Source organism: Rhipicephalus microplus, unplaced genomic scaffold, assembly GCF_043290135.1.
Source record: "Rhipicephalus microplus isolate Deutch F79 unplaced genomic scaffold, USDA_Rmic scaffold_214, whole genome shotgun sequence".
Classification (NCBI taxonomy): Eukaryota; Metazoa; Arthropoda; class Arachnida; order Ixodida; family Ixodidae; genus Rhipicephalus; species Rhipicephalus microplus.
The window spans coordinates 119,886-264,064 of NW_027464785.1; the positions used below are offsets into that span (position 1 = coordinate 119,886).

The window sequence follows — 144,179 nt, forward strand, 5'->3', positions numbered from 1 at the left end:
CATAGCAAACTGGACGTAGTATAGTTAACCTACTCACCTTTCTTATATTCTTTTCTCTGAGGCTGTGCACGACGCAAAAACATTCTAGCTCATGGCAGCGCACACAGCACTATATATATTGTGATCGCAAACATGCCTGCCAGGATTATATTAGCCGCGTAGTTCATGCATAAAGGTTGGATCAACTGCGCGCACGCTCCACTGGCGCTTGCATAACGAATTCCATTTCCGCTGCCTACGTAGTACCCGAATGAATTCCGTACCAGGCTTAACTCGCTGTCATCTTTCATACCGGCGACGGGCTTATTCAGTAATGTTGAAGCTGTGCTCGTTGAATATGAAGTAATTAAGCTGTTTGTTTTGAGGCTCACAACTTATAAACGGGCTGTACTCAAGCAAAAGCCGTGTAGACAAGACAAATTACTCGTCACGCACGCTAGGAATTAAGCGACCCCGTTTAGAACTTCTGCAAGTAATAAACAGTCACCGCTCGTGTGATATGACAGATCATGCGACCTGAGCAAAAAGGAGAATGACAACACGAGCTTCAACTAGCGCAACATCGATCCCTTTTAAGGCATCACGATAATCGATGAAAAAGCTCCACTTGAAAACAGAAAACGCTTTCGAATTGCAAGTTTAACGCTTTCCAAATAAAGAAAAATAACGCGTCGTCTTTTTCTTTGAACACAATTTGAATGAGTTTTTATTGACTGAAATTATTGCTGCGTGTGACCATATCGTATCATCAGTGTACACATCTCCCGGCCACGCTATGGGTAAGTGTGTGAGAAACTATTTGTACGAACTGTATTCGCGGTAACTCGTATGACCACAACGCGTTTATTTGGCTTTACTCGTAAAGGTATCCTCTATGTGCCGGAGATCGTACATGTGCACAGCCCATCCGACAGTCTCTTTCGTCACTTATCAATTATTTTCACCTCCCATGCAACATCTGTTTTCTTAATAAAAATGTCACGACGATAGCATAATCGACCATAAAGTGCTGTGCGTTCCCGTGTTTTTTATGTATAAAAGGTATGAAAACAATATTTCATTTCATGCCAAGTCTTATCTTTTCTTTATGCTTTCAGAAGACATTAAGTTGGCGTTCCTGTCGAAATATGAATGAACCAGTTTCTCGTAGAGTACTGAAAGCTGCGTTCCATATATTGTGCTTCAGTAAAATATGAAGAATGCGTGAACTACAGAGCTCATGTTTTCCGCTGTGCAAGAGCGCCCGACTAGTAAAGCCGCGACGTGCGTCTACCGGCATAAAATTCAAAGAAGAAGATTTCCATGAGTAGCGTAGACAGTCGCAGTGGCAGCCGATTAGGCTGTCTAAAGTGCTCAATGAAAGGATTTCGAAATTACTGCGCACGTTGGAACGTAAGTCTCTATACCAAACGAATGCAGAAGCCATATCGCCATAGTAAAAAACTGCGCGATAGCAACGAAATGGCAGCATACAAGTGACAACCAAGGTTCATGAAGTTTCTTTCAGGTTTCAAAAAAAGCATTTTTGTTAAGTGATTAACAAATGCTGCACTTAATTGCATGATGTTCAAAAACACAAGGCGCATGCTGTACATCACAGCTGAAAATGCAAAACAAATTATTCTGACGTATGAGCGGGAACGAGACAATATCAACGGCAGTCTCCAAGTTCGAACATCTGAATAAATGCTATGGTATTCCCGTGACATTTCATGCTTACCATATCAAGATCAAATAAACATATTTCTTCCTGCATACATGTGATGTTGAAAACCACGAACTAGAAGCCAGAAAGGCTTCACATAGACGCTGTCGCCCTTTTTAAGGCAGCATCTAAATAACTAATGAGAATAACATCTTCCAATATAAAATAGAAAAAGCGAGATCTCCATACTGGGGCCTGAACTGATACATTACTCTAGTCAACGTTTGTCGGAATAGGCAGGAACCATACAAAACTACGCAGACCTGCTTGAGCTGGTTAGCAACGTGCAACTGCGTTTCATCTTGCCTCCACGCTTCTTTTGAAGAAAAAAAACAAAGGGAGATATTTCGTAGCCGGAAGAAGTTACATTCACTAAAAGGCCTTTCCAATGAAATGTTTCAGGAGTAATATAGGAGAGCCGATGCCCTTTGGGGTATATGGACTGTTTATTGGGCCGAAAGCACACCGATGAAGAATATCACAATATAATGATCTGGGCTATCAGCCCAGATCATTATATGTTGGGATATTCAATACAATGTTGGGATAAAGAGCACGAAGGAATACATCAGCTTACAAACGGCTCGGCCGGCCGATGTGGAACGACACACACACACACACACACACACACACACACACACACACACACACACACACACACACACACACACACACACACACACACACACACACACACACACACACACACACACACACACACACACACACACACACACACACACACACACACACACACACACACACACACACACACACACACACACACACACACACACACACACAGTCTCCTGCTGTATATTTTACAATCTCTAAGGCAGAAATCAATTCGTCAGTAAGAGCATTGCCATGTATCTTTTATTTATTCAATTGGCTGCGATGTTGTACGCTTACGTAAAAACTAAGTAGACCAGCTGAAAGTCCTTGTATATTAAACACGTATTTATTTTTTTTTTCGAGAATGAAGTTTCTTTATCGATCAACAGTGGAGGGCTTATTCAAGTCTCAATCGATAGTCAACTTTCAGGCTAGCGAATTCGTCTAAGTCTTAAGCCAATGCTTGCACTAGTGCTTGCACTCAAAAGACAAGGCCCAATAGATAAAGCAAAACAAAAACTAGTTATCTTGAAACAACGTTGTACAAGTACAGCGAACAGGTGCTACAGAGGCCTCATTATCAAAATTTTTTAGACTCTTAACGTTTGCCCAGCTAACGTTGCCCGTCCACCTTTCATTGAACGCAGTTACTTGTTCTAGTCGACGTAAGTAGGAAACATCGTTGGCCTCCCAGACGGTCAATGCGTCCGATAGCCTTCAGCAAACATTGAAGTCGAGTTTTGGTTGCTCGTCGCAAAGTTGACATCATATGGTCCCAAGATCTCATCGGTGGTGAAAGCATTTCCGTTTTAGGGTTTTTATCTGCTTGTACTTCTGCAGCCCAGGTGTGTCATGTCTCAGGTTTACGTTTTTGTGTGGCGTAAACGAGTCCAGAGCTTTAAAAAAGTGGTGGTACTTTCTAGCTTCGACGTTGTAAGCGTTTGTCACAATATTTACCTCATATGCAGTACTGACGGTAGTAACTGTCAGTAATAACATTCACGGTATCGCGTCCTAGAACCTCGATATGATTTTGAGACGTTCTGGTGGATGGGCATCGCAGATTTCTACCATATGGCATTCTTTTATTTCTGTTAACCCTAACCTAAATAAAAGTACATCAGTCTCTAGCATCTCACTTTCGTCAAAATGAGGCAGCTATGGCCAGAATTCAATACTGTAATCTTCGGGTCACATTGCTAGCACCATAAATTCAAGATCACCGCGGTGGGTGGTAAGTCTGAATTTAGCAACGTTAGTACCATCTCAATGACTACTTACAGTTTCCACTTACAAGGTAGCAGTATTGCAAAGTTCATGTCTTTAGTGCCCTGACATGCTAAAGCAAGCGAATGATACCGTAACCTATTTTCTTTTAATGTGGCTGTCCTTTTAATTACATGACGAAATTACATCCTCAGATAATATATTTCCATGCAACACACACGATAATGGCAGCCCAAAACCTACATATATTTCTACTTCGGGGTAGCACACATCACAGGTGAGATAACCATGAAGGGGGATTAAGATTTGATACTTTGACTTAGCATTTTTTTACCTCCCTTGTTGCATATACTTGTGCCTTGGCATAGCATGAAAAAGTTGTTGCGACACGAGAAAGTTGCAGGTTTAGCCAAACTGTCAAAATCAGGGCATAACGCACCGCCATAATTAGGGTAATGACTTTTACTATATCCTCACATTCACAAGTAGTGACCTCTACTAAGTCAGACCCACTAAGATGTAACCAGAATATTTATTATTTATAAAGGAGAAAACGTGAGCTAAAAGTAGTTAATGTGTGAAGGGCGGAACCTTTTTTTTACAATTTCTTAACGGGGTGCGTCAGAATATGAACGTTCATTGCACATACCTTTATTTATTCTTTCTTGCGGGTAATGATAGCTATACTGTCATTTACCTCTGCACGAACACTCACATAATATATATTACATCTTCCACGATTCTTTATATTCGTGAAACAATGAACAACTATAATGATTGAAGGAGTATTATCAGGCCTAGCATAATTATGGCCCGGTATTAAGTTTGCTTGCTTTATTTTAGCATGCAACGTAATCAAACGGTGGCTTAGTTTTTTGGCGATGTACTAATGGGTTTGATGTGTACACTGGCAGACCATCGGCTTCTCATGTTGCAGATTTTTGCGGGTCATATGTTAGCTCATACACATGAGCCATCAGTATACAATAGAATCGCGTCTGTCTGCTATTGGAAACCAGTAACATTACCCACAAGCATAAGCGTGTGTTGGAGAGCAATTCACTGCGAAAGGCTCCGCAGGCACATTAACGCCGAGAAACTCTTGCATACTTCATCGACGAAAGCCTAAATAAAGTGGGAAACCTAGCTTCGCGTTCGTAGCCTTCCCGCCATCTAATGATACGTCACGAAAGAATACATTGCATGCACGAATGAGTACATGGGGTGCATGAACAAAATACATTGCACTGCAAGGTAAAGAATAGCTCCAAAAAAGCGTAAGTACACGTGTATTTGCGCAGAGACTAGTGCCAAGTGCTAACCAAATGAGTAATTTTCCGGTACAAAACGCGTTCGCCTATTAAAGCGCACCTGACAAAGGTATACGTCTCCGTCTCGAAATTTCAGCATCACAATTCCTTCTCCAATTACTCGTCATAGCATCAAGCTTTTATCTCTAAGAAAAATTGGGAAGTCCAGTAAGAGTGCTGTTTGTGTGTTTGGACACACAAACAGCACTCTTACTGGACTTCCCAAAATGGCCAAATAAAACAAAAGAAGCTCGCAATTTAGGTCTTGGTGTTGTACAGTATAAACTGCTTTCGCTTTGTTCGTCTCGGAAAAACTTGTTCTCCGGCGGGTCTTAAGTAGATAGAGTAGGGCACGAGGGTTCAACGTTTTAAACATACTCTTCTTTGCACCCTACAAGAGAAACTCGAAAGGAAGCAGTTGTTTTCTGTCGCAGCATTAATTATGAACAAGTGCACCACCACTTGAAGGCTAATAAAGAAAGTAACCCTTGTCCTTTTAAAGTAAGGAGAAAGTCAATAAAAGCATCCCTGACATCTCAGCGACAAATGAATTTAATCTCACTCCCGCAACATGAGAATCTCCGGAGGCAAGAAGCCGCCGTTTTGTGACGCAAAACAAAAAGCAAATGAACTATGCAAAAAAAAAACGAAAGAAACAAAGCAGGGTCGAAAGTCACAACTTTCGCTGACACTGGATTGTTACACTTCCGCCGAGAGCAGCAAAAAAAAAAAAATGCACTACAGCTCACTTCTAGAAATGTTTTTTTTCTGTCGCACTTGGCAATACCCCGAAATGATGAACAAATACTGTTAAAAAAACAAAAAAAAAACAAAAGGAGTAAATTTAGCTGCTACCTAAAAAGTTTTACGCTGACGCTTCACCACGACAACTTGTCAACATGAAGCGAATGAGTACATCTCTTCACTCCCATGATTATTTTTTTGTTCGGAAGAGTTGATTGGTGATAAAGGCATAAAGCTATCAGAAAAAAAAACAAAAACAAAGAACGACAGCACAGAGCAGCGTACATGAAGACTGGGTAGCTTATAAACAACGTTCCTTGCTAGTCTTTATGGATCACCAATTTCACTCCGTTACACGTCGGTTTAACTGAGCAAATGAAACACAATCATGATCACAAATAAGTATCATAAATCTACCCCCCACCATGTACGAACATCAACGCCAAAAGTTAACGCCAATAATTACTAACACTATCTTATGCCTCAAACAATTTTATCTTTAATACAGTATCTCATTCTTGAAACTTTCCATTCAACTAGGTAAATTTAGGTTTTTTTTGCCGTCTCAGTAATAAATGACATTGTTGAGGAACTTCGGCGAAATGTTGGCTGTGACAGCCACATTTTGGTTATGTATCGGTGTGGAGTAGCCATTAATAATAGAGCACTTATAAAGTGGTGACAAGAAACTGGGAGGCCACTTCAAAAAGGTGCTGATTTCACAATGATTGGATCATTCTATATTTTTCATCTACATTTTACTCCCACTTTTGCGTTAACAAATTTATTTCATTCTACTCCCACTCACGAAGCAAGAAGTTCTGCGGCACAGCGCTTCGAGGGGCAAAATTGCAATTTATTTACCAAGACTATCCAGCATCTAAAATGTTTGCAGCAGTCCCATATTTCTACAGAACAAAAAAAAACACCAGGAGGTGCTTTAGATGCGTACGTTCCACGCACGACGGACCCCACCCACTGATCCATCTCCGGCAACTTCCTTCAAACTTGCACGACATAAACTGCCGTTAAACAGCAGCAAGTTCAGCGACTGGCCCATGGCAGACGGAGTGTTCCCAAATCCCCAAAGTCCAAAAGACGCGCATAACTATATTAGGAGGATAGGAGCACCGCACTTCCCAATTCCCCAATATATTCTTAGGCGAAGATATTAAAAAAATTACAGACCATCTCCCCGAAGGCTACACTGATCGAATGCGAAGCAGCAGCGGTGCGCAAGATGTTGACCTGGTTTGAACAGGCGTCGGCGCGGGGGCTGGAAGAACAATCTGAAACAAAAATCGGTGCAGCGTTTACTCGAGTGAACATTTGTTTCAAACGTAAAGATATAAGAGGTGGGTTGAATTTTTTGTAAGTTTCATCGCAGAAAGACTGTTAGCTCAATGTGAGCTCGAAAGTCGCGAGCGGTTAAGAGAGTGAAGCGAGTGAGATGACAAGCGGCGAGAGGTGACAGGCTAGAGAGAAAGTGACATCAACGGGCGCGCACGGCGAGGGAAGGCGTGACCTACTTAACCCCAAAATCTGTGGCCATGGGAGCGTGGTGCGGACGGAGGGACAGCGTTACATAGGCTGATTAAGGAGCTGCCTTGCATTAAAAATTCGAAGATGCCGGGATCGTACGCGAGAACACCGGCGTCCGCGAGTGCGAGAAAATGCAGCCCTCGAAGATGAGCCGAAATCATCAAATCATGCGTACTTGGACGCACCTTTTTTTTCCCCACAACTGATGCTCTTTATATCATGGGCTTGTAAGCAATCAGCTGCTTCTGATATTATAATCTCATACTTTATATTAGTCACTTGTAACTTGACGTTTCTACGTTTCACTGCTGCCGGCACACAAACGGCAAATATCGCTGGTACATGTAGCAACTGAAATGTTCAATTGCTAAGCACATAGTTGCTGTTCCCGGCCTGCAGAAAAAAACAGTTAAGAGGGAGCATTGCGCAATGCCAAGAGATACATACATACATACATACATACATACATACATACATACATACATACATACATACATACATACATACATACATACATACATACATACATACATACATACATACATACATACATACATACATACATACATACATACATACATACATACATACATACATACATAGAGAGATAGATAGATCGTCAAGTTCATAGGCGCGAAACCTAAGTAAAGTGTGGGATTGGGCTAGTTAGTAATCCATTATTAAACTTCTCAGCGCGAAAATTTCAGACAACGAACACAAGAGTGCTCGTCCTCGTCCCTTGCGTTCGTTGTCTGAAATTTTCGCGCTGAGAAGCTTAATAGCATAACATAATTCGTTTGCCGGTATGTTCAAGACTTTTTCTGAATCTTTTTTTCACCTGAATTTTGCTTCCGTTTGAACGACACCTTTGGAATCACATTCTCGAAGTGAAGCCGCCTTCGCTTATTTCAGCCGTCTTGTCAAAGCTCTTCCTTGTGCTGCACGAACTTTGAAGGAGGCCGACTTCACGCCGACACTTGCAAAGGGTTTCGAATGGCGAACACATTGTGCCCTGAGAAGAGACTAGCACCTTCCACTTATTGCTATCTTCAAGTAACACCTGATGCTTTGTTATTGCGGTACTGGGGAGAGAAGGAATGAATCTTTGGAAAGAGAGCGCGTAGTTTTGTGAACATGCCAGTCTTTCCTCAAAATAGAGCGGGGTTCTGTAAAACAGTATTGTAAACATAATCGCCGTGTGATAAGAGAGCACTGGTTTGATTGGTCAAGTAATTGAGGCACAAAAGATGAAGTCACTTACGTTTAGACTGAGAAGCTTATTTACGAAAGACAGGCTAGCTCTACAGTGTATGCCAAGACTTCGTCGCAGACGCTGACTGAAGCTGCCCAGCAACGAGGCTCCGGACAGAAATAGGCTTGGGAGAACGTAGACGCAGTCTCGCCCTCTCAAAAGGTATGCCTGCGCCGACACCTTCATTTCCTCAGCGAAGAAGCCGACATTGAGGTTACAGTGCCTCGCGTCAAGTTGACGTCAAAATGATCACGCATACGCATTATGAAGCACTGAAATTTGTTTATAGAAAAGCAGGCCCCGGGCTATTGTCATTCATTATCCGTTTTGAGCGATAAGGGGGCGGCGCCTGCCAGCAAGTACAGGGGCCGCCACGTCCGAGGCCAACCCTTCAATAATATTCAAGCCTGTAAATCTAGAAAATTTATTCTACTTCACGGACGTAACGCCCATACGAAGTCCAACCCTGGCGTTCATGGGCATAATCCCCTCATTGTGTATTAAGCATAATGTTCTACGAGTTATTGAATACTAATGCCCCGTTCACTTTACATATGGACGAACCTGTCTTGTCGATGAAAGTTCGAAGTTACAGGCTTGGTCAAGAAATTTGTACTTTTTTTCCGTCTACACTTAGCGGCCCACAATCACAACGTGTAACATTATTTCACGCGTTCATCAGTGTCTGATTCCGCTATTCGTCTATACTTTGCCATTTAACATCCCTTCTTCAGCTGCCTAAGTTCCCACTTTCACTTCCGCCTCCTTCATGCCATCAACCATGTAGTTTTCATCGAAATTTTCCAATATAAACCAAACTGTTGTAAGGTTAGTCTTCGTTATGATTATTTGCTGAACGGCAGTTAACTTGTTAAATACCGAGAACGTTTCTTTCAAGCACTCCAATGATTAGTCTCCTCGCCAGACAGTGTGATTTATATGGTGTTTTCTCTGGGACGCAGTCCACTAAAGAAGGGTGACTCTCGATGACTCTTGAACTTTTTTAAAGTTGCAAATTTTGCACGTGACTGTTGATGAGGAACACTCACATTTGGGCGTGGCGTGGAAGTTTAAGGCCCCAGCACAGCACCCGGTGTGGCAGGGGCGTGGCCAGAATTTTTTTGCAAAGGAAAATTGGTTACCTAATGTATGTTCGTGCGTGCGTTTGTATGTGCGCGTGTATATATGCAACAGGAATTGAAAACAATCATGGCCCCCCTCTTCTGGCTACGCCACTGCTATGCAGGATAGCTCACGGGCGATTGGCTTGTACTATCGGCGTAAAATGAAAACCGAACGGTGTCAGCTATTTGCGGTGGTATAGGGCGCGCCATCCAGTTATCACAATTGACATATATGCGCAGATATGACGAACCAGATGCACACGCCTGTCAGTAATAATTAATTAAGGGCACGTACTATACCGCTGCGAATACCATCGCAGTTCGGGTTTCAATTGACTCCAATAGTGCGCCGGTGGATCGCGCTTCGGGTGCCTTCGTTGCCTGCCTACAGATCGTTTTTTTTTTATGATCATGCTTTCAACATAAGCTGAGTTGAGGAAACCCGACAGAGCAATAGTTTGTAAATACCGCAAGGCTAGATCCATCTGCAACGTATACAGCGTCCTCCACTTTCTCTGACTCTCTCTATTAAACTTCAATTCTCTGTGAACTTTCAACAATGCCGTGGCATTCGCCTCAAGGCAAGAAATATAGGGGGTGGGGACATAACAGGGGCACAATTTTTCTTCACGCGTTGAAACATCGAATTTCAGTCCCATCACCGTCTGTTCAAAACCGATCAATTCTGCTCTGTTCTTGGTGTTTCCGTCCAGTGCCAGCATGGGCCAAGGTGCAGTTTTTTTTCCCTTTCGAATCTTGACAAGTGTAATGTTGAGCACAGTGCAACGAAGTTTATCACCGCAGCCCTTACGTCAATTAAAAACCTCGCAAGACGCCTGCTCTCATATAGCAACGAACCATTTTCTTTGCGACATTTCTCATCCTTACAAGCACTCCTATGCTCATAGTTGGGATTAAAAAAAAATAGGACAGCTTGGCACTCGTGATGCGGAGGCTGAAGTGAGGGAAAAACCTTTGTTGTCGATCCGGCATAAAGGAAGAAGAGGTAGGGATATTGAAGAAAGACTCTAGCATGCTCGGACGCTCCGGAGCAGCGACCTGCTCGCGTCAAACCCGTAGCGCTTCACTACGGTTCCCCTCCTGATCCTGTCGTGGTTTCGGGAAGTTGAACCCCGCCAAGTATTACTTTACAGGGACAGTCAGGCGAGTTGATTGAAATCCATGTTAAAAAAAAAGCTCTCAAAGAAACATAACACCAAGCCACGAAGGAGTCATCGCGTCATCCTGTCTCCGTCGCGCCTATGTGTTTATGGTTTTTTTTTTCGTGCTTTTTTGTGAAACATGAATGTAAGATAACTTCGATATATTATTTTTACACCCCCGGATTTTCTAAACTCATGGCAGCGGGTTTATGGTGAAATATGCCTCCGCCACAAGCACCACCGACATCGGTTCCTCGTAGAAGCTTCGCTTGAAATGGCCTTGACCAACATTGATCTGCTGCGAAGACTGTGTAGGTTGGGTACGTGTTGCTAAATTCGCGCAGCGTTCTGCGCACTGTGCCATCGGTTGTATAAACAAGAAATGCCTTTTAGCCGTACAAACAGTGATACCAGACTCTCACATTGCCTGGTAATGAACGATCGCATTCGATCGGGTATGTATACAGCAGACAGACACCAACATATACAACATGGGTCACTGTTCTGACAAGCCAATTGTTGTATCTTTGTAAACTCTGCGAAATGAAGCCGCAGAAGCGTGGTTATCAAACAGGAACCAGTAGAAAATTGGTAGTGCAGATTTTTCATATATTATCGATAGATTCAAAGCTGGCTAATATTGTTGATATTCATTGATTTATTGACTCTTTGACCTCCTTTCCAAAGCGATATCTTTGTAAATGTACAAGCCACAATCAGGTATTTGCAATCAATTTTTTTTTACCTCCAAGCTTTCATCCTATTGCAACATAATGAAGATATCAATCGAGAGAGATGATTGGGCCGCGGGAATCATAGCAAACATTCATACCCGCATCCTACTAATTAAATAATTTGGACGCAAATCTAAACAAATTGAAGCGGATAAAAACCGCCCTCTCCAGCAATGGCATCTTAATTCACAATCTTCAGATTACGCGTTCGACACTCTACAAAATACCAGCTAAGCTATTACTGAATGATCTTCTGCCTCCACTTTCTTTATTATAAACGTGCAGTTCATTAATCCTCAGGAGCGTTATGCGGCGCCACTTATACCAAAGCAAACGTGTGGAGCATGTTCTGTGCGAGGGCATCACGTGAGAATGCCGGTGACCAATGAACCGTCGCATGCTACCCCAAGGCAATAAGTTCTGTCGGGATGAGGCGCTACAACTAAATAGGGGAACGTGAATGTGCAGGCACTTTTGCATTTCTTATATACGTCGCAAAAAATTGGCAGATCCCACGTACGGTGCGAATCGATGATATGCGAAGCACAATGAGGAAGGCCGATATGCCCCTTTAAAAATGAGCACAACGCTACCAGGTGGACGTAACTTATGCCGTACACGACTTCCGTGCCCTGATTATCTTGTTGGGATGTGTCATTTACCTTCGTAGTCTGTTAACGTCACGTAATACTAAATTTTATATATGTAGAGCTAGCGAAACGGCTGCTTGCACGCAATGAGCGTAGTATGTTGTCATGTTTTACATGACACGCATATAATGATTATCACATTTGGACGTGTCATTTTCCTTCGTCGTCAGTTCACGTCACCTGATACCAAGTTTATTATATGTGGAGCTAGCTGAACGGCTGTGAGCGAGCTATGAGCGTAGCACGCAATCATGTTTGGCATGACACGCATATCATGATTATCATGTTTGCACTACTCATATACATTCGTCATTCATTCACCTACCATGATACCAAATTTGGTATATGTGACAGTTGCGAAACGACCATGAGCGCTGCATGAGCGTGGCTTGTAGTCATGACATGCATGTCATGATTTTCACGTTAGGGTCTGTCACTTATGTTCACTATGAAGTCATGTCATACTATAGCAGTTTTGCAAAATGTCATGTGAACGAAACCACTGCAAGCACAGCAAGACCATGTGTAAATCATGACATTCATGACACACATGTTATGATTTTCATGTTATAGCTAGTCAGTTATGCTCGTAATACAGTCATGTTATGCTATACCTATTTTGGTATCGATATCATTATTGAGAAGCCCAAGAAAGCTAAAAGTCGTAAGTGGCTACACAGACAGTCTAGACAGACAGATAGATATACACATAAATTACACATAAATATACACATATACACATACACATATATTACACATAAATATACACATACACATAAATTACACATAAATATTCACCTACACATAAATTACACATAAATATACACATACACATAAATTACACATAAATTACACATAAATATACACATATACACATACACATAGATCTACATATAAATTGATCTACATATAAATTGATCTACATATAAATTAGATAGATAGATAGATAGATAGATAGACAGATAGATAGATAGACAGATAGATAGATAGATAGATAGACAGATAGACAGATAGATAGATAGATAGATAGATAGATAGATAGATAGATAGATAGATAGATAGATAGATAGATAGATAGATAGATAGATAGATAGACAGATAGACAGACAGACAGACAGACAGACAGACAGATAGATAGATAGATAGATAGATAGATAGATAGATAGATAGATAGATAGATAGATAGATAGATAAATAGATAAATAGATAGATAGATAGATAGATAGATAGATAGATAGATAGATAGATAGATAGATAGATAGATAGATAGATAGATAGATAGATAGATAGATACGCTGAAGGTCGCCGAAGTGCACTAAAGAATGCTTCGCATTTAAAAGATCATCCTCGGCCGGGTACTTAACTCACGACCTCATGATCAATCGGATAAACGTTCAGGCTCCGAGCGTCGCCGATGGGACGTTATCGTTCGGAGTCTTAATGCTAGCTTTGTTTTTGTATATGATTTAATCACTATAATGAGAAGTTCAACTTCGCACCCCACGCAACTGTTTGATGTCTCGTTATTGGTACCTCAGATCAAATGCGTCGAAGAGGCAATAAACGGCCTTACTCATCTCGACGCCCACAATACTATGAAAATCATCGATCTCAATAACACCACTGCAGTGCACAACTAGCTGAACGACCAACGTAGCGTTGTAGGAGAAGGTGAGTCTTGAACGCAATCATGACATTTCCAAGAAGAGTGCTGCAAAGGAGTTGGTATCACGGCTATCCACTGGAACTTATGAAGGCCTACGGTGTCTTTCTTAGCCGTATTCTTTCAAGACGAAAGTCTTAGTTGCCTGATGCCACAAATATTAAGCCCCGGGGGTGGTGTTAACGAGAGCTATGCTAAAAATCAACACGGTATGACGTCGCCGAATGCAAGACGTCATTGCGATGTCAGATCGCGTGACGTCATCACGTAACATCTCCGCTTGTTCGAAGAAGGACCCTATCATTGAGGCGTCGCGAAACCAGGTGAGGCACTCAAAGTTTTCCGAGAGGGACGAAATGAGGGATAAATGCGTCGACCTACAAGAAAAAAGAAAAGATTCATTTTGCCTTTGAGCAGTCTTAGGCAAATGGATTGGGGACATATTTTGATGTGAAACAGCTTCTGCTCGGGGCTGTGTTCGTCTCTCGGCGACCATGCGCTCCACCACTGCACATGCACCAACTCTTCCTACTCTCCTCGCTTGTGAGGAGGTTGGGTGGAGTGAGTGAGTGAAACAACTTTATTGAAAATCCGGCTGATATGCCCGGGGAGGGGTTGAGGCTGCCACCCAGGATCCGGCGAAGGACGGTGTTCTCATCAGCTAGCTCAGCCGCGCGTTCCATGTTCCTCTCCCCAGGTCTATCTTGAATCCACAGGCGCATTTCCTCATCCAAGCACCCGTAAAATTGCTCAAGACAGATCAAGTCCACCAGCTTATTCCAATCGTCGTAGACACCTTCTCCCTTCCGCCACTCCACCAAATCGGCCTTCATGATGAATGCGAACTCCTGAAATGTCTCGCCCGTTTTCTTTTGTGCGCCCCTAAACCGGCGGCGAAACGCTTCTGCTGAAAGCCAGAATTTCTTTAGGAGGGCAGCCTTCACTTTGTTATAGTCATCCGCGTCTGTTGCTGGCAAACGCGCAAGAGTGTCCGCTGCTTCGCAGGGCAATACCATTAGTAGCTTTTGAGGCCACGTGGCACGATCAAACCCCATCCTCACACAAGTTCTTTCGAAATTTACAAGGAACAACGCTATCTCCTCGCTCATTTTGTAAGGCTGCAAGAGGTCCCTCATGCTCACTCGTGCGCCTGCCTGAATCTCTGCATTTTCTGTTCCCAGGTCACTAGTGCATTTTGCTTCTGCAATCTTAAGCTGAAGCCGCAAGCGCTCAAGCTCCCTTTCTTGGCTTTCCGCTTCTTCTTTGCGCCTGACGGTTTCTCTTTCAAACATAAGGCGCTCTCGCTCTTCGACTTCTTGTGCCCTTTTCATCCTCTCCTGAATTAGCTCCCAGCACTCGGCGAGCTCCTCCGCATCCGCACCAGAATCCTTAACCGCCTCTATTAAAAGTGGCTTTCTATGTATAGTCGCCACCTCAATCCCCAGCTCCTGGCACGACAGCACTAAAGCCGGTTTCCTCAATTTGTTCAAGTCCATGGTCACCCCGTGCAGACTTGCGTTGCTCAAACTGCCGTGAAGGTACCTCTAATAAACCCAATCCGTCACAAAGCAGCAACTAATCTACCCTTTTGGATAAACATCACCATCTATCCAAAACACCTGGCAGAATCTCTACGGAAAGTGAGCACTCACCAGCATAGGTACCAGGAAAGAACACGAACCGATCCCGCCGCTGCCAACCAGTTGATATGCCCGGGGAGGGGTTGAGGCTGCCACCCAGGATCCGGCGAAGGACGACTCTTGCGACGCGTCTCACGAACAAGTAGAAGATGCGTTTAATTTACATATTTGCAAGAGAAGTACATTGCAGCGAGAGCGTACTGACGCGCCTTTCCATCACAAGGGCCCAGAGCTCTCTCTCTGGACTTCGCTGGCCCGCTCGTCTCGAGCGCGCTCTGAGCCCTTGTGATGGAAAGGCGCGTCAGTACGCTCTCGCTGCAATGTACTTCTTTTGCAAATATGTAACTTAAACGCATCTTATACTTGTTCGTGAGACGCGTCGCAAGAGTCGTCCTTTGCCGGATCCTGGGTGGCAGCCTCAACCCCTCCCCGGGCATATCACGGCATAAAGGGGGAAGGGGTAGGGGGATTAAAGTGAGACACTAGCGTGCTCGGACGTCCCGGAGCAGCAACCTACTCGCGTCAAACCCGTGGGGGTGCCGCTTTCGGCCGCTAGCGTTCCAGGATATGCCAAGCACATGCTGGACCACGTCTCTTTGGTTGCCTGGCTCTCGGCTGATGATTTTGCTGCTTATGGGTGGAGGAAGTGGCAGAGCGCTGGCTCTGCTTTGTTTCTCCACTACCATTATACCGCCACAGCTGTGCGCTCGTATATGATTTGGCGCAAGCTCACTCCGTTGCACTCTCCTAGAAGCGCTGGGTGTTAATTTTGTGGCATACATACGGTATACACACTAATGAGAGGAGGGTTACATAAGCGGTACACAACACATACACCACTCCACACACAAATGAAACATACATGGAAACATACAAATGGAAACACAAGTGAAAACCAGGGCTGCCTCGAGATCTCACATGGTTCTCTTTAGTGGGACATGGTGTACTTTTTTTTCCTGTGCTCATCTATTCTTTTTTATTTCTTCATTATGTTCAACATTTGGGCAGAGTAACTAAGTGGAATGTCATTGCCTTCCTTGCGTCGCCTTTCCTTATTAACAATAAAATAATATTGTACACATACGAGTGTACGCTTAAGCTGCGTACAATCATATACCTTTCTGTTCTTGATTTTTTTTCTTTGCTGTCAGAACGAGAACCACTGAGAGATAATGACCCTTATCAATCTCATAAAACTGTCGGGTTGAAAGTATCGCGCTAGACTTGTGAAATAAAGCAAGGTACTGTGGCTATTATTAATCACGGCTACGTCTTAACACTTGGCTGATAATCTAACTCAAATAAGAAATACGAATTATGTATCCTCTTCTAGTGGGAATCAGGTTTCTGTCTTTCATTGTCTCACGCTTACCTATAAAAAGAACGGCTATAGTTCGAGAGATTAAACACATGTAACGTATTCTAGGTGATCAAAATATACAATATGCTGAAGTGATTCTTATGACAAGACTTATCGGACTATTCTTTCATGCCTATCAATATTTTTCGACGTTTATGGTGTTCTTTTACAATGATTAAACCGCGAGTAGGAATAACCAATGCCATCTAAAGGACCCGATGTTTCCTGGACGTCATACATGGAAAGCAAGCTCATACAATAGAACGAAATATGAAACGACGGCTCAATCTAGAAAGAACACAACAGGAGTTTGCTTGTACTCCTTTACTGGAGTGCACGTCGTTCATTCGCCCCGACGTTCATGGCTATTATCTCAACAGCAATGCGCCTTTCTCCAAGTCAGTCTGCTGAAAGAAACATTGACGCACGATGAATAACATAAAGAACTGCTGCTAAAGATGTCAGGGAGGCCTGTGTTAGGATTCCTACAAAGCTTCTAGCCAATGCGGTCCCTCTCAGACATACCCGAACTACCTTTACGTATAATACAGATTGTTATAGATACGGATCGGGAATCGACGTTGTCCAAATGGTTCGGCATCAGTAAGAAACAAAAGAGTGCTTTGCGTAATTAGAGTTGTGTAGGTAGACGCAACAGTCCCCGGCTGCTGCCCATTATGTGCGTTTCCGGTTTCTGAGTTGTTAAAACACAGAAAGCTTTATATTAATGAGCAAGGTTGCATGAAATGAGGCGCTGGTACATAATATAAGAAAGCCTGCTGTCTTCGTTCAGAGTATTTTTTACTTCAGGTGAACTAAGAAAAAGAGAGAGGCATGGCTTGGAGCTTCCTTTTTTTTCCTTCTAAGTAAAAGACAAAGTCACAAGCCGGTATATAGGCTGAGACGTACTCATGTGCCTGTATATTAAATAAGTAGGAACAATAGCATGCGTTCTAATTACCCTAGTGTCCTAACAACTTGTTTCATGGATGCACATGCACGCACTGTTGGTTGAGGGAACGTCTCAGCCGTAACTCTACTTCACATCATTTTTTTAGGTGGCGAAGCTCCACATAGTTTTAACCTTGTCATGCGTCAGGCGTAACCGGCAGCAGAAGAAAACGAGAAAAAAAAGGAAAACAGTATCTCCCAAACACTATAACAGATGGCGCTGTTTTATATAAATAAAAATACATCCACACACAAACGGCAGTTGAGTGTGGATATTCTAGATGGCGCTGTACCACTTCACTCCAAATGGCTGCTGCGCAGGCTGTGCCTCGGTGCGCAGGAAACGAGCACCTCCCTCAGTTTCATGGATTGTCACCGTACGTGACGGATTGTTGGTGGGGCATGGACGAAGCGGACCGGCGTGCGCGCAGCGCCGCGGTGGCTCGTGCTCGTCGCCAGACAGACAAAAAAGATAGACACACAAACAGACGGACGGACAGACGAACGGATGCATGCATTAATGGACGGACAAACAGACAGACGTACAAAAGGACGGACAGACGCATGTACGGACGTACGGACGCGTGCACGGACGACAGGCGCACGCACACGGACGGACGCACGCGTCGCCCCACTTATCATCATTCCCTCTATGAATATGCTGTTATTTTGATGTTTCGTTGCGGTTTTCTTTATTTGCCATAAGCTTACAGATGGCTGATACTGTGGTAGTTCCTTGCCGAGCTTCAGGTTTGGGCAAGCGTGAGGAAATACGGTAACAACTTGCCCACGTACCGTTTATATCTGGCTCCAACGCGTCGGCGGTGCGACATCTTTATCCCCAAATGATTATGTGGTTGTCATCGAAAAAAAATGCACATGTATGAGATCCAGCTAAATCGTTGATCCATAATCGTCAATAAGTCCTCCAACACAATATTACCCCCTGATTCCCACCTACACTATCATTTAGGTATCTGTATTAGAACAAACTATTAGTGTATTTAAAACTACCTTGGATGTAATTTATCACGATGTTTGTCTGCCTAGACTAGTTCCTTTGAGAACTTGCATATTAAAAGATGAAAATATTTCATTGTGATCCAAGGTTTGTAAAAAAATTGACAGCATATAGACGTAGTAAACGATGACGAGTGGGGCGAAGCGTCTGTCTGTTTGTCCATCCTTATCACACTAGAGCACGCCTGGGACAGACGGACGCTTCGCCCCACTCATCATCAGTCACTGTGTGATTATACTGTGAATTTTTCATCATACAAAATCCACTAACGTCTTGTAATTATAATATTTCCAAGGACATATACACACAACAAAATCCAGTGATCAATTCTCAAAGCTAACAAGAACTGCCTACTACAACATACAACTACGAGAGAAAAACCAACATCCTAAGAAGCTCCGCCCCTAAAAAAAGTCATCAAATTTTTTCTCTCACCCTCCTATTAGGTGCCACCATCTCAGCGAAGTACGACGACGTATTTTTATTGTGATTTCTTTGTGAGACTTTTCGCAATGCCTTTTTTTTTCTTATCACTCAGCTATGAGCTCACTAGGTAAGCACCACTCCGCATTTCAGCCCACTTGGCTGGCGCAATCTATTTCCACGTTGCTACAGTCCTTAAAAATGGGGCGCTGAAAGAAAAGCTGCATTAGAGACTCACCAAAACCGACGACCGACTTCAAACGATGCGCGCCTACCAATTTAGAGTAGCTCCACTTCCGTTCTCGTTTGCCAAAACTTGGCTCCTTAGTGAACTGCATGAACCAAGCAAATCAGATAGCGTGAGCGAAGAGGCGAGAATCTTACGGCAGTTGATTCGACTGCAACCAGCCGGAACAGGAAGGCAGCGAACAGGCAAGCGTGGCTCCCTCGAAAAGTCAACAATGTACAAGTAAAAACAAACACACAGCATACTGCTTCAATATGTAGCCAGTATTTGCAACGCTGAAACTTGCGTGAACTGGTGTTATGGGAGTGAGGAGGAAGAAAGTTTAAGCGGAAAGACAGGGAGGTTAGCCAGTTCTTAGACCGGCTGGCTACCCTGTGCGGGGGGGAAAGGGGTGAGGGGAATGATAGATGTTAAAAAGGAATGTTGCGAAGAGAGGGAGAAATTACAAAAAAAATTGCGACAGAGGAAAGGCAACATCAAAGAGTATAAGACACTAAAGTCTGTCTCTGAGGCCAGTTGTCCGCAAAAAGCGCAGCAAAGCTTTCAAAGCCTTCTGGGCTGAGGATGGGCTTGGCCAATGACCCAGAATCCTTTGTTCCGACAAAGGCCGATTGTCTAGTCTATCCAGAGCTGCAGTGAGTTCTTGTCTTTGCACGTCGAAATAGGTGCACCCACACAGAAGGTGCGCGATGGTTTCTTCGCAACTGCAGTAAGTGCATGTAGGAGAGCTGGCCATCCCAATGAGATAAGAGTATGCGTTCGTGAAGGCCACTCCAAGCCACAGGCGGCATAGAAGAGTCTCCTCAGCTCGAGATATCCTTGGGGGAAGACGAAGCTGCAGATCGGCATCCAAGTTATGCAGGCGCGCGTTTGTGAAGTCTGTCGAGTTCCACTGTACCAGTGTGAGGTCACGTGCAAGCGAACGAAGTCTTGTAGCTGCGTCAGTTCTTGAGAACGGGATGACTGTGTATTGGGTACCATCGTGTGCAGATCTAGCGGCCTCATCTGCGCGGTCATTGCCATATATACCGCAATGACCTGGTATCCACTAATACACTATGCTGTGCTGTTTTTCGGTTGCTTGGTGATGAAGAAGCCTTATTTCAGCTACTAACTGTTCATTAGGTCCACGGCGAAAGGGTGATATAAGACATTGAAGAGATGCCTTCGAGTCCGAGAAGATCGACCAAATTCCCGAAGGTTCTTTTACTATAAACTCCAGAGCTGCACGAATGGCTGCAAGTTCTGCAGCTGTCGACGACGTCAAATGCGATGTCATGAATTTAATTGTGATGTTCCTCGCGGGAATAACCACCGCCCCTGCAGAGCTTACTGAAGACACCGAGCCATCCGTGTAAATGTGAAGGCGTCCGTCGTGCTTCTCTTGCAGGAAAAGTAATGTGGCCTATTTCAGGGCTATGTGCGACGACTTTTAGATGCGGAGCATCTAATACTCGAGGCTTGTAGTGCGGCGCCATCCGCAAGCTTCCTCCTCCTTCTTCCACCATCTGTGCATCCCTTCCTTCTCTACACACCGCGCGCGCTTCACTCCCCCACCATCTGTGCACCCTTCCTCCTCTACACACCGCGTGCGCTTCTCCTCTGTGCATGGCCGCCAAGGTTATGCACTTCAACGTGGCCGAAAAGACCATGACGTTCCCAACGAACGCGACCACCAACTCGTTCACCCGCCAACAACTCGAGAGCGGCGGACGCGAGTTTCTCGACGACGTGCTCAACCGGGATCTCGGCTTCATGCGCGGAATACCAAACACGATTCAGTACTGGCAAGAGCGGCGCAAAGAACTCTTTGCAATGATTCGCCAACTAGGCAGGCCCCACGTCTTCCTCACGCTGTCCGCTTCCGAACTGCACTGGGATCGATTGCTCGAAACGCTCGAGCGTCTGCGTGTGGGTCCCGAAGGGCGTTCGCGCGTCGTAAGCGAACTCACTGCGATGGAGCGGGTGGATAGTCGAATACATGGCGTCGCGACACTCGCTGAAACGCGCAACGCACGACGACCGCAAACACCACCAGCCGACCACCATTCGCGGAACCTGCATCGACCACGTCTTTGCAAATTTCGACCTACGACCGCTGCAACCCGATCCACTCACTCTTCACTTTACCGACCAAAAAGCCATCGTGCTCAAAGTTCGTCGCAATAAATAAACACCGCCCTTTCGCATACGTGTCGTACGTGTTCACTCATTTAACACCCCTCCTACAACCACGTTAACCAATTTAGCCAGCGACCCAAGTAAGTCGCAATTTAACACCCCATTTCACAACCACGTTAACCAATTTAGCCATCGACCCAAGTAAGTCGCACTTTAACACCCCGTTAACCAATTATATGCTCCGCATCCTCCTCAGTGTTCCCCCGAGGGAAGCTGCGGGCAATTTTTTTCTTATTTTGGATGCCACGAATTGTAAGAAGGGCTTTGAGTGGGTGTAGGCACCATAATGGTATCGGCGGCTGTGCTGCATGCGTGAAGTGCAATGGAAGCACTGCGCAATGCTGAGCTACAGTTGCGCTGAACGCTGAGTGGGGCCTGGAAGTTCGAAGCGAGGCTAGGTGATGAGATGGAAGCCGAGCGAAATGTCTTATGTGCATTCTCAAAGCGTCTACGCGGATGTATGCGTTGACCGGATAATCACGCGCAATGATGACAGTCGCTGCTGTAGACGCGCATCTCGGGAGACCAAGGCATATCCTCAGGGCTTGGGCTTGGATCGACTAGAGGACGCGCAAGTTTGTTCTTCGGATCTCGCAAAGCACGGGTAAGCTGTATCTCTGGTCTGGTCTCATCTGTTCAGCATCAAAAAAGACTGAAACGTTTATCTGCGGCGTTGTTCTTGGACGTGAAAGGTGCATACAATAACGTATCACATGAAGCCATTATGGATCTCATGGAAAATGTTGGATTAGGGGGTCGGGTTTACCAATGGATCCACAGCTATCTGAAAGGCAGAACTTTCTTTGTACAGACGGAGAATGGCACAACAACGCACCATTGCAACCGTCGAGGTGTGCCTCAAGGCGGCGTTCTTAGCCCCACACTTTTCAATCTAGCGCTACTCGGCCTGGTTGATGGACTTCCAGAATCTGTCCATCTATCAATATATGCAGATGACATCTGCATCTGGGCGTCAGGCGTAACACGCCTTCATTTGCGTGCCCGGCTTCAGAGAGCGGCAACAATAGCGACAAAGTACCTGGAAGAACGGGGACTAGAGCTGTCATCAGAGAAATGCTCGCTTATAGCATTCACGCGTAAGGCTATGAGCCCATTGTTATTAAAATCAACGGACACACGATCAAGTACGTGAAGACCCACCGTTTCCTCGGAGTCATAGTTGATCGCGACCTCTCCTGGAGCCCTCACATCGCCCACATGAAAACTAAACTCACCATGATCACCCACGTACTGAGGTTTCTTGCTGGAAAAACGTGGGGTGCATCGGTACAAGCAATGCTCCAACTCTACACTGTTTTGTTCCTCGGTTATATGCGATATGGGAGAGTGCTGACATAAATACAAGGGGGTAGAAAAGTACAAGGTTGAGCACACCAATTAACAGTGGTATGATGTGTTGCATACCAGTGTTCAAGCATGGCGTGAAAGCATGGCACCCAGCCGCGGTGGCCTCGTGGCTAAGATGCTCGGCTGTTGACCCGCAATTCGCGGGTTCGAATACCGGATGCGGTGGCTGCATTTTCGGTGGAGGCGAAAATGCTGTAGGCCGATGTGCTCAGATTTGGGTGCATGTTAAGGAACCCCAAGTGATCAAAATTTCCGGAGCCTTCCACTACTGCGTCTCTCATAATCGTACGGTGGTTTTGGCATGTTAAACCCGACATACCAATAATTAAATCGTGAAAGCATGCCGTAAAAGTATATCGAGAGAAACATGTATACCTTGCGCTACATTTGAGCGGAACTGTTCCGTGCCCCCTTCAGAGACGCATATTAGAAGCTTCAATTAAAGCGTGTACACCACTTCTGGCGAAATCAAGTTTATACGCCAGTGCGTTCGGTAAAGTAACTGTGTAACGAAGATTTAATGTCTGGCCTTCGCTACACTAACTAATGTGAAATATTGCGTAAGCTATTGAAAATCCCGAGCCAATACGTTGCCAAATGTACCTCTTAGGAGACGACTGCCCGGGAAGCTCCTGCCAGGGAGAAGGAACGTCTTTTTTTAAAATTCGTTTGATGTGTGTTGTGCGCCATTTGTTGTGCTTTTGATTGTGCCACTGAGTTGATGAATACGGTACTTGAGCAGGAACTAAACCCTACTACAAAGCAGTCCAAAAGATCTAATCATTGGCAAGTTCAAGCCACGCAAGCGTTTACACCGCTTATAATATAGTCCTGCTGTGCATCACTACTAACTAAGAAACTACGGTGGTCAAGCGGGGAAGATAAAGTGGTTTCTGAAGCAAACAGGATTATTTAATCCAAGGTGCACAGTGCTTTTTCGCTCCTCCGGTCCTAAGCATTACGTTATCACTGCACCGTAATGCACGGCACCTTCACAGCTCACCTAACCGGTCTGTCAGCAGCCTATTCGAGCTTTCAAGACAATAGTCTTTATTGGGATATTTCAACGCATAAATTTTGGCCTGTCTGTCCATATCTCTGTCTGATGGCTCTCCTGTCCAACGATTAAGCCACCCGGCGGAAGTTTTACGCCTTACTCAACGCCCACCCATCTTGATCTGGTGGCGGCGTTCTTACTTGTGAACACTGTCAATGAAAAATTACGCAATCTCCCACTAAAGGGAACCATGTGTGGATGTGGGGCCGCGGAGAGATGATGAATGGCACCCGCAGACGCTCGTCAACGTCGTTTTAAGTAGGTGCACCTACATTCGGAACCTCCAACTGACTAACGTTGCCAGTGACCACCGCTTGAGGCCGGTGACCGCTGCCGGTGACCATGAATATAGTATTGATAACCAGCCGGTTTCTCAACGAACACGCCAGAGATTTTCGAAGGTGATCTCTTGCTTAGATCCCGTGCTAATCAAAGCAGACAGTTTTGTTTCACGAAAACGTATAACACCACAAGACCGACGATCAACGGCTTCGAAGTGATCCTGTGTACTGAGGAAGCGTCCAGTTTCCTTCGCCGCCGACTCCAGAAAGAGAGGAGGAGCATAGGAAAAGAGAAGTATCAAGGAGAGAAAGTGCGTATGTGGCGAGGAATGGGGGGGGGGGGGTTGGATGTTGCGGGAAGACAGCATAAACACAGCCCCCAGCATAGGATGCTTATATGAAAAACAAACTTTACGCATAATTGAAGCACCACATCAATGCGCAAGTATAAGTTTATGTGTTTCTTTATTTAGAAAGTGCGTGGATACCTAATTATTAAGACTGCAGTGTTTATAGGCAGCACTGACAATGCTACGCTTTGAACGAAACAGCGCGTGTTCCCACGCTTTGCTGAAATGACCCAGTGCTGCTCCCTACCAGTGGCTCTGCGTTTTAGAAAACTGCCAAATTACTTCCAGATGGCGCCATATCTCGCGCAGCGCCATCAGAGAGAAGGCTATCGTTTGTCGACGTCTTTTGCAGGCAAGCATGCAGATACGCAGGTACTTTTGATTCAATAGCTAGGATCTGTACTCTACCCCACTGTGTGGGGGTAGCCTATTGGATTATTCAAGGATTTCGCCACAACGAACACTAACTTTATATCCTTTAGGTGCACTATATATTCATGAGCCATGTTAAATATGAAACATTGCAATTATATGTTCTTATAGGCAATACTGACAACTACAACAGCTTCTCAGTAAGAACCCAGAATTGTTCCTCATAACATTTTTTTTTTTGTAGAGACGTGAACACCGACGTGAAGCTCTCTCAATACCAGGCGTATATAAAGATGCGCATGAGTAAATACACTTATGCTAATTACTCCCAACATAGTCTCCCGGCAAAGTACTTTGCGCAGAAAAGTATATTACCATTACCATGACAAATGAAGTCGCTTCTTATGCAGAAACGTTTACTACCTTTCTGAATGGTGAACCTCCAAACCGCACGGCTGACGACAGCTACCATGATAAATAAAGGGACAATCGAAAGAGAGTAACGGGTATATTACAATCACCTGGTACCTACTGTAGCAGGGCTGCTTTGTTTCAATCACCCAGTGCCTGGCAGAGAAATCGAAGCTGTTAAAGGAAAAATTTATCTCTCAGGTTTCGGCCACGGTTCCATCAAACTTGCAACACGGTATAGTTGTGTGCCTTCCCGCTATATTATTAAAAACACGCTGATACGCAAGAACTTGGTCAGGCATTCAAGCAACATAACCATCTTATTTCGTGAGCAAAAAAAAAAGTGAGGCGTTGTTGACGTGCCAAAAGCAGAGCATTTTTCACAAGGCATAATCATTTTTGCAGTGTAACCCAAGTTTTTTCCCATGCCGATACAGAAATTGTTTCGTTCGCTTTTTGCTTTTTTCTGGTTGGATCAAGTCCACCCTAAACAACTAAGAACTGTTCTCAAAGTACATAAGTGACATTTTTTTCTTTAGTTAATGCGTGATTGAAAAATAAAGTGGTGCACCACTACGGTGGTCTAGTGGCTAAAGTACTCAGCTGCTGACCCGCAGGTCGCGAGATCGAATCTCGGCTGCGGCGGGTGCATTTAGAATGGAGGTGGAATTGTTGTAGGCCCGTGTGCTCAAATTTGGGTGCACGCACGTTAAAGAACCCCAGGTAATCGAAATTTCCGGAGCCCTCAACTACGACGCCTCTCATAATCATATGGTAGTTTCGGGAAGTAAAGCCCCACACATCAATAAAAAATTAAGTGGTCTACCCAAAGAATTCATTAGAGCTCATGAATCTTTACCGTTTACTACATATTCTTGAAGGTCTAAATTTTTGTGATACCTTTTGACACGTTTCGTACGTTTAGTTGTCCTTTTCACCTCGTCATGAGTGAAATGAATATATTGTTTTGTTTGAGACAAAATCGTTATGTCTCACGAGTGGAGAAGCTTTCGAGCTCTCGCAGAGCCTGACGATACAACGCGATACCTTCTCCGTGGCGCAGGATTATAGAAGACACGAATGACCGAAAGTAGGTCACAAGTCGCGTGATTCTCGCACGCGGCGCGTAAGTGTGTGTGTGTGTGTGTGTGTGTGTGCATGTGTGTTTGTGTGTATGTGTGTATGTGTGCGTGTGCGCAAGTGTGTTTGTGCGTGTGCGCAAGTGTGTTTGTGTGTGTTTGTGCGTGTGCGCATGTGTGTTGTGTGTGTGTGTGTGTGTGTGTGTGTGTGTGTGTGTGTGTGTGTGTGTGTGTGTGTGTGTGTGTGTGTGTGTGTGTGTGTGTGTGTGTGTGTGTGTGTGTGTGTGTGTGTGTGTGTGTGTGTGTGTGTGTGTGTGTGTGTGTGTGTGTGTGTGTGTGTGTGTGTGTGTGTGTGTGTGTGTGTGTGTGTGTGTGTGTGTGTGTGCGTGCGTGCGTGCGTGCGTGCGTGCGTGCGTGCGTGCGTGCAGTTGGCGTACTCAAAGTCACGTTACCATTATATAGGAGTACGTCATTGCAGGTGCTAGCCTGTTCGATCAAAGGTGACCAAAATTTGCTACCTGAACATGACATCATTATGACGCTTCGTCAAAGGTGGTCCTATCTCGAATGTTGTGCATTATTAGCGAGAACCGTAGGTTCTTAGATGATCTGCAATGAATATTTAAAATACCGAAAGCCAGTGCTTGACCAAATGTGCTTGGAGGAGAAAGAAGAGTTAGGTTAATTTGGTTTTTTATGGCGCAAAAGCAGCTAAGGCTATGCTGCGCCAGACACAAGACTTTCAGGAATGGACGCTAAAAAGATGAGATTTTAAAGCTTATTTAACAGGTTACTTTCTTTCAGAAAGTTAAGCAAGTCAGGCAGAGGTACTAGAGGGTCATCTCCTAGGAACAAAGCAGGGTGTAAAGGTACGTGTTGTTTGTATAGCTTGCTGAAATGTTTTTGTCTCTGTGTTTCAATGGTAGGACATGTGATTAGGATGTGCATAAGTGTTTACGCTTCTTGGCATTTTTCACACGTTGGTTGTTCTTCCTTTGCGAGTAAGAAGTTGTGTGTCAAGTGTGTGTGTCCAATGCGAAGTCGGCATAATACAACTTCAATAAACCGTTGCTGGTGACGGCAGGTCTTCCATTCCCCGAGTGTGGGTTTCACCAGGTGGAGCTTATTGTTCGTGCAGGTGTCCCATTGCTTTTGCCATTTTGCTAGTAGGGCCAGGCGAATTGTTCTCTGGATATCTTTAAGGGGAATTTTTACCTTTGTTACTGTTTTATGGGCTGCCTGGGAAGCATACTTATCTGCTTTTTCATTTCCAGGTATCCCAACATGACTTGGGACCCAGCAGAAACGGATGCAGGTTGCCTGGCTGTTTAAGTATACCATGTTTAGAATGTCGCCTACTATAGGCTCACATTCGGATTTTATATGTAGTGCTTTTAGTGTGCTTAGTGAGTCGGTGTATATGATTGCTTTCTTGTATTTTTCAGCGATGATTTTCCGAACTGCTTCACTCAAGGCATAAGCTTCAGCTGAAAAAAATGGAAAAACTACGAGGTACTTTCACAGAAATTGCGCTTTTCGTCGTCACAATCCCAATACCCACGTGGTCCTCCGTTTTTGAGCCATCTGTGTAAAATTCTTCGTAATCCCTATATTCGTGCTGAAGTGTATAAAATTCTTGGATTATGTGTTCTGGTGGGGTGCTTTTTTCGTTGAAACGGCTAAGTGAAAATTCGCATAGCCGTGACAGGTCAAACCATGGCGGCAGTCTTGGTGGTTTAATAGCGACATCTAGTGATTCAACAGGGATGGTATAAAAGCGGCAGTATTCCTCGAAACGTAGGACAAGTGGTTTGATTAGGTTCGGTTTGTTGAGATAGTGTGAGCTTGAGTCACATTTTGCGGCAATTTCATAGCAGATGTGTTCAGGGGACGACCTTATTCTTATGGGGCAGTAGGCAGCCGCCGCAAAGCACAGACCACGCGTTCGCGTGTTCCCTTTCACAAAGGACGACAGTGTCCAGTGTGCATTTCTTGCTTTAGCTTGAAATCGCGTTTGACGGCCACAAGTATGACAAAATAACGAGTTTCACCGTGAAGACGGCGACTGCTCCCTTCGCCCGCATTATGACCGCATGACAATATGATTACCCGCTGACATAGTTGTTTTTGGGGTGATGCTCCTTAAGGCGTACAGGCTTGTCTGCCGTAGTTGTCTGTCAAGAGACCACCCCTAGTACGCGAAGGGTTCACTAGATGGTGCTCGCATTTCTGGGGATGTTTCGATAAACAGACAGACAGACAGACGCTTCACCCTACTGCTCATCATTCACTCTGTGGATATGCTGTGATTTTTTAGGAGCGAAGCTAGACCGTGGGCTTTGCGTTCCATGTTTGTAGTGTGTAGTAGTAGACACTTGTTTAGTCCTCAGAATGTCCCCTGGATGGCGGTACGCGTATATGATTAATATATGAAGATGCGAGATGGTGGTACTTGGAGTGTTCACTAGATGGACGGACAGACGCATGGATGGACAGACAGACAGACGCATGGACGGACTGATGGATGCTTCGCCCTACTCATCCTCACCCACTCCATGGATATGCTGTGATTTTTTTGTTTCATTATCGCGAGGGTCGTGCCGGTTTGCTGCTCTCATGCACTGTATATATGTACATACATACGTAAGTTTCTTCGACAAACAAATTCAATAACGCAGGAACCATCGCACACTGGTTTCTTCGTTATTCATGCCCAGAGGTCCGATGGCGTTCCAGCGATGTCGTTATCACACCGAGGCAAGGGAATCACCGCGTGATAACACTATCGACGTCATCTAAGCCACCATGTGGAAACCATGTTGTGCGTTCATTACATCATGTGCAAGTCATCAATACCCACAAACCTTACTATCTACTCGAGAAAAGCCAAACTCTTTCAAAGTTAAGCATATGTTACGCAGGGATGCTTATCTCGGCTGCTGACATCTGGCTATTTATGAGGCTACCAGGGCTTCTCGTGCCCTACGACTCTTCGCTGGCCTTAGCGATTTCCTGCTAATACATGTCTTGGTATATGTATACGCGCACACACACTTGTCTAGACCTGTGATGCGCGTGGCAATGAACGCTGTTGTTGTCCGCACCGGCTACCTCACGTTAGCTACAAGCTTTCGATTATGCTTGAATTATGGCTCAAGGACCAAGGTTCAATTTTAACTCAAATACCAAGAACACAGTATTGCTGTAAGTAATCGCATGGTATTAGCGCACTGTATTATATTACTGATCTCTAAATGCGGCACCTCGAGCGGCTGGCTGAACGCACTAGACGAGTGCGATTTTGTCTGTGCTACAACGCACAGGTGCTTCCCAGTGTGGTCTTCTAGTGAGTTAGAATTCTGCTTTCAACAAATATTGAGCGTATTGACATTATATATGATTGTAATTAGAAAGAGCTGCCCCAGAGAGAATCAGACAGCAAGCCAGCGATCTAACACACGTCTGCGCGCTGTTATTGCACATTTCACACATCGACAAACACGCGCGGAGTACGATATTCCGAACAAGGCACGCGAGCTAAGCTAAGTCTATATATAGAACGTCAGGCTTACAGTTCAGGTTCTCGGAACAGGCGCCAGGGCCGTCGTTGAGGCTGCGTATGATCTTTCAGCAGTGAATTCTACGGTTCCACTGTCAGCCGCAGTAAAAAGACAAAAGACGCAGGGTCGCCGCGTGAAACTTGGCTGAGTCTGCGCTGCAGTTGACTGACAGGAGTCGACGATACACGGGTTCCTGTGGCAGGGTGTCGTGTGTTTGAGAACAAGCAGCGCGCCTCAGAAGCCCCATGTCAACCCTCCTGGACCAGCGGAAGAAGGGCAGGTTCAGGAACTTGGCACCTGCTCTCCTGGGCCTACGGCTCGCGGGAGAACGAGTTCGAACGCCGCGTCAGCGGTCCTGGACCAGTCGTCCAGTGGTGGGCGGAACTGTCCACTCTGCTGGCGGGAGTGTCAGGACGTGGCCGAAGTTGCACGGCACTTACTATGCACCGTATGCCCCGCAATGTATTCCCGCCTCGCACTGCCTCAGCTGTGGGTCATGCACACTTGCGGTAGCACCTCACGAGCTGCCGTTGTCTTTCACTTTACCACAGCGCTCCACTCATGCGCGCAAATTGCACATACTTCATCACCGCGCGGCACAATATAATGGTTTTTCGGAATCGTTTCCTCGTCCACGCACTGGATATTACGTGGTTTCACACTGGTGTCCCCTTATTTGCGCAGAACTGTTCTCGGCTTATCACCCCCATGGACGTTACATGAAACATTTTTTTGTTTAGTGGCCGTGTCTACCGCGTCGTCGTTAGCGAGTCGCTCCATCACATGCGCGCTGGGCATGGCTCTGACAGCGGCTGTGCCTGCGATAAGCAATGCGTGCAAGTTTCTGACTGATTCGCACGCTACGGCGTGTTCGTGGCCGAACGAGTTTGGCGTCACGGTTATAGATAGTCTGCATCCGCGAGAGGGCGGGCAATTTTTTTTTTTTTTTGCCGTAGCTCGAGCGGACATGTTGCTTCGTGGCCACTGAACAGTTTTAAACGCGAAGCATTTCTTCGTCGCACGATGTCGCGTTTCGGCGTTGGCGGCGTCCACAACCCCACTGCGCATGCTCGCGTCTCGTGCCGCATTCTCGCTTTTCGTGCCGAGACACGTATGCTCACGTCTGATTGCGCCTTGTGCCCGCCCGAGAACACATCCGCACAACTTTGCTCCAGTAGCCATTAGACAGATTTAGAGTATAGCGTTAGCACTCATTGCGGGCGTAGTGGGCGCCATATGAGTTTCAAAATAGTGTTTGCCTTCCTCGCAAACCAAAATTCACGATCGAAGCCACACCAGGCCAAGGTACAACAGTAGGACATCGAAAACGCATGTTCTGCGGCAGAGAGGACAACAGACGTCTACCATATCTAGCACAATCACTACCATTTTCTGCGATACAAAACACGTCTAGAAGTTCTCGAGCTGTTGTATTTTTACTCCTATCCAGGACCTCGACGAAACTTTGGAGCATACGCGCAGGCTTTGCAATGCGCAGAAAGCTGCGCATTAATGTCCTCGTTCAAGATATTCGCGTGCTGCCTCATTCTATCATTGACGCAGCGACCAGTTCGCCATTCGTCGCCCTTTCTGAAGTCAGCGAGTGAATATTCCATGCCCCCTATTTTTGAAAATTTTGGAACGCATTTCTTGAAACACTCTGTCGACTTGTTCGAACGCATACACTATCTTACAGGGCTGTTTCAGGGCCACCGTTTGGGCTGTTAACCTCCGAGTTTTGGACTTTTAACAACACGAAGAGTGTTACGGTAGACGCATAGAAATGAAAATGGCTGAATTGGTGCACACGATGCCCCGTAGCCTTTTCCTTCACATCGCCACATACCATAAAAACAAAACATTGGCTTAGCAGCCCAAGATGGCGGCGTTCATATGTCTTAGGTAAAACTGCATATAGGCAGCGTTAAACGTTCCCGAATAACGTGGAGAAGCGACAGGTATAATAGCTGCACAGGTATGTTTTCGTGCATTTTAGCTCTCCCCCAAAATTCTTGCTACATTACTTACACCATCAAGATGATTTGATTGATATGTGGGGTTTAACGTCCCAAAACCACCATATGATTATGAGAGACGCCGTAGAGGAGGACTCCGGAAATTTTGACCACCTGGGGTTCTTTAACGTGCCACACCATCAAGACGATACGTTTGAGTGTCTCCATGGGTCTATGCACGAGGCTACATCAAAATAACAAAAACCTAGGTACTGTAATCATAATGGAGCGTGATAATGGCTCGAAAAATCTGCCATGTAGCCGGGCATGGTATTTCAAGAAAAGGAACTCGGGTCCAGTGCTTGTGGAAAATAACTTATCTTTTTTAATGAACTGATTCATGAACGACCTTGTCAGTGCGGATGAAGATGTGTGCTGTCTTCTTATTGAAGGCTTCTAAATGTGCCTCCTAATGCCCGTCGATGCTTCTTTCCTTCCTTATGCTGTCGATGCTATTTTACGTGTTGCGGTAACATCTTTATAGTGGAATGCCTCATATTTACTGCTTTGCTGCTATATGTGTTGCGCTGCTATTTAGCAATGCAAAGGAAGGCGAGAGTGAGGTGTTTCGTGAAAGCCCAAAGAGTTCATGGGAATTCTGAAATAAAAAAAAAAGAACAGACACGCTACGGTTAGGAATGAACAAAATAGGCGTGCACGCTGACAAAGAGACACACTGTAGATACAATGATGATTGAAGAAAGGAAATATGCCAAGTAATCAGTAGTTCAATGTTATCGCAAGGAGTGAAACATTATTTGCCTTGAAATATTTCACAGAACGTCCTTGCCAAACTGTAATAATTATTTGCCGCTTTCTTAGCACACAATCTGCCATTTCACGATAAATCAGGAAATACGTACTAAGCATGCCAAAGCAGCAGTTTACGTGTTGGCCTTTCTGATATTAGATTGTAGTATACGCAAGGTGTGAAGGAACCAAAAGTGGAGGCAACTACAGTAGATTGTTAAGTAGCATAACTTGTTTTAAAAAATTCACTGCGTCGAAACAACACAGCCACAACCGTCGTTCGCACATTTGGATTACTAGCCAAGGAAGCCGCCCTGGTAGTCGACATCGTAGCCGTTGCCTCCTGATCCGTGATCCTGGTTTTCGTAGGTGCTTCCTGAGCTGCCCCGTTGGTAGTCGTGTTTGGCGCCGGCATTCAGGAGGAAGCCGAAGCTGTCGCGATCTCCGTAGGTCTGCTCGTGGCCGTAGTCGCGGCGGTGGGAGCCTCCGTGGACACCGTTTCCGTAAACGATTCCGTGGCTTCCCAGCACGACGCGGCGGCCGCTTTTGGCGTGAAAACCGCGAACTAGCACGCCGTAGCCTGGGTTGAAGCGCCCGATTCCCCGTACAGCCGTGTTGCTATGCGGAGCGGGTGCGTTAGCGGGAGCCACAGAGGCCGGCGCCGCTTGCTGTGCCGGGGCAGCTAGGGCGAGACCCAGAAGAGCCAACAAGACAGCGTAGAGCAGCTACAGAAAAAAAAACATCGGAAAATCAGTCTTAATTGAAGAAATATTGTTTAAGTAGGTGTACATAACCTGTGTCGACTTTCGAGTAAAAATAGATTATCATGGAATCTACGTTGTATATGTCCATTGCATCCTTGACCACACGAGTAGCTGGTACTAGAGATAGCAGAGGTTATACACCACCTGACTGAGAAAGGGCACCAAATTACATTTCAGTGGTTGCCCAGTCACTGCGGAATCATCGGCAATGAACGGGCCGATCAAGCTGCCCGCTCAGCCCACACAGAAGATCATAAACTGCGACTACCACTTTCTAGGACAGATGCTGCACGAAAGCTCCGCAGACTTGCTCGCCAGCAAACCACATCGCAATGGAATCAGCCACACTTCAAGCATGCCCGACTGTACTCGCTTGACCCTACGCTAAGTATTCAAGTCCCGTCGAGGCTTTGCCGAGCAGACCAGACCCTGTTATGTAGGCTGTGGTTGGGCGTTGCGTTTACCAACGCCTACGCTTTCCGCATTGGGATGGCCGACACCGCAGCTTGTGGCCACTGTGGCAAAGAGGAAACAATCCAACATATTCTTTGTGACTGCCTAGCGTATAGTAAACAACGACTATGCCTTCGCAAGGAACTCAACAAATTAGATGATCAACCTCTGTCAGAGCAGGGAATTCTTCAGTATCGTCAGGATGCGACTTCACAGAAGAGGGCCCTGAAAGCGCTACTACACTTTTTGCGATCGACCGGCCTTACTGAACGGTTGTAGCTAGGACGCCCTTCCTGTGTGTGTTTTCGTTTTTTTTTATGAGTGCGCGTGCGTTTTTTTTTTCTCTATCTAACCCCTCTTTCTTGCCCCTACTTCCCCGCCCCCAGCGCTGGGTAGCAAACCAGATGCCAATATCTGGTTAACCTCCCGGCCTTTCCTTTCTCTCTCTCTCTCTCTCTCTCTCTCTCTCTCTTAGATCTTTGCTTCATATCACTTGCTGTAGCGTATAGATACAAAATTCGAGCATAGTAGCAATTAGAGTCAACTGCAAATAAAGGCACCCGTGTAGCCAAGTATAATGCGGGGGTTTACTTCATGGCAAATTTTATATTTAAAGCTATTATAACCCCGATTTTTCAATGCGAAACGCCTTATTCAGTTTAATGTAAAACACCATCCATCTACGAGGGCGGGTGCTAATAGATCTTTGTGATATTCAACTGACAACTGACGGCTTTGCGGTCTGCCGCAGTGGGAGGCGCCGATGAGTTCTTCGATAACTCGACACAAGTTCAGACTCGGAAATGCGCAGGTCACGGGATCGAATGCCGGCTGCGGCGGCTGCATTTCCGATGGAAGCGGAAATGTCGTAGGCGCGTGTGCTCAGATTTGGATGCACGTTAAAGAACCCCATGTGGTCGAAATTTCCGGAGCTCTCCCCTACGGCGTCTCTCATAATCATATGGTGGTTTTGGGACGGTGAACCCCACATAATAATCTATCAATAAAGACTCGGAAATGAGCACTGAAAGCTATAAATGACACTGCATGGCGGAAAGACGCCTTAAGGAGACCCTGTACCGAAGTGGAGAGACCAGTCAGACACGATACGAAAAACGGTAGGAACGGGAAGACGGAAAATGAGATGAAGAAAAATGCCCGAACAGAGGCTGTGTGCTTTAACCGACGTCTTGAAAAGTGGACTTGTCTTCTTCAATGCTAGAAAAACCTTGAAGTCTTGAAGAAAAGTCCACTTGTCGAAACGTCAGCCCAAGCGCACAGCACCTGTTTACGATTTTTTTTCCGTCTGAGTAATATATATCCCAATGAAAAAAGACATAACGAAGTGATGCGATTCTAACAAAAGCTTCTGTCACGACGATTGGTCGTACTGCTATGACAAAAGATGATGACGAGCCTTACGCGAACTGTAACTCTGCGTAGTGTAGACGGTGGCGTACAGTGCCGAAATAAGTTAACCCGGCAACGTAGAATACAAAGCGGAAAGCGGCTTACACTCGTTCCTAATCATGTTGCTAATTTGCATTCGCATAACCTTTACTGACGGGTGCGTTTCGTAAGCGTGTAAGAATACGTCGCTGTCACAAAAAAATCTAACCATCTGGACTGCTAGACAAATACTTCTGTTTAACTGAACTGATATGGGGCATAAAAATAAATAAAGCCGTACGTTCTATTCCTTTGTTCGAACGGGAAAAGCGCATAAGCTTCGAATTTCAAGACGAAATGTGATCTCGTGAAAGAATCCCCACGTCAACTTATCCTAACACCGCTCAAATACAACCACCCAAAAGTCTGTGATCTACTTGCAGGCTATGAAGTCTCAGTGAACCGACAGCTGCTTATCTGCCACGAACTGTCCCTTAACACGAACCACTACCTAAATTATTGACGCTAATAAACCGCCCCAAGCCACGCATGCGAGATGTAGTCTTCACTCTCATATGAGTGTGGCAGCTTGGGCTAGTTGGTATGACATGACGATAGTTAAAGCGCGAAAAAAGAACGACGACAAAGAGACAAGAAGGACACAAAGGACACGAGCGCTAACTTCCAACTCGGAAGTGTCCTTCTTGTCTCTTTGTCATCGTTCCGTTCTCGCGCTATAACTATCGTCTTCACTTTCAGTGACAAATCAGTACAATCAGACAAGAGCACATGATGACGGTATTACATCCAAACAAGAATAAGCCCGTATTGACCTTCCCTATCCTGCTTTACCCATCTGCCTTCGCCCTTACTGCCATCAACGTTTTCGGAAAACGTCGCTGCCATCAGCGACAAATCGGAGCCCAAGCGACACACCTATAGCTCGTATTAACGGTCGTGTGCAAAACAGTGTCAACCTCATAAGCGTGCGTACGGGATAAGGGAGAGGAGGCGGCCGCCCCCCTCAGTCACATAAGAGTGGGAGCGCCAAGTCAGCTATACATTGATATAATAGGGAGGTGGCATTACGACATGGGGGGGTGGGGGTGGAGGGTGTATATTAGTCTATGCAATGAAATAAGGAGTGGAAAAGTTCTGCGCTCAGCCCCCCTTCCCCCCTCCCTGAAAGGAAACCCTGTGAACGCTTACGGTGAACCTCGGCTCAGTTAGAATGAAGCTATATTAGCTGCTTACCAGGCGGCTCATGTCAGTGGTGGTGTCAGCTCTGGATTGTAGCGGGGCAGCGGTGGAAAGCCGCTTTTTATAACGAGACCCGTGGAGTGGCCGGCCCACGCGCTGCAAGCGAGAGGACTGCAGCGGGCTGTCTTACTTGGCCGGAGAGGGAACCGTGCGTACGGCGACTCGTAGTGCCGCGTCCGGTGCAACAACCCTCTCGAAAGCGAAATCACCCGGGAACGAGCGCTGAACGAATGCAGCGGTGAGTGGACCAAGTGTGCACTGGGCTTGCACGAGATGTCGGGAGGGGGCAACGCTGCTGGTTGTCGGCCGTGACCATAAGTGCGGCTGGAGGCTATACGGAGACGGCTGATTTCGCAGAAAACCCAACCTCCGTGATTCGGCCAGGTCTCCTGCAGTGTGAAAGCAGACGACCCGTGTGCATGCAGTCACCGAGCAGGTAAGAGAGCGAGCGGAAACAGGCGATGAGACGATTAAGAAAAAACTCTTAACGACGAAAAGGGGGGCAAACTTCGTGGAGTCAAGATGGCGCCCGACTCGCGCTACTCCGGGAGAGAAAAAAGTGGGCGAGAGAAATCAACGAACAGTTACGAGAGAAGACGTGAAGCGAGCACAGACTTCAACTGAAGACGAATAAACGAGGAGTTACTAGGGCTACGTTTCGAGATAGCTTACGTACCAAATGAAGCGGTGGGAGGCGGGGGGGGGGGGGGTAGAGGTCACCTTTAAATAGTTCCTTGCTGAGCTTTTTTTTTTTTGCCGAATTCTCACCTACGGGTCACTCTTAAGTTCAATGCTACGCCTGAAGAAGTGGCGCTCGCTCATTAAGCCGTGTGGTTCCTTCTGAATCACCGGGTGATGAGTGTGTCGGGGGCACTGTTTTCCATGCACAAACGTGGCGTGGCTAAAACGCACGGCGGATAATAAATGAGATCGCTGCATGCGCAGTTCGTTCGGAGAGGCTCTGTTGCAAATGACCGCTTCGAAGGTCAAGAAACGTTTTCAAGGTACAAACAAGCCTGCTTAGGACAGTATTTCGCGACTTAAAGCCGTTCGTTCGTGTGCAAAAAAAAAAAAGCACGCTAATAGTGGATTTCTAATCAGGGTGCGTGTACGCGCGTCACGCAACTAAATGCGCCTTCCATAAGCTTAAAAACCTGTAACAAAGATAGAAAATTCAGCGTAAGTCAAGTTTACTCTTTAATATTTTTTTCTTTGTGTACATGCTGAGTAAGCCTACTACAAATATCTCATTACGTTTCACAATGAAATAAATTCTTCAGATAGAAGAAGCGCAGAAAACCGAAGCTATTGACACTAGCATTCTTTTTTTATAACTGCTGCGCTTCAAAGGCTGTCTTGAAGATTCCAACCACTCCCCCCGTCACATGGAGGAATACGGCTCAGACAGCGACCATGCAAGGCAGAAGCAGGAGATGCATTTCAGTATAGAAGCGGCCGCTTGCGATTTCCTTTGCATGTGAAATCGTTTCCTGGTGATAAAAGGGAAAGCAACACGAACACGTGGCACTGACGCCTACACACGCCTCCAGTTTTATCGACGTCGCAAACATCTTCCGCACCATGGATACATGTGTGACAACGTCCGCGTTGAGTCAGCTATGTCACGCCGTCAGCTAGTCGATTCTTCTGTAATGCATTAACAGCTATTTCGAGCAGTGCTCGCCTGATAGTCAAAACGTGTGTTTAGAAATTCCCCCTTTTAGAACTAAAATAACAAAACTGAGTGCCAATTTTCAATGTCACAATACAAATACTCAAAGCTGTTTAGCAGCCTTTTCTTGCTGATTTCTCCCAGCATCATTATAATGCATCAGCAACTGAGAAGCCACAAGGAGCATGTGAAGCTACGCGCTCGCACAGCCATAAATAAATAGCTACGAACGTATTTAGCGCGACGAAGTATAACACAACAGAATTGCAACGTTTCACAGCGCGTGGATTGAGCCCGATGAAAGAGAAGACACACAGATCGCCGAACATGCAACTGGCTTTTATTTTTCTGCCACGGCAATTTTCACAAGAAAAAGAACAAAAAATTAAGACGAGCTATACAAAAATGCAGACTAAGAAACAACAACCCATCGTCGATATCACATGTTCTCCGATAAAAGTTCGTTTTATTTGGTCCAAAAACCAAGCTAAGCACATTTTATCACGTTTCAAGATTTTTTAGGCTTTTCTTTAGGATTTTTTTACATGCGAGCACATGTTTGTGACTGAAAATAGGCAGGCACCCAAAATTCCGACCATGAATTCTGAAGTGCCCATCGATAGCCACATGTCTACATAGTACCTGCGTTTCTTAAGACGTTCATTAAGGCACCGTCACGTGTGGTGGACCTACTCACTGAGACAAGATAGTGGTATGAAATAGACTGCGCCTTCTTCACACGCAATCATCATTATGCTTGGTGGGACAAACTCTTCGGGGTCTTGCGTCGAAGTACAACTGACGGCAAAAATCAAGAAGCTTTTCGGGGATTGAAGCAACATTATTAATAATATTGGTTATTATTTTAATAATATATATATATATATATATATATATATATATATATATATATATATATATATATATATATATAATGTGGGGTTTAACGTTCTAAAACCACCATATCCTTATGAGAGACGCCGTAGTGGAAGGCTCCGGAAATTACGACCACCTGAGATTCTTCAACGAGCACCCAAATCTGAGCACACGGATTAAATCGCCCCTGCAATGTCATCTAATAGAAAAAAAAAAAACTGGCCGTGGAAAGATGCACGAACGCGAGAACCAGCAGAACCGCTCTTCACGGGCTTGAGATTCCCGGTATGGCCCAAATTCACCGTTCGCTGCGGGAACTATACACCGAGTGCGTTAGCGCTGTCGCACCTGTTTATTTTGTGGGCGTACTCGAGTAGCTCACTGCGGAAGTGCCGATACTGGCCGGGATCGCGGCACGGGACAACAACAGAGTGGGAGTCGCTTCACGTTATCTACAGCCTTTCGTCTCCCCCATCTCTCTCCCATGCGCAGGGTAGCGAACCGGCTGCTTGTAGGCTGGTTAACCTCCTTGCTGTTCTTTTCCTCCCTCCTTCCTTCCTAGATATCAGAAACGACTATAAGAACCAAGTGGACTGCTGGCTGTTGCGACGACCTCTGAAGAGAGTGCATTATCCAAAATTCATCCAGAACTGCTCCCTAAAGCGAGTAGCGGCATTTCAAAGAAGACGGTAGATTAGCAGAAGCCAGCCACCACTTCTAAAGAGTTTGATTACGCTGATATTGTACATAGTCTCGTTGTTATACTGAATGTAGCCGACGTTTCGTGCTATAAGAGGCAAAGCAAGCCCGCAAAGCAAGCCCGCACTTCGGCATTACACTCTTTCATGCGGAAAGCTGTTGTGCTCCGTTTCTTTCAAGGAACCACTGGTCGCTGCCTTCGGTGTCTATACTAATCTTGTCTCATGCAACTTTGCATTTATGTACCCACCATTAATGGCCACTTTTCGGGCTGCGCGTGGAAGGTTTTTGCTATACCTGAACTACCATACATGTACCCTCGCGTGCCCGTTTTCCCTTCTCATGGCTTCAAAACGATGACTTTCAAATGTTTTTCTCAGATTTCATGCGCCACGCGTATAGCTAATGTTGCACTGCGACTTACGCGGGATTCCAATGATGCTAGCGAGCACGTTTGCGCATGTGCAAAAAGCCAACGCGTTTTATGGAAGATTGGATTAATATTGGATGTGCTTGCCGAAATTGCTGTTTGTATTTGTTGCCTAGGATGAAGGATTCTCGCGAATTATTCAGTACAATCGTTGCCGGCTTGATTGTTGCCTCCTTCACCACCACGAGCATGTGAACAATGGTATCGACGGTGATATCAAAAACTTAAACACGGTTTCTGGTTGCCTTCAATATTAGGAGCCGATAAGTCTTGCAAAACGGAAATAAACTCCCACGCGTGAGCGACTTTAGGACGACTAACTCCCACACACCAACCAATATCTTTTATTATTTCTTATTTCTCCGACCACGCCGGAGAGATCGGCCCACGTGTTCGTGGAGCGAAGCAGTAGAGGACGAAGAGAGTGGATTGCGGTTTGTAATGATGAGAATTATTGATCACGACATACACTTTACGCTGAGCTAGGACAACTTTTCTGTTAAAGAAATCGGGATGCTACTGAGCCGCTCAGCTAGTCCAACAAAAGCAATCGAAAAAAAGCGACCGTTTAATCAAAGTGTCAGGTCTGCGCTGTTTTTAGTAGCAATGCTCCTTAAGCTAGCCGTGACTCATGCAGCCTATCAGGTACGTGCCATCTGGCCTACCGGAAAACTGTCATCATCATCATCATCACGAATTTACTTGCCACGAAAACTGTGGCATTTCCACTTCTCAGCACTGGTCAACTAAAAACGAACAAAAAGGCAGTCCTAACAAATGGCTGTGAAGCAACGGCTGGTGAGCTGAAGACCCCGAGTACGTACGAGAGAATTATAGGTAGTGAAAAAGGGCAATGGCCGCTCCGAGGAAACCCTGAACCAATGGAAGGCCTACGCCAACAACGACTTGCCCGTAAATTTGCGAGAAGTGCAAACGCTTGGTTTCAGCGCGAGCTTCTGTTTCTGTAGTTTGTACGTCCATGTAGCGTCTGAGACTGTATGTGGTCCTACTGTCCACGCCCAGAAACAACCTTTCATTACCTATAACATTCAAAAGTAACCAATTTAGTCTTCAGAACTATCCTGCTACGCTGTTACGAACCTCTCACAGCCTTTGTAAGCGTAGCCAATCATTTTGCGTCGGAAAGAAAACATGGATATAGAAATGCAGCGCTCCGCTCAGAAGACAATCATTTCTTTTCAGCGAATCATGACTGATCGAAGATGTTCGATGAAAATGCAGGAATTCTTCTTCATCGTGATTACAGCTGCAGGGCTCTTGAAAAGAAGGAAGTGAACCAGGGTTGTATTTCAGGTTGGCTTCGACGCTCAGAGTAGGCGCCAAACACCGGGAACCCTCTAGCATGCCGTTAAAGTCAACCAGCACATAAACGAAGTGGGCATCGTGAGACACCTCAACCCTAGAGTACGCATTCGTCGTGTGCAATATCGTTACCTTTGAAATGATCCGGCTGTCTCCCTGCGATAGCATACGCTCGTGAATATTTTCGATGGCCAGTTCATACCTCGCGCCCCCATGCATTCCCCTCCACGTAGGTCTATGCCTGGATTGCTTACTTAACAACTTTACGTGACAGTAAAGGTTCCAAGGTCCTCGATCAGTAACGGCGTACTGCGGGTAATCCTCCGAGGAAAGTTTTCGCATGTCTTTCAGAACAGCAGCTGGCAGGTTGGTAAAGTAATGCATCTTGCCGGATGTCATCACTGTCTCAGAACAGGGCGAAGGAGACGACGTGCTCGCTTCCACTGTGTGATCATCCCGGGAGGTCTCTCGTTGCGACGAGGTCGAATGACTTGGTACTGCAACTTGAGCTACCTCTGACGTTGCAGGTGCCGCGACATCGTGCTGAATCACGGCCGACCTCGAGTCACGGCTCCTGATATGTTTATTCAGCTCATTCAGTCGACTCGGAATCCCAAGAAGCAGCTGTTCGTGATTGGCATCCCTCAACAGTGTCTTAACTTCTTCGAGAGCAGCCGTCACATCTCGAAACGTCAGTGCTCTAGATTCCGATGAGATGTTCTCTGTGAGCGCGGGAGAAGCAGGGGTACTACATCCGGCAACGTAGTGAGTTGACAGTTCCCTGTGTAGGACTTCTTCACCACACCGCATACACTCAACGGCGTGGAACCCGCATTCGTTCTCGTAGTGTCGCAGCATGTCTTCCACAGCTCCCTCATACTGGCAGCCGTGTGCCTCGTTCCAACAGTGTACCTACATATGAACAAGAAAAAAAGTACAGTGTTTCCTGAGCGCCAAAGAAAATTTATAATATGGGTACATACCAACCCGCCCAGCTATCTGTTGTACTACACAGTCCATTTACTAAATTACCGTAATGTATTTGTACAAAGCCACAAAGCCACTTTATTGGCGTAATGGTGTATTGAAGTAACACGGTGTCCTTGTAATGCAGGAAGGCACTGAAGGATGCTAGACAGTCGTCAAAAAATAATGAATGAAAAATTCGATATTAATCGAATATTTTCACTATTCAAACAATGTTGTATAATAAAATGCACATTCGCTTACTCGAGATAATCAGGTCATAGTCGAATGTGTGGTTACAGTCACGAATACTCGATAGAGTAACAAGATTACAAATGCTACGGCATGCGTAAATCATATTCACTGCATAATCCGTGACGCAGAAGGCATAAGGTGGGCGACCACTGCAGTTGCTAATGATGAATAAGTAATCCAAAATTCAAGACAGCTATTGGCTTTATTCCTCTGTGGTTTGTACTGCGAGAACTGAACGTTCCCATTTGCCTGTTATTAGCCTGTTGACATTATCACTTTCCCATACCTTGCCACAATGGAGAGGTAATTCTCGATAAACTCTAATTGTTAAAGTGTTTCCCCATCTGTTGACGTTTAATTTCACAATTCCTAACTTTCGTTTTTGATTTTCGTAGCGCAGCCCTGGTGCCTCAGGAAGCTTTTTAGGACAACTCTGCGATACGTCTATTCTACATTTTGTCTATACTTCAACCTCAGTACACCTTTTTAATGGCCTGTGACTATTCTTCGCATATCACACAACACAATCGAACTACTAGCTTAGAAGTGTGGCAGCTTGGGCCAGTTGGTATAACATGACGATAGGTATAGCGTGCGAACAGAACGACAACACAGAGACGAGTCCTCCGTGTCCTTCTTATCTCTGTGTGTGTCGTCGTTCTGTTCTCGCGCTATAACTATCGTCAGAACTACTAACTTTTTTTGCGCAACTGTTTTCTAGACGACACAGGGACTACGATTTGAACACAGGGAATACGATTGAAATGTAGCAGATGAAGTGCAATTTGAAGGCTTACATCACTGCCTTCAATCAATACAACTAGTTAACTAAAACATGCAATTGCCACTAATACTAGTTTTCTATGCCCCTAGAGTAAAAGAACGAGCAAGTACTCCTCTAATTTGATTGATACTCTGAATTTTTCATACCGTTGTGGTAATTTCAATTGGGCTTTCAAAGGTTGCAGCAGCTCTAAACTCCGAAGTATATAGCGTTGTAGCAAAATATAGCATAGAGCGCGAACTGTAACGCGATCACAAAAACCAACGATTTCACTTAGTACTAAAACTAAAATCTCTCATCATTCATGACTCAGTATAATCAAGTACCGCGAGAACAACCATGGCCTTATGCGTTCTCTTGTTCTTGCGCTCCGTTTACTTGCCCCTCAAACAAAACATTAAGTTTGGGCAATTAAGTACAGGCTCGTTCACTCCGAGGGTGAACGCGACACAGCGTGGCCATCTTGGCGTGGCTGCGCTTCGCAGATAACAGCGAAGCGACGCGTGTGCAAAGAGACTGGGCATTATTAGACACTAGAGAGTTTTAGTACTGCGGAATGGTGCTACGTACGCATCACGCAAGCGCCTTGCGTTACGTGGCGTCGTTTGCTACTAATCGGCTTTTAGTACGCCGTAGTACCGGCGTACGTAACAAGCGTGAAGCGTGTTGCACCATCTGGTAGATCAAAATAGAAGCACGTGTTGTTGACAGCCAATGTGAGCCAATCCAAGTGTTATAGCCAGATTATGGCCATATTTTAAGCCACAGAGCCGGTCGGTGCTTGCCTTCGGTGCCGCCATTTTGCAAAACGAAGTCTCGCGCTGTCGCGAACTTGTTCGAGAGCGGCGCGATCACCTCATACGTACGCACGCACGCATCTCATGCGTGCGTACGTAGCGGCTGCGTACGTAACGCGATACGTGCGCGTTGTGGTCTGCGCATGCGCACTACACAGAACGTGGCGTCCTTACGTACGCAACGCCGCCACGTACGGAGCGTACGCAGTACTAAAACTCTCTACTTTTAATTGGGCGTACGTAAGGAGTCTACGTACACGGCACGATGCGTTGCATACGCTGCATGAGAAGCGCCCGAACACACTTTTAGTTCACCGTATTGACCGTACCAAGATACGTTTGGTTCAAGAAGATGTACGTTATTAGAAATTAAGCAACCTTTAGGTGCTTTTCAGCGCACTCTTGCGGTAGCGTCCGTCATAATGGCCAGTAGCATCCAAGCCAAGGCGAATCATTTTGGATCAATGGTTCACGTCGGTTTGTTCCGGATGCCTAAACGGATCACTAGTTTGTACTTCTGATAGCAGCGTGACATCGTCCCTCAAAGTAAAATATACTCGATTTGGGCGCGGCTTTGTTGTTCTGTGCATTCGACGCCATCGCTGCCATTTGTGCTATCTGGTTCCTATTTCAATCGAGATATCGCGAGAGCGTCACGCCGCGTACGCTCCCGCCTCGTCACGTTTACGCACGCCGCGTTTTTTTTTTTCGGCGTATGCGCTCATCCATGGAGTAGATACGTTACGTACTGCGCCTGCGCACTTCTCTCTCTTAGCCACGTTACGTACGTAGGCTCGTTTACGTAAGCCCAACTAAAAGTAGAGAGTTTTAGAACTGCGTACGCTACGTACGTGGCGGCGTTGCGTACGTAAGGACGCCACGTTCTGCGTAGTGAGCATGCGCAGACCGCAACGCGCACGTATCGCGTCACGTACGCAGCCGCTACGTACACACGCATGAGATGCGTGCGTGCGTACGTCTGAGGTGATCGCGCTGCTCTCGAACAAGTTCGCGACAGCGCGAGACTTCGTTTTGCAAAATGGCGGCATCGAAGGCAAGCATAAACCGGCTCTGTGGCTTAAAATATGGCCATAATTGGCTATAACACTTGGATTGGCTCACATTGGCTGTCAACAACACGTGCTTCTATTTTGATCTACCAGATGGCGCAACACGCTTGTCGCTCGTTACGTACGCGGGTACTACGGCGTACCAAAAGCCGATTAGTGGCAAACGACGCCACGTAACGCAAGGCGCTTGCGTGATGCGTACGTAGCACCATTTCGAAGTACTAAAACTCTCTAGTGTGTATTGATGCGTAAAGTAAGACTGGTGCACTCTAGCGCTGCAATAGCCAAGCCGCGCCACCCTGCGTCGCTTCGCGTTGATGCGTGGACGTGCACTGGCCCTCCGTCGAGTAGTCCCATGCATTTTACATCGTGCCCAGCCTAACTGTGGACGAGGCTGCACGTGAATTTGACATTCGGAATCACGAGTTTCACATTGTTTGGTTCAAAAACATCCTGCAATGAAATTTTCCTAGAAACGTGAATGAACTGCTGCATATTGTCTAGAGGACGAGGAGCGACATTATCGTCATCGGGGATTAGCGTAGTGCATTGGGAATAAAGAAGAGGTGGGTGGGCGGGCTTCGCTATGGGCACAGCGGCTCGTCTTTTCCTCAACATTTTGGTGCCGAAACCCGGGATCGAACCAGGGACCTTTATATGTGGAGGGAAGGAGGAGCCACCGGGCCCATAGCGAAGTCCACCTCTCCTTTAATCCCAATGCACTGCTCTAATCTCCTATGATGATAATGGCGCTCCTCGTTCTCTGCACAGTTTGCAACATGAACAATCACATGAACAATTTTCAAAGGAACGACAAATACCGCTTCCTCACCTTCAAGGCGTTGAATTTCGTGGCAGGGAAGTCAAGAACAAAGAGCTTAGCCTCCTCGAATGGCTCTTGATCCAAGGGACAGCACCCCCCACTGTAATTGGCTGCGTGGCACGATTGGCACAGAGTGTGCGCGCACGGCAGCGCCAGCATCCGCTCGGGAATCATGCGACAGAGATCGCATACGAGCAGACTGGGCACATCGTCGACAAAGCGAGTCGGTCGCCAGTTGACGCCGGCGACGGCGTGGTCGCGAAAACGGTGCACTCGTCCGAGATCCGGCATGTTTGCTCTGCGCAAGCGAATGCTTCGCTGGCACAAGACCGGCCCCGATATCCTATCACCGAGCTAATCTCTCTGCTCGGTGGTCGCGTGCACTTCTACTGTCGCGTAGCAACAAGGAGATATAAAACGGCCCATTCTCTTGCGATAGCGTACAGCGTATCACGTATTGCGGGTACTATTCCTCTGCAGTGCATTCATTCCGTTCGGTGGTGTAATGCCTTTAAATACGACCCATTTCTTAGCATACCATAGGAACCTTGACTCTATCTATCTATCTATCTATCTATCTATCTATCTATCTATCTATCTATCTATCTATCTATCTATCTATCTATCTATCTATCTATCTATCTATCTATCTATCTATCTATCTATCTATCTATCTATCTATCTATCTATCTATCTATCTATCTATCTATCTATCTATCTATCTATCTATCTATCTATCTATCTATCTATCTATCTATCTATCTATCTATCTATCTATCTATCTATCTATCTATCTATCTATCTATCTATCTATCTATCTATCTATCTATCTATCTATCTATAGATCCTACGTTGGGGCACAACCATCGTGGACAACCCTTTACAAGGCACCACCTTGGCACCAGTATACTCAAAGTACCTGGTAAGTTTGAAGTATGCGCACAACTGCTCAAGATAAGCGGACGTTGATTCGGCATTTTAAGCCTGGCGCAAAGAAAAAAAAGAATAAGAGTGCAGCATAGGGTACTTGCCACCTCCTTCGTACTACCCGCGGGTTTTATGTCCGCGGGTTGTAGAATGTCCGGGAATATTTTGTTTTCTTTTTTCTTCTGAAGGTGTTGTCAAGTGGTAGGCCGAGGAAGACAATATTTCTAAGCGAATCCAAGTGAAATAAATATTAGAGGATTATTGTAGTAAACAGAGGGTTGTATATACGTCACGATAAAATTAGTCCAACTGCTGCTTTGAACAGGTTTATGCGATTGAATATAACAAACTTCCCGCAGAGACCATAATGGCAAAACCTATTTTCAGAAATTATTATTTGACAGACGGGCCTATATACTTTTGTAATTTTGTATATTTTTGTATATTTTGCATAGGCTTTGTATATTTTTGACAGATAGGCTGTTATATATTTTATTTCTCTTCGTGATGATCGAGCGTAACTATACGCTAGCGCACACGAGGCATGAACTTTTGAAAGCGAGTAGACATGAGTTACAGACTTCCTTGGTGGCCACATAGTTCTAAAAAAAAATCAAGCGCCGGTGAGTGAACAGAAAAGCGGGCGTACACAAAGCGAAGCTCTTCGAGGTACGCTCGACCTGTGCGTGCTTGTACGTGCCACTTTCCGATAATTGATCTTCTGCGGATCGTCCACTTATCGGTGGTCAGCAGTTTCCGGCATGGTAGGCGCACCTTTATCAGGGTCTCTTTGTCATTTCTCATGGCCATATTCCATTATCGGCTTCCGCAGTTGTATTACACTCTTCCACATCTGGCCATTGCTTTTACCTGTAGCAACCGATGCGGGGCGGTGCTAAGCAAAGGCTTTACGTGGGTCCAAGCTCCGGCATGGGGGAAAGAAAATCTAGGAGAGAGCCTTGCGCGATGCGACAGAAAGAACAACAAGCGGTAGGTCATGCACGCGTCTCAAGCCACGGAGGAAGGAAAAAAAAAAGAAAGTAGGGAGCATTACGTCACACGAATGAAGCCCACCTCGTCGGCCCAACACGTGATCAGAACGTCAGGGCGTGCGGTTGGCTTTAGTACTCACGGCGGCGTTCCATTTTCGAAACTCCTGTGCGAGCCGACCGGTCTGCGCCGAACAAGCGTGGAGGAGGACAAGAACAACAAGAGAGAAGGCAGGGAGGTTAACCAGGCACATGCCCGGTTTGCTACCCTACGCTGGGAGAATGGGGCATAAAGATGACAGAGAGAGAGAGGAAAGAGAAGAGAAAGAGAGAGAAAAAAGTATGCTTTGATTTAAAGCTACCGGGTGCCTCACCGATGACTCGGCAAGTCTTGTTGCTTAGAAACCGTAATGTTCGCGATGCGCGCGTAACCAGATCGGAACGTTTTAAGATTATCTGGATGGTTCTTGGTCATTCGGCGTGGTTTGCGCAAGGCACAACGCACAGTGTAACGGGGCGATAACAAAACAGGTTGAAAGAGTGTCCCAAGTGCCCTCACTCAAAAAAGCATCATTGCGAGACTTAAACAGAAGATGAAAGTTGAATTATATGTGGGGTTTAACGTCCCAAAGCTAACGTAGGATTATGAGAGACGCTGTAGTGGAGGGCTGCGGAAACTTCGATCACCTGATGTTCTTTATTGTGCATCCAAATCTGAGCACACGGGACTGCAACACAGACGTTCGATGTGAATGTAAGAAAGTAAGCAATAAGTACAAGCAATAAATCACAATAATTAAGCAACAAAAATGCAGCCCCCTTTTTCGTTTAAGGGGCCCTGTGACACATGCCAAGCGCGTTGTTTTCATTGCTTCGTCTCGAAGTGCGGAGTCATTGAGTTTCTCACAATCATACCTAGAGGGAAATCTAGCGCTATTGAGCTGCTGAATGCAAGAAAATGAAGAGATATGTGAGCCTCAAACCTGACTTGGATTTGTGTACCTTAAAGACGCGTCTGGCTTTACGTTAAAATTCTCAATTTTTTTTACTAAAAGAGCACGTGATAAGCTATTTATTTTTTGGCATTGCGCAGAAAGGTGTAGTATTTGACACTAGTACCTGCTACGTTGATGTACAATTTTACGAAGCGCAATAAATAACCAACGGCCACAAAACTTGGCAGGGAGACGACAAAGCAACCGTTCTTTTCGCCACTTTTATGTCATATGTTTGTTTCCTTCGCCGTTTGGTTGTGCCATCACGGTGAGTGTAGTTTTATTTTAAAATATATTACACGTGAATGAGATCCGCCTCTAAAGATTTTGTTTTAGAGATGCATTATTTACGCAGTCGTATTCACTTTTGAGCTTAAGCCTCACTCAACAACAGCCAACGCAAGCCTCGCCGACACATATGTATACCATCATTCCCAGAACTCCAACATCGCCCTTTAAGAAATTCGCACAGACGGTGGCGCCACTCTTTCCTCTGGGTATTTGTACGGAAGTCTATGTGTGGAGTGCACCGACATTGGTGCGCGAGCGGCAACGCTAAAAACAAAACTGTTATAATCTAGAGCAACATACAATGGTTAGTAATCTTATTAACACAGCTGTTATAATAGTTCTACAGATGACCCACCACGTGTGTCTCAATGAGTGAGACAAATCGGATGTTTTTGTGATCAGAATTCCGATGCTTCATCACGTGGTAGTGGTGACATAGGTCGAGCGTTTTGATTAGTTCAACGCGAGTAATTGCACGTAGTATTCATACGGTCCGAGATTGGTCATGATAGTATACACTAACAATTATAAAATCACTTTTTATACTTCCTCGACACAAACGAATTTGTTTTTTTTTAATATAAGTGTACAAAAATTCCGAAACGGCGCTATGAGTGGCTATGCAAGCTGTGCAATAGACACCACGGTGCGGGTCATCCGGTGCATCTTGTGAGGCGGGCGGGGATCAGCAGCGGCCTTTGACTTCAGCGAGAGAAGGAAATGCGGTAGCGAACATTTTTTTTTTTCACGTCGTCGGCGGGGGTTTGGAAGTTGCAAGGCTGAGCTATCGTTACCATGCACCAAACTTAATCAATCTTCTTGCGTTCATCTCAGTACTCGGCACTGCACGAATTACAATTGTACAGAGTGCAGATCAACGTTAGTGCAGACGAAAAAGCGTCACAGAATCCCACGACATGAACGACTTCAGGGCGTGCACTGCATAGTTGAGAGTTTGTAAGCCATCGTGTGGCTTCTGTCACGTGGTTCCAAACAGGACTGTGCTGTGTGCATGCTCGCGCGTTCTATGCCAAGCGCGCCACGCAGCTCAAGAATGTGGTTGGTGCTGTCCCTTGAATCAAGATCTGTTCGAGGAATGATTGCGTCAGCTATGATCTGCAACGAAAACAGCGATCGCATTTGAGGGGATAAAATGCTTTCTGGTCTTTATTTTAGAAAATAGTTCAATTACTTCTTTGGTTCCTCTGCGCATCTGCAGCCATATCAGTTTAAGGCTGGTCTTCGCATGCCGGCAAACTGTAATACTTATTAACCATCTCGGAAACACATAACAAATGAGGCAATGCATCCAGGGGGAGGTACAGAAGATCCAGTACGAGAGCATAAACCTGAGCATTGTTGGCAGTGACCGAAAGCTGCAAAAAGTTTTAGAATCGAAAGATAGTTTCTATGCACTGTGAGAAAAAAATATGAATATATGTTAGCTTTGAACAACGTTGTCAAAAGGCAGCACGCAGGATATTCAGCTTATATTGGTGACGACCACTCAATTCTTGGGTTTACAAGATGGCGCAGCACTAACAAAAGCGCACTGTCGAATGAACATGCTTCGATGCATAGTGAGACTAAACGGACTATCTATCACACGCAATCTATATACTTTGATAGATAGATAGATAGATAGATAGATAGATAGATAGATAGATAGATAGATAGATAGATAGATAGATAGATAGATAGATAGATAGATAGATAGATAGATAGATAGATGAACAGATGGCAGCTGTACTCCTCCTCCTATCACAAAGAATATTTTTCCTCACCTTCGCGAACAAAGATATGACGTAGACATGTCAAACCGGATATGTTCGATTTTTTTCTCTTTCCTTCTTTTGCCTCTAAGGTTCATTGCTGATACGAAGCGCAAGAATGCGAGTTTCCGGAAGGCTTTAAAATAATGCTTTGACACTTCGAGAATGAATGCTCATTTCACACCATGGATCGAGTGTTGCCGACGTGGTGAGGAAGTGCTGCACAGGGGACGGCAAACGCACTACGTAGCCGGATGCAGTGCCACTGTTTCAGCTGCACGCACAGAGAACGAAACCTCACTGGCATGTAGATCATTGACACTTCAAGACGTGACGGCGGTGCTTGAAGAACTGAAGAGGATGTTGAGGGACGCCAACCACGAGCAGCTTACCCTTCAGACTCAAATGAATTATCTGATTGAACAGAGCAGGAACCAAACTTTTAGGGCGGCCATTATCGTTCAGGATGCCGCGCCACCTGCAACGTCATCAATGTCTCATTTGGCGGCACCAAGTCGTTTCGTATTGTAGCGAGAAAGTCTCGGCAAGATCTGAATGAAGATTCAAGAACGCTTTCCACAATCCGGTCATGCTTGAAGATATATAGGGTGGAAGCGTCCAGAGGCGGAACCCCTTGTGGACCTGCCGGAAGAAGTTATGAACACCATACAAAAAATATCCGCAAAATATTACCCGCTGCATGTCGTTGCCCATATCTAGTGTGGCGTTGAATATCATTAAGAGTTAACCGGATCGTTCTCCACTGGAGCTACTTGGAGGGAAGTGCTTGGTACCGTGAGTTATGTTCTAACTCTCGAAAACGTTCACCTGTACGAGTAGGAATACTCCAGTTGCAGATTTGTGGAAATAGCAGTGTTACACATGAGGGCCGCGTACTTTGCAGTTGAAGTCAACTCTGAACGTGATTTTCGTTTTGATATATTTGTATACATTAGCTTTCATGGGATGCGTGATGAGTATGGTGGCCCGACGCCTGTTTTTGCTGCCAAAGTATACATTTTGACAACGGGGCAAATCATTTCAATGCATACGTATGAATAGGCAAGTAATTGTAATAACGATAGAGTTTCATGGGCACATTCACGCCAAGTATGTCTTTCTTCCGTGACGCGATGGAGTGTTCTGTTTGACGGAGTAAAGCTGGATATCGAGCTTCGTCATGAAGAAGAACGCGTGGGTGGACACTCGGGTGCCTAGAGTTTCGGTTATATTGGCGAGTGTTTTATGCCTGTTTTTGTGATGATTTGTTATAAAGGAATTTATTTTAGAGCGCCAGATATATGTGAAACGTAGTCTGTTGTTTGATTGCATGCACACTGTTTGTTTGTTTGTTTGTTTCTCTGGACTCATGGCTCACATCCACTCAGGGGGGCGGGCCAAGAAAGCGTAGTGCATTTTATTCTGTGAGCAATATAACCATGTGTAATGAATTTGTATTATAATATGACTAATGTAAGGAAAACCACATAAAACGATCAAACAAAAAATATAAAAGTCTATTTGATAAATTTTGAGATGCACACTGCACTGCCTAACCTCTTTTTGATTTGATGTGCGTGGGATGCCAACTGAGATGAAGTTGTCATCAAAGTTCCAGATTCTGAATTAAGCACTTGGTTCATATTTTTCATTGCATTTTTAAATAATCTTGAGAACATTGTTGTCATTCAGCTCTAGTTTTTAAAGATTTCTGTTCGTTTTTTTCTGGTATCTTTTCTTTTTTTTATTTTATTCCTTTAAGCCCACTAGGTGAATAAATAAATGTAAAATAAATAAAGAAATAATAAATAAATTGCAAGAGTGTGCGTAACTATAAACGAAAGCACATATTTACTTTTAAACAGGGGGTCTGGGGCAGTAGTCTATGTCAGGAATAATGCACGTTTGCACTGCAGGTTGAACGTTCTAGCAGCTAACTTATTTTGCTCACGGTTCGTCCTATGTCAGCGGGGTGTACACGAGTGTTTCCTCTACACTAAAGCGGCGGCGCTCAAGGTCACCTCTGCGGTAATTTCAACAATGCTCACTAGATGGCACGCCGCCACCCAAGACATAGTGCCTTCTGAAGGACAATAGTTGGGCCGCGAAAGTGTTTAGTATTTGTATAGGAAGAGCGTGGACACAGAGTGCAAAAAAATAACTAGGAGGCTCACTAGTAAATATACGGCTGGTAGTGTGGGCAAAATGGCAACAAGGAGCATTAATCGAAAAATCAGAGAGACGTAGTGGATTTATTGAATGACAGCGATGGATAGAAGCTGGCTTTCAGTAACTACAGAAGGGGCAAAAATGAAATAAAGAGGGAGAAGTTTTATGATAATTCAAGGGGAAGCGACTTACTGTTCAAAGCGACGTCTAGTTACCTTAAAACGCATTGTCCTAAAGCGAGATTCAATAAAGAATAACAACAATTTACTTGCTGTGGGGTGTTAAGAAAACGATGGAACTTGTTGTGATTGAATGCGGCGGTATACACCCAGGTATATGTGCGGGTACAAGCCTAAATGAGGCTTTGTGTTTCGGGGACAAACGTGGAAAGCTGAACACGTCTGTGATTGAAGCAAGAAAGAGACGGTTAGAGTGCTGGTGGCAGAAAAGTTGAGATAAATGACAGAAATAGTGGGAAAATAAGGTCATTCTACCTGAACAGGCAGAAAGTTGAAACATGAATGTATTCTTCTTTGTTATACTACCATCAATATAATCGAAATAGATAAGGCATTTGGAGCACACAAAAATAAAGATTTCCTTTCGTTTTTTTTTCTTGCGAGCCTGGTGGAAAGATGTCCTCACCCAGTTATAATGGGGATGAGAATTTATTTACAGCGCAACACCTGTAAAAACAGGACAGGGAAGGAGCAAAAGAGAAAGAAAAGACGGCGCTGTGCCTCTTTCGCTCTTTCCCTGTACTGTGTTTTCTGGTGTTGCGCTGAAAAGGAGTTCATGATGGATCCTAACAAACTGGCCAAACTTACCGTCATTAGAGGGACGCTCATAGCATCCATTGATCTGTGGGTTTTCGATGGCCCGCGCACTCACCTCATCGAAGTTGTTTTGAAAGAAAGGAAAGTAAAGAGAAATTTGATTGATATGTGTGGTTTAACGTCCCAAAACCACTATATGATTATGAGAGACGCCGTAGTGGAGAGCTCCGGAAATTTTGACCACCTGGGGTTCTTTAACGTGCACCCAAATCTGAGCACACGGGCCTACAACATTTCCGCCTCCATCGGAAATGCATACGCCGCAGCCGGTAATCGAACCCGCGACCTGCGGGTCAGCAGCCGAGTACCTTAGCCACTAGACCACCGCGGCGGGGCAAGTAAAGAGAAGAGTGTCTCGTCTTAACTGTCTCTCTTTCAGGATCATCTCAGCAATGCCACACGGGGGATTCGTAGTGGGGGCGAGAAAAAAAAAATGTCCAAGACAGGGGTAAAGAGAAGGGTGTCAGTGGTGTTTGATCTGGGTGCGCGCAAACGAGCAGCGCCTTCGAGTCAGGAGGAAAAAAAAGCCAGGCCTGCGCGGAAGGTGCCGTACAGTCACAGCGAAAGCTATAAGAGCGGCCTTCAGAGCCTTTTCCAAACACTCATTGGGTAACTACTGCGAGCACAGAGAGAGAGAGAATAAAATGAGGGAAAAGCAGGGAGGTTAACCAGAAAATGGAGCATCCGGTTTGCTACCCTGCACTAGGGGAAGGGGGAATGGGGAAGAGAGATTGGAAAGAAAGCGAAGAGGGAAACAGACGCGCGCGAAAAAAAAGAGGGGGGGGGAGCTGGGGTGCTACAGTCTATACAATAGGCCGCTGCCACGCAAAAAGTTCAGTAGGGCCTTCACTGATTTTCTGTGAGCACACAAATCATGTCGTCTTTCCAGCACTGATTGTTCAGACAAAGGTCTGTCGTCAAGGCGAGCTAACGCAGCAGCTAGTTGCCGTCTTTGCACGCTGTAACGAGGGCAGTGACAGAGAACGAGCTCTATAGTTTCATCGCTGCCGCAATGACCGCAAGCAGCACTGTCTTCCATGCCGATTCGGAAGGCGAAAGCTTTGGTAAAGGCGACACCAAGCCATAGTCGGCAAAGCACCGTTGTCTCGAGTCGGGAGAGTCCAGACGGAGGCCGGAGTCGACGAGACGTGTCCAGTCTACGCAGTCGCGTGTGCCGTAAGCACTCAGTGTTCCACAGAGATTTTAATTCTGCATCAGCGATTTTTCGGATGGTCATTGCAGCATCAGTCCTTGAAAATGGTATAGATTTTTCTTCACCATCTTCGTGTGCTGATCGGGCAGCTGCATCGGCATGTTCGTTGCCCAATATGCCGCAGTGACTTGGAATCCACTGAAACGTGATTCTGTGTCCTTCGTCGAAGAGGTGGTGAAGCAGCTCTCTAATTTCCAGCACTAGTTGTTCATGAGGTCCCCGGCGTAAGGCGAATGTCATACACTCTAGTGCTGCCTTAGAGTCCGTGAACACGCTCCATTTCTTGGCTTCTTGGTGTTTAATGACTTGAATTGCGCTACGTAGAGCAGCAAGTTCCGCAGCTGTCGATGATGTCTGGTGGGACAAACGAAACTTCACCGTTGTCGCTGTTGCAGGAAAGATCACCGACCCTGCAGACCCATCCACTTTAGTTGAAGCGTCAGTATACAGATGAGTATGGTCACTGTATTTCTCATATAACAAGAGAAGAGAAAGCTGCTTTAGCGCTGGAGATGAGAGCCGGGCTTTTGACCCTATGCCTGGAACCGTGAGTTCCACATGTGCACAGGTCATACTGTGCACATGTGGAACTCACGTGCATACTCCATGGGGGAGTTGAAATCCTCGATGGAGTTGTATATCCCGCAGGAATGTGTGTGCGATATGACAAGACTGTCTGGCAGAATGAGGCACGAGGCCGGGCTTCTGGCAGTGAAGCTAGATGATGGGCAGGGGCACGAGTAAGATGCCTCACGTGTGCTTTGAGCACTTCCATCATGATATGCGTCTTCAGCGGGTAGTCATTAGCGATCTCGATTGTCTCAGCTGATGATGAACATCGCGGTAGCCCCAGACAAACTCGCAGAGCCATGGCCTGGATGCTTTCGAGAGTACGAATGTTGGTTCTACAGATGTTGGTCAACACAGGCAAACTGTAGCGCAAATAGCCAAGAAAAAGCGTCTTGTACAATTGCATCATTGCATGTACTGAAGTCCCCCAGGTTTTTCCTCCGAGATACTTGAATAAGTTAGCAATTTCTGTCAGCCTCTTCTTCAAGTGGGCCACATGTGGGCCCCAGCAGAGGTCTCTATCAATGAATACGCCTAGAAATCTGTGCGTCTTGACATACGGTATGACTTGGCCATCGATTGATATAGCGTATGGTCTCATTGGCTTTCGACTAAAAGCAATCAATGCACATTTCGCTGGCGAGATTTTCAGACCCTGGTCCTTGAGGTACAATGATACCAACGTCCCAGCTTTCTGAAGTCTTGCGCGTACCTGAGGCCTTGTCACGCCAGATGTCCAGACGCAGATGTCGTCAGCGTACACGGATAACTTGACCACACTTGGTAATCGTTCTACAAGACCAATGAGAACGAGGTTGAAGAGGGTTGGACTCAAGACGCCACCTTGCGGGACTCCACGATGCGTTGGGTGTTGGGAAGTTGGACCATCTGCAGTGTTCACAAACAAGGTCCGCCCTTGTAAATAGCTGCGTGTACAACAATACAGTTGCCCGCCTAGGCCCACTGACTCAATGGCTTCGAGGATGGCGTCATGTAGAACGTTGTCGTATGCTCCTTTTACGTCAAGGAACATGGCTGCAGATAGTCGTTTACCTGCCTTTTGTTGCTGGACATATGTGACAAGATCTATAACATTGTCGATCGAACATCGGTGACGGCGAAAACCAGCCATGGCCTTCGGATATATCTCATAGTATTCCAGGTACCATTCAAGCCTGGCCAAGATCATTCTCTCCATTACCTTTCCAACGCAACTTGAGAGTGCGATAGGTCGGTAAGAGGCAATGTCCAGGGGAGATTTGCCAGGCTTAAGGATCGGTACCAAGCGGCTAATCTTCCAATCTTGCGGAACGACGCCAGCTTGCCAGGAATTGTTGAAGATGTTAAGGAGTGCTTCTCGTGCCCGTTTACCAAGGTTGCACAGCATCTTGTATAAGATGTAATCCGGGCCAGTTGACGCCGACTTTTACATAAGACGAGCGCCGCATCGAGCTCCTGTGATGTAAACGGTAGATCCATGCGTGGGTCCCGTGAGTGAGGGATTTGATTCACTGTATGTAGGCTTGTGTACGCTGTCTGGCCCACGGTCATAGCGCAGAAATCTTCTGCTACCTCAATTTCATGCCGGCGATGAAAAAGTGCAAGGGCTTTGAAAGGAAAACGCTGCTCTGGAACAGAACGTAGGCCTCGCACAATTCTCCATATCTGAGACAGTGGTTTATGAGGATCAAGCGACGCACAAAATTTCCTCCATCGTTGGGTGTCTAATTTGTCAAGGTGCCGTTGTATCTTCTTTTGGATGCGCCGGGCTGTCCGTAGATCGTCTGTGGAATTGGTGCGTCGGTATCGTCTTTCGGCACGACGGCGTATCGCACGAAGTCGCTCCAGCTCAAGGTCATATTCAGAATACTTCGAAGAGCGTATTATTGTGCGCGTAGTCGCATGTGCAGTTTCCCTAATAGCTTGCTGAAGACCATTGGACAGGCCTTCTTCACAAGCATCCTCAAGTTGAGTCTTGAACACACTCCAATCTATTCTTTGATTTGTGGTAGAGGAGTACGTGTTAGAAATACCTTTGATCTTCAGGTAAGTGGGGATGTGGTCGCTTCCATGTGTTTCAATGTCCAAAAACCACTTTACCCGTGAAGCAAATCGGCGTGAAACAAAGGACAAATCAAGGCAGCTGCTATATGTAGTGCCTCGTAAAAACGTAGGACTGGCATCATTCAGAAGGACGAGACCATGGCTGGAAACCAATGATGCTAGACGTCGTCCCGTTGAATTAAGCCTTGAACTTTCGCAGATGGGATGATGCGCATTGAAATCCCCGGTGATAACCCACGGACCCGGATGTGCCCTTAATATGCCGTCTAGTTTGTTGGCGTCGAAATGACCTGATGGGGATATATAAACGCCTAGAAGTGCGAATGTCACTTTTCCTTTTTTAACAGACAAGCACACATACTGATTGCTGTCGTGAGGTTGCACTGGCTGGACGACGTAAGTAAGCTCCCGGCGAATAAATACAACAACTTTGCTACTTTCGATGTCACTTGAAGAGAAAAATGACTCGTAGCCGGATAATCTGATTGGGTGCGATAATTTCGGTTCACATATAATCATGACGGGAAATCGGTGCAGATGAACAAAGTAGCGAAAATCAGATATGCGAGATCTCAGACCTCTTGCGTTCCACTGAAAGATCGACGCTTCTCTGACCTCCTGACGGAACTACTTGTTATTGTCGGCCATGGCTTTACTGGAGGCTTGCAAGGACCGGACTCAACGCGTCCAGCACCTGTAGGCCGCTCCTAGCAGTTGGCGTGTCGATGCTTGTCAGAAGACTTCTGATGACACTCACAATGGATCGCAGCATAGGAATAATTTGACGATCTGCTTTTGGAGCCTCGTCATCAGCAGCATTGGCTTTCACTGGGAGCAGAGAGCGGGAAGGCTGCTCGGAAGGCCGTGCGTTCGCGAGCACCGGCCAGTCTTCAGGGGAGAGAGGCTTCGCCGGTGGAGGTTTTCTTGTACTCTCTGGCTTTCTACTAGATGTTGATGGCAGTGTAGACCAAAGTGGTGCATGAATATCACCATGACTGGAGCGCTTCCGTCGGTGGCGACGTCGACGCCGGATTTTCTGTGAAGCTTCTCTATGAGTTGAGTTATCCCTGACCATTTCTTTCAGGATACCCATTTCTTTCTTGAGTCTTGGGCATTCCTTAGACGTGGCCTCATGCGTACCTCCACAATTGCCGCACCTATAAGCTGTTGCACAACAGGTGTCTACCGTGTGCGCCTCCGCGCACCGGGGGCATACGGTGGAGTTTGCACAGACGCCCTTGACATGACCGATCTTGAAGCACTTGTGGCACTGAAGCGGCTTTGGGACAAAATGCCGTACTACATGCCGGAAATGTCCTACCTTGACGTGCGTAGGGATTGAGTCACCCTCAAAGACTAGCTTAACGCAACGGCTGTTCCCGAGGCGGCTTATATGCTTAATGACCACTACTTCGTACGCTGGTTTTATCAGAATGGGTAGATCCGTGTTTGGGATTGCCAAGTCAATGTCGTAAATGACACCTGCAGTGCAGGTTCCAGTCATCGGTACGACCGCTCGTACTTTGACATCTCCAAACTCTGTCATCATTCGGAGCTTCTCCAGCGTATCTGCATGTGTTGTGTCAACGGCTAAAACGTTCTTACGTGTGTTTAGCCGGACCTCTTTGATTTCATTCTGTGCTATTCCCTCAAGAACATTGGAAATGGCTTGCCTGTTCAATTTTCGAAGGCTGGCGGAAGGATCCACGGGCATGAAGAGAATGGTATGCGGCCAGCGTTCATTCCTTGCCTTCACGGTTCACGTGCTTGCTGGTGATGGCGTCTTGATGAGCCTCCTTTTGGCCTTGCGGCTCATCACAGACACGAAGCTGCCATCTGATGAGTCGTCGCCGTCGACTGAGTAGATGTCCGTGTCTTCACTGGAGCTGCACCAAGAGCCTCGTTTCCTTGCGGAGCTTACAAATGTTGAGCTGTAGCCAGACGGGCCAGGAGTTCGTTCTTCGTCCATGGGCAAGAGAGCAGGAGCATCTCTTGAGCCGTCGCTGGTGATGGACCATGAGCCTTGAGCCACAGAAGAGCTTGAGGGCGCTGACATTTGACCACGTGGGCCTGTAGAAGTCGCCGCTGCCATCGCCACAAGGCGGGACGCAGGGAGCGTCCCAGGAATCGTGGAAAATATAACGAAAAACAGTTAGTAGTGACAGACGCGTTCTAGCACAGTTGCTTGATATCCACTAGGTCATTATTAATGAATTGTTTTGGGTAGTATGCCGGCATAACCTATGCTATTTTTTCGTCATTCTTCAGAGAAGCGTGGTATCCGCTAAACACTTACTAAGAATTTTGTGCCAATTGTTCATGCAGCGGCTGACAACGATGAGGAATAACGGCTGAAGTGGGTATGCGCAACAGTTATTAGGGGAACAAGAACAAACTTTAGTAATGGGTCGGAGCATCGGACGGCCCACTAGTTACGTTATTCGCATTGTGCGACGACTGGTTCTTCTTTCGCTGTTTTAAAGCACTTTATAAGTCGTAATAACGCGATTGCTTTCCCGACATCAAGCCTGCCTAAGACAAGTTCAACATCAAGTCACAATCACCGGTGTAGCTCAGTGGTATAATACTGGGCTGGCAGCCAGCAGACCTGGGCTCGAGCCCCACTTTGTCATGGATGCTATGTCAAGCCTGCCTATGGCAAGCTTGACAAGTTATCTTTCATCTGCCCCCTCCCCCTCCCACGAGCAGGGTAGCAAACCGGCTGCCTATAGGCTGCTTAACCTCCCTGAAGTTCTTTTCCTCCTTACAAACAGTGGCGTAACTCCATTGTAGAATACTGTTGTGGCACCCAGCGGGCTTGGGTTCGAGCCCCACTGTGTCATTGCTGCTAGTATTTTTTCTTTCAAATTTCGCGAGATGTGGTTACGCACCCCAGTGGTGGCGGCGGACAACTGCGCGTGACCCGAGTTATGATCTCATAACAGCTTTCGCTGTAAAAGCAAGCTGAAATCATCCTATTACAAGAGGAGCTGGCCACTCTGATTGCACTACTATCATCGACCTCTGTTAATCTTCCCCGCCCGCACGTTTCTGTTACAAGCCACAGGATCACAGTGCCAATGTAAGCAATAGATGTGGGATAGCTCAACTTGTATGCTGGCGTGCCCGTGTCTTCGGTATTGTCACAGTCGCAGATTGTGGGCGAGAGAGTTGTTGAACTTGGGCAAAACCGCACAATCCTTGCAGCAGTGACACTCGACGATTCTTGAGACCGCCAGTCTGGTTGCGTCTATAGCTTGTTTGGAGGCTTTAACGTGTTGCAGGCTGCGTCTGAGTTGCTTCTATAGGTCGATGCTATAGGTTCAGCTGGGTGGTGTTCAGTTTCTGCTACGTTGGTTCAAAGCGAAAAGTGGTTCGAGTTAAGTGAGAAAGAGTACACTACACGGACATGCAGGTATCAGAGAAATAGTATCTCGCTGAAACCAAGCGGCCGCGCCTCGCATAGATCTACGGGCACCTCGACGTCGGCTTTCCTTCGCACCGGGGTCTTTTCACAGCCGTCCTTGGCTTTCCCGCTCTCTAGTATCCACTCGTCCTACGTACTTCGGCTCGCACTGTGGCACACAACCATTTCACGTACAGAGTTGTGTTCCTAATTTACAGTGTCCCAATTAACAACTCAATAATCTAATGCATATACGCTGACATTTTAAAAAAATCGCAAGAGCATCTCCTATATACAAAAGTGGCGACATAAATGAACCCGGAAGCTATCAGCCTATCTCAGTGCGTAGCATTTTAAATACTATATTTGAGAGGGTATCAAATGGCGGCTCAGCTGAAGCAGTACCTAACAAGAAACAAGCTTGTAATAGAATTTCAACACGCATTTAGAAATGATATATCAACATCATCAGCAGTATCAGATCTAACACAGAATATATACACAACTTTACAGAAAAACGAGTTTGCCAACGAAGTCTCTTTAGATTAAAAGAAGCGTTCGACACGGTCTGTCATTTCATACTTTTGAAAAAAAAATGCGAACGTATGGCTTCAGCGAAGCTATAATGAACCTCTTTCTCAAGCTGGCTAAATGGTCAAAAACATTATGTAAGGATTGCTTCATTTGCTTCTCAATATTCTACAATTGTTGTTGGAGTTCCGCAAGGATCAGTATTGGGGCCCATACTAATATTGGTATACGGCAATGACTTCCCATAAACACTAGAGCCATAAAATCGTTTTTTTTTTGACGACGATACCGCGCAATTAGTCTTAAGGAAACGCTGCAGAGAACTACAGAATGCAATAAATAGTTAGACATATAGCATATCAGCTTGGTTTCCATGAAGAGAGAGAAGATAGAAGACAATGTATGTAGTATTCCGCTCCCGTTACGCCACGTGTGACACAACATGCTTTCAAATTCAACTAGTAGGTGGAACAACAGAACAACTAGAGAACATGAAGGATTTAGGGGTATTACTGTAGTGCAATTTGAACGGGAGACCACACATATCTAATATATGCACATTATCAGTTTCCGCTCTCTTTTTACTACTAAAATGCAGAGAATTTCTTAATGTTAGCATACTTAAAAGTGTTTATATCATTCATTTAGTTATTCGGTACTGCAGACAAGGTCCAAGCAGCGTGGTTAATACCGATACAAATAAAATCAAATACAGATATAAATAAAATAGCAATTGCAGAAGTTTTCGATATTTCACTGTCACACCATATATTGTTCCGAAGCATGGTCTGGTACATACAAAACACAGTTAGATCTTATCATTCGCTTACATAAAAGGGCCTTGCGCATTATGATATTGATACAAAACAGCCGCTAAACACGGCTGCATGAAAGAGGAGGACGAAGTGGGTTTTTCTGTTGGATGCTGGTCTGACGCCAACTTACTCGTCGGGTTCTCTGCGCTGTAAATAGCTCATTAAACAAGTTACTCGTAACATTATTGGTGGAGGTGGACGACCCCCGTACCTCGATGGAGACGCGCAGCGGTCACACCCTCAGCGACCTTTCGACTGCTTCGACTGCTGGTACTTCCTCCACGCCGCCCTCATCAGTCCAAGCCACCACCTACGTCACACTACCGCACCTCCGGGATCCCGGCACTTTCTCCGGTGATGGTACGATCGATCTCGACACTTGGCTGAAGCGGTACGAGCACGTCAGTGCTACTCACTGATGGGATCCCACGCTCATGCTCGCCAACGTGCTTTTCTACCTGGACGGCACTCCCCGAACATGGTTTGAAAGCCACGAAGCCGACATAGCGAGTTGGGATCTCTTCAAAGAAAAGATACGTGACCTGTGTGGCGATTCATCTGGTCGTCAGCTCGCTGCGAAGAAGACTTGCCACACGGGCCCAGTCTTCTACCGAATCGTACGTCTCTTACATTCTTGACGTCTTGAACCTTTGTTCCAAGGCCAACCAGTCCATGTCGGAAGACGAAAAGGTTAACCACGTCTTGAAAGGCATTGCTGACGATGCTTTCAACCTGCTGGTTTTTAACAACGTCTCGAGCATCGACACAATCCTTAAAGAATGCCGACGTCTCAAGCAAGCTAAAGCCCACCGCGTAGCCCAAAGCATCGTGCGCCTTCCGAACACAGCGGCCACTTCTTCATGTGACGACGCCTTCCACCAGGCCCTTCGATGTGACAACCTTACACGCATCATTTGTCGAGAGGTCGAGGCAGCACAACCAGTAGCCACGCCATTACCGACGCCTGCGCCTTCCCCGACCACGATCTCTTTAATACAAGCGGTCGTTCGTCAAGAGCTATCGAATGTCGGCCTACATCCTGTTCCTACCGTATACTCTGCTGAGCCTTCTTATCGTACCCGTACTGCACCTCGCATACAACGCAATCCGTCCGAATGGCGTACTCTTGATGACAGGCCCATATGTTTTAACTGTCGACGCGTTGGTCATATCGCTCGTCACTGCCACAGCCGCTGGGCTCCACCGTCCCATTATGCACCTCAGTATCACACCAGTTCTTCTCGCCAGGCGTCCCCACCACTTTCTCCATCAACGCCGACCACATTTTCCGCTCCTACAGCACCTCTGAGCAGACCTCGCTACGACCGGTCACCATCACCTGCTCGTCGGCAGTCCCGGTCGCCCCCACAACGCCGTGCTGCCTCCCCGACCTATTCGCAGCATCTCCGACCGGAAAATTAGGCCGTGCAGCTTCTGGAGGTGGAGCTGCGTTGACGACCTTCGTAAGAAATCCTCGATTAACATTACCAACGAACCGGAACCTTTTGGACGTTACTGTCGACAATGTTCGTGTCAGTGAATTGATAGATACTGGCGCGCATGTGTCCATTATGAGTGCTAACCTTCGCTGCCAACTTAGAAAAGCTGTCACGCCCGCCCTCAACCGAGCTGTACGAGTCGCCGATGGAGGAACTGCCGCAATTCTTGGCATGTGCTCTGCGCGAGTGTCTATTGGGGAGAGAAGCACTGTCGTTCCTTTCGCCGTTATCGAACATTGCCCTCATGACCTCATACTCGGTATGGATTTTCTAGCCACGCACTCTGCCCTCATAGACTGTTCAGCTGGCTCTCTCCATCTCGATTTACCCCTCTTTTCCGACCCGACCAGCCCACCGCAAACCAGCCTCTGCTGCATTGATTTCACGCGCCTCCCTCCTAACTCTGTCACATATGTCGATTTATCCTCCACGCCGCCAGTACCTGATGGTGATTACACGGTGGCCCCGATTCCTGCAGTGATGCTTACGCATGGGGTTGCTGTGCCGCATATGATTCTGACGATTAAGAGAAACCGTACCTTCCTTCCACTGGTCAACCTTTCACTCACCACCCAAGTTCTGCCACAGGGTATCTCCCTGGCCAAAATTACTGCTCACCAAGATGACCATGTCGAGCCCTTCAGAGTTGACGATTGCTGGGGCTCAGTCAGTGGTTCCACTCCATCACGTTCTTGGGGCGCCGACATCGAGAGAATGGTGTTATCGGACCTCACGTCTGAGCAAGCTGCAGCGCTTTGCCACGTTCTTGAGGGCTATCGTAGCATTTTCGACTTTGCCAGCAACTCTTTGGGCCAAACGACCATTGTCACCCATCGCATAAATACTGGCCATGCAACCCCCATTCACCGACGCCCCTACCGTGTGTCGGCGTCGGAGCGTGCAATATTACAACATGAAGTCGACAAAATGCTTGCGAAAAACATTATCGAGCCTTCATGCAGCCCCTGGGCTTCTCCAGTCGTCCTTGTTAAAAAGAAAGATGGAACATGGCGCTTTTGTGTCGATTACCGTCACCTTAACAAAATTACCAAAAAAGACGTTTATCCTTTACCTCGCATCGACGACGCCCTCGACTGCCTATACGGCGCCACTTATTTTTCAACTATTGACCTTCGATCAGGGTACTGGCAGATAGCCGTTGACGAGATGGACCGCGAGAAGACCACATTCATCACTCCTGATGGTCTTTATCAGTTTAAGGTGATGCCCTTTGGACTCTGCAATGCACCAGCCACATTTGAAAGAATGGTGGACTCATTGCTCCAAGGGCTGAAATGGTCCACCTGCTTGTGTTACCTTGACGATGTTATTGTCTCTTCGCCCACATTCGACTCGCATCTTGATCGTTTGTCAGCTATTCTGGACGTTTTTCGTCGAGCCGGACTCCAGCTTAAGGCCTCCAAGTGCCGCTTCGCTTGTCGTAAAATTTCCGTGCTCGGTCACCTTGTCGATGCTCAAGGCGTGCGTCCAGACCCAGAGAAAATTCGCGCAGTCACGAACTTTCCCGCTCCGAAGACCACAAAGGATGCCCGCAGTTTTGTGGGGTTGTGCTCATATTTCAGACGCTTTGTTAAAGACTTTGCGACCATTGCACGCCCACTCGCAAACCTCTTGAAGAAAGACGCCTCGTTTACCTGGGGCCATGACCAAGCGTCATCGTTTTCGCAACTTACGACATTGCTTACAACGCCACCAATCTTGGCTCACTTTGATCCATTAGCCCCAACCGAGGTTCACACCGACGCCAGTGGACACGGCATAGGAGCTGTGCTATTGCAGCAACAACGTGGGCACGACCGTGTTATAGCCTACGCAAGTCGACTGCTCTCTCCAGCCGAGCGCAACTATTCCATCACGGAGCGCGAGTGCCTCGCCCTTGTATGGGCAGTCGCCAAGTTTCGCCCATACCTGTACGGGCGCTCATTCCGTGTTGTCACGGATCATCACGCACTCTGCTGGCTAGCCTCCCTGAAGGACCCCACGGGACGTCTCGCTCGTTGGGCTCTACGCCTTCAAGAGTACACGTTCTCTGTAATGTACAAAACAGGGCGATTACATCAGGATGCGGATTGTTTATCCCGCTACCCTGTTGACGAAGCAACCGATACTGACGCTATCACGGACGTTTTTTCCGTGTTGCAGCTGTTAAACACTGGCGAAGAGCAACGTCGGGATGCTTCTTTACGAGCCATCATTGACAAACTGGAGTCAACGCCTCGCGACCCCGTCCCTACGAATGTTTTTGGTGAAAGACGGGATCCTATATCGCCGTAACCTTGATTCCTTCGGATCAGACTTACTTCCTGTCATCCCAACGCACCTGCGTTCCACTGTCCAGCATCAACTTCATGACGCTCCCATGACGGGCCATTTGGGCGTTTCTCGCACATACGATCGGGTACGACGTCGGTTTGTTTTTTGGCCTGGACTTGCCCGCTCTGTTCGACGCTATGTCGCCGCTTGTGAGCCCTGTCAGCGTCGCAAAACGCCGTCTGCCCTCCCAGCCGGCTACCTTCAGCCGATCGACGTTCCCAACGAGCCTTTTTTTCGAGTTGGTCTCGACCTTTTGGGCCCTTTTCCACTCTCCACAGCCGGAAATAAATGGATTGCTGTTGCCACGGACTACGCGACGCGGTACGCAATCACACGAGCACTCCCGACCAGCGGCGCTACCGACGTTGCGGACTTTCTGCTGTACGACATAATATTAGTGCACGGTGCTCCCCGTCAACTTCTCACCGACCGGGGCCGCACGTTCTTATCAGCTGTCGTTCATGAAATGCTGAGGTCTTGCCATACCAAGCACAAATTTGCTACTTCGTACCATCCCCAGTCAAATGGCCTCACGGAGCGCCTTGACAGGCCCCTAACCGATATGCTTGCCAAATACGTTGCGCCAGACCACCATGATTGGGACATTCATTTGCCGTATGTGATGTTCGCCTACAACTCATCTCGTCACAACACTGCCGGATATTCGCCCTTCTATCTACTATATGGCCGGGACCCAACTCTACCTTTAGACACGTTACTACCTGCGGCCACTGAATATGCTGGTGAAGCCATTGCCCGCGCCGACCACGCGCGCCCAGTCGCCCGTAAACGTCTACAGGCTTCACAGGCGCGCCAACAACAGCTCTACAATTCTCACCATAGGGACATGCACTTTTCTCCGGGTTCTCTCGTGCTCCTCTGGTCACCTACTCGGCGTGTGGGACTGTCGGAAAAACTGTTGTCGCCCTACACTGGACCATTCCGTATCGTTCTCCAAGTGACAGGCGTCACGTACGAGATTGTTTCAACCGATCCAACAAAGTCATCGTCAGCTCCGAGCGACACCGTTCACGTGGCTCGGCTAAAACCCTATTACCCCCCTTCGACATCATCTGCGTAAATTTAGCACCGGGACGGTGCTTCTACCGCCGGGGGTTATGATACAAAACAGCCGCTAAACACGGCTGCATGAAAGAGGAGGACGAAGTGGGTTTTTCCGTTGGATGCTGGTCTGACGCCATCTTGCTCGTCGGGTTCTCTGCGCTGTAAATAGCTCACTAAACAAGTTACTCGTAACAATATAAACACAACCACACAATAATAATGACCTGCTTTCCGATAAACTCGGTACACTACCAATCTCCGTGAGTTGCGAAATAAAAGTTTCCATTCTGATAATATTCTATGGAGGAATCACTCGTTATCACCAAGTTTGTTCATTACACTTAATCTGAACACAAAGAATGCAACAGATAATAACGCCCACCTGCCAGTTACTCAAAACACATACGGCCAATGCCCCGCCGTGGTGGTCTAGTGGCCAAGGTACTCGGCTGCTGACCCGCAGGTCGCGGGTTCGTATCCCGGCTGCGGCGGCTGCATTTCCGATGAAGGCGGAAATGTTGTAGGCCCGTGTTCTCAGATTTGGGTGCACGTTAAAGAACCCGAGGTGGTCGAAATATCCGGAGCCCTCCACTACGGCGTCTCTCATAATCATATGGTGGTTTTGGGACGCTAAACCCCACATATCAGTCATATCATCACGTACGGCCAACGACTGCTCCACTTTCATGGCGCCGAAATTTGAAACGCAGTACCGAATTAAGTAAAAATCGCTGATCGTTTCACGCTTGCTGTGAAAAAAATTGTGCCTCTAAAAAATTATGCGATTTTCTTCAATTTACTTCCGATGTATCTTGTACTGTGCTAAATCGCCTTTATTTCCTTTTCCAAGTTAATGTAGAGTTGACTCTTTCTTTTATCTGACGTTGAATTTATGTATTTTGCCTCCCCATTGAGTTTTTTTTTAACCTGAGAACCAGATATGCACATGATGTTGTTGCTGCCATATGTATATTGATCATGGACCAAGACTAGCCTATGGCTACGAGCCCAACAGTTTTTTTTTTTGTTCAAAAATATTTTATGAACGAAAAATAAATAAAATTGAAATTATGGGCAATGTGACTGGCCCCAGTTTCTGTGGTGCCTACGTATTGAAGACGACGTTAGGTTTCTGGAAGGCCCTGGCACATTGCTCATGCGGTCTCGCATATATTTGCCTAATGCGTTTCGTGTGCTTAGTCATCGATGTAATGTATTGATCAGTGTATCAATCCACCTTAGGCCCCTTCCGAAAGGTTTCTGAACCGAACGTGGTTTGGCACTATTCCGGCGTGAGCTCGTAACATTTAACCAAGTAAGGGTAGGGTGAAATGTGACGACGTGATCACGGGATGCCAGAAATTTTGTTGACATGTTACTTCACGATGACGTCATAAGGTAACGTCATCACCTAATGAGATTGTTTTAATCACTCGAGCTGATGCCAAGGACGCCGAAGCTAACGGTCAATTTTCGCATTCGATTAAGTATCTATGGTCTCAATACAAAAAAAAACTTAAGCGTCCTTCGACGAACCAGGCGTGGTGTACGGGGAGCCCGTTTGAAGACGATCTAAGTTGCATTTAGTGACGAGAACATCGGGTTCTGCTCCTTCAAAATAAGGCAGAGCGCAAAATCTATTTTGTGTATGATTTACTGAGGCGAAGGATTTCTGTGTATAATGAGCTAGAAACGCGGTGTCACCGACACGCGGTGTCACGTGTCGGTGAACTTTGACGATGATCAGCCTTATCGGCATGTGCCAGCCTAAACACGAAGCGGTGGAAAGCTACACGCGGGAAGTGAACAGTGCGGTTGATACGCGATAACCACCACCGTTTTACAGCGAAGGCTGTTATGAGGTCACAAATCGGGTCACGCGCAGTTGTCCGCCGCCGCCTGTGTCCGTAACCACATCGCGTGAAATTAGAAAAAAAAGTAGCACCAATGACACAGTGAGGCTCGAACCCGGGTCCGCTGGGTGCCAGCCCTGTTATTCTACTACTGAGCTACGCTGGTTTTTTTTTCCTTTATTGCCTTCTTGACAACTGGGCAAGCTAATCTGACAATCACTATCGCATGTGTTTCATGCGAGATAACACATCGAACAAAGATAGTACATGTTCAACACAGTCGGTAGTCTTATACACGTCTCGCACTTTTATAACAGCTTCCACGAAACACTCATTAACGGATAGAACTCTCACATCACAGTGTCTGTACGATAGCATACTACGCCAAACCGAATGAAGACCAAGTAAAATTATAACATCCAAATTTATCACAGAACTATCACAAGGCAAAAAACGAATTCCATATGGAGTAAGAGGTAAATCTTTATTTTTAAAGTCCTTTGTAAAGTGTGCCAAAAGAAAATAGTGTTCTTACAATCAATAAACACATGTTCAATGGTCTCAGGTTTGTTACACAGCAAACAGCTGCTTCCCCATGGTACACACATGCCTCTCTCTTCAAGCCACGTTTTTACTGGCAAGTTTCCAGTATGAAGTTTAAAAAAGAAGGTTTTCACATTGGGTGGTGTGCTTGTGACTTGTTGGCCACTTTGCCTCAGGCAGGCTTGATGTCGGGAAAGCAATCGCGTTAATGCGACACAAAGCGTTTTGAGTTAGTGAAACAACTTTATTGACGATCCGGCATAAAGGGGGAAGGGGTAGGGGGATTAAAGCGAGACACTAGCGTGCTCGGACGTCCCGGAGCAGCAACCTACTCGCGTAAAACCCGTGGGGGCGCCGCTTTCGGCCGCTGGCGTTCCAGGATGCTAAGCACGTGCTGGACCACGTCTCTTTGATTGCCTGGCTCTCGGCTGATAATTTTGCTGCTTATGGCAGTTGGCATTACTTCTTGGTTACCCGGCGGTGGTGCACAGTCCCAAAGGAGGTGTCTCTGGGTGGCTCGCACCTTCTTGCAGTGTTGGCATACATCAGTGGTGTAAACCTCCGGGCAAACGTGCTTTGCCCAGACGGGGGTCCATATTGCTTGTACCTGCAGCTGTCGTAGTGTGGCTGCTTCTCTGCGTTGTAGGTCTCGGTGAGGCGGTGGGTAGAGGCGTCTGCTCGTTCTGTACCATTGCAGAACGTCGGCGTAGGTTGTGATGAAATACTCTCCGTCTTCGGCATCGGGTCGTTGCGGCTCCAAGGAATGCGTTGACAGAGACCCGCGGCTAGTTAGCGCGTGTGCCTCCGTATCTGCCTCCTCGTTGCGGTTCGGGCCCACGTCCAGCTCCCCGGCGTGCGCAGGGAACCACTTGACGGTAATGTTGGTTTCCGGTCTTGCTATAGTTGAACATACTCTTGCAGTGGTTCCATGGACGTTGTTTGTAGCAAAGTTGGCTATTGCCGTCTTCGAGTCGCTGAGGACCGTGCGGCAATCCGGGATCGCTAGTGCCAGTGCGATTGCAAACTCTTCGGCTTGCGTGGGCGACTTGCACCGTATGCTTCCCGACGTTGTGAGTACTCCAGTGTCTGCTGCGATGACTGCTGCTGCGTACGTGTTTGGCCGGTGGGGATACTTCGCCACGTCCACGTAGTACGCGCGCGGATCGTTGGCGTGACCTTTTGTGAGGGCCTTGGCTCTCGCCGTTCTTCTTTCTTGGTGCTCTTGTGGATGCATGTGCTTCGGTAAGGGTGGAACCTTCAGTCTTTGGAGAACGTCTCGGGGTAGCTGCTTTGCTACCTCCGGAGTCGTCGCTGGCGCGTTGATTCCGATGCGCTGTAGTATCGTTCTTCCCGTCCTGGTCTGGGACAGGCGGTGATACTGCGCCGTTCGCTGGGCTTCGGCGATTTCTTCCAGCGTGTTGTGAACGCCCAACGCGAGCATGCGTTGTGTGTTGGTGTGGGGGTATAAGCCCAGGGCCGTCTTGTACGCCTTTCTGATCATCGCGTCAATCTTGATCTTCCCCGCCGTTTTCCAATTGTGGAACGACGCTACGTAAGAGATGTGGCTGACTGCAAACGACTGGGTGAGTCGTAGTAGACTGTCTTCTCGCATGCCCTGGTACCGCGTGGCCACCTTCTTGAGTAGGCGGGTGGCCAGCGAGAGCTTTGCGTGGAGCTTCTGTACCGTCACGTTGTTGCGGTTCAAGTCCTGGAGGTGCAGCCCCAAAACTCTGAGTGTCTGCACGTGCGGTATCGGCGTTCCGTCTTGGGTTACAACGTTGATGTTCTGCGTTGTCGGGCGTCGCGCACTTCGCGGTGAGATCACTAGCAGTTCCGACTTGGTTGGTGAACATTTGAGTCCGGTGGGTCGTAGGTATTCTTCTACGGCGGCGACGGCTTCTTGGAGGGCTGCCTCGATCTGGCTGTCGCTTCCTCCCGTTGACCACAGCGTGATGTCGTCCGCGTAGATCGTGTACTTGATGTTTCTAACGCGTTCCAATCTTCTTGCAACGCCTATCATGACAAGGTTGAACAACAGAGGGGAGATCACCGAGCCTGTGGTGTCCCCGTGCTCCCCAGCTGCTTGAGCGGTAGTTGTAGTTCTCCTGCCACAAGCCGCGTGGTGCGGTTGGTCAGGAAATCTTTGATGTAAGCGAACGTCCTCTCCCTCATGTTGAAGTGGGATACCTGCCGAAAGACGGCCGAGTGGTGTACGTTGTCGAATGCTCCCTGGAGATCCAGTCCGAGCACCGCTCTGTTATCCAACGTGGGAAAGTGTCTGTCCACGATTTCCTTCTTGAGCAACAGCATGGCGTCCTGGGTACACAGTTTGGCCCGGAACCCCAGCATTGTATGTAGATATATGTTGGATTCTTCCAAATAACGTTGCAATCTGTTGAGTAGGACGTGTTCAAGCACCTTGCCCACGCACGACGTTAGAGAGATGGGTCTCAGGTTGTCTATGCTGGGTGGTTTGCCCGGTTTGGGGATCAGGACCGTTTTCGCGGTCTCCCATTGTTACGGTAGCTTGCCCGTCCGCCAGCACTGGTTGTAGTACTTGGTGAGGGCTTCGATTGCCGTGTCGTTCAAGTTCCTCAATGCCTTGTTGGTGACGTGGTCCGGTCCGGATGCTGATTTACAGTTGATTGTTTGTAGAACCGCTCGCACTTCCCATTCTTCGATGTCGGCATCTAGTTTCTCGTTGCTTGCCCCTTCGTAGCTGGGGAGTGGGTGCGTTGGCGTTACGGGGAGATACTTGGCGTCCAGGCGTCGTTGCACCTCAGCCTCTCCCATTTCTTTGACGGCTTTGTGAATTGTCTTGTTCAGCATGTAATGCTGAGCTCCCTTGGTTGTCTGATCGTTGAGCAAGTGGCGTAGCAGGCGCCACGTCTTGCCTTTGTGTAGTTGACCGTCCGCTTCTTGACACACCGCGTGCCACTGCTGTCTGCAGAGGACTGCGCTGTGATGCTCGATGTCTCTGTTGAGTTGTGCTATACGTTTGCGTAGCTTTCTGTTGTGGCGTTGACGTTTCCAGCGCCGTATCAGCGAGTTGCGGGCTTCCATGAGGTGCGCTAGTCTGCTGTCCAGGATTGTAGCCTCCGGCTCCGTTTCTACCGTCTGAGTGGCGTCTTTGGTCGTGGCGTTCAACATGTTGGTCCATGCTTCTATGTTTTCAATGGTTTCCGTAACGTTGTCTTCTAATTTCTTTCTGTACTCGTGCCAGTCGATGATTTGCTGCTGCTGTGCTCTTTGCGTGTTCTCTGCGATGGGTATTGTAATTTCGAGTATGCAGTGGTCACTTCCCAACGTCTCCCCGGTGTTCCGCCACGTGACTCCACGCAGTGCTGAGGCCGTGCTTATGAAAGCGAGGTCCGGGTTTGTGTCTCGCTGCGACGACGTTCCGTTTCTCGTAGGTGCGTTGGGGTCGTTTAGCAATTGGTAACCTGCGTCCATTGTTTCGTCGTAGAGACTGTGGCCCTTCGCCGTCGTGTATGGATACCCCCATGCCGTATGTTGAGCGTTGAAGTCTCCACACAGTAGGGTTACGTTGGAGCCCGCGAGCTGTTGCGCTTTGTGCACAAGGGTGCGGAATTTTTGCTGGAAGTGCTTCGGATTGCTGTACACGTTGATTATAAAAGTGCTTTCACGGCGCTTGCGCTTCCCGGTGACGATTTCAACCGTGCTGTGCTCGATGGCGCCGTTGGGTAGCAGCTCGTGATCTATTGAAGTTAGATTCTTCTTTACCAAGGTGCAGACCCCCTGCCCTGCGCCTTTCCCAACTGTTCGTGCGCTGGGGGGCTTTGCAAACGATCTGTACCCCGGTAACGTCGGTGGGGTTTCACTGTGCGTCTCTTGTAGTATTATAACGTCGGGTCTCTTGGTGCTTTGTTTTATGTACTGTTGTAACGATGCTTTTCTCCCCTGTATGCCGTTGGGATTCCATTGCCATATGAGGAGATGATGCTGTTGTGTCGGTGCTCTGTTTCTGTGGTTAGCGGTGCCTGTTGCCGTTGTCCCGTCCATTATTGCGGTTGGGTGAAGGCCTGTTGGGGGATTAGTCCTGACGCCGTCAGCGCATGTATTAGTGCATCCAACTTAGTCTGTATTCCTTGTATGGTAGACTGCATGCCATGTACGGGTGTCACCAATGTGTCGAGGCGTGCGTTGGTAGCATCGAGGCGATCGTTAGTAGCTTTGATGACTTGGCTCAGGGTTTCGTAGTTGGCTTTCATGGTCTGTTCTAGTCGATCTTGACGTTCTTCTAGGCTGTCCAGCCTAGCGTTGACTCTTCGTTCACGTGCGTATTCGAGCGCTCGCTTCTTGGGTGCCGGTTCGCTTGTCCTAGCAACGTCGATCGTTTCGGGTTCTGCGCTGTTAGCTTCCGTAGTAACTGGGACTTGTACCTCCATGGCTGAGTTTGTGTTGTTTTCCTTTGGCGTTGGGGGTCTTGGTTGACTCTGCGGTGGCGACAGTGGCGGTGGCGGAGTCACCTGTTGTTGCTGCTGCTGCTGTGCGTTGATGAGTTGGTTCAACTTAGCGTTCATCTCTTGCATTTGAGCTTTCTGTTCAGCGATGCATCGCTTGAGCTGGTCATTTTCATCGCGTAGTGACTGGATGGTGTTGTCCTTTGCTTCAGCTACGTGGTTGAGCGGATTGCGGTTCGCCGCTTGCGGGTTGATTGCTTGGGCCCCATTTATCACATTGCCCGGTCGCTGCTGGTTGCGGTTGTAATTCATGTTTTCGCTGCGCTTGCCGTCGGTGCTTCTGCCGCGGCTCGCCGATTGTCTCCTGCTTTTGTCCCGCTTCCTCGAGCGGCTGCGTCCTCTCTTTGATAGATGCGCTTCGTTCTGTTGTTGCGGTGGCAGCTGCGGGAAGTCTTGCGACGAAAACGCTGACGCCGCGTTTCTGCGCTCCCATCTGCGCTGAGTAACTACGAAGGGCACCTTGTACTTGTTCGTACAGCCCTCCATGCCCGTGGCGTGGGCTCCGTTACACAGTTTGCAACGTGGCTTGCACCGCGCCGCGTGGTCTGCCGTCGGGTTAGGCGCGCCACACGCAAAGCAGATCTTGGTTTCCGGCGTGGGGCATACATCGGCTCGATGGCCGATTTTGCCGCATGTCTTGCATACGTTGTGGTGTTGTCTGTATAATCCACACTTTACTATAATGGAGCCATACTTTATGTAGTTGGGAACCTTTGTTCCTGCGAACAAAATGACGATCGAGGTAGTGTTTCCAATCCTGTGTGCTTCGAGAGCCTGCGGGTTTGCTTGGTTAACGATATTCTCGTGCAGATCTTCGGCAGTGTTCTCTACTGCGATGCCACGGATTACTCCTTTCACTGTGCCGTGAGGCGCGGTGCAGTAGGCATGCGTTTCGTAGCTACGGCCCCCAATGTACAGAGAGCGTACGCTTGCGTAGTAACGTGCTCGTTCTTCATCGGGCGTGCTGATCACGATGATGTTCTGCGTGGGATTAATACAGATCGTATCTGCTTTCGCTGTGGTCTTGGGAACGTTGGCTGCCGTTATGACTGCGGACATTACGATGTCAGCTTCCAGTTTTGCTAGGAATAGCCCTCCTCTCGGTCGTATTACAATCTTCTGCTCTTCCCGCGGCAAATTCAGTGGCATGCGGGACGCTTTAGTAATTCTCGCTACCATGCGTTTTGCTTGAGCTTCACTAAATTGCGGAGTTGGCTTGTTGCTTTGGGTAACTTCGTTAAGCTGCGGCTTATTAAGTCGTTGGCTTACTTGTTTTCCGGAGATTTTCCATCCCGCGATGTCGCTTGGGTGTAAGTCGTTGCCGCGCACCGCGACTGCGGTGCGGCCGGTGCTGCGTAGTACCTCTTGGTCGTTGATCGTGTCGGTGGTCGTAGTGTCGTTGCCGCCAGCACAAAAGTCTATGTCTTCTGTAGCAAGGGCCGCGAAACGGTTGTGGGAAACGACGTTGAGCTGCGATGAGGCCGAGGCCATCTTCGGCGATGAGGAGTCGAGCGTTGAGCCGGGCCGGGCGGCCGACGCAGTTGCGCGTCCCCGCCGTACTCGCGCTAAGCCTAGGCGTGGTCCGCTAGGCCCAGCGTCGCACAAGTGAAGAAAACGTCAAAAATTGACAAAACGTCCGGTTGGCCGGACCGAAAATAGCATCAATCGAGTCCAGGGATGTTCACGGACACTGTAGTGATGATATACAATCGATTGGAAGCAGTTAAGGCGGCACAATTAGCGAAAACTGCGGAGCTCATTCGGAGCACATCTGCTCAGCTCGGCGACCGGAGCGCCCCCCCCACAAAGCGTTTTAAAACAGCGAGAGAACAACCAGTCATCGCACAATGTGACTAGCGCAACGAGTGGGCCGTCCAAAACTCCAAGCCATTACAAAAGCTTGTTCGTGTGGCGCATAACTATGGCGCATACCCACTTCAGTCGTAATTTCTCATCGTCGTCAGCCACTGCATGAACCATTGGCACGAAACGTTTTGCAAGTGGTTAGCAGATACCCCGTTTCTCAGAAGAATGACGAAAAATAGCATACTACCAAAAAGTTATCAATATAGTCCTAGTGGGTGCCAAGCAAGTGTGCTAGCAGTAGTTACTCAACGAGTGTTTTGAAAACGCAGTGTGTATTCTGCCGGCAACCAGGATAATTGTTCAAAGAAATTTCTCCCGGCGGTCGCCTCCCATGGGCTCTCATATGCCACGTGACTAACTGCCGTGGGGAGAAGAGAAAAAACTGGCTGCTGCGGGACAGACTGGGTATACGTAGACTTGCGTGCGTTAGATTAGGTTAGGTTAGGCTGCGAGACAGAATGAACAGACGTGGCCCAGCGTGCGTTGGGTTAGGTTAAATAGGGTTATGTTTAATAGGTTAGGCGAAGTTTTACCGGCTGCCGGGAGAATTATACAAAAAATTTATCCCGGCAGTTAGTCACGTGACTTATAAGAGCCAATGGGAGGTGACTGCCGGGAGAAAGTTTTTTTGATCAATTATTCGGCTTGCCGGGGAAATAGACACATTCTTTTGAAAACCCTCTGAAAGGCCGCTCCTGTACCTCTCGCTTTGACTGTGCTGCGCCTTCCACGCAGGCCTGGCGTTTTATCTCTCCTTGTTGCTACGCGACTGCCGAAGTGCATGAGACAATCGAGTAGGGGTAGGCCCGGTGATAAGAAGCGCCATTTCCGCTCTTGTGTGCAAACGAAGCAGTCACGTCTGAATTCAAAGCACCATGCCGGACCAGCAGCGAATGCACCGTTTTCGCAACCACGCCGTCGCAGGCGTCAACTGGCGACAGACTCGGTTTGTCGACGAAGTGCCAAGTTCACGCGTGTGCGCTCTGTGCCGCATGATTCCGACGCGGACTGTGCTTTTGCCATGCTCGCACGCTCTATGCCAATCGTGCCACGCAGCCAGTTCTGAAGCATGTGGTGGGCGGTGTCCGATGGATCAAGAACAGTTCGAGGAAGATGAATGCGTCAGCTATGACTTGCCGACCAGAAAGGCGATCGCATTTAAGGTGAGAAATCGCTTGCGCTCGTTATTCGGGAGTTCAATTTCTTCATTTGCACTAATTTGTATTTGCGGCCATGGCAATGTAGGACAGACTTTTTGGTGATGTCAAACACTTATACTTATTATCCATGAGGTAAACTTTTAACAAATCAATTTATATGCTTCACGGGAGCTACACCAGCCCCAGAACACGAGAATAAACCTGGGCATTGTTGGCAACAATTGAAAGTCAAAAACGGCTAGAACCGCCAGATTGCTTCAACGCATAGTGAGAATAAAAGGGCTATCTATCATTCTGTATCTCTCGGCACAGACAGACAGACAGACAGACAGACAGACAGACAGACAGACAGACAGACAGACAGACAGACAGACAGACAGACAGACAGACAGACAGACAGACAGACAGACAGACAGACAGACAGACAGACAGACAGACAGACAGACAGACAGACAGACAGACAGACAGACAGACAGACAGACAGACAGACAGACAGACAGACAGACAGACAGACAGACAGACAGATAGATAGATAGATAGATAGATAGATAGATAGATAGATAGATAGATAGATAGATAGATAGATAGATAGATAGATAGATAGATAGATAGATAGATAGATAGATAGATAGATCCCTTGGATCAAGGACCGTTTGAGCAAGATGAATGTGGTAGTTGTCATTTGCCAACCAGAACAGTGAATGCCTTGAAGGTGAGAAACTGGTTACGATCGTCATTTGAGAAAACCCTTCAATGTCTTCATTTGCAATACTGCGTATCATCAGGCTTAGCAATGCATGAACGGTCTTTTCGTGCAGGCAAACTCGTTTACTTGTTAACCACGAAATAAATCCTTAAGAGATGAGGTCACGTTTGTAATGAGAACTGCAGTTTCCCCAGAACAGCAAAAAAAAAAAAAAACCTGGCATCGTTGGCGAGAGCGAAGGTTGTAAGAAATCGGTAAAATCTAAATATACTTTCTATGCACACTGAGAATAAATGGGCTATCTGCTAGCTCTAAACAAAGTTGTAAAAAGGCAGCATGCACGATATTCAACATATATTGGTAAGGACAGCTCAATTTATGGGTTTAAAGATCTTGCAGCACTAACAGACACGCACTGTCGAATTAACACGCCGAAGAGTTATTTTCATTATGTGTTGCTCGGTAACCACGTTACGGGTAACAGCTATATAACCCTCTTTCACCCTAAAGGAGGCGATCAAGTATTCGGATACCTATGTACGAAAGGCGAACCGTTTCTTCATCAACCGCAGATATATTTAACGGGATAGCGTTAAAAAGCTCTGTAGGACCGCGGTTAGAATTGTTTGCGCGGCAGTTAGCTTACCTTCATTTACTTTGCATTGTAAACTTAGGACTTTGACTTGTGAGGTTTAACGTCCCAAAACCACCATTTGATTATGAGAGACGCCGTAGTGGAGGGCTCCGGAAATTTTGACCACCTGGGGTTCTTTAACGTGCACCCAAATCTGAGTACACGAGCCTACAACATTTCCGCCTCCATCGGAAATGCAGCCGCCGCAGCCGGGAATTGAACCCGCGACCTGCGGGTCAGCAGCCGAGTACCTTAGCCACTAGACCACCGCGGCGGGGCGTAAACTTAGGAAGGTATGTCAGCCGTTGGCAGGCAGTATTGCCTAAGTTGCACTCAGTCGAAGGGTATCCGACCGGATTTGCTGTGAACAAAGACAGTACAGCGCCAGCATGGTACCTCACGTAGTTCTGCAGCGCAGGACGCGGCCGAGCGTTTCGAGTTGCTGTTAACCCAGGAAAAATAAACCGACCCATACGTGGGCAACAGGGATTAGAAACGTGATTGTGACGACGCCCTAAATTACTCGCGGTACTGGCAGCCGACGCATCAAAGGGCCTCTTCCGAGACCCAGCGCATCGCGGTGACTCGTCACATCGGTTCGGCTTGTGGCACGGCCGCGTACTGTTTGCGCGCCTGCAAAATCGGTGGCGGGCATTGCGAAACCGCAGTAATTGCGATGAACCTTTCGTTCCTGTCCGGTGAGATAGCTCTCAGAAGCGGGCGGGCGCGCGACAGGTTGGCGTCTTGGGTGCCTATTGTTGAATCGGCATGTCTTCGACTGCTTCCGTGGTTTATCCTGGCAAATGAGCTCTTACGTATAACCCCGTGCGGTCAGTTGGCGGTTCCTGTTGCAGCGCGATTAATGCCCCGTCGTCAACAAGTTATCATGTTGCAGGAAAGCGGTTATATGGCCACAAACCCCAGTACGTGTAGATCTGTCTAGATAATTGTGCACCGCGGAGCTTGCCCACGTCTCTGCGACTTTTTTTCATTTTGTTGTATTTAAATTTCGGTTGTTGTGTTATTTGTGGAGAGGGCATGAGCCCTCACATGCAAGAAGGTCGCGTTCTTGTGACAAAGTTTTGATCGACCAAGTGTACTGTGCTATGAAAGGAAAAACAGGCGATGATTCATCGAGAGCTGGGTAAGGGTGGAGCACCGAGGGAATATAAAGATGTCCCTAAGTTCTGGCAAGTGTTCTGAACTGAGGTTGCGGTGTTCGGCACCATCGGCTCCGCCGAATCACATAGGGTCGACCTACAGAAGACGGTTCATTTCCAAAGTGTTTTTTTTTCTTCTCTTTTTTGTAACCTTGATGTCCGTAACTTTGTAAAGTATGTACAGTCTGTACACACAACTTTCTCTCAGCCTACTAGAAGTTGTTCAGCGTATTTGCTTCATATTCAAGCGACCAGCAAGTCAATCGCCTCTACTGGAATAGCGGCAGCACGTTTCGTCTCCCACTTTATCATACCACTTCGGGTGGTGCGTCTCGGGCGCCGAGTGGTGAGAGTTGGTTTCTACAACATCGAAAAGAACCTGAATTTTAGTAGCTCAGTTCTCATATATTCCGGAATCAGTGTTGTTGATTACGAATGAAAATTCAACCTGTTAGTGGTGATTCCGATAGACGCAAAGATAAAAATAATTTAAAAAAAGAACTTTGAACCGAGTGACCATAAAACGCTGGATTTCGGCGTCAAAAGGTCATGTTGGAAATTTTTTTGGAAAGAGCTATATACATAAGAATGTTACTTAGTGTGTTAGCTATCATTACCACCGCCATGGAAGAAGCGTACAATTGCATCAGGCGGGAAAAAACACATGAATTTCACAACGAGTGTGCGATACATTTGATGAATAGATAGATAGATAGATAGATAGATAGATAGATAGATAGATAGATAGATAGATAGATAGATAGATAGATAGATAGATAGATAGATAGATAGATAGTATTTTTTCCTCAGAAATGGAGAGAAAGGGAAACGATAGATGAAACGTCAGCATTTGATCTAGATGACGCAATGTACGAAATTCTCACTAGAATTGTGTTGCTCACAGTCGCCTGCAAACGAATTGCGTGAATGAGTTAAGCACATTTCGTTCGTTTTTTTTTCTTTGTCTTGCTACGAAGGTTCATTGCTGGAACGAAGCCTATGGATGCGAGTTCGAGGAATCCTTGGAGTTAATGCTGCGACACTACGAGAACGAATGCACATTCCACACCGTGGAGTGCTTGCGGTGCGGGGAGGATGTCTTGCACAGAGAACTGCAAACGCACTACGTATCCGGATGCAGGGCCGCCGTTTCAGCAACAGTCACAGAGAACACGTCGCCAGAATGTAGAACATTGACACTCCGAGACGTGACGGCGGCGCTTGAAGAACTCAAGAGCATGTTGAGGGATGCCAACTGCGAGCAGCTCCTGCTTAGCCTTCAGAGTCAAATGAATGAGCTCGTTGAACAGATCAGGAACCAGGCTTTCAAGACGGCCGTGATCCCTCAGGATGTCGCGGCACCTGCAACGTCAGCAATGGCTCAAATCGGAGAAATGAGTACTTCGACCTCATCGCAAGAGGGAAATTCTCGGCAGGATCCAAATGAGGAAGCAAATACACCGTCTACGTCCTGTTCACGTTCGAAGAAAAGGTCAAAGCATCGTGAGGCGAAACCACTTGTGGACCTGCCGCAGGATGTTCTGAGAGCCCTGCAGAAAACATCTTCGCAAGATTATCCTCAGCATGCCGTTACTCAGATATATCCGGGTGTTGAATGTAGCTTAGAGTTAACAGGATCATTGTCAACGACAGCTACGTGGAGGAAAGTGATCGGTACCGTGGATTATTTTCTGATGCTCAGAAATTTTCGCATTGACGAGAAACTGAACGCGTACTGTTTCGCGGATATCACAGTGTTGCACACTAAAGATGCGTACTTCACAGTTCAGGTCTACCCTGAATTCAGTCGGTGCGAACTTTGTGTGAGAATTACGTTTCATGGGATGATAGGAGACTCCATGTGTCAACCGCCCATTTTCGAAGTCCAGCCGTACAATCTGAGAACAAGACAAGTCGTTGGATTGTATTGGTATGAAGAGGAATACGATTGTAAGCATGATACACGTTTATGGACACATAGACGCCAAATATACCACCTTCTTGATCCTTGCGACATTCGCTCGTGCATCCAAGAAGACGGAGTCATGTTGCAAATGACGATCTGTCATCAACAACAACAAGCGGGATGACACTCTAGTGCCGAGGGCTCCAGTTAAATTTGCGGGCGTTTCTCACCTCCTTCTTTCGAATGTCTAGAAATAGAATATTGTATATTGCAGCACCACATCAACACAAAACCTAGGTCTTTTAGCGCATAGACTTTGAACTGCCTAACCTCCTTTCCGTTTCATGTGTGCGTGTGACGTCAGCTAAGTGATGTTCAGATTGTAGTTCGGATCCCGAGTGAAGCATGTCACACACATTTTATTACATAAATATTTGTTGGCATTCATGACGATATTATTCTAATTCAGCCCTAGTTCCAAGGACCTTTTTCGTTTTGGTGTTCATTTCTTCGCTGACATCGGGTCCCTCAGGTAAAATAAATAAATTCATAAATAAATAAATAAATAAATAAATAAATAAATAAATAAATAAATAAATCACGTCCCGCTACACAAAGCTCCACTTGGGGTTGGTGTTGTCTTGCAGTCTTGTTTAGTCAAAGCACTCCGACGTTGTCTTCCCGATTGGAGTACTACTACTCACCTTTGAATATTTACGTCAGGCCTAATGCACTTTTCGGGCTTAGAACAGTCTATTTATTTGTATGAACATCGCACAAGCCCAGGTATTTTGTGCTCTCATCAAGCCTGCCCCTCCTGTACAGCATTTCGTTTTGTGGAACATGAAAAACACATTTCACTTTTAAATTTTGGTGGGTTATACACGAAAAGTGTGACACTCGAAGCGTTTCGCTTCTAAATGTGTCATTGTGAAATGCTTCTCGAGATGTCAATTCTGCAAATAAACATTTGTTCATAATTTTTATAGTGTACTGTTCACACCGATCACGTCGAAAACAACGATCATGCTTTCATGCAAAGAACACCTTCGCGTCATAAACGGTTTTATACTGCTGTTTTTATTATTGACACTAGCACAGAGTGACACACTAGTTTATTTTCCAAGCATATTTGACCGAGGCTTCGCGACTGAATAACACTTAAGCTTTAAAGGAGTGCTGACGCAAATTTAAATATTTTCGGGTTGCTGTTTTAAGTTAAAAAAACACAGGTGTCGATAATCCTAAAAAACTACACCACCCCCTGTCAAAGAGATTGATTGATCGATTTATTGATCGATATGTGAGTTTTAACGTCCCAAACCCACCATAGGAATATGAGAGACGTCGTAGTGGAGGGTTCCGGTGATTTCCACCACCTGGGGTTCTTCAACCTGCTCACAAATCTTAGCACACGGGCCGACTGCATTTTCGCCTCCATCGAAAATGCAGCGGCCGCCGGCGGGATTTTATCCCGCGACCTGCGGGTCAGTAGCCGACCAATTAAAAGTAACCATGTGTAGATACGGAGCAGCTGGTGTTCATGCTTACACTGGTGGTGGCACTGACGCTGGCGCTCACCTCGGCGTTGCGCAGAAGAGAAACCTAGGGAGGCGCAAAGCACGCAGTGATGGACCGGTGTTTCCTGCTAGAACATGCCAACCGCTGCTTATGGGCAGTGAGAGACAGAAGACTTCGATTGAACGCAGACACCCGCAGTCCACCTTTATTTAACGCACACCACGCTGCAAATATTCGCCATTTTGCAGTCAATCGCACGTTGTTCCCGCAAACAACGACGAAAGAATTGTAGTCCGAGGACTTTTAAAAGACAATTGTGTGACTGAAGCAGCACGCAGGACGTAAGTTTCGCAAACGCAGTGAACTGTGTTGACCAGTCGTGATAGTGTCCTTAATCGGTGTGGCTAGTTTGCAGATACTCGGTGATTCATTTCAAAATAAAATCACAATATTTTGTACGGATTGTCTGGCCCTGGTGGATGCACAGCAATGACACTGCACACCGTGGAAACGAAAGCTATCCCTTTTGGGTGCCTCAAAATTATGACAGCACTCTTCTGAATGTGGGTTAAGCAGCACGTAAACCTGTTTTCAGTCTCTAAAAGAAATTCCAAATTATAAATCAGACCTCAATTTAGGAGTTCCTCGTGCAAGTACGGCTGGTATACTGTTAAAGAGTTGGCCGGAGTGTTTGAATGAAATTCGCTTCGCAATGGGATAAAGACCTTCAAAATGCCCTTAAATACCAATGGACGGGTGTATAAATGGGTAAGCGTTCTTACTTCTATACACGTGGCTTTTATATATGCGATTACGGTAATATTGTGACGAGTGAAAAAAATCTCTTCGGGAAAGAAGTACCCGCATTCTAGTCAAGTCAGAAAAGCTTTACTTTGAGGAAAATCGGCTCCTACCTGGCCTCCTGGGTCCCCGTGAACCCCCACTACAATTAAACATTTATGCCCATTAAGTCCATGACGTTTGAATTATAGCGGTGGAAAAACTACGATTTTAAATAGATGAAACATGCTCCAGTGCTTTGAACAATAACGGCATTTTGAAGGTGCTTTCATATATTTTATTATAATCGAGAACCAGGTATTGCGTGGACAGTAAATTTAGGAATTACGTTGAATGCACAAAAGCGATTGTTAAAGTTTTCATTGCAGAAGTTCTATAATTCTTAACTTCTACTTAGTTGTGGTTTTTAAATTTACATGATTTGTCGTGTGCCCGACGCAGAGCGTCATCCGGGTTATTCCTTCAAACTTTTTACGTTGTCTTTCATGTAGGCTGCTTAAGTGAAGCACGTAGAACGCATCATCACTACAGATCCTTTTTTAAGCCCCGTGTGTGCATAACATAGAGTTCTTTTTTGCACTTCGGCGGGCGATCAGCACTTCATGAAGGTATTCTTGGGTATCTTTCGGCTTTTCTGTTAAGAGCGCTGTCTTTTCTTTTTGCCTTTTTAATACAAACTGCTTATGGGGAACGGCACAGTAGAATGCTCCGAAAGTTTTGGCCCATCTGGGTTATTTCACGTGCAAATAAACAGAATTGCATGGGCTTCGGCCATTTTACCTATATTTAAACGCAGCAGACACGACGCTGCCTCACTGCGGCAACCTTTGCGTCCACACCCGAGCGCCAACTTGCGCGATAAACCATGGGGGCGTGTGATAATTAGGTTTCACTAAGGCACTTTGAAAGAGTCTTGAGCAATGCCAGTGAAGAATGAAACACCAATTTGCTGAAACAGTTACCATTTTGCATTTGTGAAACAAAAAATGGCAGCATATTCACGGAGCGAATGATCGAGAGTGATGATGGAGTGAATGATGGAGAATAATGATGGAGTGAATGATGGAGAATAATGATGGAGTGAATGATGGAGAGCCTGCCTGCCTGCCTGCCTGCCTGCCTGCCTGCCTGCCTGCCTGCCTGCCTGCCTGCCAGTGAGTCAGTCAGTCAGTCTGTCGGTCGGTCGGTCGGTCGGTTGGTCGGTCGGTCGGTAAGTCGGCCAGTCGGCCAGTCGGTAAGTCGGCCAGTCGGCCAGCAGTCAGTCAGTCAGTCAGTCACAGTCAGTCACAGTCAGTCAAAGTCAGTCACAGTCAGTCACAGTCAGTCACAGTCAGTCACACTCAGTCAGTCAGTCAGTCAGTCAGTCAGTCAGTCAGTCAGTCAGTCAGTCAGTCAGTCAGTCAGTCAGTCAGTCAGTCAGTCAGTCAGTCAGTCAGTCAAGTTCCGTTTTCGCTCTTCTACTCGCCTCGCTAATTGCACGGCATTTGCTCCTGCCGCCAAAGAAGCCGAAGACAAGATTTCTCATCTGCTGGCACCTTGAGCATACGATCGCTCGAGACGTTCACACGTTTCTCTTCTCTTCCTCGTCTCTGCAGCCCTCGTTTTCTACCCTAACTCCCCATTCGAACACTCTCACAATACAACACAGGAATGTCTCTCTCCTCGACTGCCGGTTGGTTGCCGTTGAAGGTGGCAGGCACGGAGTCCTCCCTCCTTGGATCTTCCTCGAATAACTACCGCCTCTCGTCGCCGCTCAACTTCGCTCCCTCCGGTTCCCGAAACGTTCGACGTCCGGCGTCGCCGCGCTGTGGGAACCCACCTCCCGGGCACGTGCCTGCAACGCTGGCCTGACAGGCCATTAGAATATTCTTTTTTATGTCACTGGATTTCGTGCCGACCGGTTGTGCCCTGGCGACCTCCGACGGCAGTGCAGCTCTGGCCGACTGGGCTGGTCCTACGCCATCTCCTGACGCCGATCCCCGACGACGACTACAGCGTAGCTCTGGCCAACTGGGCTCGCGTTACGCCATTTCCTGACGCCGACAAGAGCTCTCGCCGAGTGGTGGCCCATCCTCGGGCTCCTGCGACCGTTTCCATCTTTCATATCTCCTGTTTTACTTCCGTTGCTCACTGTCCCTGCACCTCGCTCTCTCATTCCTCTCTCTCTCTCTCTCTCTCTCTCTATATATATATATATATATATATATATATATATATATATATATATATATATATATTGTAGTGGAGCATACGCACCAACGCGTATGCGCCTTCGGAAAACAACGAGAAGCCCGTGCTCTGATTGCGCGAGAACCTGTGCCGCCTTTGCCAGACTTGCTGTTCGCCCATTTTCCGTCGCGACCTCGTTGCGGCTCCTCTGCTCTAATAAACATCATCGCATTTGGTGGAGGCTGCTGAGATCCCCAAGCAGACCTGGAGCTCCGCTCTCGCAAGTTGGCCGAAAGACTACCGTACAACATGACTGACGCAGTCGCCAACCAGCCCATCCCAGCACAGCCAGCACCATCGGCTGCCCCGTCGACCTGCCCTGGTGCTACCCGTCAGCGGGACCCACCAATCTTCAGCGGCAGTGGTGAGCAAGACGTCGAAGACTGGCTCTCTTTGTACGAACGCGTGAGTGCCAGCAACAAATGGGACAACGACTCCAAGCTTGCCTATGTCATCTTTTACTTAACTGACGTCGCCAAGCTATGGTTCACCAACCGCGAAACCGCCATCGCCAGCTGGTCCACCTTCAAGACCCTCGTGACCGAAGCGTTCGGCCGACCAGAGGTCCGCAAGCTCCGCGCTGACCAGCGTCTGCGCCACCGAGCCCAGCAACCTGGTGAGACCTTTACTAGCTATATTGAGGATGTGCTCGACCTCTGCAGGCGTGTTAACTCATCCATGCCTGAAAAAGAGAAAATTCGACATATTCTCAAAGGCATCGAGGATGGCGCATTCCAGATGTTGCTGGCGAAGAGCCCGACCACGGTGGCAGTCCTCGTAAGCCTGTGCCAGAGCTTCGATGAATTGCGTCGTCAGCGTTCCATCGCTCGACAGAGTGTTCCATCACCAGATTCGATCTCGGCCGTCGCACTCGCCAATGGCAACGTTCACCAAGGAACTCTGTCGAACCAGATTAAAGACTTCATCAGGGAGGAAGTCGCCCGACAGCTTTCCCTGCTGCCGCATAGTGACGCGCCCACGACAAGTCTCCCTTCGAATATGCAGCAGGCCATACGCACTGAAATTTGCAATGCACTCCCTACAGTTCCGGCCTCTTACCCGTGCACTTCGGTGCCATCTGATCTCTCAACTGCTGGCTACGCACCAACTGCGCCGCCTTCACCTCTCAGCTACGCAGCTGTGGTCGCGCGGCCCCTACCGCATCCAGTCGCCTTATCGGCTCCACCTCCTCCGGCCTCGCCTCCAGTCTACAGGCCCCCACCTCGCTTTTTCCGTCCATCTAATGAGTGGCGCACCCGAGACAATCGTCCCATCTGCTTCGCGTGTGGCATCGCTGGCCACATTGCACGCTTCTGCCGCCGCCGTCCCACGCCTGCGCACGCATACTTTGGAGCTCCTACCTACGCACCGCAGCAGACCACCACGTCTGCATATGAACAGAGGCACTCCGACTCGGATCGCCACCCATCGACTGCTCGTTTCCCATCACCTCGTCGCCGATCGCCATCGCCTATGCGTCGTCGACCACCTCTCGAGGAGGGAAACTAATCAGTGCAGTTCCGGAGGCAAGAACTGCAACTTGTGCGCAATTCCCAAGGCCTCCATTTTCGCCGCAAAATGTTGTTGATGTCGATGTTGAGGGAGTCGCCACATTAGCGTTAATTGATACCGGGGCCGCCGTTTCTGTGATGAACGCAAACTTTTGTAGGAAACTGAAGAAAGTGACCACATCTCTCAGTGGCTTGGTGCTGTCCACGGCTAGCGCGCAACGCATTCATCCCTCGGCTGTGTGTACGGCGCGCGTCGTCATCCGAGACGTTTTGTACGTCGTACAGTTTTTTGTTCTACCATCTTGCTCTCATGACCTTATCCTGGGTTGGGATTTCTTATCACGTCATGAAGCTATCATCGATTGTTCCCGTGCCGAAGTGTCCCTTGTGCCAACATGTGAATTTCCACCACCCGACCGCTCTCCTCTGCTCTGCAAAGTCATCGCTGATGACGACATCACCTTGCCTCCTGAAGCTTCGGTCCCTATTAGCCTTTCATGTCTGGCGCAACCTGACGGCACGGTGGTGTTTACGCCATCTCCGGTTTTTACTGAACGCAAGGGCATCGTTCTCCCATTTGCTGTTCTTACAATTGCGTCTGGTTTAACCGTAATGCTGGTCACCAACCACTGCAACTACCCTATTGGCTTACTTCGTGGTGAAACGTTAGGATATGTCCAACCTGTCGACCATATCGATGATATTATTCTTCCCGACGAAACGCCATGTGACATTGCTGCAATCACTCATGCGTCTGAGCCATCAAGTTCGTCAGCCTTCGACAATGCTATTGACGCAGACCTTCCCCTCTCGCATCGCCGCCAACTTGTTGCTCTCCTTAACAAGTTTCGTTCTTTTTTCGACTTTCAAGAACCTGCTTTGGGCCGCACCACGACTATCGCTCATACTATTGACACCGGCTCACATTCGCCTCTGCGACAGCGTCCTTACCGCGTTTCCGCCGAAGAGCGCCGCGTCATTACGGAGCAAGTAGATGACATGCTTAAACGTGGAGTCATACAGCCTTCTCAAAGCGCTTGGTCATCACCTGTGGTTCTGGTCAAGAAAAAAGATGGCACCGTACGATTTTGCGTGGACTATCGCCGCTTAAACAATATTACGAAAAAAGATGTCTACCCGCTACCTCGAATAGACGATGCTCTTGACTGTTTACAAGGCGCCGAGTACTTTACATCTTTGGATCTGCGTTGTGGGTATTGGCAGGTGCCAATGGCTGAATGTGATCGCCCTAAAACAGCCTTTGTAACGCCGGATGGCCTATATGAGTTCAAAGTCATGCCATTTGGGCTCTGCAACGCGCCTGCCACATTTGAGCGCATGATCGACACCATCTTGCGTGCCCACAAGTGGAAAACCTGCTTATGTTACCTGGACGACATCGTAGTCTTTTCATCTGATTTCCCGACACATCTTGCTCGCCTCCACGAGATTCTGACGTGTCTAACTTCTGCAGGCCTACAACTTAACTCCAAGAAGTGCCACTTCGCAGCACGAAAACTAACCATCTTGGGACATGTCATCACCAGAGACGGTGTTCTTCCGGATCCCGATAAGCTTCGAGCTGTCGCTGACTTTCCGTTGCCCACATCTCTGAAAACCCTAAGAAGTTTCGTCGGTCTCTGCTTTTACTTTCGTCGCTTCGTGCGCAACTTCGCGTCCATCATCGCACCTCTCACGAGTCTGCTTTCCAACAGCAAAGGCATATCTGCATGGTCACCTGCATGTGACGACGCATTTCGCCAGCTCCGCCGCCTGCTGACCTCACCACCTATTCTTCGTCACTTCGACCCTGCTGCGGCCACAGAAATTCACACCGATGCAAGTGGCATCGGTCTTGGTGCAGTTTTGGCACAACGGAAAGGCACCCAAGCTGAATACGTAGTCGCCTATGCAAGTCGCGCTCTCAAGAAGGCTGAATTGAATTACTCCGTGACAGAGAAGGAGTGTTTGGCCATAATCTGGGCGTTGACGAAGTTTCGCCCGTACCTTTACGGCCGTCCTTTCGACGTGGTCACAGACCACCACGCTCTATGTTGGCTGTCCACCTTGAAATACCCGTCCGGACGCCTGGGGCGTTGGGCACTTCGATTGCAGGAATACGACATCCGTGTCGTATATCGTTCCGGTCGCAAGCATGCGGATGCCGATGCACTTTCGCGATCGCCATTAACACCAGATGTGGCTTCTCTGTCTCCCCCTTTTACCACCTTGTCACCGCTCGACACGACTGACATGCTTTCGGAGCAGCGTAAAGACCCACACCTTGCCTTGTTAGTCGACTACCTTACCGATCCGTCTGCTGTCCCTTCCACGAGAGCGCTACGCCGGCAAGCAGCCCACTTTTCCTTACGAGACAACATTCTGTACCGCCGTAACTCCATGCCTGGTGGTCGGAAGTGGCTCCTTGCTGTCCCAACTCATATGCGCTCGGACATCTGCATGAATTTCAATGCAGATCCCCAAAGTGCTCACGCAGGTGTCCTGAAAACCTACGAAAGGCTGCGCCAGCGCTATTACTGGCGAGGAATGTATCGCTTTGTGCAGAAATGCGTTCAGTCTTGCACCACTTGCCAACAGAACAAGACACCTCCGCGGCACCTTACTGGCATGTTACAGCCGCTCCCGTGCCCGGCTCGCCCATTCGACCGCGTGGGTATAGACCTCTATGGCCCCCTCCCATATAGTATCTCTGGAAACCGGTGGATTATTGTCGGAGTCGATCATCTGACACGCTACGCTGAGACTGCAGCTCTACCGGCAGCGACCGCCCACGAAGTTGCACTCTTCATTCTCCGCAGCTTCATTCTACGCCATGGTGCTCCGCGGGAATTACTCAGTGATAGGGGTCGAGTGTTCCTGTCGGAGGTCATCCAAGCTATCCTCGCTGAATGCAACATTATCCACCGGAAATCTACCGCATACCATCCACAGACAAATGGTCTTACTGAGCGGTTCAACCGCACACTTGGCGACATGCTGAGGATGTACACCTCCTCCGACCACACTAACTGGGACGCTGTATTGCCCTTTGTTACCTTCGCTTATAACACCGCGACGCAAGCGACTACCGGTTTTTCCCCGTTCTTTCTATTGTACGGCCGCGAACCTTCCCACCCACTCGACACTATACTACCGTATCGCCCTGATGCATCTGAGTGCTCCCCGCTTTCGGAAGTCACCAGATACGCTGAAGACTGCCGTCAGTTGGCTCGGTCTCTGACAAGTGAGGCTCAAGGCCTACAAAAGACTCGACACGACGACGCTCACCGCATAGCTCCTACATTTCGTGCTGGCTCCCTTGTGTGGCTTTGGGTGCCCCCGCACGTTCCTGGCCTGTCTTCTAAACTTCTGGCCCGGTACCATGGTCCCTACCGTGTCATTGACGCGACCTCCCCGGTGAATTACGTCATCGAGCCATTAACACAATCACCAGATTTGCGCCGTCGAGGACGCGAGACCGTACACGTCGACCGTCTCAAGCCCTACTACGACCCCCTCATTGTGCCTACTCCCTGAGTCGCCAGGATGGCTACCCTTCACCCCGGGGGTATTGTAGTGGAGCATACGCACCAACGCGTATGCGCCTTCGGAAAACAACGAGAAGCCCGTGCTCTGATTGCGCGAGAACCTGTGCCGCCTTTGCCAGACTTGCTGTTCGCCCATTTTCCGTCGCGACCTCGTTGCGACTCCTCTGCTCTAATAAACATCATCGCAATATATATATATTTTAATCCTATCCTTTTAATCCCTCCTTACCACCATCCCTTGTGAGCTACTGTTGAGGTGTTGCATCTGATGCAGACAGTTACAGGGCTCACTTTTCTCTTCTTTTCCCTTTAAGAAGCACATAAGTATATTTGGCCCGCGTATCGATGCCGCCACTACCGCTGGGTTTGGTTGCTATGGCGGAGCGCAATTGCACCTTGCACGCTTGCAGCCGAACACGGCTCTTGTCTGCCGTAGGCGCCACCACTGATCCGCTTTGGCGACGTGGGTCTTTGAGTCCTGTGTGGCCGACAGACAGCCGCCGTTCCGCCAATTCAATGCCACGACTTCCTCCATGGCGTGGGCTCACCGCCAGCAGGGCGGATAACAACATGAATATATTCGGCCAACACTATCCATCGGTCCGTCCATCCATCCATCCATCCATCCATCCATCCATCCATCCATCCATCCATCCATCCATCCATCCATCCATCCATCCATCCGTCCGTCCATCCATCCATCCATCCTTCCATCCATCCATCCATCCATCCATCCATCCATCCATCCATCCATCCATCCATCCATCCATCCATCCATCCATCCATCCATCCATCCATCCACCCAACCATTCGACGTTGGGGCAAAGCCATCGTGGTTGTGTCCCAACCCTATACCCCTTTACAAGGCGCCCCCCCCCCTCACCCCTATACAAGGCGCCAGCTTGGCACCAGTATATTCAAACTACCTGGTAATTTCGAAATATGCGCACAACTTCTCAAGATAAACGGACGTTGATTCGGCATTCCAAGCCTCGCCCAAAGAAAAAAAAAGAAAAGAAGAGTGCAGCATACACTACTAGCCACCTCCTTCGTACAACACATAGAATGTCCAGGAATATTTTCTTTTTTAGGGGCGAAGCTCCTTGAAGCGGCACCCGTTCGTCTCTCGTCGTAGTACGTAACGTGTCTTACGCTTTGACATGCAATTCTGGTGTCGGAGGAAGATTTCTCCTGTGCGTTGTTGAACAATAAAAAATTCGCAACGTGCGCGTTAACTAAAAGCCGAATTCTCTTGTCTCTTATTCCCCATTAGCAGCCATTGGCATGTACATTGAGCACTATCTGACAAGAAAGGGTTGCTACGTTATACTCGCTGGGCGTAACCTCCTTGGTTTTAGAAAAGTTTAGCTAGGGTTGGGCCACAGTGCAATGAATACAGTGAACTCGCATGCACCATGAATTCGAGGTGGTCAAAGGTGCGAAGTAGACACGAAGCGCAAGCCGCAAGAAAGTGTGCGTGTGCCACCTCTCGTATAGTCCTTGGAATGTCCGCTGGATAGCGGTGCTTCCATATGAGGAATATATGATGAAAAGATGCGAGATGGTGGTACTTGGAGTGTTGACTAGATGGACGAACGGACACACAGACAGATAGGTGGACGGACGCACGGGTGGCTGCACGGACGGATGGACGCATGAATAGATGCAGGGGCGGATGCATAAACGAACGCAGGGACGAATGCACGGATGGACGTGTGGACGGACGAACAGACGCACGCACGGACGGGCGGATAGAACACATGGACGGTCACACAGATGAACGCATGGACGGACGGAAGCAAGAGCGAATGAATGGATGGATGCTTCGCCCCACTCTCCATCATTCACTCCGTGGATATGCAGCCATTCTTTTTTTCTGTTGAAGGTGTTGTCATGCGGTAGGTCGACGTGGACAATATTTCTAAGCGAATCCAAGCGAAATAAATAGTAGAGAAGTATTGCTGTAGTAAACAGAAGGCTTTATATAGGTCACGATATAACAACTCGAAATGCTGCTTTGAATAGGTTTATGCGATTGAATATATCAGACTTCCCCGCAGGAACCACGATGGCAAAACCTATTCTCAAAAAGTGATATTTGACAGCCAGGCCTATATATTTTTGTAATTTTTATATGTTTGTATATTTCTGTATATTTTTGTATAGGCTTTCTATATTTTTCAGAGATAGGCTGGTATAATATATATATATATATATATATGTCTTTCGTGATGATCGAGTGTAACTATATACGCTAGTGCGCATGAGGCATGAACTTTTGAAAACCAGTAAACATGAGTTACAGAGTTCCGTTGTGGCGACTTATCTGTAACAAAAAAAAAAAATCAAGCACTGGTGAGTGAACAGAAGATCGGGCGTACACAAAATGAGGCTCACCGAGGAACGCTGGATTTGTGCGCGCTTGTACGTGCCGCTATCCGTTCGTTGATCTTCTCCGGATCATCCGCTTATCGGTGGTCAGCAGTTTCCGGCATGATAGGCGCATCTTTATCAAGGCCTCTTTGTCATTTCTCATGGCCGTATTTCATTATCACCCTCCGTAGTTGTATTCCGTTGTTTCACATATGGCCATTGCTATTACCTGCAGCAATCGATGTGGGAAGGTGCTAAGCACAGGCTTTACGTGGGTCCAAGCTCCGGCATGGGGGAAAGAAAAGCCTTGGGCGATGCGGCAGAAAGAACAATAAGCGGTAGGTCATGCACGCGTCTTAAGCCACGGAGGAAGGAAAAAAATTGGCAGCATATCCACGGAGTGAATGATGAAGAGTGGGGCGAAGAATTCGTCCGTTCATTCGTTCTTGCTTCCGTCTGTCCAAGCGTCCGTCGGTGTGACCGCCCATGCGTCCATCCACTCGTCCGTGCGTGCGTCTGTTCGTGCGTCCGTCCCTGCGTTCGTCCATGCATCCGCCCCTGCGTCCGTTCATGCGTCCATCCATGCATCTGTCTGTGTGTCCGTTCGTCCATCTATTCAACACTCCAAGTACCACCATATCGCATCTTTTCATCATATATTCCCCATATAGAAGCACCGCCACTTAGCGGACATTCCAAGGACTAAACGATAGGTGGCACACGCACACTTCCTTACGGCTTGCGCTTCGGGTCTACTTCGCACCTTTAACCACCTCGAGTTCATGGTATATACTAGTTCACTGTATTCATGGCACTGCCGCCTACGCTCGCTAACCCTTTCTAAAACCAAGGAGGTTACGCCCAGCGAGTATAACGTAGCAATCTTTTCCGGTCAGATAGTGCTCAATGTACATGCCAATGGCTGCTAATGGGAAATGAGAGGCAGGAGAATTCGGCTTTTACTTTCTTTCGGCTTGCGCTTCGTATCTACTTCCCACCTTTAACCACCTCGTGTTAATTCATGGTATATACTAGTTCATTGTATTCATGGCACTGCGGCTCAACGCTCGCTAAACCTTTCTAAAACTAAGGAGATTACACCCAGCGAGTATAACGTAGCAGCCCTTTCTTGTCAGATAGCGCTCAATGTACATGACCATGGCTGCTAATGGGAATTGCAGCGTGCGCGTTAACTAAAAGCTGAATGCTCCTGTCTCTCATTACCAGTTAACAGCTATTGGCATGTACATTGAGCATTATTTTTGATTGTTGAACAAAGCACAGAAGAAATCTCTCACCGGCACCACCTTGGAGGTCGAAATGTTATACTTGTTACACACTACAACGTTTACGAGGGACGAACGGATGCCGCTATAAGGAGCTTCGCCCCTAAAAAGAAAGCAGGGAGCACTACGTCACACGAATGAAGCCCACCGCGTCGGCTTAACACGTGATCATAACGCCAGGGCGTGCGGTATGCTTTAGTACACTCGGCGGTGTTCCATTTTCGAACCTCTTGCGTGAGCCGACCAGTCTGCGCCGAACAAGCGTGTTTCAATTAAAAGCTACCGGGTGCCGCCCATCGATGACTCGGCAAGTGTTGTTGCTTCGAAACTGTAATGTTCGCGCCGGGCGAGTAACCCAATTGGAACGTTCTAAGATTATCTGGATGGTTTATGGTCTTTTGGCGCCGTTAGCACATGGGAGCGCGCTCACTGTAACGAGGCGATAACAAAAGATGACGAGGGAGTGTCACATTGCCCCCATCGAAACAAAGCATCATCACGAGACTTCATCATAACATGAAAGTTGATCGAAATGTGGGGTTATACGTCCCAAACCAACGTAGGACGAGAGACGCCGTAGTGGAGGGCTGCGGAAATTTCGACCACCTTGGGTTCTTTATCGTGCATCCAAATCTGAGCACACGGGTCTGCAACACAGACGTATGATGTTAATGTAAGAAAGTAAGCAATAAGTACAAGAAATATATTACAATAATAGGGCAAAGAAAATACAGTCCCCAGATTCGTCAAAGTGGCGCTACGAAACATGCTGAGCGTGTTGTTTTCATTGCTGCTTGTCGAACTGTGGAGTGCACCAGTATCGGTGCGCGAGCATGAATTGTTCTTTTAGTAAAGCGCATGTAATTTAACTGGTAATATAACCGTTGTGACCTATATAGGGGTATCTAAAGCTGCAAAATGACGACGTAGCGTTATAGGTGTATGCATGAAATATTGATAGCTGAGCATTATCCCGATGATTAAGCAGAGAGTGAACAGATAAGTCAAGTTTAACTTGCGTAATGTTTTTGTTACAGTAAAAAAATGTCCAATGAAACGTACCGCCCTAATTTGCTGACACTCGAGCTTGTCAATTAGATATTTTAGATGGTGAGACCAAATCGATGTTGCGTACTCAAGCTGCCATTGTGCAAATATCAGATAAGCTAGTTTATGAATATTGTTAGTAGAATGATGTAACTTGCGACGTATGTAGCCCATTAATTTATACCATTGGCGAAAATGTATTCGATATCAGTTGACCATGAAAGGGTAGACGTTAGACGAACACCAAAGTATTTTGTGTCATTCAAGATGTTCATGTTATATATGGTACGAAAACATATACGTCGTGTGCTTGCGGCTAAACCTAATGATTTTACATTTAGCGTGATTAACCTTCATTAGCCAAGTATTACACGAAATTGCGGTAGGTCATACGAAGAAGAAACGAAGAATAGCTCTTCGAATTGTGTAATTGTGACATGGTTATCGAAGTGTTATCGGGAAAATGGTTGTGGGACTGGGTTAATCGGAATAACCTTATTTGTTTAACTTCCACAGTTCCCACATTCGTTCGATGTAATTTGAGGTCCGTCTTAGATTTGACATTTGCTAGCTCAAATGTCACCATATCGTCTTAGCCTGTTCTTGATAGCACTACAAATAAAGATCACTGCCCCCGGGTATTTCAAGTCTGCATTCCTTTAGTGACGGTAGATCACCAGGTGCAAAGTTTTGTAGGTTACTCTAAAATTAAAAACAATTTACAGACAACGTTGTCTTCCTTGCACAGTATGGAAACAAATGTTAAAGCTATGAGCAATTGTTCCGCTTTACAGCGTACAAAAAAAAATTACAGTTCACTATATCTTCAACAAAAGGAAAATCCATATCCTCCTGGTGGAATCTTGATTCAGCTAGAGATTACAGACGCCGGAAAGCTGCATGGAAAAAACTCCTTATCAACCAATGTCCTACTAATTGGAAAAATTATTTATATGCTAAAGCTACGTTTAGGGCACAGTTTCACTTGTGCGAGACAACTATGAAAAAAAAACGTTATAGCAATCTATCCAAGAGCGGCAAGAAGAAGCTCTACTCATATTTCTCCGTAATCGTAAATTCTATTGCAGCACCCGTAAATATTGATTCATTTATTCTTTCTCCAATGGAGTTGGAATATATATTAACTGAAAGTGCATTAGGTTTAGAGAAGAGATTTACATCGCAAATACAAATAAAGTTTGTGAAACCTTCACTTGGAAATGATTTTATTGAAGTAAATAGGGATGAACTTGCGCACGTCGTTCGTCTTCTGCCAAACACAGGTCCTGGACCAGATGGTGTGAATTCAGGAATGTTAAAGATATTATTCGACATCTCTTCTGAATACCTTCTTAACGTTGTCAACCACTCACTTAGAAATAATTGGATACCTCCTGACTGGATACTTGCAAAAATAATACTACTTCTTAAAAACAGGGACTAGGAATGCAGATAGATAACATTAGGCCAATCTTTTTTAACATCACATGTAGTTAAGTTAATAGAAATAATACTTCATATTCGAGTTATAAAATTCATAACAGATAATGCAATACTCAGTGCGTGCCAGATTGGATTTAGACCAGGTTACTCTATATGGTGGGCGCACGTTGATTTAGAGGACCGTATAAAGCTTGCTCGCCACAGACGACAATATGCGGCCCTAGTAGCCCTTGATTTAGCCAAGGTATATTGATTGATTGATTTGTGGGGTTTAACGTCCCAAAACCACTATATGATTATGAGAGACGCCGTAGTAGAGGGCTCCGGAAATTTCGACCACCTGGGGTTCTTTAAAGTGCACCCAAATCTGAGTACACGGGCCTACAACATTTCCGCCTCCATCGGAAATGCAGCCGCCACAGCCACAATTTGATCCCACGACCTGCGGGTCAGCAGCCGAGTACCTTATCCACTAGACCACCGCGGCGGGGCCAGCCAAGGTATATGATAGTGCTGAACATGCTATTCTTATCAATGCCCTAAAAGAACTAACCTTCCCGCAGTACACAACAAAGTTGACATACAAATTTTTAAAAGACAGAAAATTCTATAGCACCCAACGAGGTGTTTCAACACCAAAGTATAGCCGAGCGAGCAATGCTTCTCAAGGATCTGTTCTATCGCCAGTGCTATTTAACATTTTGTTAAGCTGAATACCTCTGAGTGATAAGGTACAAGTATATGTATATGCAGATGATATTGCGTATTTTGCATCTGAGTGTGATATCCATTTACTACATTAAACTTTACAGTTTTATTTGGCAACATTGGAAACCTGGTTTCAGAAAATTCAAATGAAACTGAACGTAACTAAAAGAGAGAGATATATATATATAGACTTTATTAATTTCCGGCAGATTGCTGGGATGGGCTCCCACCTAGGGGCCAACGGAGAGACCCTGTCTCCCGGCCGCTTCCTTGGCCGGCCGGATCGCTCAAAGTTGCTTGTACAGGCCTGTACTGAGCAGCGCAGTCCGCCAACGCGCTCAAAGGTCTTCATTGGAGACCGCGACACAAGAATTTCTCACAAATGCTGGATATTTCCTTAGGATATGGTCAAGAGTGGCTCTGGTGATACAGTACTGGCACAGATTAGAACTATAGACGTCGGGTTATATGTGGTGCATGATGACGGGGTTCATGTAAGTGCATGTTTGTAGCTGCCGCCACTGAACGGACTGGGCCCGATTGGGGTGAGGCCGCGGGTACTCCCACCTTTGCAGTCGATAGTGTCGAGTTATGTCATTATATTTAATGAGCCGATCATCTCATTCCCACACCGGCACAGAAAAGTGGGTTTGGGTGGCCACTTCGTCTGACGTGACTCGGAACGTAAGACCTCGAGCCACGTTTATCGCCACTTGATTCGGACTGTCCACGGGGTTACCTAGTTGTGTGTGGACAGGGAACCACAAGATGTGCACGTATTTGTCCGCCTCAAGAATTTTGCCTGTACTGAGAATCCGCAATGCCTCGGGGGAGATTCTGCCGCTGGAGTCGTTTCGAATGGCTGTCTGCGAGTCGCTGATTACACATGAGGCGTTAGTATCGGCTATAGCCATCGCGATAGCCACTTCTAAAAGTGGTATAATAGTTTTTCCATTGGACGTACAAGTTGATATTTCCCTTCAGTACCATCAAGGAATAATTCCCCAAGTTAACTGTATTAAATATCTGGGTGTACTGTACGATCAAAACTGAGCTGGCGGGAATACACTGAACATAATAAAATTAAGGCTACACGTACTGTTGGGATGATAGGTAGGCTTGGCCGGCTCTTCAAAATTCCTCGCCATCTGGAAACGCTATACCATCGCCTACGTGTACAGTGCCTATGTTAAGAGCCTACGGTACCGCTTCGGTCAGTCAGCGAGTCCATATTGCAACAATTGTGGCTCCATCGAAACTGTGGAACATATATTGTTTGAGTGTAGAGCGTATGCTGATGAGTGCGCGCCTTATCAACATTGCAGGCGTTCTATAACCGAGAGAACTGTCTCTCTTGACTGTGCATTGGGACCTTTAGCTTGCCCTACTTTACAGAGGCGTGCTATGAAACTTTTGTTTCCATACTTGGACAGCATCAGTCAGCTAGACAAGCTGTAGCTGTAGCTTGACACCACAGAAAAACTATTAGGGCGCGTTCTCATTCCATGGTAAAAGAGGTGGCCTTTTCCTATATTTTTTAACTCTATCATCTATATTTACATTTTGTCTTTTTTTTCTCTCTCTTCCTATTTGTACTTTCAATCCTCAATCCCATTCTCCACGCAGAGTAGCAGGTCAGTGAATTTTATATGCCGGCTAAATTCTCTGCATTTCAATAAAGAGTTCTCTCTCTCTCTCTCTCTCTCTCTCTCTCCGTTCCGGTCATCGCAGAGATACGCTGGTCAGGATTTACCGTATGTACGTTCGTCCGATTCTCGAATTCGGCTGTGTACTATTCTCTGGTGGACCAGCATACAAAATAAACCCCTTGATTCTCTCAGAGCGGGAAACTCCTCGAAGTTGTTTAGGTGTGCCGAAATTCGCAGCTAACAATGTTTGTATGAAAAAGCTCGTATACCCACTCTCGCTTGAAGATTCCGTATTTGAACAGTTAAAACTTATATAAAATTTCCTGAATCCACTTTAAGAAGTCGTCTGTTCGTATTCTTTCCTGAGCCCGGTATCTTTTTTAATGAGCATTGGTACCGGGCATATAAACCCAAGAAATGGTATTAGTTCAAACACTTCTTGATACTTTAAGTGCTAATATATTCGAGATCATACCATCTGAGAAACCAATCGGCCAAGTTCAAATTGAATTTGACGATATCTTCCCAACGAATGCCGAACACTTGCCCTTAAAATATTTGATAGGCTTATTAGAAGAACACCTGTCTCCTTCAGGTACTAATATAGTAATTGAAATGGATTAATTATGTATGACGAGAAAGCAGGTGTGCGTATTATTTGTCTCTCTTCATTCTGATTCTTTTCATTACGCCTCCCAGATTATAAACCAATATTTAAAGCGGAATTAACGGTCATTATACTAGCTCTTTGTAAACTTCCTGCGACTCATTCGACAGCTGTGATAGTGACTCGCTCGTATTCCGTGGGTGCGTTTTTATCATCGTCCTCGGCATCAGCAGTACTGGAAACTTTTAAATCATTAACCCCAGCAAAAATTTGCCTTGTGCGAAAGATATGGGTGCCAGGCCAACGTAGTATACTTAAAAATGAGATGGCTGACTCACTCACGCGAGCATCTCTTGATCCTCCGATTGTGTCAATCATGCCTCTTACAGCTTATGTAACAGCAGCGAGGTTCAAAAAACTTTCCCTTCTTGAAGACTCACCAAAAATTACGATACCGAATCCAGATTTCTCACACCTGCACTTCGCATGGAATAATAAATGGTGTCCCACGCGCACATTGAAAGTTTCCATAACAAAATTACGTTGCCGTGAGCCACCTCTTAGTTTCTACTTAAACAGGTCTGGTCTGGTGCCATCCCCTCTGCGGTCAAGCTGTAATGAAACCTAAAATATCGACCATTTTTTCCTCACATGCCACCGTTTTAAAAATAAAAAAAAATGTTTCAAAATTTTATTTATAAAACTAGGAATATCACCTACAACTGCTAATATTTTGTCTTTTGGGGCTGATTCATTAGGACACAGCGACACGAGCATATGCGGGGCTCTCTGCGAATTCCTTTGTAACACAAGAAGGTTATACCCCTGTCACACGGGCACTTAAAAGTCTTTTAAGTAAGCGGTCTTTTTCCGAAAAGGAGTTCCTGACAGCAGACACACGGCACAGAGCGAACTCCTTTTAAGAAGCGGTCTTTTTCGTAAACAGAGTTCGTCGATCTCTTTTACGGCTCCGAATGAGTAGCCTCGAAACCAGTGGGCGCCAGCAATTTTCGAGTGGTGGAAAAAAAAGAGCAAATGCTTATTTTTCTGTCACCAAAACTCTTTGTAAAAACAACTTCCATATCCTGCAGAAGGTGTAATGAACTCTTTTAATGGTTATTTCTTTTTCTACTCTCGTAAGCAGCTACAACGCGTCGGCAATATCACGTGGTGACGCTCGGTCTCGCGCCGCGCCATTTTGCACAAGTGTTTCTTCATCTCTTATTCTTAAATTTATTTGAAGAAAGGAGTAGTGCAACAAGTCTTTAATTTGTACAACGTGATACGTCGTTTAATTTTCATTGCTTCTCTTTTAACTGCTAGCGCCACGCTTTCGCTAGCGTCTTCGAACGAAAACACTAAAAGGAGATCGCTGCTGCCGTGTGTCTGCGCCGTTTGTTAAAAGTCTTTCAACTTCGTAAAAGACCGCTTACTTAAAGACTTTTTGCGCGCCCGTGTGACACAGGTATTACCTTGCTGAGCCATTGATCAGCTCTCGATTTTTACTAGCCAATTAAATATTTATTATTTAGCTATTACACTGTAATTATTTAACCTTCAGAAGAATTTCATATAGCGATTACACCTCAGCTATTCAAAAATTCTATTATTTCTTTCTCTCACTTTTTTTTACACTGTGCCGTAATGACTCCGCCAAGTCAAAACAAAGTAATCCTATTTTCCTAGCCTGGATAATCTTGAAGGTATTGACTTATACTAACCGCCGGCTTCTTGGCCAATCCCCCTTAGTGGGTGAGAGCCACGAAAAAAGATCAAGCAAGCAGGTAACATTTTGTGGGTAAGGTTGTCTTCTTAAGTTCTCAGACATAAGTTCGCCTTGAATAAATAGTATTTGCCAAGAGGCGTCCCGTTTGTTGGTAACAGTATTGTACTGTTTATTTTTTACTGTATAATTTTACCGCCTACAATTGCTTAGTGATTACATTGCTAGTGCACTTGTCTTCTATTACTCTTTTTAAAATCACGGATTTCTCAATGCACGTTTAATGCGTGCCACGTAATAATCCCCTGTGCTCTTCAAACATTGCATTGATTTCTCCTCCGAATTCGCTTTGTGTAACACGTCGACAACATGGTACTTTTTTAAAAACTTCAATGATAAAAGGTTAACTTCCCTGCCTTTCCTGGTACTAAAAACTTCAATGATACAAAAACAGAGCCGATAATTTTTTTCCCCGAAGCTTTGCCAGGGGAGTGTGTTTGGATGTCTGGCAAAATGAAATCATTGCATCTCTCTCCGTGTGACAGCTTCGTTCAATAAGCCAAGGCGGAACGGCGGTACACTCACTCAAGCGAATTGCCATCCACACTTATCAGTCCGTACTGCCGTGTCGTCAGGAGGCAAAAAAAAAGGAATAGAATCACTAGGCACAACGATAACAAATTATTTGTTCTTTGTCGTGGTGTTAAGGGTAAGGCGCGAGAAGTGAGCTGTACACGATAAAGAGCAAACGTCATTGCGTTATCTTGCCTTTTTGCGACGACTGCCGAAGTGTATCGGACGACCGAGTGGCGATATCTCAGAGGCAGTCCGTCCGTTCTTGTGCGCCAGTGAAGGTTTTACGTCTCAATTCACACCACCATGTCGGGTTTCCGACGAGTGCACCGTTTTCGCGACCACCCCATCGCAGGCGTAAACTGGCGACCGACGCGATTTGTCAGTGACGTGCCAAGTTCGGCTGTTTGCGTCCTCTGCCGCATGATTCCGAAGCGGATAGTGGTCTTGCCGTGCTTGCATACTCTTTGCCAGTCATGCCAGGCTGCAAGTTCTCAAGGTACCGGTGGTCAGTGTCCCTTGGATCAAGAGCCGTTCGAAGAAGCGGAATGTGGAAGTTATGATTTGCCTACCAGAAAAGCAAACACATTGAAGGTGAGAAAGTGGTGTGGCTGGTTAGTAAATTCGGAGAATTTTTTAGTGAACTTCCGCGACTTTGAGCGTATCATCTATCTATCTATCTATCTATCTATCTATCTATCTATCTATCTATCTATCTATCTATCTATCTATCTATCTATCTGCGACTTTTATCTCTCCTGGCCGTTTCGATAAAGGTATCGATACCAAACTTGGCATGGCATAAAAAGACTGTATGAAGAATATATTTGACTAGGCATACCATAAAAATCATGACTTTAATGACATGAATGCCATGATTTACATTTCATGGTCCTGCAGCTCTTGCGGTGGTTTCATTCACATGGCATGTTGAAAAACTGGTATGGTATGACATGATTGCATGGCGAACACAAGTGACAGACCTTAATATGAAAATCATGACAGGCGTGCCATGTAGCTACACGACTCTATGCCACGCTCATGATGCGCTGGCGGTCGTCTCGCTAGCTTCACGTATACCAAATTTGGTACTACAGGACGTGATTGGATGACAAAGGTATGATACTGGTGCAAACATGATAAACATCAGATGCGCGTCATGGAAAAACGTGATTACATGCTACGCTCATGATGCGTTCGCGGCCGTTTCGCTAGCTTCAAATACGCAAAATTCGGTATTACGTGACGCCAATCAATGACGAAGGTATGTGACTAGTGCAACCATGATAATCATAAGATGCGTGTCGTGTGAGAACATTACTGCATGTCACAGTCAAGGCGCCAATAGATTTCGACGTGGTGCGGTCCACGTGCTCGCCGGCGTTCAATTCGTCGCGTCACGCCGGCGTTGCCACGCCAGGCGCCTGGCCTGCCATTCACTCGCAGGCGCGCGCCACGCTGCATTGCTTCGACGCATGCGCATTTAAGCGCATGCGGCATACCTCCATCACGAAAAGATGGAGACGCAGTGTCGTCTGGGTAACGCATCGGCGCGAAATGCAGCATGTCTCACTGCGCACCAGTTGCCGTCGAGCCGCGCTGACGAACGCTGGTCGCGCCTGGCGTCAGACTATAGAGTGCTCGCGTTTTGTTAACGTAGCGTCGCTGTGCCAACCGTGCGCGCGCGCCAACGCTACATTAGAGTATATTGGGCCCTTACTGATGCATTCGCGGCCATTTTGCTAGCTCCACACATTCCAGGTTTGGCGTTACGTGACGTCATTGGATGACGAAGTATATCACTGGTGCAAACATGATAATCCTCACACGCGTGTCATGTAAGAACATAACTATGTACTACGCTCACAGCGAGCTTGCGGCCATTTCACTACCTGCACTTATACTAAGCTTGGTATCACGTGATGTGAATAAATGACGAAGGTAAACGACTCATCGAAACATGATAATCGTGACAGGGAAGTCATGTACGACATCATTTGCCTCCGCCTCGTAACGTTGAGCTGATTTTGAAGTGATATATCAACATTTCTCATTCGTGCTTCGCATATCATCGGTTCTCACGGTACGTGGGATCTGCCAATTTTTGGGGAAAACGCCAACACTATAGAGTACTAATAAAATTTTAGAGGGCTACCAACATTGTTACATTCAAATCCATAGATTTGCTAACCCTCAAACGTTTTTTTTTTCTTTTGATTGCTTATTTGAGGCAGCATCATAAAAAAATTCGCAGCATATCTACGGAGTGAATGATGGAGAGTGGGGCGAAGCATTCGTCCGTCCATTCGTTCTTGCTTCCGTCCGTGCATGCGCCCGTCTGTGTGAGCGTCCATGCGTCGATCCGTCCGTCCGTGCGTGCGTCAGTTCGTGCGTACGTCCCTGCGTTCGTCCATGCATCCGCCCCTGCGTCCGTTCATGCGTCCATCCATGCATCTGTCTGTGTGTCCGTTCGTCCATCTATTCAACACTCCAAGTACCACCATCTCGCATCTTATCATATATTCCCCATATAGAAGCACCACCATCCAGCGGACATTCCAAGGACTAAACGAGAGGTGGCACAAGCACACTTTATTACGGCTTGCACTTCGGGTCTACTTCCCACCTTTAACCACCTCGAGTTCATGGTATATACTAGTTCACTGTATTCATGGTACCGCGGCCCAACGCTCGCTAAACCTTTCTAAAACCAAGGAGGTTACGCCTAGCGAGTATAACGTAGCAACCTCTTCCTGTCAGATAGTGCTCACTGTACATGCCAATGGCAGCTGATGGAAAATGAGAGACAGGAGAATTAGGCTTTTACTTTCTTACGGCTTGCGCTTCGTATCTACTTCCCACCTTTAACCACCTCGAGTTCATGGTATATACTAGTTTATTGTATTCACGACACTGCGGCGCAACGCTGGCTAAACCTTTCTAAAACTAAAGAGGTTACACCCAGCGAGTATAACGTAGCAACCCTTCCTTGTCAGATAGTGCTCAATGTACATGCCAATGGCTGCTAAAGGGGAATGGAGACAGGAGCATTCGGCTTTTAGTTAACGTGCACGCTGCGAAGTTTGTTTATTGTTCAACAAAACCACAGAAGAAATCTCTCACCGGCACCACCTTGGAGGTCAAAATGTAACACTTGTTACACACTACTACTACGCCTGCGAGGGACGAACGGCTGCTGCTATAAGAAGCTTGAACGTGTGCCGCTATGGGAGAGACTGGCACACCGCAAACTACAATGAATATAGCGTAAAACATTACGTTGTTTTCACTGCAGATCTCAATATCTCACCGTAGTTTTTATCCAGCTGCCTACTAGTAAAAAAAATGCCAGGAATTTGCACTTGTTGCTGTAGTACGAGCTTCTGAGTTGATATGCTATATTCAAATGAGTCAGGTGACAGAGTTAGAGGATGATTGAGCTACGCCTTCAAGCCTACCACACGATAGCACAATCGATCCACATTTGCATGGACTTCTCAATTGGTAAGCCTGCTTCGCTTCTAGGCATACATCTCAACCTGAAGTCGTAAAGTGTTAAGTACTACGCCTCTATCCTTTTTTCAAATCAGCAAAGCACGCACTGAGCATTCATGGAGGAACACGAGATATACTCATATTTCACCAGCACTTCTTTTGCCCATTTCTTTTTCCCCTGTGAAGAGTAGCAGGCCAGAGCGAACTAGCTCAGGTCCACTTTTCTGCACTTTAATAAATCATCTCCGCATTGTGGCTTTCTTGGCGCACCTTTCCGAGTGTAAAGCGGAAACTGGAGTGTCCTGGGCAATCTCGTGCGGGATTAGACATCAGCACTCAAGCAAACGTAATGTATTAGGAATTCAGAATAATTTTGTTACGCCTATTATGCTTGCTAATAGCATTTGCTGAGTGAAAATTCCAATGGTTCAAGCGATTGGGTCTCAACTCTAAAGAACAAGCGCCCCGTATCTTGTGGGTGGGAATCGTCTTTTTTTTTCCTTGTGTTGTAACGTAGTATAGATGTATTCAGGCTAGTTTCTTCAAAGATGACGACGTGAATTTCACTGAAGGTAATTGTGAAAATGAAACTTTTTTTTTCATCGGACACTTACTTCCAATGGTCGCTCACTTCGAGGGCAAGCGCACCTGCAAGAAATTATCGCAAGCCGGTCACAGAAAAGCAGTGAGATGAAACCTCACAGTTAGTCTACAAACAGTGCAAACCAGATACACGTCCTGAAAAAGTGTGAAACATCAAGTTATATTCCGAAAGTTGGCAATGCTTTTGAATCGATTAGTGAACAGTGTGGGTTGTTTTCGAGTGTCATGTCAGCCGCTGCTGTACGTCGCAGGCAAGGCTCAACCTATCAATTAAAGTACTCCCTTTGTTATATTTGAAATGTATTCAATATAGTCAACAACAAGGGTATTGTTTGCTTTATTTTCGAACAGAATAATTAAGTGAATCTAATGGAATGGCACTTCTATTGTATTCTTTTTCTTCTCTTTCGATGAAGGTTTATTGCTGGAACGAACTTCATGGATGCTAGTACGAGGGCGCCATGAATGATATGCTGAGACACTTCGAGAAAGAATGCAGATTCCACGCCATTGAATGTGTTCGATGCGGAGAAGCAGTCCTGCACAGGGAACTGGCAAGGCACTACATGGCTGGATGCACTGCCGGTGTTCCTTCAGAACGCACAGAGAACACGTCTTCTGAATCCGGAACACTGACCCTTCAAGACGTTAGGAATGCTCTGGAAGAAGTGAAGACACTGCTGAGGGATCAGAATGATGGCGAGGCCCTGCTTGCTATTCAGAGTCAGCTGAACGAGCTGACGGAACAAGTCAGGAACCAGGAATACAGGATGGTCAAAATCCCAGGCGAAGATGTGGCTCCCACAGGTGCAAAGGCTTCTCGACACGCAGCCATGGCCTTCCCGACTGGTTCGCAAGAACCAACTTCAACCCATCACCCACTGAATGTAGCCAGCGCATCGTCCTTATCACGGCCACGATCCGAGGAAAGGTTTATGAATCAAATGCCTGAAGACATCTTCAACCTGTCGCCTCGGCTTCTAGGACAAATGCAGAAAACTTCCACACGAGATTACCCCCAGCATGCCGTCGAGTATACTGAGCGTCCTAATGGTACGTGTCACTTTGCGGTGGACACACCGCTGTTCACGACACGTTCATGGACAGGAGTGTCTGAGCAAGTGACGTACGTTCTAACACTCGCAAACTGTACATTTCCATCGACGGAAAAGCCCAAACTGGTTTGTCGGATTACGGTGTTGCACACAAAGGATGCGTGCTTTACTGTCGAAGTACGCCACAATTTCTGCCTTCGCTTGGGTCGTTCGCTCAGCGTGGAGATAGCTTATTCTGCGGTGGGCTACAACTCTCGGTATTTGGCGCCTCGTTTTGACATCAGTGCGTTCGACCGGAGTAAAGAGAGACCACTTAAACTGGATCCTCCTGTTTCACCCTGCAATTGTCGGAGCGTTGGAGACTCACAGCTGCATTTTCATGGCATGTTCAAAATACCCTTTTGTCAACTGGCACACGCTATTGACCTACGTGAGGGAAACTTGACGCTTAAAATAGAGCTCTCGCGCAACCCAGAAACACAGGTAAGCGTCTCAACATTCTAGTAAAATATCCTACGAAGTTGGTCTGTAGTTCCAGCTTTAAGATTGATATTGTCCATGTTCGAGTTTTTCCCGAGACTATCAGTGCAACGCAGATCGCATATGGTAGCGAATAAGTGTCACAGAATTCTGGCAAGCACCACTACTAAACAATTAGCCTTCAAAAAAATGAAGCTCTACACTAGGCAGTACGTCCTGCGACGCAATTGCGATTCAATAATAGGGAAGTCGTAATTTATTTTCGGCAGGAGCCAATTGCATGCATTAGAGTAGGAGCCTCAAACACGTGGACCACGGCCAGCAGCTGACTGTTGATTGATTGATTGATTGATTGATGTATTGATTGATTGATTGATTGATTGGTATGTGAGGCTTAACGCCCCAAAACCACCATATGATTATGAGAGACGCCGTAGTGGAGGGCTTCGGAAATTTTGACAACCTGGGATTCTTTACGTGCGCCAAAATCTGAGCACACGGGGGGTCAGCAGAGTACCTTAGCCACTAGACCATCGCGGCGGGGCAGCCCGTGACTGTCTTTATGCCACTTTTCTTTCTTAAAGGGCCAGTGTTAACAGCTTCCGTCTTCTTTTTTACGCCTTCCTCCCCTCCCCCTCCCTCCCCGGTCGCCAAAGAAAAGAAGCTCGGCAACTCGTAGAGTAGGCCATGGCGATGACGTTTTGAGAATATTACAGCGCTTTACACCACGCAGAGCCTTCATTGAAAAAAAAAAAGATTCCCATGCTCCTTTGCCGCGCCTGACCAATTGCCATTTCACACGCAGTGACGTAATGTTGCTGATAAACGAGTTGACGTAGCGCGCAGCTCGTCGATTGGTCTAAACCAGTGACGATGACGGGCTGCGCCTTCCCATCGCTATGAGGGAGAGGCGTGGCGAGGCCATGCGAAAATTTGAACCCAGCTGAAACTGATCTTATAGCCCCTCGTAACTTCCTTAATGTAGCATGTATTCGCGAAATTCTTGTGACAGCATGTTCGCAAAGCAAAAGTGCCCATATTTCTCTTTATAACAATTTTAGGACCTTGGGTTGGTTTACTGGCCATGTAATACAAATTTTTTTCGTGTTCTAGACAAGCATGACTGGTCGAAAGGATTGTTTTCGTGGGGAACTCGACGTAGTTAACATTTGTTGAACCATAACCACTAAACAATACCTACACGTCAGATTTCATGTCCAGATTTTTCTTTCCTTTTTTCTATCGATTTGGCTATAATGTTGGAATATTTGCAACATATCTCCTTCAGAAATGAACCGTACATGAAGAAAGGGTGGAACGATTGCTTTTAAAGGCTAACGTACGTTTGCTGACAATATGTAGTAACTGCAATCCTTCCTTCCCCTTCTTACGTTCTTCCCTACTCTGAGCGGCCCTTGCCATCGCTGGCCATTGCGAGCGTCAACTGGATATGGGCACGGGAAAGACATCCACGTCGTCGTCACTACAGAAAAGGTCGGAGGACCTGTTTAATCGTCCACCATTTTCTCTGGAGCAGATAAAAACTTCAGCACAAGATTTCCCTCAAAATGCTGTGGGACATCCTGCTGACCGCAGATGTTACTCAGTATGAACAGGCCACTGTCTTACGACAAGAACAATGACTGAAGTGCTTGAAACGTTGGCGTATGTCGTAACTCTAGGAAATTCTACTCTTCTGTTGCAGAACAGAGGAAACATGGATTGTTATTTCACCATGGTGCGCACGACGGACACGTGCTGATAACGCAGATAACACTGTCAATCTGTCTTACGATTGTACGCTCAGTGGGAAATTTTTTTTCGGGGGGAGGGGGGTGTTTGTCTCCCGCCAATTTTGTACCTTTTTTCGGCGTCGCTACCTTCTACGGTGGACGAGAGGAAACATTACTTCCATTCAGTCCTTGTGGTCTGCTTTGCAGCTATGAGAACGCTTCAGCATCAAGTGTGCATCTTTACTCTGCGTACAAAATACCTAAAGGTCAACTAAAACACGCCGGCTTCCTCATCGCGGAACATTGGTGCTTAAAATTCAGGTAGCTAAACAAAACACACTAGAGAGCCATTCAAGCTTCTAATACTGTTTGTCACTCATCGCCTGTTCTAGTTTTACTATTTATATTATGAAGAAATGTTGTTATACAACGCAAATAGAAAAAAGTACACATGCTGCTCCTCACAGCTGACTGCATGCTATATACTGTAGTATCCTCCTAAACGTTTCAAACGCGCAAGTGAAGTGAACGTCCGGAAAGTTCGGAATTTTTGATCCTGAACTAATAGCGGTGAAACACGTTATTTTATGCCAGATTGACAGTGTTGTATCACCGATGTAATCATTAAAATATTTTGTGAAATTCGCAGTGCCTGTGTTTGCCCGCCTATATGTAGTCCCGCTTTGCGTTTGATATTGACGCCTCATGTTAAATCAATTTCGACTCGAAAGAAGCATACTCAAGATCGCTGGAATGGCATCTGGAGTCAGGTGAAAACATATTGAAAGGAAGCCTTTTGTACCTGTGTGCGATCACTGATGCGTAAGGTCACGTTGAAATGTATCATAATTAGACCATGGGTATAGTTATCGTAGTGCCTCTGCCTGTTAGCAATTATTGCATTCTAACGGACACACCAGGTTCTATACTCCGAGGATCAGATACCTACACAATGCAGTTTCTGAAGCCACCTGCTGTATTGTCCAAGCTTGATGACTACAATATCGCTAAGTTTGTTTTTTCTGGGTATGCGTATCGTGATGGTCAAAGGTAATAACGATAATAACTACTCGTATATTGGTATATCTTGCCGAATATGCATGTAGACAATTCAATATGTATGTGTTCAAACAACACAAGCTTGCAGGGGCTACTAATAAAAAAGATAAGGCGAAAGCGGTCTTTTTGAACGAGACAAAGCCAAATTCATTTTCGCAAGGCTGTTAGAGTACATTAATGAAACAGCCTGATCATGATCATCATCAGCTTGACTACGCCCACTGCAGGGAAAAGTTCCCTCCCATGTTCCACTGATCAACCAGGTTCGGCGCTTTCTGCTGCGACGTTACACGTGCAAACTACTCAATGTCATCTGCTTACCTAATTTCTGTCTCCCCGTCACGCGTTTACTCTCTATTGGAACCCATTTAGCTGGCCTTAATGACCAGCGATTATTCTGTCCATGCACAACAGAGCCGGCTTATGCCCGGCCTACGCGATAGCGTGAAGGTACACCATCACCTTCGCATGGAAAAAATCCGAAACCCGGTGCAGGACCATTGCCATTGGCTTAAAATTAAATCTGTTTGATGATGAAATCACATAAAAAAAGGCCTGTGATGCGGCCTCACTGGCAACCACAGTCGGGAATGCACTCCCTCACCAGATCAGCGTCCACCCTAACGCAGTACTTGGTCACTATACCTCCCACATGAGTACACCAATTAGCAACCTAATAATACCTTCTACTTACAAACATTGTAGAAAAAGAGGAAGAAGCTGGAACCCAGAACCGGCGTTCGGTCAGGTTTCTTCACCGATCAATAGTTTTTTTTTTTTACAAATATAGTCAATCGTCGTTTTTAAAAATTCGCAGAGCATAACCAACGCAGTTTGTCTCATGTGTAAAAAGCCTGCACACCGAACAGACGTTCGGTGTCCAGAAGAAAGGAAAGTCACACCGCTCATGCATTCGCCTGAGGCGACTCCAAGACGAAATGCATCTTTTCTACCCGCTCAACTCTATCAACAACACCCACTCCCCAAACCCCTGCCGGAAGCTTTTTGCATCAAATGCCGTCTGGCATAGCCTCCGTGATCGAAGGTATTGGAAGCTATGTACACCTCACATTACTTCTCCGTGCCTCCGGGATTGGCATTCTTTGACTAAGCGATGCTGCGACCAAGTGAACAGCTACCCTTTGAAGCGAAGCTATTTCATGGCGTCCTGAGACGTTACTTTATGCGACGTCCCAGTGTCGTTATGGTGACGTCACCATAACGACACTGGGACCTTGTCAACTTGTAGTATAATGATCAATCAATCAAGCATGAATCAGCTACATTGCATTGTGCAGACATGTAAAGTAGAGAAGTTTGCAAACAGGCAAATTATAATGCCTAGCAAGGTGCCGTAACAGTCAATAAGGCGCACAAGGAGCAATATTGTACTCATGTTAGAACAGTATATAATAAAGAAGTGGCCGCAGTTTAAATATTTATATTTGTTTAAAAACACCGTTACAAGAACATGCTTCAACCTGTGTGCAAGACTTATATTATCGTAATGGTGTAGGGTAATATCTTTTTTTTTTCAATCACAAACTTGTCACGCGTTGACGATACCTGATGGAATATTGAGAATAATTAGGGTATCATCAACACGTGACCACGATTTTTTCATCACATCGTGTTGACGCCCGACGGTCCCATTTCGCTTTTGAGGCAGAGCCTTCGACTTTCGCCTGAAGTTCTCAGCTTGGAAATATGCCCTCGCAACAGCCCTTCCCATTCCAATCTCCTTGCGATAAACGTATCGAACACGGGTCAACCAGGATGTATGTTATACCCAACTATACTGCTTAGCTAATGGCGCCAGTTCGAGCGAAGAATTCATTGTAAAACTTGACGTGTTTACGCTTCCGGAGAGAAACATTGCTTAGCATTTGTGACTCGTACAACACGGTATACACCAAGTAATAAGTCCAGCTTTCCTGCTACGTCATTTGAAAACTTCCGACAAGCGGAGTGCTGTGCTAAAGAAGGAACGCGAGCCACGTAACGCGAGCGCGATTTGCATACACATTGGACCGGCTTTGCATTCTCTTGGCAGCCATCCAGAATGTAGGAGTCATTCTTGGTGCCTTGCTGAAGCGGAGGTTTTGATGAGAACAGTCAAACTTTTATGCCTAGGCGGGCTGTTGCGAGTCGAGGCACGAGACTCATGGAAATTAGCTATATTTATAACTCCTTTATTGATAAGCCTCTCTTTAGGCGAATGAATGATGCCCCTTTATTAGTCACTCACAGACACATACGCAAACACTTCAACTGTATGCAAGCATTGCTTTCAGCTATTCGGCGATGTTTGCCGGAAGACGGCACCATAGCTTTAAACGAGTCTGCATGATTCGAACTATTCCAGCAGGCTCATAGAAACGCTTACGATTTAAATTAAACACCTTCGAAAGTTCGCAATGACGTTCCCCAAAAGCATGCCACCCGAGTTTCGGGAATGCCGCATATTCACAAACGTAAGCGCCTTTCGAGAAAATGATTACTGTAGAGACAAGCTGGTTATGGTATTCACGCGACGCGCGTAGTTAGAATACGTGCTTGTCTCCTCTTGCTTCCCCGCTGTAACTGAATGGAGCGGTTGTAGTCGACGGGGATTATTTTGTTGCATAACGACGGGAATTATCGGTTGCACAGTATTGCTGCAACGTGTATGATATATATTCATGTTGCGAAGTGGTAATCTATTAGTTTGAAACAGACTGTCTGTAAAGGCCTTACACCCCTGTCACATTGCCACCGCCAAACTGTTAAACTCCGTCAACGTAGGCCTTATACCCCTTTCACACGGCCACCACCAAACTTCGTTAAACTTCGTTAACATTAACCTCTTCTAGGGAGTTCTACAGAGATGGAGTTGTGGCAGTGTGACACGACAATGGCAAGGTTGTAATAGTTGGCGCGAGTGGCTCAGCCAGCGCTGTTCAATTTTGGCAGGGTATCCTAATTTCATCTCTTGTTGCTTGTTAGTGTATCTCTGTTATGCGGTATTTACAAAAACACAATCTTAAGTAGGGCTAAAGCGAACAAAGCATTAAACATTATTTCAAATGAAAAGCTAGCCACCTTATGCCTAACGCTATGTTTGTTTACAATTGCACCGGGCTCGACGACTAGTTGTTTTTGCAGCCCGTGAGTTACCTTTGAATTAGATCGGGTCCCATTACCCATTCCTGCAGCCGTCGAAGCATGCCACGATGAGGGAGCGCTGTCAGTCATTCCTCTCACGCAGTAACGCGAACACAGTGACGACAGCAACTACACACACCGACAAAAAAGTTTAAATGGTGGAGCCCGGCCGGACTCGCGAAGCATGGTGTGCAGCGCATCGGGTTGGAGAGTAGCTGTACTCTGGCGTGCGTATATATGTGCGAAGAAACACGTTATGAGGGCGTACTACAACAAAATAATTTTTTTAATATTGCTGAAAGGTATAATTGTTCTCACTGTGGCAATTCAGTGCTCGAAAGTTTTTTTCTGACCTGCAGTTACTGGGAACGAGAGTGTCTCATTCTTCTGCAAAGGAAGAACGTCGAACTTCCTTTGGGAAATGCTCCGCTTACCTTTGTTTGCGCAAGGGTGGAGGTGTGACACGAACCGCTCCTCCAGTGTCGTGGCGACAAGGGAGTTAAACGGTGTTTGCGGGCGCCCGTGTGACAGGGGTATTAGATGCCTCTTCGAAAGTGAAAACTGACCATCGTCTGTGGCGTCGGCGTCAACACGTGCGATGAAAAAAAGAAAAGAACAAAACATCAAGCGACGAACGTCATTTTCCAACGCAATGATGAGGTTACAGCTTGCTAACATTTGTGATGTCACCGTGACGTCACATGACTTGATGTCGTCTGAAGTAGTCATCAAATGACATTACTGCTGTGTTGATGGTGAGTTGCAGCCACTTCAGAAGCAGTTCAAAACCGTGTTCGGTGCCGAAAAGCGAGGAGAGATGGAATACTTATTTAAGAAAGGACGACGGCTTTTGCCAAGTCACTGTTTGGGCAAATACAAAAGAGACCGGTTGAGAGAGAGAGAAAAGAGAAGAGAGGAGGGCAGGGAGGTTAACTAGATTCTAAGATCTGGTACGCCCTCTGCCGGGGTTGAGGAATAGGTGAAAAGGGAGAGAGAGAAAAAGATAGAAAATAAATAGGAACAAAACACAAACACAAACACGCACACACGTAAACGATTCACTTACAGTCGTAAAGCCATGCCCATAGTTCGCAAAAAGCCCCGTAGCGCTTGCGCGGCCAGTTGAATTTGAAATACTTCTACTTATTGAATTTTGTAACAAATCAAGAAGCCACAGCCTTACCTAACGACTACAGTATAAACATTTTTTTTCCATATATACAGGAGCTTTGGTTTTGTCTGTTTGCTTGGTTACGATTTCATGCATGCGCCACTGAACGCACGTAATGTTCCCTACCTTGCATCTTCGACCAACATCCCGCTAATACCTAAATACCCACACCACCCCTTCTACCCCAAGGCGTTCATCGAGGCATCACTTGAGATAAACCTCCGTTCGATGGCAACGCAGTATCATCCCTTCTAAAGAGAAATGGCCCAAAACTTGTTAGCCGAGGACCACAACCCGGTTTCCCCTCTAATTACGCCCCGAATGGCGCACCCGCCAAGCTCATCGAAGAAAGCTAGCGCCATAATAGACAGTGAAAATGGAAGGGAAAGCTAGAAGGTAAAGCGATACATTATACGGGGGGTATATACGAGCGTGTTTGCATAATGAGATAAGAGTGCTCGAGCGCACAACCTCGGCATGACCTGAGAAGATAATAACACGCCTCGTAACCGCACTTACGTCGTCCTTTCGTCTTAGTGTCTCGGAGGAAGGACGGTCATTTCACGGTGCATGGCCAGGTGAATCGTCACACTAGAAGCTGCAACACAGTGCTATAAGCTTCGCTGATGAGGATTTCGATGCTTACATGGCGCGACGCCCGTAAGTGAAAGTGTTAGTTAGCGCCGACGATAAGTTAGTTACACGCACTTCCATTTGTAAAATTTATTTTGTTGACACGAACGAAGCTAACATGCGCAGTGCTCATGAATCAGAAGGTGAAAATTGGGGATAAGTAATGTGCGTTCTTTCAATTTCCTGTGTCTTTAGTTCCGTGTCATCTACGAGTGATCTAGACGGAAACATAAACCAGAAGCAATAGTTAGCCGCGGAGGACCAGTAGTTATGGTGCTCGGCTGCTGACCGGAAAATGAAGGGTTCGATACCGGCCGTGGCGGTTCCGTTTCGATAAGGCAAAATTCTAAAGTTTGTGTGTACTGTACGGTACCAATGAACGTCAAAAAACACCGCATAGATGGCATTTCTGCAACCCTGCACTACTAAATCTCCCTTAATCATATCGTGGGCTTGGGATGTAAAACTACGGATAATATGAGGGCAACATCACCTTTATAGTCCCAGATTTACCGCGGCATCACGCGGTTACCTCAGATGATTGATTATAGCACTGGTAATACAACTTAAAAAAAATAAATGGTATCGAATTTCAATCCATGAATACTGCACACTTCTAGAGAATCGTTGGACGGATCTCGTAAAGTCGTGGCGTTTATATGCTGCCAGTTCCAAGAGTATGATAAAAACTAGCCTGATTATCGTGGCGAATACAAATGTGTTGGCTGCACGATGATCCATCATTCCGGGATAATTCACGGATGTCTGACCCAGGTGGGACCCATAACGCCGGAGAAAATTTAGCAAGTTTGTCATCTTATAAAAGTGCGCTTGAGACCACGGTGAACAGGACGTCGTGCAGAGAGAGACTCGGGCCACTAACAATCTTTCTCCCTCTCAAGAACTCACCTTCTCTTTAAATCAAGTGTTACACTCAAAGGGCCCATAAACCACACTCAGTTCAAAGACGAGAGGCTAGTTTCTTTCTCGTCATCGCTACCCTGTCTACGAGCGCTATCTGGTTCTTGCCGCTTCTTGCCTAAAGTAAGCGCTTTATTTTCACCCACCGCACACAGAGGACTATCGCCTTTCGACGACCTTTGCCAGTGAAGAACGCAGATAAGCCGCCAATTTTTATTGTTTATTTTGTTTGCATCCTTATCAATTTTTTGGTCACGCAAACATGCACAATTTTGTCCCTCACGACCAACAACTCCGACAACGGAATTTTCACGAAACGAGCTCTTCAACGCTATTGCGTTTAATAAGTCACCGCGCATAATAGCCACGCGACACGAGGCACATCGGGCATGCGATTACAGGGCAGAGCAGATTATAGAAGACAATTCACAACAGGTCTCTCTCGTATATCGGCCAATTGAGAGCTTCTTTCAGCGTGACGTGACGTGAGCGAACTACTGACGCCACAAACTGTGTCGCAAGGACAGGACACGCTGAGAGGGAGTAATGTGCTCTTCTTATTTTCCGAGCCTGTTTAGGGTAACAGATGCTTATTGGTCATGAATGGCATTGCTAGACTGCATGCTATGATTTTGCTAGACTGCCAGGTAAAAACTATGCGGCTGTAGGTGCCCAATGTTCAATGCACCATTTTTTTATTGATATGATATATAAGGAGATGTTGGCGCACCATTATGGCGCCGGCTACTCCTTAGCCGTTGATTGAAACTTGAACACGTATCTTGAAGCAAAACATACAAAGCAATGCATGGAAAATAGAAAACTCGGGCACAGATATGCAAAGACACACTTATACGCACATATCACAATGATAAGTAAATGTTCGAAAGTCAATGTAAGAAGTCTCTGGAAATGTCCCTCGTTAATATTCGGTCCACCAGCACAAAACAGCAAAGCACACGTCTGGTCATTATAAAGATGCATTCGCTCGTATGTACATAATAGTCGACACGTCATTCATTTCACAACACACACGTGATGGGTGTCACATGATACTGTACATAATAAGTACATGTGTTACAAATGAAAGTTTGTTCTTTGTTAATACTTGTCAGCAATCCCGCTGTCTTGTAAAAAACGTGTTAATGCTTTTAAAGCGTGGAACTGTAAAACTACAGTTGGCCACGGGCCCAGAAGTTTTTTCATGCTAAATGGTCTGCGGTCCAATGCGAACAGTTCGCACTTAAGACGGCGTCTCGGCGTGTCATGATGTGGACAGTCTATGAGAAGGTTACAGACGTCTTCATCTATAAATACACATTCGCATTCGGGAGTTTCAGCTCTGCCGATTCTGTGCAAAAAATGTTTTGTGTATGCGGTGCCTAGCCTCATTCGGTGAATTAGAGTTTCCATCCTTCTATCTAATGCCAGCGTAATTTCGAATTAAATAAATGGATCGATATGATATAAATCGCAGCTCTTTTTACTTTGGTCAAACCAAGCAGTTTTGCTCATTCTGAAAGTTGTATTCTTTATAATACTACGCAATTCATTTTTCGAAATTGGTAAAGAAACAGTAACGTCTTTACGATGTGCTTGTCGTGCTGCTTCATCGGCAGCTGTGTTTCTAGGAATGTTGCAGTGGCAAGGTATCCACTGGAATTTGATCTCATGTTGCGCCTTCTTTGCTTTGGTGAGCTCCTTCAGCGTTTCGTATGTCATACTATCACATATTACATTCCTGTTTGTACTGGAGAGTGATCTTAACGCGGCCTGTGAGTCACTAAAAAGTACCCATTTTCTAGCGTCTGCTACCGAGTTTATAAACTTTAAAGCATACAGAACAGCGAAGAGCTCAGATGTAGTAGATGACGTCATGCGACATAATTTAAACGATTCGTGAATATTGAGCTGTGGTATGATAAATGCCGATGTTGAAGACGTTGTAGTACTTGAGCCATCTGTGTAAATATGTATGTACCCTGGATACCGCATGTGTATCTGATAAAGCGCTAGTTGTTGAGCAGCTTGGATGAACATGTCTCTCTTTCTGATAATGCCATCAACTGAGAATTCAATGCTTGGTATTACAAGCTGCCATGGAGGATAGTCCATTTCAGAGCTCCAAAATTCATTTCTGGGTAATATATGTACATCGTTATGAGCATTGCTTTTATCTCTTAGTAAAATCTCCAGTGTCAATGGGTGGTCTCTGTGTTGCGTCCGTAAGCGAAAAAAATGCGGCATGTTTCAATTGTTCTCATGACTGGAAAGGGTGGTTGTCGAGTCTCTGCTGTAACAAGGCTGCTGGAAGTCGCTCGTGGAACACCTATGCAGACGCGCAGTCCCCTAGCTAATAGTCTTTGAAGTCGCTCCTCTGAAGTGCGGGAAAGGCCGTGTAACACTGCTGCAGACCAAAATAAACGGCCCCCTTCAGCCGTATACGTCCTGGTCCTCCTTGTGCGTAACAATATGCAACTTTTTGTCGTATTAAAGCATTATGAACAGCGAGCATGGATGATACAGATCCGCCCCGTGATGTCCCAGAAATTCTGCGGAGTATATTCACTAGCGTACTCACCTCGTTTTCGAGTTTCTTTATGTGAGTTTCCCATGATAGCTGCCTATCAAGTATTACTCCGAGAAACCGATTCTGTGCCACAATCATTAGTTTCAATGCACCTATTTTCTGCGCCAATGGGCGTTGAGCTTTTCACGTACCGCGCGCGCATATGGTGTTTTCTTTTTGGTCGGGACCTGAAGAGCATTCATAAGAAGTGCCGTATAGAGCGAGTGCGTTGCTGCCGCAACCTACTTCCAAGGCCTACGTCGCCTGTGCTATCAGTTTGTTTTGCCTAACTATTGTTCAGCGCAGGTTATTTGGAGGTGAACCCCAGTCCAAAGATCGATGACGTATTATCACTGCTGAGAGAATGTTATGCCGAAACTATTATGCCTCCTTGAGTGAGATCAAGAGTGAAATCAGCAGCAAAAAGGATCGTGTTCTCGCTCTAGAAAAAAAAACATAGAGAACTCCACAAAATCGAATAACATCGATGCTGTGGCTAACTGCGTGAAGAATGTCAAAATTAACACAAAAAGAACCAATTACGAACTTAGGGATGCAGTGGACAATATCAACAACCGAACGAGAAGAAATAACCTAATTATCAAAGGCCTGCCCGAGAATGCAAAGGAGGGATACGCTGAATCGAAACTAATTGTTAAAGACTACGCGCAGACTAAAGAAAACCCGGTATCGCTGCTCTTGGCCAACTTTTGCAGCATTTTTTTCCAAAACCTGACTCATTGAAAGCGTTCATTCAGTCTACTTATGCAAATAATTCTCTTGGCAGGAAAACATGGCTTTCTGATTATATCCATAGCAGCGACCTTGTGCTTCCCTCATCGTTTGTAATACTTCGCAAAGATATGACTGTTTATAGGGGTGGTGGTGTTCTTACTGCAGTTAAAGAGTACTATGAGCCGCCTATCATTACAGTCGACTCTCCTCGAGAGGTCCTCTGGGTCTCTCTCAAGCTCGGTCATTAGCGGTGTTAGGTGTCTGCTATAGGCCGCCTGACTGCCGTCCGGATTTCACTGACCTATTCAACGAAGCGCTGGAGCTGGTTACTGACAGGTTGCCGGACTGCCTCTTAATAATAGGTGGTCAGTTCAGTTACACGGCGATAGATTGGCGAACAACAACGGTGTCTTCACAGTCAAACCAGGCTGAACACCTTTCTCATGTAAACTTAGTTCACTATCAAGACCTCACGCAGCTAGTCCATGACTCTACTCGCGGTAATCGTATTTTAGATCTCTTATTCACAAACAGCCCATATATTCCCAAAACACGTGTTCTTGAATCATTTAGTGACCAAAACGTAGTGCAATGCTTCTTCGCACTTCCTCATGCTGACAAAACAGGCACTAAAGAAATGCATTCTTAACTATGCATGAGGTGATATTGAGAACATGAAGCAAATGCTGCAGGTATTCTCAATCGACTTCCAAGAAAACTTCGAGAACCGTTCGACTAATCTCCACTGGGTTATATTAGGTGATAAACTAAAGGAGATATAACATTCCTGCGCGTCGAAACGTATCGTAAGAACACGTGACGATAATCCGTGGTTAACGCAAACATTAAAGAGATGTTTAAAGAAGAAAAAAAGGTCGTACAAGAAGGCGTCACAAACAAACACCCTATCTGACCGGCAAAACAACAAATCCATATCTGTACTGACAGAAAAAGCTATTCACGACGCCTAAAATGAGTACTTTAACTTCACGCTTCCTAACATGTTAGGAAATGACGCTCGGAAATTATGGAAAGTCGTAAATCCAAAAGAATAATCGCTCAGAGCCAACTCGTCGAGGTGATCACGGCGCGGTATTACCAGTAGCTGAATACGCAGAGGCTTGCAACAATAATTTCGCCACGGTATTTACTAATGAACTACCTTTGAATCGTTCACCTACTCTCCCTCAGCCTCATATTGCACTTCTTTCCCCACCCATTATAGTTACAGCACACGGCGTACTTTGTACAACAGAATGCCTCTCGCTTAAAACAAGTCCAGGCCCCGATGGACTCAGAGCTATACTTCTAAAGCTAACGAAGCATCATTCATGCTTATATACCTTCACTAATATTTCAGCAATCCATCGACACAGGATGCGTACCAGAAGACTGAAAGTCAGCGTTCATAATACCTATATTTACGTCCAGCGACAGTTCTCTACCAAGATATTACAGGGAGATATCATTAACGTTAATTAGCTGCAAGCTACTGGAACACATATTACACAAACATATCATAGCATATCTAAACAACAACAACCTACTCCTCATATACCAGCATGGCTTTCGCAAAAAACCTGTTTTGCCAAACCCAACGTTTTCAATTAGTGACAAATCGTCACCATTTACTGCACTCATTATTGTACGTCGACGCAATATTCATCGACTTTTCGAAGGCATTCGATCGTGTTCCTCGCAACCACTTGATTTTAAGAGTACGCAATCTCAAGCTTGATTGCAAAACAACAAAATGGACTGAACATTTTCCAACAAATCGAAAACAGTTTGTCGAAATTCGAAACCATATCTGAAACAGCGGACGCGTAATAGCAGCAATACCACAGGGGTCAGTGCTGGGTCCACTTTTATTTTTTGATCTACATCAACAGCATAGCAACCGACGTAAATGCATCAGTCAGATTGTATGCAGATGACTGCGTAACGTATGGAAAAATAACGTCACACACCGACATCATTAACTTACAGTCTGCCCTCAAGAAACAGACAGGTTGGTGCTCCGTATGGCAGATGAAAGTTAATACAGATAAAACAAAGACATTACGTTTAGTACAGCAGCAGATTCTCAAACCAATTTATACTCAATTGACAATATAAAAATTGGCACAATTTCTGCATACAAATACCTAACTGTAATATTATTGTCGACCTTGACCTGGAATAACCACATAGAGAACACAACTTCTATAAAGCCCTAAATAAGCTCGCCTTCTTGAAACGACGCCTACATTTCGCGAACTGGAAGACCTGATTTTTAGCCTATAAAACAGCATCGTGGATCGTCTGATGACCTTCTCCCTCTTTTTTTACAATGTCTCTTTTCTCTCATCCTTTATCCTCCTTACCCCCTTCCCCAGTACAGGGTAGCCAGCCGGTCTGAGAACTGGCTAACCTCCCTGTCCTTCCTCATTTATTCCTCCTCCTCCTCACTCATTCATCCTTGATTAGATTACGCATCTATTATTTGGCATCCACGTCATGTCACTTGATCTGATCACCTCGAAGAGGTCCAAAACAAAGCAGCCAGGTTCATCCTATCATTTCATTCTCGATTTCAAAGTGTCACAAAACTAAAAAGCACTCTCAATATGCATTGCGTCGAACACTCGCCCAGTTATCCTTCTTCCACACCTTCTACCATAGCACCACGCCTTTTTCGCAATCCCATATTATACCCGCGCACCACATCTCTTCTAGATTAGATCACGCCTATAAAGTCAAGCCATATTTTGCTCACACTGAAAAATACCGGAATTCACCTCTTGCACCAGCAATAGATCAATGGAATTCACTGCCATCTAGCATTGCCACTATCAACGTTCATCAGTCTTTTCAATTAGCACTCCACTCGTTTCTCGAGCACAATAACACTTTTCAACAAATCACTTAATTTCATTCTATATTGATCTTTGATTGTGTTCATTTGTGAAATGTTACTAGTTATTTGTGAAATGTTGTTTCTGCATTATATTTCTAGTTTTCCTTTTCAATTGCTGTATTCATGTATTTCATTTCTGTATTCCTGTATTGTATTTCATTCCTTTAAATCGCTCCCTATGCAATGCCCTCCGAACCCTTAGTGTATCTAAATAAAATAAAGTATGTTGTGCTGAGTTGTGAATTTAGTTTTGCCTTCGCTGTTACTGCTTTGTGGTATCGGATCTCTCCTGAAGTTGGCAAATACAAGGTCTGTGCACGTTTACCTGGTGGTTGTTGGTTCTTCGCAGTCGTACGAAATGCATCGTAGAACCTTATGTCGATACCTTATGTGCTGAACAAGCCGGTCGTTATTGATCATCATCATCGTCATCACCTTCATCGTCAACATCGTCATCATTATGACGTATGTTATAGTGATTACCTTGCATGTTTTGTGCCGTTATGGCAGAAAGCCTAGAGTTGTGAGAAACTCCATGGCAGAAACAGAATGTTAGGTTTGAAATGTGCTTGTTATTCAGCGTCATCAGTGTCATCGTCATTGTCACTAGCGGTGGCTACGGCGCGCAACGCCAACGGACAAGCCTTTACTTAAAGGAGCTTCGTCCCTGAAAGGGGCCATGCTCCTTTCAGGGGTGATGCTGTTGTTCGTGCTGCTGTTCTTTTGCGCTGCTTTTACCAGGAAGTTCATCAAAGCTATCCCAGCTTTTCACGTGTGGCAGGAGATTTGATTTCTTCCCGCGCCTACCACACTGACTCTCCGCCGTGCGGCCATGCGGCGCTGCGAACGAAGTAGCGGCAGCGACTGCGCCCACCTCGCCTCAGAGCGTCGTTGCGCGCCAACACGAAACAAGGGTCCCCTCGCGGATTCTCTGGTGATCGAACAGCGAGCTACTTTGGAGTCTGGTGTCTCCAAGGGGGGAAATTTTCTGGACATTACGCGCAACAGCATCAGAGTTCGGAATATGCGTCGTGACTGCCGCCGGTGTGGTGGATTTTTCGCCAGAGCCATAAATCATAGTGGTCTTTGGGTTGTTTGTGCGCGTGTTATCTCGCTTGTGGAGTTCATTTGGATCTGCAACCTATGTGCTACCGCTGGTCAAGAGCACAACGGTAAGTCCCATTTGCACCGTAAAAATTTTTCGTGAGCAGATTAGATTAAAAAAATTTAAATACACGTAAGGGCATATGTTGATGTTGAATTAAATATACGTATAAACATAAGGTTGATGCGAATGCACGCCGCTGGTCTCTGAACTTCTCTTGCACAAGACATGCCATCGCAAAGAACAGAAAAGCAAAAAAATGCAAAATACAACGAATTACTAAAATGCTCATTTATGACATATTCGAATAAAAAGTTCTGACACTGGTACCTGCCCCAATGAAGTTACTGAAGAAGATATTAAAAGTGCCTTCTTCTACAGAGTAAAGATTATGATGCTCTACGTAGGAAACATTTACAAACGCTGAATTATTTACCTTTGTGTATTAAAATGAGTGGCAGAAACTTGAGAGCTGGATATTGCATGATAATATATGAATTGCTTAATCGGTACTAAAAAAGCATAATCTATACTGCAAGGCGATTCGTCGAATCTTGATATTGGTGAAGTAGAGTAAAGAAGGCACATTCTCGCAAACGAAAGACGTACGCGTAAGTGCTTGTGTTTGTGACTTTCAGATGTATTCGTGAATGAGTTGTTTTTTAATGGTTTCTTTTTCCATAACAAGAAAAAAATATTTGAAAGCACTACACCGATAGAAGAACCTAAGCTTGCAATGAATATCTGTGATGGCGACAGCAATGAAAGTATACTATATTGCTTACGCGGTAGTCACAGATCATAGCTACTGTTCATGTATTTTTATAAAGGTTCAACAGCAAGGATCTGAGCTATAATATGCGCTGGTCATTGTAATGTGTATTCTGCACCACTCATTTTATAGTGAATTGACGAGTGCCATAAACTGTTCACATTGCTCCGTACAATTACTGCAGTACCTCATGAGTTCTTTTGGTATGATAGTAAATAATAAAAAAATTAACACATATCTCAAAGACAAATTTTGCAGTTGACGTTAAAGCAACCAAGATATGTTAGTTATTGTAATAAATTTAAAAAGAACAGCATAAAGTGCAACTGCTTCTAGTGAATCCTACTGAACAAGACGACGCTATTGATGTTGGTGTAATGATGATGATAATAACGACGCAAAAACAAGCGACAGGAGAGCAGCAAGCAGCCAAAATATAGTACTCTCAACTTTTTTCTTAAAAGGCCCGAATTCAAGGGAAAGCACCAATTCTATTTTTCGTTAAGCGTGCTCACTGTATACACTGAGCATAGTGCGTGATGTAACGCGAAAGCTCGATACGGTGATGCAGCTCACAATAACACAAGAGCTGAGATTGGAGTTACACCCCATATATATATTCTTTCTGTGTTATTGTACCACCGGACCTCATGTATAACCACACAGCAACTTGGCAGACCATACCTCTGCCTTCTTCCAGACAGTGCAGCACTTATTACATGTTCGACAGGCTCACAGACCATAGATTGGGCTACACAAAGTAGTCCGTAAAAATTAACCACGGTACGTGAACAACACGCAAAGGATGAGCTCGACAATCTTCCGACCAAGCCTAAAGTGAGGGCATGAACAATTTTATCCGTAACATCGACAAGCCTTCCAGCTCACTGTCGCCAACTGTTGTGTGCAGGCAGTCCTGCACGCAACTGAGCCACTCCAATGTTAATTTAAACACAAGCAAACTTACGCCGTAGCGTGCAGTCAATAGATCCACGACCGCTTGTGAAAGAACTGTGCGAGACCGTGCTGTGTAGTCTCTAGCTGACTATTCATGCTTCTCTTTCTTACTCCTCTTTTTTCTATCTCTTTCCATTCTATTATATTCCTTTTTCCCCACCCCAAGTGTTGGGTAGCCAACCGAGCCAAGCATGGTTAACCTCCCTGCCTTTCCTCTCTATTTATCTCTCTCTCTCTCTCTCTCTTTCTCTCTCTCCTCGACATTGCGTCAGTACACGCAGGTTCGCGTGATCCCCTTCGGTGAGCTGAAATTCGCTGCCGGCTACTTCGTTCTGTCAGTGGAATTGTTGATATTTTTTGCCATATGGCTTACTCCCCTGTCAGGCAGAGTAAAACAGTAGCAAGAATAATCAGATCAAAGAGGCACAAGAAAAAAACACATGGCCATGTATCTGCGTGCTTCGCTGCAAAAGATGTCGACAGACGATTGTCTTCTATACCTGGAGGCGCTGCGTGAAATATGGCGCGATCTGGCAGTAGAAAGTTGAAACAAAAGTTCTTTTATAACGCAGAGCCACTGATAAATAGAAGCATGCACCGGATTTTTTTAAGGTCCGTGAATTTTTAACGAAGCGTAGAAAACACAAACTTTTTCGTTCATAGCCTTGCATTGTCAGCGCAGCAAAATAAAGGCATTGGTCTCTAAAATTACGTACTTACGCATTTTCTCACTAAAAAAAAAATCTGTCCAACATTTGCGTATTGATGTTCTGCGTCAAATATGCGTATATTTGTTTTTGATTGACAATGCTCACAAGCATAGATGCACCCACCAGATCAAGATGGCTGGGCGTTAAGCATGGACTTACACTTTCGCCGTGGGCTGAATCATGTGACAGACAGACAAACAGGCAGACAAACACACAGACAGACACAGAGACAGACAAACAGACAGACATTTTTGCATTGAAGTATTCGAAAAATACTATCGTCTTTGAAAATTAAAGGTATCTATCTATCTATCTATCTATCTATCTATCTATCTATCTATCTATCTATCTATCTATCTATCTATCTATCTATCTATCTATCTATCTATCTATCTATCTATCTATCTATCTATTGACGCATGACATAGAGTAACAGCTTCGTTAGCACGCTATATGCAAGAAAATACATGTATTCATTACAAACATGCAATGACATGAATAACACCTTGATTTGCCTCAAAGACAATAAGTGACGTACATGCCTCCTCTTCTTGACTGATTTTCATTACACATATTGCCACGCCCCTTCCTGAAGTTTTCTTATTGCCCCGTTACGCTGTACGCGATTCTCAGCGCAAACCACGCCTACAGTGTTCGAGAAGCTTCAGGGCTGCCGTAGAGGAGATTACGCACACGTCGTGAGCATTTCAGATTATTCTGGAATCTACGTCACCGCTAGCAATAACGCTAGAATGTTCGATGGCGAATGTGTAAATGCCGACACGCTTCGCCGCTTGTCAGTTGATCGACGGCCGACGCTCAGTTCGCCGATATCAGTGCCAGTGTCTGGCTGTAATCTCAATTTTCGTTTTTGTGGCCAGAAGTTCGGCTGAATAAACAGTTTCTTCGACCTACTGTCTGCTCCCTTCGTCGTTGTCCCGACCCCGTGACAACGACGAAGGGATTCGATTGATTGATATGTGGGGTTTAACGTCCCAAAACCACCCGATGATTATGAGAGACGCCGTAGTGGAGCTTCTCTTTCTATGGAGCGAAAATCGCTTATCCGGCCGGGGTCGTCTACGCGCACGCTTATTTCGTGAGCGAACAAGGAGGGGGGGGGGGGGGCGCTTATAGTTTCCGTGCTAACGCGCCAAGGGCCCCGGAAATTTAGACCACCTGGGGTTCTTTAACGTGCACCCAAATCTTAGCACATGGGCCTACACCATTTCCGCCTCCATCGGAAATGCAGCCGCAGCAACGGGGATGCGATCCCGCGACCTGCGGGTCAGCAGCCGAGTACCTTAGCCACTAGACCACTGCGGCGGGGCACGACTAAGGGAGCAGACAGTAGAGCAGACAGTGTCTCGACCCTGTGACAATGTATGCGATTTGCCTGACTCATATATGTGTGCCATTTTTATTTATCTATTTCTTCTTACTTGTATATTTTTCGAGAGGAACAACTGTTCGTTATACTTAACTGTGTATTTGTTTTTCGATATTCGCAGACTCAATTTTGCTTGAACTTATTTCGTCGTTGCAAAAGACACCGTAGGCGCGAATGGAGGTGCTCAACCATCCTAAAAAAACTAACAAGAAAATGCGTCCTAAAAAATATTGAACCGGTGCTTATCCCTCGTCTGTAACGTGTTCAATGGTCCAACAATTGCTTTCTCTTTTCACTAAGATCCAAATTTTTGTATTTATAGGATTATGAAGAACTTGAATCTAGAATATACTTTGAGAGACATGGAACTGAAAATATCTACTTCTTTTTTTGTGTGTGGAAGACGATTACGAGGGAAAAAATGTGCACAGAAAAAATGGCTGATCCCACGCAACTCGAGAATCGACGTTATGCCAAGCTTGCGGAGGGACGGACGATAGTTACACGCACTACCAGCACGAACTGTGGTAGGCTGAAATGTTTCGTTAGCACGTGATTAGCACGTGAATACATGTGCATGCATCACGAATACGTGTACACCTGTGACAGATCTGAGACGTCCAAGCGTCGACGGATTTTGAATCCGTGGCCAGTGGGCTGTTGACACTTCTTTAACTTGGGCAAAATGACTGTGAAATATTAGCACCATCAGCAGAAGGATATTTGTTCCTATAATTGTCCGTTAATGTGACAATGATGGGCCTGTGTAGACTGATATATGACGTATACTTTGTTTGCTTGAAGTTCTCCAGGTCTACGATGAAGAAAAGGTCATTGACACCTCCGTTCTTGGTTGTGGGCGAGATTTCGGGAGGCTCTTTTCATAAAAAAACGTATTTCATGCATTGTGTGAACCAGATATGGTAGCGTTTTGAAGCATCCACATTGATGTCGCCAGCAGTGATGAGAAGCGGTAAGCTGATACGTAGAGCTAGCACCAGCGAAGATGGTGTTCCTGGATACTGCTAGATAAATGAGCTTCAGATGACGATGCTTGATTACATTAGTCATTATCTCGACGTGACGATTGTATAATAAAAGTACGTATGTGTTGCTTATAGAATTGGATGGCCAGCCCTGCAACCAAAATTGACATCCGTCTGTCCATTCGTCCATCTGTTCGTCCGTCCATCCATCTGTCCGTGCATGAGTCCACCCGTCCGCCTGTCCGTTCATGCTTCTTTCCGTTTATCTGTTCGTCCCTTATACTAGTCAGCGAACTCAACGTAGGAATTATGAACCTTAACACCTATAGCTTCGACCATTCGTCGTCGTTTATTTCGTGGAGATGCACTGATATTTCTTAACGCTTTCAAAATAAAATTATCAATGTCTGCTGGTGCCGCTTTTTGGTTGATTTTAACTATCAAACACTTTCCGTGCGTTGCACTTAACTACAGTTGATTTCAAACTGACGTAAGGGCTGCATCGTGGGAATTCATTTGTAATGTTTACAAAATTAGGTAGCCATCCCCACATCTGCAATCATCGCTTCACGAAGATTACGGTCTATTTTAAAGGCCGTTGTGAGACCTCGTGTGGCTCTGTGGTAGAATACTCGGTTACCACGCAGAATGCAAGGGTTCGATTCCTACCGGAATACAGACACTTATTCTTTGCATTCGCCTATAGTCAAAGCTACCTATGTCACCTTTTTTTTTTAATGCTCACGCGTGAAAATTACCCAAGTGTGTTCTCGCCTTTCCTATATGAACTATCAATCACCTGTGCCACATACCCGCCTACGGTGATGCGCTACTGTCTGATAGGAAGTGTTTAACGACGTAAGCGAGGGGATCGTGAGGGTATTCTTGTCGTGACCAGCGAGTCGTATTTGTCAAACCATTTTACGCTCGCATACTAAATTTGTTCTTGTTTTTCGAACTTAAGGAGGTGGTCCCAAGAGCACCAAGACCTACATGGCGAGATAGATAGATGCCAAAGATGCTTGCAGAACAAAATGAAATGGTCCGCATTTATTATCTAGAACTTTAATAACTTAAAAAAATACGTCGTGTTAGCTAATCAAGTACAGTGTCTCGCAGGTCAGCTCGAGCTATAGAAGGTTGTGTTTTATACAGCTAATATAAAACCATCATAGTAGCTTAGTCAATACCAAGCTCGATGACGGGGATTAGATTGTCATTCACGGCTGCTGCCGTTAGATGGAGGCCGAGTTTTATAAAACGCCCGTTAACATAGATTTTTCAGCATATCAGAAAACTCAAGCAGTTCGAAAGTAATTCGTTTTATTTCAGTGAGACTTGAGTCGCAGTGTTCTCTGTCTTTCGTAATGAGCCTTGAATTTAATTACTTTGTCAGATACGTGTGCTTTCATGGTACCCGGCGAAGTCTCGGAAGGTTGCCGTCATTACTTTCCATGAATATTGGAAAGTAAAAAAGAATATAAAGACGCAAGATTACAGCGGACTCTTATTTGCATTGAGAGTTTCGTCATTGTTAATACACGAGGCCGCTTTTGCAATTCAAGCACACCAAGTCTCTCTTTTTTTTCCTTCTCGGTGAAGTGAAATTATATGTATGCTTCCGGCTGCTGTTGTCGCTTTCATCGTTCAAGCTGGAATCAGCTAACCCTCGGTGTTGCGATTCAAGGAGAGAATTAGACTGTGGTTCTTTCGCCAGAATCACAAATTCTGTGAAGCGTCCACAGAACTGCACTGTCGCAAGACTCCAGCCTCTCATCTGCTGACGCCAGCAAATAACAGCCCTTGCGCACACACGGGGCCCCCAAATTACGCCACGCTACTAAAGCACTGGAAAGCAGTACTTTTTTAGTCCACGCGAGCACATTGGAGTTATATAGTGCATTCATATCAAGCCTCGTCATGTATGACCCCACGTAATTTTTTAAGTGTGTAATTTTGAGGTTCTCTAACGAGGTGATCATTATTACTGCTGTAATGCACAGGAAGGAAGTTTTATTATATTAAGAAGTAAACTCAAACAAGCGAGTACAGTTCAGGGGAAGACGAAGCTTTGAAGTGACGAGAAATCGCTGATCAGGGAGCGTGAGTTGAGCCATTAATATTAGCAGCTAGGGCGCTATTGCCAAATAGCTGACATGAATCAAAAGAATAGTTCGGTTCAGATTCGCACCTTGCCACAAGGTGTGACCACGCGTTAGTACCACGTTGTACTATCTGCTAACATTTTTCAAGCACAGGAACCACGAACGTGGAGAGCGGTAACGTTTCATTACTTGCGCTCAAGATGATGACGCGCGCTTACGTAACTTCCTGTCTCCTTGCCGATCCTCCCCGAGTAGTTGACCGCATGCTCACCAGATCGAGCGGAGAAAGAAAGAGCTCAAAGCACACGATGGATCCCAGCACTTCCGTGAAGGATTCGAGCAGTTCTTGCGCCACTCTGTTTTGGAAACAATAGACTTTGACACTTAGGATTCAATCATTACTTGAAAATTGATCGAGGACCCATTCAAACTTAACAAAAAAATACACAAAGCTTTGAGACAGTGGTACGCGCTTGTTATTCAGCGATAGTACTTCGACGACCTCAGTCCACTGAAGTTTCCCGTCATATTTTCAAGTAGGCCTTCAATAATTCGAATGCAATATTTTAACGTACATTACGATTCCGTTTAAGCCTAGAGAAAGCTACCTCGAAGAACACGCTATAATGCCCAATGGTACACGTTTCCCTCTGCGCTTCATTGATTTTATCTGTTCCGGATTTGGCCCGCTTGAAGATCTTTGCTAATAAGCTACGGTAATTGAATAGAGCCACGTTTTTGAAGCTCTTACTGGATTGTCTCCAGGAAGAGTGCAGTGAATCACGTGAACTCACTTGAGTGGAGCATTAGTCTCAGGGCCTTTCAATTTGTGCTACCTGTGAAAATAAAAATAAAATAAAATGCCCCTGACATATTATTCCTGAATAAAGTATACCCGTCTTTGAACCTTCTAAATAGAAATTACACCTGCAGCTAGGCTGTTTAATGCGTAAGTAGAACTCTCGGGTGTGAGCCACACATGCAGCAGCTGGCTTATTTACTTATTTGAACCACATCCTACTATCACTTTGGTCTTTCGAGTTTTTTTCGACAGGCGCGTTACTTCTATTTTAGTTGACTTGATTGGGTGTAATAATTTTTATTCGCGTGTTAGGTAATTTTAGCCACAATTAAGCAGCTATAGATTATGAAAAACCTTACTGCCGAAAAGACACCCTTGGTACACATTCATATGCCATTTTATTTCAGAAAGCAGCTCCTGCGTTGGAAGGCATGGACGTCCCTATCGGTAGAGTATAACCATTATACGTGAAAAAATAAAGTGGTACCAAGGATTGAATGGGTATTTCACAAGCCTATGCTGTTCAAGTCGCGGCAACGCTGTGTCCCTTTATGAAAAAACAGTTATTAGCGCGCTTGTCTATTTTTTTCATTTTGTATTCGAAAACAATAAAAATGGATGAACGGAAAAAAATGACCGCAGTCTCCCGAGTTGGAACACTTTTCAGCATGCGGAGCAGATATGTTGAACTGCGATAAATGTGGTTTGTAATTTGCGATATGCGTGTGTGTTATGAGTGAACACGAGTGAACACGAGTGAACACGAGTGAACACGCACGCACGTATGCGGCGAAAGACGATGTGTTTTGATGAAACGCTTTGGGTATATTGAGCAAGATGGATTTATGGTCCGTAAAGTGAAGGGTGAGTGGGTCTGGTTGCAGTGGTCGAAGGTCAAAATTTGCAAAGACGTGGCCGATGCACGTCCCACGAACCGTGGTCGGATGATGTTTGCCGTCGTGCGTTGTTCGTTTCAGCGAGTGTCGCGACTCCATGTAGTCAACCACCCAATCGTCCTTGATGACGTTGACGTTGAAGTCACCAACTATGCGGTCGTTGTTTCAGGTATTCTTCCGCGGCTTCGTCAACGTACATCTTCATGGCGGCATAGATTTTCACCAGCGACATCAGACGTAGAGTGACCGCACAAACCAACGGACGAAGGGCGGCACGCCCCCACACTTGGTTATTTATAGCGAGCGCCGGCCCCGGCCTGTGCTTCTAAAGGTCGCGTGGCGCGCGGAGTGGAGAAGCGAGCGTAGCGCACGCTGTGTTGAGAGGAGGAAGGAATGCACAGATGGCAGGCGGAGAAGGAAGAGAGGCTGCGGACGGCGACGGCGCATGACTAGCCCCTAGTATAACATGTTTCGCATGTAAAAAAATGGCAGATCCCACGCACAGTGGGAATCGATCATATGCGAAGCACGAGTGAGAAAGGTTGATATGTCACTTTGAAATCAGCACAGTGTTAAGAGGTGGAGGTAAACGATGCTGTACATGACTTCCGTGTCATGATTATTATGTTTAGATGTGTCGTTTACCTTCTGAAATCTATTCACGTCACGTGATACCAAATTTAGTATATGTGTAGCTAGCGAAACGCTCGCGGGCATGCTGTGAGCGTGGTATGTTGTCATGTTTTTACATGACACGCGTGTCAAGATCATCATGTTTGCATCAGTGATATATTTCGTCGTCGATTGACGTCACGTAACACCAAATTTGGTATACGTGGAGCTAGCAAAAACGGTCAAAAGCGCATTTTGGAGGGCTCAATATACTCCGATGTAGCGATGACGCGCGCGAACGCTGGGCACAGCGAAGCTACGTTAGCAAAACGCGAGCACATATAGTCGGACGCCAGGCGCAACCGGCGTGACCAGCGCCCATCGGCGCGGCCGGACGGCAACCGGCGTGAAATGCGACATGCTGCATTTCGTGCCGATGCGTTACCCAGACAACACCGCGTCTCCCTTTTTTCGTAACGGAGTGCCGCCGGACGCGCTGAAATGGGCATGCGTCAAAGCAACGCAGCGCTGCACGTGTCCGCCAGTATATGGTAGGACCGGCGCCTGGCGTGGCAACGCCGGCGTGACGCAACGAAATGAACGGTGGCGATCACGCGCACCACGTCACGTCGAAATGTATTGACGCCTCGACTGTGGCATATATTCATGTTCTCACATGACACGCATCTCTTGATTATCATGTTTGCACCAGTCCCATACCTTCGCCATCCATTGACGTCACGTAATACCAAATTTGGCATATGTGAAGCTGTCGAAACGCCCGCGAGCGCATCATGAGTGTGGAATGTAGTCATGTTTTACATGACACGCATGTTTTTATTATCATGCTTGTTTGTGTCATTTACCTATGTCGTTCGTTCTCGTCGCGTAATACCGAGTTTGGTACATGTGAAGCTAGCGGAACGGCCGCGAGCGCATCATGAGCGCAGCATGTAGTAATGTGGTTACATGACACGAATCTCATGTTTATCATGTTTACACCAGTATCATGCCTTCGACATCCATTCACGACCCTAAATACCAAATTTGGTATATGTTACGCTAGCGAAAGGGCCGCGAGCGCATCATGAGCGTGGCTTGTAGTCATTGTTACATGACACGTATGTTATGATTTTCATGTTAGGATCCGTCACTTGTGTTCGCCATGAAATCATGTCATACCATACCAGTTTTGCAGCATGCCATGGGAACGAAACCACCGCAAGAGCTGCAGGACCAAGAAATGTAAATCATGACATTCATGACATACGTGTCTTAATTTTCATGTTGTCACTAGTCAGATATGTTCTTCACACAGTCATGTTATGCCATACCAAGTTTGGTATCGATACCATTATCGAAACAGCCAGGAGAGCTAAAAATTGTAGGCGGATAGATAGATAGATAGATAGATAGATAGATAGATAGATAGATAGATAGATAGATAGATAGATAGATAGATAGATAGATAGATAGATAGATAGATAGATAGATAGATAGATAGATAGATAGATAGATAGATAGATAGATAGATAGATAGATAGATAGATAGATAGATACGCTCAAAGCCAGCGAAGTTCGCTAAGAAATGCTTCGCATTTTAAAGAATAAATGGCCTTCCTCTATTGGGAAAGCAGGAATAAGGAAAGCTAATGGCTTGCCCGACCAACTACTCTTTCTTACTTATTTTTTCGTTCATTCATTTCCTACTTCTTCCTTTCTTTCGTTCTTCCTTTCTATCATTTTTTTCTTTCTATCGGATTGCGAAAATCTCCAACGCAACTTATTCTTTCCGCCACGTATGCAATCGAAGCTTCATCTGCGTTCTTAGCAGAACGACACGTGAGTTGCTACGCGCAACAACGACAAGGAAACGTTCAAACCTATAGGGAACAATGAAAGGCAGCAGCTTGAAAAAGAAATGGTCACAATAAAAGACCAGGTTTACACTTTAGGAGCAGCCGATTTTCGACAAATTATTTACTGAGAGAGCACGATTCATTGAAAAAGAGTGCATACAACAACGCATCTGGCTGGCGCACTTGTTGAGGTCGCTTTTCTGCACGCTTGCCTGCGCCTCGCTTAGCCTAAGACGTCAGCAGCGAAATGTGAAACGCCATCTTTTCTAGTTGTTCTTCTATGGTATCCTCAGGACGGCTTTAAGCTCTCCCATAGTAGTACCCTGTGCCCTCAATCGTTACCCCGTCTCTCTAATCTCCCCCCCCCCCCCAATTTTGCACTGAGGCTAACGGGACGGCTTTACGCTCTCCCATAGTAGAGTACCCTGTGCTCTGAATTGTTACAGCGAAATGTAAAACTTCATGTCTTCTGGCCTCACTTTGAAACGTCATATTGAGGCTAACGGGTCGGCTTTAAGCTCTCCCATGGTAGAGTACCCTGTACTCTAAATTGTTACCCACATTTTCTAACCACCTCTCCCCTTTTATTTTTCAGTTGTTCGTTAGGTAGGGTGAGACTCACGGGACGGTTTCATGCTCTCCCATAGTAGAGAACCCAGTACTCTAAGTCGTAACCCACTTAATCTAAACACACTATCAATAATACGTTTTTGGGGCGGCTTAATGCTTCCTAATAGTAGAGTACAATGTACTCTAAATCGTTAAACACGCTTTTTCTAAACATGCAATTTTTTTCGGGTGGCAAAGATACGGCTGTAGGCTGAGCTTATATTCACTATTCAGTTGTAACCGACTATTCGCGGCGAGATCAGGCTATAGGGGGCAGCACCGTCACGCGAAAGTGTGGTTGGCGGTCGGCGGCGCGTATGCAAATACACGCAGCGGCGCTTAGTTGCGTGCGGTCTGAGCCGATTGTCGGCGGATAAAATGCGTTGACTACAGTTTACTGTTATTATCTACGCTCTTCTCTACTGAATAGGTGCACGACGCCCATGCAACGTTAACATTACCCGCGAGTAAGTCACTATATGCTCTTCATAGGAATGCTCACCCTGGATGACTTTCTTCACGCTTTCGCACTAAATCACGCTTTTGCTGTGTTAGTTTGTACATGGTTAGCTTGAGTTGCGCCTGATACGCACTGCTGTAGCGTGACCGAACTACTTATTTATATCTTTGTCATCTGCATACTACAAAAAAACAGAAAAAGAGACATCGTAGAGAGCCCACATACCTGTGTGATTAGTTTCGTACCACTGTTCGCACCTTATATGGATATGATTTTTTTTCTCATTCTGTACACCATGAAATGTGAGACAGTTGATAAGTCTAGTGAAGAAAGCTTAGGGACTGACGGCGCTTTGCGCTACACTGCATTTACCACGTGTACGCGCATGTTTTTGCACCGGTAAGGATATATATATATATATATATATATATATATATATATATATATATATATATATATATATATATATATATATATATATATATATATATATAATATATATATGTATAGGAATTGAACAGAAGCTCTTCAACGATTAATTACGTGCATTCCAGTGCTACAGCAAAGGTATGGCTAATTGGAGAAGCAAGTTTTCTTTTTCAGACAAAAAATGACCACTGCTTTCTGTCAGTCACTAACAATGCCACAAAAACCCTGAAGACAGTGTAAAAAAAAATTTTCAGTGAAATCATACGACATTATATTCATACGCAATCATACGCAACAATAGATAAGACATGTCGTCTGAATTATTTTTCCGCATCTGCGCTCTTTAAAACGTTCTCAAATCCAAGGGCACGGTTGCGCATGGCAACTCTTTTAAGTACACCTTAAGTATCGATGTGTCAATGTTTATGTGATAGTAATATTTCTATGTAGTGGTATTAGGGTCGGATAAACCAGTAAACTACAGTCCTGTAGCATTACACCTATCAACAACGCGCAAGTCCATGGCCTCGAGTCTCTTTCTTTTTCTTTTTTTTTACGAACGTGTGAATCTAAAACGCTGCATTTACGCACCATTTATTAGTTTTCATGTTTGGGAGGATGCCAAGAGCATTACGGTGTGCATGAAAATGAAAGCAGCACCCACTCAAATTATTCTGCTGAATAGAGGATACGACGACAATTAACAGGGCTCTAGAAAGTTGCACTCGCCGATCTTACTACAATGCATTAGCAGCCGAGCAAGACCAAATGCTTTCGTACCTCGTTTCAGGCATAAGTAGAAACAGTTACACACCCACTGAAATGACCGAACAAACCACACTTGGAGAACGTGCATGACGTACGCGCAAACAGACGCACAGCGTGGCTAGCAGACGACGCACTTCGCCGCTTCGCTCCACACTTCGCCGCTTCGGCCAGTTGCCGCCAGGCGGCGACTCTTCTTGATTTCGCGGCCAATAGGATGATCAGACTGGAACGGCGTTCTGCTCTGCCTCAGTAGAGTACCAATACCTCTGACGCGTTAAACACTTTTTCTAAACGCAGGCTTTGTTTAAGGATAAGGGATTAATTACTTTTGTTTAGCGCTACCAGCTATCTCCATCATTCTAACAATCAAGCATGATAGCAGCCCGAAAGAAACACGGACGGGTAATGACAGACAGTTTTCCCTGTTTTACATCAGTTACATCAGTGTCTAAATGATAGAATACAGGCACCGCACCAAAAAGTAAAATATCTAGTTGAACCGTAATGAGTGTTAGGATAGCTCCACATAAACTACCCGGCCGCACGTTCTTGGTATTGCGACATCTTTTATCAGCGCTAAAGCACGAGACTGAAACAGCGCTCGCAGATTTTCACGGCGTGTCTGTGCATACCAAATGAGACGAACGACCAAAGAATTGTTTGCACAGTTTTACTTAAGTCCACTGCCACAGAAACAGCGCTATTGTGAATTTACGGAACAATTATATATATATATATATATATATATATATATATATATATATATATGATGCATATGAAGATCCCATAAGCATTTAGAAGGTGTCTTTATAGCCCAGAGTTATTGAAGAACGTGGACTTCCTGTCTTATAAGGAGAACAGTGAGTAGAATAGAATGAAGAAATAGCCATTAACCAAGTATTCTGCATTCTGAGCAGTGCAAGCAACATCGCTGTCTTTGCTGTCTACGAGATCCTATTAAGGTCCCAGCGTGAACAGTGCGAAATGTTACTGCTCTGTTGGTACTGGCCTGCAGTGTTCTCCATCAAAAACTTTGCAGATGATTGTCTCTTTCTATGCTCGAACTCTATTATTGATTTTTCTGAATTTAAACCAACTCCGGATATATACAAAGATTAGAAAAGTGGGGAAAGCTGTGCGCACCCTACATTGTCACGGCGAATCATTCACGAATGCAAGCTTCATGCTGCGGGCAGTAGGCGACAAAACCAGCCCATGGTGAAATACGGAGACTAAGGTGCCAGTGCCCTTCTGACATTGTCAAAATTTTTTGGGAGTGTGATTCTTTTCTCGTACTACTCAGCCGCTAACGACTTGATTAGCCACTTAAACAAACGAGTCCCCATACATGTGGAATTTCAGTTCTGCGTGTCTCGTTAGCAGCAGACTTTAGGCAGTTGAAGACTTTCACGTGGTGTACCCAGCTGCCTTATGGACGAGGGACAAGATTCAAAGGTGCACTCTTTTAACCAAATATGCATGCACCCTAATAACACACGCTTATGGACGTGCACGTCATTCTTCGAAACCTGTCACCTTTTCGAATCTTCCCTTAAAGAAAATCCTCTTTCTACGTTGAAACTCGTGCAAAGGAGGTCACCATGTCAATTACGCCATGCACGCACCTGCGACAACCACGTCAGGGTCTGCAACTGCCAAAAGGTGCGTTTCCGCAGAGCCTGCGAACCACTCGCGTGTTCTACATAAACGTGGGCGCGCGTTGTGGACCGAGGTCTACCAGGTTTCTAGTGGTAGCATGACGCAACTTCGGGGGAAAGAAACGAACACTGACAAGATGGGGATACGAAAAACAAATAGGTTTATGGCACTATTTACACCTATTTACAGCATAGAAAGGTTGGGAGTTTCACAAACCATGAGCATGGTGGTTGAACTGTTGCTTGGTTCAGAGCAACGTCCAGCACATTATAGCGTCGCTATAAATCCTGTCGGGCTGCACCCCCTTGATTAGAACACCAATCACACACACAAGACACCGCCCTCTAGGGCATCAGTCAATAACACACGGTTGCCGAATAGAGGTCGCATCTCCCAACGCAATGCTACTCCGGGCCGAGTTTCACTGAGAAGAAGGGAAATGGGCTTTCTTATCGGAAAATTTTGGCGGTTGGGTTGCTTCTTTCGCCTTTCCCTGGAAGGGCAGGCAACGAGTAGATACTTCAACCGCGTAAAGACAACCTGTGTAGTCAGTCTACTTCGCTGTCTCGCTAAACAAGCCCACCCGGAGGAATTGCTTGTAGGGACATTGGCTCACGGACCGTCTTCTAATCCTTTTGTCGCTCCCCGCCGCTGGACGCTGGTTCCGAAAAAAACTGGGGTTCCGGGCGTGGGAGCGCTGGCCTGATACGTTTCTCATGGCTAGCCTGGCGCCCAAGGACGCGAGTCACAACATCATGAATGTCTCTCTTCGATATCTATTTTTTTTGTTCAGTTTGCGAAATCGCAAAATAGATTGCGCCAACGCACCACGCTGTTTTAGTGCCGCCCAACAATTACATTCACGTCTGTGTGCCATTTGCCATTCCGTTCCCGTCGAGAACCACAAAGGCCAACCGACCAGAAAACAGCATGGGATTGAGGCGGGGTGGCAGGCGTAACAAAGGAGGTTGCGGCTGCTAATTTGGTGAAGTTGTGCTACCACAAAGCAATGTCCTAGCGCAATGGTGCAATGGTCATCACTTCTAATTACAGCCTTTCGGTGCTGTTTCTGGCTTCCCTTGTAAGTCGTCACTTGTGCGCATGCTGTGACCTGAAAACTCACGGTTAATACAATGTAATTTAATTCCTTTCCTGCGGAATGGGGAGATTCGCAACATTTTTCTATTTTTTGTGCAATCGGCCATTCGAAACCAGGTTTATGCACGGTATGCAAGTTCACCAGAAAAAGATATTAGCTTTCGAAGATGCAATGTTGCCACTTTTTGTGTGTGTGTGTATCACAGGCTACTCCGGCTTACCCGAACCTTCATTTTCTTGTTCATTTTCAAAATATAAGACACTACTCTGCACTAAGCCAGTTTTCTTTTTGTGTATTTGTTATTCTCTGCGTGTTATCATCATCTCCAGCAATAGGTATAAATATTTTAATCAAATTAACGTTCGAAGCCATTCTAGAAAACTTGAGCTTCCAGTTTTCTACCCCACATTTGAGTGCTCAGACCTAAAGAAAAAGACTAAGAAGCAAGTTTAGAAATAGCATTAGTCAGCCTTAGCATTCATAGAGAGAGAGAACATAAGGAGAAAGGCAGGGAGGTTAATCAGGGCTGACTCATTCATCAGCGTATTCACAGAAACATTTGTCGTTGAAACAGCTTCGAGAAACAACGTTATGGAAGCCAAGAAACCACACCACGAAAGCTAACTTGATTTGTCTATCAGTATAAAGTTTCGTGCGTTCGCAGAACAGCAGGTTTAATCCACACCCACGTACACCATATGATGTGGAAGTAAACACTATCTATTTTCTTAAAAAATGAGAATGAAAGTTGTCACTAGCACATGTTCTGACACAAACAATCGAATGAAAAATACCCCACAAAAATTGATTTTCCAGGCGAGATGGAACCAGAGTACCCTTCAAGAACTTGTTAATAGTGCAAGCACTTTGGTTCCCCTACCCATTGAAGCTTGGTACGACAGAATCAATTGAAAGAAACCTAAAAGCCCCAAGTTATGTTGCATGCCTCCAGAAACACCTTTATAGCATTCGAAATTGAGCACCAGCAGAAAAATGCCGTTTAGGCAAAAACGAATCATCTTATTCCCCGAAATATTTAAAGTGTTATTTGCAGCACACATAATACTGATAGTACTGATGCAACAAAGCGCGCTCTAGAGTGCAAAAAAAAAACATGACCTAAAGCACGATGCAACAAGCACGCTACACAAGTAGAGCTCGTGATGAAAGTCATGGACTACAGTTTCCACCAACGGGTGGATACTAATTATTCATTGTTCTAATTAAATAAACAAAAAGGTAGAGAGGCAGCAAGCGCAGACTATACAAATCATCGAGTAACAGTAACATGAAAAAGACAAAGACGAGAAATAATAACTTTGCTCGTACGAAAGGGAAAACAAGACGCAGACGAACTGTATACAAGCTTATTATTTTTTTCAGTATAAGGAAAGCGAAAAATAAGTATTATCAAAATCGTTAAATATCTTAGAAGAAATTATCTTACTTGACTTATAAACATATAAATGATATCAGCTCCTCGACATGCGTAATATTTCAATAATATGTGGAAGCACGCGTAGCAGATACGTTACCAGTCGAGGTACCCTGCCACGCCATTTGCACAGCATATATCAAGGACGTGGGTTCGACTCTCCACAATGGCAACAGAGTGTGAATGAGCGCTGGTGCGCATGAACAGCCGGGTACAATATGAATGTATGAACGCCCAAGCTCACGTTACAAACAGACAAACAAACGAACAACAAAAAAGAGACGGTCAAAATCAGTTAGGACTCCTCTTTCTAAGATGTGCTCTATGTACTTTCAAATTGAAATTGAAATTGAAATTTTATTCCGCAACAAAGACATGTTACGAGGAGGGCAGATCAAAGCTTTGAGAACAGCTTGAGAAGCCCTGAGCCACTAGTACACAGGGTAGCACAGAAGACGTGCGGCTAAGGACCACCAAAATAAAAATGTTTCACATTGTACATTAAAAAAGAAACAATGAAAGATTGCAATTTAGGAATAAAAAAGTTAGTCTCCAGGTAGCATTATTATACAAACACTAATCACTACTGTTTCAGTGATATGCTAGATATGACAACTTTATGTTCCCTAATTAGGCAGTTTAGAAGTGTAGGCGGTTGAAACTTTAACATTTTATTTCTGTATTTTGTTCTACATTTTGATAGGTACCAAACTTCAGGATGACGTACATTATATGCAGGGAAATTCTTCTCCAACCTAGCTATTCTAGCAATCATATCAATATTTTTAAATAAACCAAATTTATATAAACGACTTAGTTTGTATTCGTATATTGATTCAACCGTTTTACTAGCTTGTACAACTTGCATTAGCTTTCGTGCGCTAAAGATCCAAATTAAATTTTTCGTTATGTCGCCCATGTTAACTTTGCCAATTGCGATTTAGGAGACAATAAGAGGTATTGCGCATGCAAAGCATACGATGACTTACACAGAAGATTGCGAAAACTTTCCGAGGGGCAATTCAATGACGACTGTTATATTTATGAGGTCCACAATATTGCAATGTTTTGAATTCGTGGAGGCTACGCCCACCTTGTTGTCTGAAAAATGTGCGAATATTATGGTTATGTGGATAACTATGGGAAATACTATGTGGAATATTATGTGGAATACTATGGTTCCACAAAATATGTTATGAACACACTCGATTTTGAGTTCCGATACCTCGCCAACCTACACTGATCACTAATATGTTTTTTGTCCGTCAAGCTATCGGCTAAGTCGAGTGATTGTACTGGTGCTTAATTGCAGTTACTGTCACATAATTTGTGATTCTGTATAGTGTATCTTAAACTTCATTGTAAAGATCCCACGAAACGATTCCGTGAAGAGCCAGCGTTACTGGCGGAAGGCAAAAAAGAAAGAAAAGGAAAATACTTTAACGCGTTTGAAATATTCGAATAATACTAATATCTATAGTTTCACGTTCCGAAACCAAAATATAGTTAGAAAGAACACTGTAGTGCGGGGCTCCGGAAACTCCGACCATCTGGTCTTCTTCAATGTGCACTGATGTCGCACTGTACACAGGCCTCTAGGACTTTGCCGCAACCGAAATGTGACCACCATGGCCGCGATCGCCCGTCGTGACATTCAAACACAATAACCACTGTTCTACCACCAAGGACACGTTCCCGAAATTGGGCTTGCCAACCTGGGCTGCTGGAGAAGAAATATCAGGAAAGTAAGATATGTGCAATGTAGTGTGATGTAACCAAACTGTAAATTTGTGTTCTTTTTCATGTTGCCACATAAATGGACTTACATGCGTTCTCCCCAAGGAACGTTTATGTATGTCATGCCAC

The 144,179-nt window shown here is 46.0% G+C and overlaps 5 protein-coding genes across 6 annotated transcripts; 2 read left to right on the forward strand and 3 right to left on the reverse strand.

The window, feature by feature from the left end:
- Nucleotides 1-32,347: 32,347 nt before the first annotated feature.
- Nucleotides 32,348-36,813, reverse strand: LOC142792338 (uncharacterized). Its single transcript, XM_075885633.1, has 3 exons — nt 36,656-36,813; nt 33,082-33,520; nt 32,348-32,643 (listed from the first exon to the last, which is right to left on the reverse strand). Exons 1-2 carry the CDS (start codon nt 36,665-36,667, stop codon nt 33,092-33,094), a joined length of 441 nt encoding a protein of 146 aa, XP_075741748.1. The 5' UTR covers nt 36,668-36,813; the 3' UTR covers nt 32,348-32,643; nt 33,082-33,091.
- Nucleotides 36,814-36,969: 156 nt separating this feature from the next.
- Nucleotides 36,970-111,177, forward strand: LOC142792336 (uncharacterized). Of its 2 annotated transcripts, none has more exons than XM_075885632.1 (2): nt 36,970-37,097; nt 107,678-111,177. In XM_075885632.1, exon 2 carries the CDS (start codon nt 107,723-107,725, stop codon nt 108,818-108,820), a length of 1,098 nt encoding a protein of 365 aa, XP_075741747.1. In that variant the 5' UTR covers nt 36,970-37,097; nt 107,678-107,722; the 3' UTR covers nt 108,821-111,177. The 2 variants fall into 2 exon arrangements, with proteins under 2 accessions (XP_075741747.1, XP_075741746.1); XM_075885631.1 differs by lacking the exon at nt 36,970-37,097 and adding an exon at nt 103,619-103,757.
- On the reverse strand, nt 41,303-46,773 carry LOC119187100 (uncharacterized). Its single transcript, XM_075885623.1, has 2 exons — nt 46,366-46,773; nt 41,303-42,573 (listed from the first exon to the last, which is right to left on the reverse strand). Exons 1-2 carry the CDS (start codon nt 46,645-46,647, stop codon nt 41,443-41,445), a joined length of 1,413 nt encoding a protein of 470 aa, XP_075741738.1. The 5' UTR covers nt 46,648-46,773; the 3' UTR covers nt 41,303-41,442.
- LOC142792335 (uncharacterized) lies at nt 74,251-77,056 on the reverse strand. The gene has a single exon (XM_075885628.1). It carries the CDS (start codon nt 76,201-76,203, stop codon nt 74,251-74,253), a length of 1,953 nt encoding a protein of 650 aa, XP_075741743.1. The 5' UTR covers nt 76,204-77,056.
- On the forward strand, nt 77,320-83,128 carry LOC119184590 (uncharacterized). The gene is made up of 2 exons (XM_037433974.2): nt 77,320-77,741; nt 81,216-83,128. Exons 1-2 carry the CDS (start codon nt 77,454-77,456, stop codon nt 82,326-82,328), a joined length of 1,401 nt encoding a protein of 466 aa, XP_037289871.2. The 5' UTR covers nt 77,320-77,453; the 3' UTR covers nt 82,329-83,128.
- Nucleotides 111,178-144,179: the final 33,002 nt, after the last annotated feature.

Coding starts and splice junctions, on each gene's coding strand:
- LOC119187100 (XM_075885623.1), bottom strand. CDS start 46,647: ATGCCGGATCTCGGACGAGTGCACCGTTTTCGCGACCACGCCGTCGCC. Junction 42,574..46,365: donor CGAAATTCAACGCCTTGAAG/GTGAGGAAGCGG, acceptor GTTCATATGTAG/GTACACTGTTGGAACGAGGC.
- LOC142792335 (XM_075885628.1), bottom strand. CDS start 76,203: ATGGCCTCGGCCTCATCGCAGCTCAACGTCGTTTCCCACAACCGTTTC.
- LOC119184590 (XM_037433974.2), top strand. CDS start 77,454: ATGCCGGACCAGCAGCGAATGCACCGTTTTCGCAACCACGCCGTCGCA. Junction 77,742..81,215: donor GAAAGGCGATCGCATTTAAG/GTGAGAAATCGC, acceptor CTTGCTACGAAG/GTTCATTGCTGGAACGAAGC.
- LOC142792336 (XM_075885632.1), top strand. CDS start 107,723: ATGAATGATATGCTGAGACACTTCGAGAAAGAATGCAGATTCCACGCC.